At 59.1% G+C, this 135,947-nt stretch overlaps 6 protein-coding genes, 2 long non-coding RNA genes, 1 other non-coding gene and 2 pseudogenes across 27 annotated transcripts; 6 read left to right on the top strand and 5 right to left on the bottom strand.

Annotated features, from left to right (window-relative positions):
* Positions 1–5,004: 5,004 nt before the first annotated feature.
* On the bottom strand, positions 5,005–11,403 carry LOC127032747 (antigen-presenting glycoprotein CD1d-like). Its single transcript, XM_050920275.1, has 7 exons — positions 11,284–11,403; positions 10,776–11,054; positions 9,129–9,410; positions 8,491–8,787; positions 6,552–6,651; positions 6,324–6,472; positions 5,005–5,434 (listed from the first exon to the last, which is right to left on the bottom strand). The coding sequence occupies exons 1-6, from the start codon at positions 11,327–11,329 to the stop codon at positions 6,328–6,330; spliced, it is 1,149 nt and encodes a 382-aa protein (XP_050776232.1). The 5' UTR covers positions 11,330–11,403; the 3' UTR covers positions 5,005–5,434; positions 6,324–6,327.
* Positions 11,404–19,652: 8,249 nt separating this feature from the next.
* On the bottom strand, positions 19,653–21,991 carry LOC127033088 (HLA class II histocompatibility antigen, DQ beta 2 chain-like). The gene is made up of 5 exons (XM_050920891.1): positions 21,979–21,991; positions 20,807–20,998; positions 20,537–20,646; positions 20,301–20,403; positions 19,653–19,795 (listed from the first exon to the last, which is right to left on the bottom strand). The coding sequence occupies exons 1-5, from the start codon at positions 21,989–21,991 to the stop codon at positions 19,653–19,655; spliced, it is 561 nt and encodes a 186-aa protein (XP_050776848.1).
* A 6,822-nt stretch (positions 21,992–28,813) lies between these two features.
* On the top strand, positions 28,814–28,967 carry LOC127033417 (uncharacterized; annotated as a pseudogene).
* A 1,906-nt stretch (positions 28,968–30,873) lies between these two features.
* Positions 30,874–31,037, bottom strand: LOC127033437 (U1 spliceosomal RNA). The gene has a single exon (XR_007769117.1). It is a non-coding gene; the product is annotated as a U1 spliceosomal RNA (small nuclear RNA).
* A 3,777-nt stretch (positions 31,038–34,814) lies between these two features.
* Positions 34,815–48,607, top strand: LOC127033087 (zinc finger protein 665-like). The gene is made up of 5 exons (XM_050920890.1): positions 34,815–35,362; positions 37,338–38,371; positions 44,973–45,251; positions 45,647–46,238; positions 47,490–48,607. Exons 1-5 carry the CDS (start codon positions 35,290–35,292, stop codon positions 48,584–48,586), a joined length of 3,075 nt encoding a protein of 1,024 aa, XP_050776847.1. The 5' UTR covers positions 34,815–35,289; the 3' UTR covers positions 48,587–48,607.
* LOC127032766 (collagen alpha-1(I) chain-like) lies at positions 48,542–50,981 on the bottom strand. 15 transcript variants are annotated; one of them, XM_050920339.1, is made up of 7 exons: positions 50,891–50,981; positions 50,279–50,507; positions 49,982–50,130; positions 49,758–49,832; positions 49,296–49,445; positions 48,989–49,221; positions 48,542–48,611 (listed from the first exon to the last, which is right to left on the bottom strand). In XM_050920339.1, the coding sequence occupies exons 1-6, from the start codon at positions 50,904–50,906 to the stop codon at positions 49,034–49,036; spliced, it is 807 nt and encodes a 268-aa protein (XP_050776296.1). In that variant the 5' UTR covers positions 50,907–50,981; the 3' UTR covers positions 48,542–48,611; positions 48,989–49,033. The 15 variants fall into 15 exon arrangements, 10 of the variants coding, with proteins under 10 accessions (XP_050776296.1, XP_050776299.1, XP_050776295.1 ...); XM_050920342.1 differs by having other exon boundaries at positions 48,555–48,579; positions 48,957–49,059; positions 49,292–49,445; XM_050920338.1 differs by having other exon boundaries at positions 48,611–48,686.
* LOC127032774 (uncharacterized) lies at positions 50,396–51,771 on the top strand. Of its 2 annotated transcripts, none has more exons than XR_007768914.1 (2): positions 50,396–50,481; positions 50,790–51,771. It is a non-coding gene; the product is annotated as an uncharacterized LOC127032774 (long non-coding RNA). The 2 variants fall into 2 exon arrangements; XR_007768915.1 differs by having other exon boundaries at positions 50,407–50,481; positions 50,866–51,771.
* Positions 51,772–60,639: 8,868 nt separating this feature from the next.
* Positions 60,640–69,827, top strand: LOC127032773 (major histocompatibility complex class I-related gene protein-like). The gene is given in 12 exon segments (XM_050920354.1): positions 60,640–60,796; positions 62,486–62,752; positions 63,824–64,108; positions 64,466–64,741; positions 65,876–65,974; positions 66,319–66,351; positions 67,267–67,302; positions 67,638–67,670; positions 68,428–68,487; positions 68,490–68,554; positions 68,556–68,665; positions 69,267–69,827. Coding segments are annotated over 12 exon segments (1,488 nt in total). The 3' UTR covers positions 69,334–69,827.
* Positions 69,828–71,812: 1,985 nt separating this feature from the next.
* On the top strand, positions 71,813–88,630 carry LOC127032752 (major histocompatibility complex class I-related gene protein-like). Of its 4 annotated transcripts, none has more exons than XR_007768898.1 (9): positions 71,813–71,978; positions 72,989–73,249; positions 73,952–74,227; positions 74,971–75,246; positions 80,575–80,679; positions 80,943–80,975; positions 81,518–81,550; positions 81,968–82,584; positions 88,414–88,630. XR_007768898.1 is itself a non-coding variant. In XM_050920287.1 (8 exons), the coding sequence occupies exons 1-8, from the start codon at positions 71,918–71,920 to the stop codon at positions 81,988–81,990; spliced, it is 1,068 nt and encodes a 355-aa protein (XP_050776244.1). In that variant the 5' UTR covers positions 71,813–71,917; the 3' UTR covers positions 81,991–82,914. The 4 variants fall into 4 exon arrangements, 2 of the variants coding, with proteins under 2 accessions (XP_050776244.1, XP_050776246.1); XR_007768899.1 differs by lacking the exon at positions 88,414–88,630 and adding an exon at positions 88,014–88,343; XM_050920287.1 differs by lacking the exon at positions 88,414–88,630 and having other exon boundaries at positions 81,968–82,914.
* Positions 88,631–103,089: 14,459 nt separating this feature from the next.
* Positions 103,090–131,640, top strand: LOC127033086 (class I histocompatibility antigen, F10 alpha chain-like; annotated as a pseudogene).
* Positions 125,995–126,572, bottom strand: LOC127032778 (uncharacterized). The gene is made up of 2 exons (XR_007768921.1): positions 126,136–126,572; positions 125,995–126,099 (listed from the first exon to the last, which is right to left on the bottom strand). It is a non-coding gene; the product is annotated as an uncharacterized LOC127032778 (long non-coding RNA).
* Positions 131,641–135,947: the final 4,307 nt, after the last annotated feature.

The raw sequence follows: 135,947 nt of genomic DNA, 5'->3' as shown, positions 1-135,947 counted from the left end.
TCTGCGCAGACCTGTCCCCGCAGCTGCCAGCCCCGAGCCAATCAGGGCGGGGTGAGTCGGGGAGCAGGGGCAGCGCGGGAGGGGGATCCCGGCAGCAAGGTCAGAACCAGGCCCTGTCCCAGGGTCAGTGTGTGTGAAACGCCCCCCCTCCATCTCCTCCAGCCTGGGGTGCCGCTGCTCCCAGCCCAGCCCCTAGCGCCGCCCTGGGGCAATGGGGAGCCCTGACTGCCCGAGGATGGCGCCCCACACTGCCCCCCCTGCTCCCTGCAGCCCAGCCCCTAGCGCCGCCCTGGGGCAATGGGGAGCCCTGACTGCCCGGGGAGAGCCCCCTGCTGCCCCCCCCTGCAGCCCAGCCCCTAGCGCCGCCCTGGGGCAATGGGGAGCCCTGACTGCCCGGGCAGACCCCCTGCTGCCCCCACCCCCTGCACCCCAGCCCTAGAGCCGCCCTGGGGCAATGGGGAGCCCTGACTGCCTGGGCAGAGCCCCCTGCTGCCCCCACCCCACCCCTGCAGCCCAGCCCCTAGTGCCGCCCTGGGGCAATGGGGAGCCCTGACTGCCCAGGGAGAGCCCCCTGCTGCCCCCCCCCGCAGCCCAGCCCCTAGTGCTGCCCTGGGGCAAAGTCCTGCTCCTCACCCCGCTGAGGGCCCCCCATCATGCAGCAGCAGCAGCCCTAGCCCTTGCACCCCAAACTTGAAGGGGGGGAAGTTTGACGGGGCGAGAGACAGCGCTGGGCTGTAGACAGGCTGGGTTGTTATTCTTGGGTTGCTGGGGAGCGCTGGGGCTGTGGACAGGCTGGGTTGTTATTGTAGGGTTGCTGGGCAGCGCTGGGGCTATAGACAGGCTGGGTTGTTATTGTAGGGTTGCTGGGCAGCGCTGGGGCTATAGACAGGCTGGGTTGTTATTGTAGGGTTGCTGGGGAGTGCTGGGCTGTGGACAGGCTGGGTTGTTGTTGTAAGGTTGCTGGGGAGCACTGAGGCTGTGGACAGGTGGGTTGTTATTGTAGGGTTGCTGGGCAGCGCTGGGGCTGTGGACAGGTGGGTTGTTATTGTAGGGTTGCTGGGGATCGCTGGGTCTGTGGACAGGCTGGGTTGTTATTGTAGGGTTGCTGGGCAGTGCTGGGGCTGTGGACAGGCTGGGTTGTTATTGTAGGGTTGCTGGGGATCGCTGGGTCTGTGGACAGGCTGGGTTGTTATTGTAGGGTTGCTGGGCAGTGCTGGGCTGTGGACAGGCTGGGTTGTTATTGTGGGGTTGCTGGGCAGCGCTGGGGCTATAGACAGGCTGGGTTGTTATTGTAGGGTTGCTGGGCAGCGCTGGGCTATAGACAGGCTGGGTTGTTATTGTAGGGTTGCTGGGCAGCGCTGGGGCTATAGACAGGCTGGGTTGTTATTGTAGGGTTGCTGGGCAGCGCTGGGGCTGTGGACAGGCTGGGTTGTTATTGTAGGGTTCCTGGGGATCGCTGGGTCTGTGGACAGGCTGGGTTGTTATTGTAGGGTTGCTGGGCAGCGCTGGGCTGTCTCACACTGGTCTCAGGATAACAGACATGCAATGACCATGCCCGGTTGGTGATGGGTGCAAATCGCCGCCTGGTGGGAGGGATCCCATATCAGGTGCGTCTGTTCTGGGGCCGGGGGGACCTCACTGTGCAGGGGGAGCCCCCTGCTTGCTTTCCCCCACTTGGCCCTGGAGGAGACGCTGCTTTTCCAGAGAGAATCTCCCCCAAATTCATCCTCGGGTGTTGGGCTCTTCCGTAAACCCTGAGTTCTCCCTAGAGTTAGTGACTTTTCGGTGTCTCTAGCGAGGAATTAAGTGTCCAGGTGAGACGGGACAGAGCTAGCGACTCTCCCTGCCAATTGCAGGGGTCAGAGAGCGGCGTTGCCAGTGTGTCTAGTCTCTAAATCGTTCTCCAGCTGCTCTGTAGCGTTGATGAAAGCCATTCCTCTGTGGCGCTACATCTTCCTCGGGCTTCTTGGGAGGACGGCCGGGGCTGGGTCCGACTCCTGCTCCTGGGAGGGCTCAGCCTCGACTCCCTGGGGTGGAGAGGGAGGTGAAAAGCCAGAGCTAGCGGCAGGAGAGGCTGGAAGAGGGGAGGCCACAACTGCCCTTGGGGGGAAAGTTATGATCTTCTGCTTAGTAAAAACCATCCGTGATCCAGGCAGGCGCCGCGCCCTGGGCGAGGGTGAGGCAGGAAAACCCATAAACCTGCTCCCGGGGGTGGGGTGGGGAGAGCCGGCCTGTCTAGTTGGGTGAGTCCTTGGGTCTCTGCTGGGCCACGCCTGGGACTAGCTTGTGCTCCCCCTGCCGGGCCGAGGACAAAGTAGCCGCCATGCTGGGTGCCCCTTCTCCGGCTGGATAGTCTGGGCAGCTCATTCGTGTCTCTCAGCTGGTAGGGGCTGGGAAAGGGTTTCTGGCTGGCCTGGTTACATGAGGCAGAGCTGGGTCCCCCCACTTAGCCTGGCATTCGCTGCCCCTCCAGCCCTCCCTTCGGGGCTCCGCTCCCTGGCTGCATGGCCCAGATTCCCTTGGCCCCAGCGGGGATGAGCTGCCCCAGGCAGAGTGAACCTGCTTCCCCCAGAGCAGATGTTGCCTTGAGAAAAGCTCTGGTGGAAATCGCCCCGCGCTGCCCAGGAGAGGCCATTTGCTCTCTCCAGCCATAGAAAAGGTTATTCTTTGTGCTGATCAAATCCCCCCAGCGGGTCACCCCTCCCCTAAATCCTGGGCTCAGCTCCCAGCCAGCAACCCCCCAGAGCATGCCTGCGATCGCCAGGGGCTTTGCTGCAAGCGCTGGCTCTGCACTCTGAACTTCCCGTCGATTCTCACCGTCGCCCGTGCGCTGCACGTTTTGTCTGCCTGGGGTTCAGCTATCTGGGGAGGAAGGAGGTTGGGCGGGCGAGAAGGGAGCAGATGGGAGCTGAGCATTTCTAGACAACTCCAGTGACTGCCGGCCTGGTGGCAAACATCCAGAGCAGAGACCTTGGCTTCTGCATGAGATTCACTGCGGGGAAACAGGAGCCCGGGTTGAAACTCTGTGCAGGGCCTGCCCAGCATTGCTGCGGCTTTCGGGCTCAGCAGCAGGGTGCCCTCTGGCCCGGCAGCGACTCTCCGGTAATTCTCAGCTGAACTCTGTGTAGGGCCTGCCCAGCATTGCTGCGGCTTTCGGGCTCAGCAGCGGGGTGCCCTCTGGCCCGGCAGCGACTCTCCGGTAATTCTCAGCTGAACTCTCTGCACATTTTGTTTAGTGACATTTTTATGCCGTTTTGAATGTCTAAATAGCGACATCTAGTGACTTTTCAGGGTGTCTCTGGCGACTTCCTGCCATGTGGAGTTGGCAGCTCCAAGCACCAGCCCCGGGACAACGCCCATCGCTCTGGGGATGGGCACCCCCAGGCCAGGGGCCAGTCAGCGCCGGGGCTGGGCAGCATCACCAGTCGCCAGGCAGAGCCGGCCCCAGCAGGGCTCGGTTCCCTACTTCTCCCTCGCAGGGTCTGAGGTGGGTCTGCAGGACTCACCCGGCGCCTGCTATGGCCCCATTGAGACCCCCAGAGCAGCTGGGATGACGCTGGAGAGCGTGGCCAGCGCAGGGCCAGCTGTCCCATAGCAGGACACAGCAAAGTGCCTGGGCTGCTCCATCTGCTTGGCCTCCTGCCCCCAACCCCTCGCTGCTGGGGGGAGATAGGCCGGGGGGCAGGGGGAGGGGAATCACTCGGCTTTGTCTCTGTAAATTTAGTCCCAGTGAGAGCTTCAGGGCTGGCGTCTCAGGGAAAAGATCTGAGCTCCCCCTGCCCCCAGGCACCCCACCAGAGCGGGGGCTCAGTCTCCATGGGTCAGGCACAGCTCGGCCTCCCAGCTGCTCCCACCACTGATCTCCCTAAGGGGCTTTTCAGGCCCCCCAGTCTCTGAGCCCCTCCCCCTCTCTGCTGCATTCACCCCACACCCCATGGGGCAGGGCCAGGCCAGTGTCCCCATGGCCCAGCTGGAGAGAGAGGCCCAGAGAAGTCAGTGACTGGCCCAGGGTCACACATGGAGTCACTGGCAGGGCCAGGAATTGACCCCTGGGATCTCGGCTCAAACACCAGCCCCTGAGCTCCCAGGTTATCTCCACTCTGGACCCCTCTGTGGCAGCTCCCAGGTGTGATGCCTTGGCCCAGCCTTGCCCCTGGGTCTGGGAGGACCCGTTTGGAGTGTCAGACACCCCCCCCCGGGTCCCCTGGCCTCCTTGGGACAAACCTCGGCCCCGCTAGCACCCCAGCCTGACACTGCGAGTCCTCCTGGGCTGGGCACCCCCAAGAGACGTGTACCCCAAAGGGGGCGATGCCCCCACCGCGTGGGCAGGGACTCGCGCAGCCTGTCAGTGGGCGGGTTTATGGGGTGATTGGCACACGGCCTAGGAAGCCCTCAGGCCAGCACAGAGAAATGGGGTACAGCAGAGTTCCTTTGGGGGTCTCCCAGCCCCAGCCAAGTTGTGTGGACCCCTTAGCTCCCGGTCTGGGCCTCTGTCCCCTGTCTCCCTTTTGTCTCTAGTTCTCGGGTGAGCTCACCCCCACCTGGCCTTTCCTCAGTCCATGATCGTGGCCAGGGGAATGGGGCGCAGCTCCCTGGCTGAGAGGCAGGAAGTCGACATGCTCTGCGTCGTTGGGCCTCTGCAAAGAGTAAACAGCCTTTCCCTCCCACCTAGTCAACAATGCAGTGTACAGGGGAAACTGAGGCACACACAGTATTCATACAAAATATTACAGACAAATCCCACTCCATCCCCCAAACAGCCAATTGGAGCTGGCAGCCCTAGGAGAGTGATGTCCCTGGGAGGGCTACTTCAGGGTGCCAGACTCACTTAGTGACACTTAGTGTATCACTTAGTGTGTCACTCTCTGACTAGGGCAAGTGTCGTGACTTCACCACCTCCTGGAACCGAACCTCGGAGCCATCAGCACCCTGCTTCACGCCAAGGGCTCCCTGCAGCGAGTCCACCTGAGTGGGATGTTTTGCTTATAAGAAGCACACGGGATCTTTTCTGGGGAAAAGGCAACATGCCGCATTTATTGGAAATACAACAATTAGCATATGCATCCAATCACACACGCACTGTCCCGCCAGTCGATGTTACAGTGACCAGTCCAGAGTCCGGATCAATCTAGTGCCCAGCTGGGTTGATTGTGGGTAGGGAGGAGCCGGGTCCTGTCGGTCGAGACACGATGCTCCGGGGAAGTCTTGGCAGGATGAACCCACAGTTTCATGGCAAGGCCTCCTGGTTATACAATGATCTTTCTTCTTTGGGACCAGCGAGTTCTGCACCGTCGTGCTGAATTGTCCTTTGACGAGTGCGTTTTCTTAAATTGTTCTTCTCATCCTCTCTCCACTTATCCTCTAACACATCCATGCCTCATTCATACACAACACAGGATCGCTTTACACAGAGCGTTGGAACAGGAACATCCAACTGCAATGCAGGAGAAAACAATCATCGCATTCATTTACTTATTTCAAAATGCTAAACCTACAACAAAGGGGTGACCCTAAAGGTCTGTCCCTGCCTTGAAATCAGCGTCAGACACAGATTCTGGCTGATGCATCTCTACCAATGGCCCCTTAGCCCATTTCAGAAAGGGTGGCTGGCAGAATGTGGGGAAATCCTACACCAGTCCATGTAATACTTGCTACATTATTATTCTTTATCCTTTATTCTAAATCATACAAAGTACAGCCGTAAAATCCTCCTACTGCAAGGACACAGAGAGACTTGGGCACCCAAAGGGCGCACTGCCCTGCCGACAACATCTGCGAGGGGCAGCAGAAGGGTTTGTTAGCTGGCTGCACCGCGGCATACACAACCCTTGGTTAGCGCACGGAGCAGAGTTTCAGCCTGGGCAGCCCAGAGCCCTCTGACCTCTCCTTTTCCCAGCTCAGGAGAGAGCCCCAGCTTCCAGCCCCCTACACTTCACACGCACCCCCTCCGACCTGCCCCCTCCTCAGCCCTTTGTTCCCCCGCTGGGCACACCCAGCTGGCTTCCTGCTGAGGGGTCAGCCACCCACGGGCGGTAGTTGCTGGGTACCAAAGGTCCTTCTCGGACTCTCCATGGACATGGGGCCCAGGCCCCACAGCTGGCATTTGTCACCTCTGGGTCCCTGCAGATAACCCAACCTTTCCCTGCCAGCTAGTTAACCAGGCAGCACGTTGGGGTAACAGAGGCACACACACTATTCGTTTAAAATAGTTCAGAAAATTCCCGTTCTGTGACAGCTCCCAAATGTCCAGCATGCCCCAAACGTCCCTAGGAAGGAAAATCCCAACCCCCTAGCCCGGGCCCCAATCACTCAGTGCTCCAAACCAGATCAGCCCTCGGGACCCTCAGCTCCGGAGCTGGGCGCAGATCCATTCCCAAGGTCCATGTCCCCAGGAGAGGGGCTGGTCCCCACGCCTGGTCCAGTGCCGCCCCCTGAGGCGCTGGACTCCCCTGGTCTAACGTCCTGGTAGCCCCTGGAAGGAGAGAGCAGAGGGGATGGGTTAGGGGGTGCAACGGCTCCCCCACCCCCGCCCCCGAGAGCGGAGGACTCACCTGCGTCTGCTCCGCCACAGCACCACGGCCACGGCGGCTGCGGCCAGAACCCCCAGGGTGACGCCCACGGCCAGGCCGGGGCCCCAGGGCCTGCTCTGCTCTGTAAAACGGGGGGTGCCGGGCTGGGACCGGGGACAGGGGTGTGGGCCCTGTTCCCTCTGCCTCCCCTGCAGTCTCCCCCATGCCTCCCAGCCCCGACCCACTGCCCTCAGCCCCCCACCCTGTTCCCTCTGCCTCCCCTGCAGTCTCCCCTGTGCCTCCCACCCCCTGGCACTCAGCCCCCCACCCTGTTCCCTCTGCCTCCCCCGCAGTCCCCTCTGTGCCCCTCACCTCCTGGCCCTCAGCCCCCCACCCTGTTCCCTCTGCCTCCCCCGCAGTCCCCTCTGTGCCCCCCACCCCAACCCATGGCCCTCAGCCCCCCATCCTGTTCCCGCAACCTGTCCCACAGTCCCCTCTGTGCCCCCCACCCCAACCCATGGCCCTCAGCCCCCCACCCTGTTCCCTCTGCCTCCCCTGCAGTCCCCCCTGTGCCCCCTACTCCAACCCATGGCCCTCAGCCCCCCACCCTGTTCCCTCAACCTGTCCCACAGTCCCCTCTGTGCCCCCCACCCCAACCCATGGCCCTCAGCCCCCCACCCTGTTCCCGCAACCTGTCCCACAGTCCCCCCTGTGCATCCCAGCCCAACCCATGGCCCTCAGCCCCCCACCCTGTTCCCTCTGCCTCCCCTGCAGTCCCCCCCTGTGCCCCCTACCCCAACCCATGGCCCTCAGCCCCCCACCCTGTTCCCTCTGCCTCCCCTGCAGTCCCCCCCTGTGCCCCCTACCCCAACCCATGGCCCTCAGCCCCCCACCCTGTTCCCTCAACCTGTCCCACAGTCCCCCCTGTGCCCCCCACTCCAACCCATGGCCCTCAGCCCCCCACCCTGTTCCCTCAACCTGTCCCGCAGTCCCCTCTGTGCCCCCCACCCCATCCCATGGCCCTCAGCCCCCCACCCTATTCCCTCAACCTGTCCCACAGTCCCCTCTGTGCCCCCCACCCCAGCCCATGGCCCTCAGCCCCCCACCCTGTTCCCTCTGCCTCCCCTGCAGTCCCCACTGTGCCCCTCACCTCCTGGCCCTCAGCCCCCCACCCTGTTCCCTCTGCCTCCCCCGCAGTCCCCCCTGTACCCCCAACCCCAACCCACTGCCCTCAGCCCCCTGACCCTGACCCTATTTCCTCTGCCTCCCCTGCAGTCCCTCCTCCCCCGATCATCTCACCCACCCACTGCCCTGAGCCCCTCACCCCGACCCTGTTCCCTCAGCCTCCCTTGCAGTCTCCCCTGCTCCCACACTGCAACGCCCTGCCCTCAGCCCCCCACCGCGACCCTGTTCCCTCAGCCCCCCTGAAATCCCCTCAGCTGCCCCAACCCCTGACCCACTGCCCCCCGACCCTGTTCCCTCAGCCTCCCCCGCAGTCCCCTTTGCTGCCCCCACCCCTGACCCACAGGGAGTGGACCCAGGAATGTGGACCCTGTTCCCCCAGCCTCCCCTGCAGTCCCATCTGCTCCCCCCATGGTCCCACCTCCTTAGCCTCCTTCTGCTCCAGTGCTGCTCCCCTCTGTCCGATCCCCCCCAGACCCCTGCGCCTCTCCCCAACCACCCCAAGCCCTCCCCAGCCCTGCCCCTCTTGGCTCCATGCAGCCCACTCCCCACAGATCTCTCCCCCCACCCCATTCATGCTCCCCTCAGCGCCCACCTTCGCCCTCCATCCCAGTCCTGTCGCGTCCCCTGTCAGTTCCTCCATCCTGCTCCCCCTGATCCATCTCCACAGCCCCCACCCACCTCCTCTGCTTCCCTGCGCCCCAGTCCCGCTTCCTGGACCCACCCGCGTCCCACTCAGGACGTTCAGGAAACGCCCCCAGAGACCACGACCACCCCACCCCCGGGGACGTGCACCTACCCCAGGGGATCAGCAGGCTCTGGCCCCCCAGGCTGCTGTGCTGCACCCGGCAGGCGTAGCTGTGCCTGGCGCCCAGCCCCACGGCCAGGGAGCTGTGCAGCTGGTAGGTCAGGTCCGCGTTGGGCAGGATCCCGCTGGAGTTCAACCACCAGCCCGGTGCCACCTCCTCCCCGTCCTGCAGCCAGGCCACGCGGATGGGCCGGGGGTAGAAACCGGTGACCCGGCAAACCAGCAGTACCGGCGCGGGGGTCCCGGCTGGGGGAGGCACTCGGGCAAACACCATGGCGACCGGCTTCTCTGAGACAGGAGGAGACAGACGGGGCGGGGGAGAGGGGACGATTCAGCCTGAGCCTCAGGGACTCACTAGCCAAGCCCAGCTCCGCTCCCCAGGGTCAGGCGTTGGCCCCGTTCTTCTGGCCAGACCCCAATTCTGTCCCCTGCAGTTACCAGTAGTGACAGATCCCCCTTCACTTCCTGTCCTAAACTGCTGTGCAGTGCGGCTATGACATAGCTACTGTGCTCCACTCCAGCTATAGCTACATTTGTACACCAGGCAAGGGGTCCCTGTACAAACAGCCCCCTGCCCCACCCCAGAGGTGGCTGCATCTCAGCGAGCAGGCAGTGGTGACCAGCCTCACCTTGCCTCTCCAGAGACTCTCTCCCGTACTGGGCAAAGGTATCGATCCCATAGACACACGTTGTTCTCTGGAGAAACGAAAACAGGGTGGATATGCTCCTATCCTGGTTGACAAGATCCTGGATGTAGCTCCCCAGCTTCTCCCCGTGCTGAGTGACCCATTTGCCTGTGTCCATGTCGAAGCTGATGAAGTCCTCGCCGTTCACTGCAGCGTCACAGAGTTGCCTCGAGGTGCCGTTGGGGTGGAGCTTGCAGCTGAAGGAGACCTGGGTAACAAAGGGGTCTGGGACAGGAAGGGCAGGGGGATGAGGACGGGCGTCTGGAGGTCACCGTGGGGGGGCAGAAATAGACAGACGGGGGGGCAGGATTACAACATAATGTCAAGTGAGATGAGGACATTTGGCACAAGATGGCGGCGGGATCATGGGGTGGCCCTGGCTGGAGTTCAGGGAACGTTGCAGTTTCTGTTTAAAGCTGATTTTTCAAAGTGCTCTAAGGTCCATGTGGATAGAAAGATTGGCTTGAAAATCGCTGGGAGACATCGAGGCCTGAAGCACCTGGTGAGATACAGACCCTGCCCAAATGACCTGCCTTTGAAATGTTTTATTTGTTCAGATGCTCTAGAGAAAACTCTGGCCCTGAGCCTCAATAAACGCACATCCCTGGGCTCCCCTGAGCTCAGCTCTGCACCGGTAGCAAGGACACGTTTGGCTTCCCAACACAACGTTACACAAGTCCCCGAGCCTTGATTCTGTGTGTGAAGCGGGACGCCAGGCGGTGGCACTTCTGCACACAGACAGCTCACACCTCTGCGAGCCATTGTTTCCTCAGTAGCACCTCAGGGCGTGACACACCGAGTCACACACTCACTCCGCAGCAGGGGCTGCAACCTCTGAGCCCCAGGAGCATCTGTCCAAGCCCTGTCACCGAGGGGTCCCTATGGCTGTGAGCTGCGATCACAAGGCCGGCTGTCACTCTGTCGTGAACACTGTCTTGAAACACACCTGCCCAGGCAGATTGCCCTGAAGCTAGCTCTGCCCCAGCAAGGGGCAGAGGAGACTTTGTGGTGCAAATTTGGAGGCAGGTGGTTAAGAGGTTCCTGAGAGAGTCTCCCCCAAGGACCTTAGTGCTCCAGCACCAGATGCCCAGGCAGACCCTGGGCTGAGCTGCTGAGCAGAGGGGAGCTGGGTCTGTCCCATGCCCTGGGGCAGCGCTGGTTGGGGAGGGGGTGGCACTACCTTAGCTCTGCATTTCCTGCGCTTGTGTGGGGTGTTTCACGGTTTGCAGAGTGTCAGTTTTCAACGTTCGGGAGGACAGGTGGCACCAGGAGCCGCTTACACGCTCCTTTGCTGGGACACGTGGCCAAGGGCCTGGGTGAAGGGCTGGGATGGGGGGCCTTTCCCCTCCAGGGCGCACAGGCTACAATCTGGCCCCAGAGCTGGGGGACTGGCTCAGTGGGGTAGACAATGGGACATGGGGTGTTTCCCCTCTAGGGAATGTTGGCTTCAATCCCGCTAAGGGCCAAGGACTGACTGTTCTGCCCTCCACCCACCCTGCCAGGATACACTCAGTGGCTGTGGTGAGTGTGTCAGTTCTCAGCTCTCTGGCGGGGAGTGGGAGGGACCCCCTCAGACCCCTCCATACTCACAGCCTCCTCCTGTATCCTGAACCACTTTGTTCACCAGATGGATGAAGTCGGCCAGGGAGCGATGGATCACCAGCTCCAGGTCCTGCCACTGCTTCGGGGTCAAGCTCTGCTGGGCCCAGGGCTGCAGGAAGCGGATCTCGCAGGTGCCGCAGGCCAGGGAGTGGGTCTCCAGGTCGCCCAGCAGGGCCATCCCCACCGTGTCTGTGGAGCTGGCGTTGTGGAAGACGGTGGTTTTAAGCACCCGGAGGGTGAGAGATGCTGGGGGGAGATGAGGGGAGGCTGGGGGGAGGCGTCAAGAAACAAGTGGAGAACAAAGCGGGTGGGGAGAGAGATTAATGAGTCTCCCGGGCTCCAGGATCTTCCTGCGGACCCCTAACCCACCTACCCCTCCTCCTTTACCCCCAGCCAGGGTCACTAGCCCAGCATGGTGCTGCCCACCCTGGCTTTAGGATTACACCATCCACATAGGCCCCAGTAGGAAAAAAGGGCAGGGGGGGTCCCCACTTACCGGCCAGGGCCCCCCATGCCCAGGGGAGCAGCAGAGGGAGCAGCATCCTGGCAGGGGAAGGGAGATCCGGGCTGTTGCAGGCATCAGGGCAGCGGGACGAGGGACCCGGGGTCGCCCACATGCTCGTTCCTATCTAGTGCACATGCCTCTCTGCCCACTTCTCTCTTTCGCTGTCTGTGTCTGCGCAGACCTGTCCCCGCAGCTGCCAGCCCCGAGCCAATCAGGGCGGGGTGAGTCGGGGAGCAGGGGCAACGCGGGAGGGGGATCCCGGCAGCAAGGTCAGAAGCAGGCCCTGTCCCAGGGTCAGTGTGTGTGAGACGCCCCCCCGCCATCTCCTCCAGCCTGGGGTGCCGCTGCTCCCAGCCCAGCCCATAGCGCCGCCCTGGGGCAATGGGGAGCCCTGACTGCCCGGACAGAGCCCCCTGCTGCCCCCCCCCCCGCAGCCCAGCCCCTAGCGCTGCCCTGGGGCAATGGGGAGCCCCGACTGCCCGGGGAGAGCCCCTGCTGCCCCCACCCCCTGCAGCCCCTAGCGCTGCCCTGGGGCAATGGGGAGCCCCGACTGCCCGGGGAGAGCCCCTGCTGCCCCCGCCCCCTGCAGCCCCTAGCGCCGCCCTGGGGCAATGGGGAGCCCTGACTGCCCGGACAGAGCCCCCTGCTGCCCCCCCCCCCCGCAGCCCAGCCCCTAGCGCTGCCCTGGGGCAATGGGGAGCCCCAACTGCCCGGGGAGAGCCCCCCGCTACCCCCCCTGCTCCCTGCAGCCCAGCCCCTAGCGCTGCCCTGGGGCAATGGGGAGCCCCGACTGCCCGGGGAGAGCCCCTGCTGCCCCCGCCCCCTGCAGCCCCTAGCGCTGCCCTGGGGCAATGGGGAGCCCTGACTGCCCGGGCAGAGCCCCTGCTGCCCCTGCCCCACCCCCTGCACCCCAGCCCTAGAGCCGCCCTGGGGCAATGGCAGCCCTGCCTGCCCGGGGAGAGCCCCCTGCTGCCCCACCCCCCCGCAGCCCAGCCCCTAGCACCGCCCTGGGGCAATGGGGAGCCCTGCCTGCCAGGGGACAGCGCCCCACTCCCACATAGAGCCAGATTTGTACATAGGCAAATTAGGCAGGTATCCAGGACTCAAATCTGGGGTGGGACCCAAAACTGTAGAGCCAGCGCCTTGGAGGGAAGGAGGCTGGGCAGCCGCAGACAGACCCCACGTGTCCTGCTGGAGGATGCCACGTACCGCCCTGTATCTCCGCCAGGTTCGGCTCCAGGCCCAACACGCCAAGCGCATGCCTGTGGCGGCAAGCCACGGGGGGCGCTGTGCCGGTCGCCGCGAGGGCGGCAGGCAAGTTGCCTTCGGCGACACGCCTGCGGAGGGTCCACTGATCCCGCGGCTTCGCAGACCTCCCGCAGGCGTGCCGCCGAAGGCAGCCTGCCTGCCCTGCTTGGGGCGGCAAAATGCCTAGAGCCGCCCCTGATCTACGCCGTGGAGCAGGCACAGCGGGTCCCCGCATGGCGAGACAGCAGGAGACCCGGGGGAGCAGCCCCCTGAGAGCGCAGCGAGGTGACTGCAATGGGTTTCACAGCGTTTTGCAGGCGGTTGTTGTACCACGTGTGCTCTGCAATGCTGATGCTGGGGCTTGTCTGCTTTTGCAGCAGGGGCTTTGCTATTTTGCCTTGTGTGGTTTAGGGTCGACACTGGAGCTCGGAGGCAGCACACAAATGACCCTCCTGTAACACACCAGGTGTTCGGTCCCTGGCTATTAGTGACAATAAGACGACGCAGGCTGGTTAGTTCTGCAGTATCACTTGTTAGCACCAGGGCCATGCACATTCTGGTTTCTCACCATTTCCTCACGCGGTTTCATGTTTGCGCTGACAGTTAACTGCCAGGCAAGCCAATACCACTAGCCCCTGTTGCAGAGAGAAGGAAATGGGGAGGTGCCGTGACCTGCCCAGGTCATGACACCTGCAGAACCCAGGTGTCCTGCTCCAGTCTGGCGGGGTGGCTGTAAGGCCGTCCCGGCCAGCCCCTGGCCTGGAGGCCCTGCCGGCCTCTCATTGCACGCCCTTGCTCTCCCACGGGAACCCTTCTGCCAGGCGGTCGGCAGCAAGACGACCAGGTTCCACGTCTCGGGGTTCCCCTTAACAATACAGCCCAGAACCGGCTCGAGCCCCCCCCCCCCCCCAGATGGGAAACGTTCTGAGGGAATAGGGGGCTGGGGGTTGGTTTTGGCGGGAAAAACTGGTTCAGTCTGATTTGAGCCAGGGAAATCCAGTGTCTTTAACAGTAAACAAGTCTGCTAACAAAGATGGAGTCCGAGATGATATACTCCATATTGGATTTCATTAAAGCCAGTGACTTACATAACCTTTACCTTGGACACACTATTAAAACAGCTAATTTAACACATGTAAACAGTCCCAACACAGTGTGACGGAGCAGGGAGCAGGGGAGTTACACTGGGGATGGGAAGGAAGCTCCCTGAGCTGTAACCTGAGCCAGGAGCGGGGTGGGAGAAGTGACTCCTGCCCGGAGACTGGACAAAAGGAGGAGGAGCAGAGGGGAGAAAGCGAGGAGAGGATTTTTTTAGTTTCAGTTTGGGCTGGGTGGGGCAGCGCAGGGAACCCCAAGCTGGGGTCTACGCTCCCTGAACCCCCAGAAGGATTTGATTGAGGGGTCCTGGCTGTGCCTCCAAGCTTGGCTGTAGCCTGCGTTCCTCTTGTCCAATAAACTTTCTGTTTTACTGGCTGGCTGAGGGCTTGGCTACACTGGTGATGGGGCTACAGCGCTGCAACTTACTCACTGTCCACACTTGCAGGGCACATACAGTGCTGCATCTCCCTGGCTGCCGCGCTGGCCGTACTCCTGCTCTGCCTGGGGTATAGGGATTGCAGTGCTGGTGATGCAGCGCTGCTCCGCAAGTGTGGCCACCAAAAGTGCTGTGATTGGCCTCCGAGGTATTCGGAGGTATCCCAGAATGCCTGTTCAGCCACTCTGCTGTTTTGTTGTGAACTCCGGGCTCCCTCCCGGCTGCGTATCTAAAAAACAAACACAGCTCCTGTTTGCTGAGCAGAGGCAGGCAGGGGGATTGCTTTGGAATTTCACAGCTGTTTGCTTGAGGAGAGAAGCAACACGGCGGGGGGGGGGGTCCGTTTTGGAGCAGCTGCTTATCTGGTCTGAAGGCTATTTAGGAGTGCATAATTTGCATTTAGTGAATAAGAGAGGGGTGGGGGAAAGGTCAAAATGATTGCAGGTTGGTGCTGTGTATCTTCCAGTCCTTAGAACTTGCAAGGCAGGGAGCTGACACAGTGTCACCTCCAAAAATCCACTCTCTGTCTCCCCCACGCTCCCTGTCACACTCCACCCCACCCCCCTCTTTTGACAAGCATGTTGCAGCCACTTGAAAGCCGGGATAGCTGCCCACAATGCACCACTTCCAACAGTGCTGCAAATGTGGTCACACTGCCACGCTTTCCCTACAGAGCTGTACGAAGACAGCTGTACCTCCCAGCGCTGCAGACCTGCAAGGGTAGCCAAGGCCTGAGAGTCACTGTGAGTCCCAGGAAGAGGGGTGCAGGGCCCTAACTCCCCGAGACTCCGTGACACACAGCAGTGCCTCTGCATCAACACTTAGCTCAGTATAATGACATCTCTCAGGAGCATGGATTAGTCCCAAGTCATTTCTAGTGTAGAATCTCCCCCACTGGATAGAACCTCTGCTCCCACCCTCTTTCCCGTCCCATAGGGATTTGGCACCCCCACCGCCTGCTTAGCGAGTGCAGTGCCAGGTCTGCTAAGCACAGATCTGCTGCCCTTTACTTATGGATAACAACATTGCAGGACCCCTGCATTCAAATGTAATTGTTTTTATTAAACATCTGTCTTTGACAGAGGGAGGCTTAAAATGGTGAGGAGGACCCGTAACACCTGTGCCAGCACTGCTTCTGTCTCCTCCACCTGCGCCTGTAGCCAGACAGAGCACCAAAGCATGGATGCTTTTACCCAGATTCTGGTGTGGGCTTGCAAAGACTGTAATTTGCAATTTCCACTTACTGATATCCAGGCTGGGGGTGGCATCCAATGTGAAAGGTGCCTACTGGTGGAATCTCTCAGGCAGCAGGTGGGAGAGCTACAGGAGGAGGTGGCCTGGCTGAGGAACATCTATGTCCATGAGCAATTCCTGGACAGTATCCATGTGGAGACAGCTGATGGTGCTGTCCCAGTTGACGGGACTACTGACACTGCAGTGGAAGAGGAGATGCCTCAGGGTGTACCTGACACACCAGTGGAGGAGGAGGCTCAGGGTGGACATGGCCAGCTGGTTACTTCTAGCAGCGGGCAGTGCTCCACCGCTGCTGCGAACCCTCCTGTTGTGGTAAAAGATACAGCAGAGAAGAAATCACCCCCAACAGTTAAGGGGGTGAAGTCTCGTACCCCTAAGGCTGGGAGGTCTGCTGCCACCACTGATAAGAAACGTAGGGTAGTGGTGGTTGGAGACTCTCTGCTGAGGGGGACGGAGACACCCATCTGTCGCCCTGACCGTTCATCCCGGGAGGTATGCTGCCTGCCAGGGGCCCGTATCCGAGACGTTACAGAGGCTTTGTCGAGGATTATCCGGCCTTCTGACTACTATCCCATGCTACTCATCCATGTGGGCACAAATGATACTGCGAGGTGTGATGCTGAGCAGATCAAGAGTGACTACAGGGCTCTGGGAGTACGGGTTAAGGAGTTTGGAGCGCAGGTGGTATTCTCTTCGATTCTTCCTGTTGAAGGTAGGGGTCCGGGCAGAGACAGATGCATTGTGGAGGTGAATGCCTGGCTGCGAAGATGGTGTCGCCAGGAGGGCTTTGGCTTCCTCGACCACGGGATGCTACTTGAGGAAGGACTGCTAGGAACAGATGGCGTTCACCTTTCGAAGAGAGGAAAGGCCTTATTCGCGCACAGACTGGCTAACCTGGTAAGGAGGGCTTTAAACTAGGTTCGACGGGGACAGGTGAGCAAAGCCCACAGGAAAGTGGGGAACAAGACCTGGGAGATGGGTTGGAAGCAGGAGGGAGCACGGGCTATAATGGCTGAGAGGAAGGAGGGTCAGGGCAAAGCTGGGAGGCAAAATCAAACAAGTATCTTAGATGCCTTTATACAAATGCAAGAAGTATGGGTAATAAGCAGGAAGAACTGGAAGTGCTAATAAACAAATACAACTATGACATAATTGGCATTACTGAAACTTGGTGGGATAATACACGCGACTGGAATGTTGGTGTGGATGGGTATAGTTTGCTCAGGAAGGATAGACAGGGGAAAAAGGGAGGAGGTGTTGCCTTATATATTAAAAATGTACACACTTGGACTGAGGTGGAGATGGACATAGGAGACGGAAGGGTGGAGAGTCTCTGGGTTAGGCTAAAAGGGGTAAAAAACACAGGTGATGTCGTGCTGGGAGTCTACTACAGGCCACCTAATCAGGCGGAAGAGGTGGATGAGGCTTTTTTCAAACAACTAACAAAATCATCCAAAGCCCAAGATTTGGTGGTGATGGGGGACTTCAACTATCCAGATATATGTTGGGACAATAACACCGCGGGGCACAGACTATCCAATAAGTTCCTGGACTGCATTGCAGACAACTTTTTATTTCAGAAAGTTGAAAAAGCTACTAGGGGGGAAGCTGTTCTAGACTTGATTTTAACAAATAGGGAGGAACTTGTTGAGAATTTGAAAGTAGAAGGAAGCTTGGGTGAAAGTGATCATGAAATCATAGAATTTGCAATTCTAAGGAAGGGTAGAAGGGAGTACAGCAGAATAGAGACAATGGATTTCAGGAAGGCGGATTTTGGTAAGCTCAGAGAGCTGATAGGCAAGGTCCCATGGGAATTAAGACTGAGGGGAAAAACAACTGAGGAAAGTTGGCAGTTTTTCAAAGGGACGCTATTAAGGGCCCAAAAGCAAGTTATTCCAATGGTTAGGAAAGATAGAAAATGTGGCAAAAGACCACCTTGGCTTACCCTTGAGATCTTGCGTGACCTACAAAATAAAAAGGCGTCATATAAAAAATGGAAACTAGGGCAGATCACGAAGGATGAATATAGGCAAATAACACAGGAATGCAGAGGCAAGATTAGAAAAGCAAAAGCACAAAATGAACTCAAACTAGCTATGGGAATAAAGGGAAACAAGAAGACTTTTTATCAATACATTCGAAGCAAGAGGAAGACTAAGGACAGGGTAGGCCCACTGCTCAATGAGGAGGGGGTAACAGTAACGGGAGACTTGGAAATGGCAGAGATGCTTAATGACTTCTTTGTTTCGGTCTTCACTGAGAAGTCTGAAGGAATGTCTAGTATAGTGAATGCTTACGGGAAGAGGGTTGATTTAGAAGAGAAAATAAGCAAAGAGCAAGTAAAAAATCACTTAGAAAAGTTAGATGCCTGCAAGTCACCAGGGCCTGATGAAATGCATCCTAGAATACTGAAGGAGTTAATAGAAGAGGTATCTGAGCCTCTAGCTATTATCTTTGGGAAATCATGGGAGACGGGGGAGATTCCAGAAGACTGGAAGGGGGCAAATATAGTGCCCATCTATAAAAAGGGAAATAAAAACAACCCAGGAAACTACAGACCAGTTAGTTTAACTTCTGTGCCAGGGAAGATAATGGAGCAGGTAATCAAAGAAATCATCTGCAAACACTTGGAAGGTGGTAAGGTGATCGGGAATAGCCAGCATGGATTTGTAAAGAACAAATCATGTCAAACTAATCTGATAACATTCTTTGATAGGATAACGAGCCTTGTGGATAAGGGAGAAGCGGTGGATGTGATATATCTAGACTTCAGTAAGGCATTTGATACAGTCTCGCATGATATTCTTATAGATAAGCTAGGAAAGTACAATTTAGATGGGGCTACTATAAGGTGGGTGCATAACTGGCTGGATAACCGTACTCAGAGAGTAGTTGTTAATGGCTCCCAATCCTGCTGGAAAGGTATAACAAGTGGGGTTCCGCAGGGTTCTGTTTTGGGACCGGTTCTGTTCAATATCTTCATCAACGATTTAGATGTTGGCATAGAAAGTACGCTTATTAAGTTTGCGGACGATACCAAACTGGGAGGGATTGCAACTGCTTTGGAGGACAGGGTCAAAATTCAAAATGATCTGGACAAGTTGGAGAAATGGTCTGAGGTAAACAGGATGAAGTTCAATAAAGATAAATGCAAAGTGCTCCACTTAGGAAGGAACAATCAGTTTCACACATACAGAATGGGAGGAGACTGTCTAGGAAGGAGTATGGCAGAAAGAGATCTAGGGGTCATAGTGGACCACAAGCTTAATATGAGTCAACAGTGTGATACTGTTGCAAAAAAAGCAAACGTGATTCTGGGATGCATTAACAGGTGTGTTGTAAACAAGACACGAGAAGTCATTCTTCCGCTTTACTCTGCGCTGGTTAGGCCCCAACTGGAGTATTGTGTCCAGTTCTGGGCACCGCATTTCAAGAAAGATGTGGAGAAATTGGAGAGGGTCCAGAGAAGAGCAACAAGAATGATTAAAGGTCTTGAGAACATGACCTATGAAGGAAGGCTGAAGGAATTGGGTTTGTTTAGTTTGGAAAAGAGAAGACTGAGAGGGGACATGATAGCAGTTTTCAGGTATCTAAAAGGGTGTCATCAGGAGGAGGGAGAAAACTTGTTCACCTTAGCCTCCAATGATAGAACAAGAAGCAATGGGCTTAAACTGCAGCAAGGGAGATTTAGGTTGGACATTAGGAAAAAGTTCCTAACTGTCAGGGTAGTTAAACACTGGAATAGATTGCCTAGGGAAGTTGTGGAATCTCCATCTCTGGAGATATTTAAGAGTAGGTTAGATAAATGTCTATCAGGGATGGTCTAGACAGTATTTGGTCCTGCCATGAGGGCAGGGGACTGGACTCGATGACCTCTCGAGGTCCCTTCCAGTCCTAGAGTCTATGAGTCTATGAGTCTATAAAGCTAATGCTATAATTATCTCATAGAAAGAGTGTGTATCCATCTGGGTGTGGTGCTTAAATTAATCAAATGTACAAAGTTTGGTTTAAAAGTCATAAAACACAATCTGCAATATCCCAATTAAGGTTCATGCATTTAAACATCAGCACCCAACTCTTTGGGTACATCACTCCTAAGAAGTTATGCTAAGAGTGGCTTGTGGAAAGGAAATGCAGCAGTGCGTGTAGCTTGTCCCTTGGTAATTGAGAATTTAGGGTCAGGTGTCCCCCTGGGCAGGATTTCAGTTACTTTCACCAGCCAGACCTGATCACCTTGGCAAGGCCGCTCTGCCTGCTGGATAACGAGGCAGGTGTGTTAATGCAAACACGGGCTGGTCCTGAAGTCTAGGTGCCAGGGGAGAGCTCATTCAGACCCGTTCACACAACCTGCACAGAAGCAAAATGTGCCCATAGGCAGGACTCTGTCTAGCGTGTTTTCCTCCCCGGACGGGGTATCGGTGAGCGGGTGGCGGATGCTGGCAGTGACCTGTGTGACCAGCCCCTCACCTGTTAGAGAGGGAGCAGGAGAAGCCAATGGTAGTGAGCGAGGAACAAGAGCTCCCTAAAGCTGAGTAAGGAAGTGGCTTCCCCATGTCTGCTCTCCTGTTTTGTCTAAGGAACGTGTGTTGTACCCAGCCCGGAGCACCGCTCCTCTGAACCTGCCGGTAACTAGGGCCTGTTCCGGGGATCCCCATCTGCCAAGGCTGCTGGGCTGCATTTTGACCTGCATGTTATTACATGTTTTTTTTCATGCTTTAGCACAAAGGGCAGCAGCTTGGAGAGTAGCATAAGTAAGTGTCAGAATTCAGGGTCAGGAGTTCATTGATTTCTGCTGCGTTTCTCAAGGGAGTTTGATTTTGAAAAGGGGAAGTGGATTTGTTTCGGAACTAGAGGGGCACTGACTGATTTTCAGGCACTTCACACTGTGTCTGCAACTCCCTGACGGTCCAGGAGTGTGTGGGACTAGCGAGGAGACCTGGAGGGAAGGCAAGAGGGCACATCTGTAGCTCACTCTGAATGGTCTGATTCAGGAACCAGGGGCTGGGATTAGCCCCACACTTCTTGGGCATGGGCTGAGAGAGGGGCAGGAAGTTCCTCGGTCGCTGGAACACTTCCTTTGTGCCAGAAGGGGAAGCTAAAGTCAATTGTGGTGAATCAAAATTCGAGTGAAATCCTCCAGTGTCACTGTGTCATGGCCTCACTGGGGACTCGTTTCCTGGGCCACTGGCCCCATCCCGGAGCCATCACCTTTCTTAGCCTGGGGCAGGTGAGGAGTCCTGCCGCCAGGAAGGTCAGCCCCAGCACGAAGTCCCTGACCCCCGTCAGCATCTTGCTCCTGGCGGAGTCAGACTGCGCCACTGTGAAAACAGGAGCACAGGTGGTTTGGGCTGAGCCCGGCCTCTCTTTGCCTTTGTAATAATGTCCCTGCTCTCTGCCCCCAGGGGCTCTGACCCAGGCCCATCCCCCGAGAGCTGCCCCTGTGGGCTCAGGGGCTGCCCCATACCCAGAGGCTCTTACCCCAGTGCACGGTGAGGGGATCCTGCGGGCTGATGTGCTTCACCTGGCAGGTGTAGACGTCCCCACGCCGGAGGCTCATCTCCAGCATCACCAGGATCTGGAAGGTCCAGTCTTCGTTCTGGAGCAGCTCCGTGGACACCACCCAGGCCGTCTGCTCCTGCCTGTTCTTCAGCCACTTGATCTCGATCCCCACTGTCTCAGTGTGGGGGCCTCTGCTTACCTTTGGGCTCCGTGCAATGAGCCAGGTGGGTTCTCAGCACCCTCAGTGTCACCAGCAGAGCCCCAGCCCCGGGACCCAACCAGCCCCCAGAGCTGCTCCACAGGGAAGGGGCCAGGGAAACCCACCCAGACCAAGAACTTCTCTGCCCAGCTCTGAGCACCAGCCCCCCGGATGCTGCTCATCACCCTGGGGGGCACCCCCAGGCAAGGGGCCAGGCAGCATCGGGCTCAGCTGCCTCCTTCCCCGAGTGTAGTGGGGAGAGGAGGGGACACAGGGTCCCAGTAGCCGCAGCTGGGCCAGGGTCAGGCATGGACAGGGCAGGAGTGAAGGGAAGCAGGGGAGATGCCAGGCAGGTTGGGTTAATTTAACCCTTTTGGTGCTGTCTCTGCCTGATCCACTCTGCCCCTTGCAAGCCACCATGCAGGCGAGGGGCACAGAGCCCTGGGCAGAGGGGGGCCCAGCGGATGGTGCAAGGGCGCTTTCCAGTGGACAGTCCAGGGAATGAAGGTGCTGCCCCTGTCCAGGAAAGGCTGGCTCCTGCCCCAGACGCCCCCTGCCCCAGACGCCCCTTTCGGACTCCTGGATCCCCAGGCTGGAAGGGACCCTTGTGACCTTCTAGTCTGACCCTGTTCAGAACTGGGGTAGGCTCAGCTGGGCTGGGCTGGGGGCTGATGGAGGCTGGAAGCCCGAAGTCTGCCCCTCCGAGCACCAGCGGAGCCCCGAACGCACCCACGGGGGGATTAGCCACTGGGCCAAAAGGGCCTGTGTGCACAATTGAGGGGACCCAAAAAAGGGTGCTTGGGCCCCGACCCTGCTCCCTGCAGGTGGAAGGGGTGGGGAGGAACCTCTAGCAGCACCATGGGCTCGCGGGCTGCTGCTGGGCCCGTTGCACTCAACAGCCTGGCCGGGGGTAAGGGCTGGTGCCGGGCTGGTCACAGCCCCAGGGACTCACTGGGGCCCAGCATGGTGGTCAGTTCCCTGGGGAGTTGTGGGGACCCCCCGGGGCAGAACACGCTCACACACAGACACACACAGAGCATCCTGCAGGCCAAGGGGCCCACAGACCCTGCTGGGGGGGGGGGCGCAATATGTGTCACACCTGGGTGTATGCAAGGGGCTGTACAGGGAATGGGGCATTTCCCACACAGACCCCGCGCTGGGCGCATGGGCCCCACAGACCCTGCCAGGGGGTGATATGTGTCATACCGGGCGTGTGCAGGGGGCTGTACAGGGGACAGGGTCCTTCCCACACAGACCCCGCGCTGGGCGCATGGGCCCCACAGACCCTGCCAGGGGGTGATATGTGTCATACCGGCCGTGTGCAGGGGGCTGTACAGGGGACAGGGCCCTTCCCACACAGACCCTGCGCTGGGCACAGTGACACCACAGACCCTGCCGGGGGGGCGATATGTGTCACTCCCAGGCCCGGGCTGGGGGCTGTACAGGGAGGGGCCCCGCGCTGGGCTCCGAACTCAGCAGCGCTGAACCCCGGGGAAGCCGAAGACGGGCGTGGGGGGGCCTTTAAATTGTGCCCCCCATCAGCAGGCGGCTCTGCAAAGGCTCCCCCGCCCCAGCTGCAGCCCCCGCAGACCGGGGACGCCGGGCTCAGCCCCGACACCTGGCGGGGTCTCGCGTGGCGGAACAGCTGGGGCTGGCCAGGGCAGGGGCGGGCCTACGGTGAGCGCCGGGCGTACGGGCAGGCTCTTGGGCGGAGGAAGCAGCAGGAGGGGGGACTCGGGGGGAGGGCGCTCCAGGGGCGGAGGAAGCAGCAGGAGGGGGGACTCGGGGGTGGGCGCTGCAGGAGCGGAGGAAGCAGCAGGAGGGGGGGACTCGGGGGTGGGCGCTGCAGGGGCGGAGGAAGCAGCAGGAGGGGGGACTCGGGGGTGGGCGCTGCAGGGGCGGAGGAAGCAGCAGGAGGGGGGACTCGGGGGCTGGGCGCTCCAGGGACGGAGGAAGGAGCAGGAGGGGGGGACTCAGAGGCCGGCGCTCCAGGGGCGGAGGAAGCAGCAGGAGGGGGGACTCGGGGGGAGGGCGCTCCAGGGGCGGAGGAAGAAGCAGGAGGGGGGACTCAGGGGGAGGGCGCTCCAGGGGCGGAGGAAGCAGCAGGAGGGGGGACTCGGGGGGAGGGCGCTCCAGGGGCGGAGGAAGCAGCAGGAGGGGGGACTCGGGGGGAGGGCGCTCCAGGGGCGGAGGAAGCAGCAGGAGGGGGGACTCAGGGGGAGGGCGCTCCAGGGGCGGAGGAAGCAGCAGGAGGGGGGACTGGGGGGGAGGGCGCTCCAGGGGCGGAGGAAGCAGCAGGAGGGGGGAAATCGGGGGGAGGGCGCTCCAGGGGCGGAGGAAGCAGCAGGAGGGGGGGACTCGGGGGCGGGCGCTCCAGGGGCGGAGGAAGCAGCAGGAGGGGGGACTTGGGGGTGGGCACTGCAGGGGCGGAGGAAGCAGCAGGAGAAGGGAACTCGGAGGTGGGCGCTCCAGGGGCAGAGGAAGCAGCAGGAGGGGGGACTCGGGGGTGGGCGCTGCAGGGGCGGAGGAAGCAGCAGGAGGGGGGACTCGGGGGCTGGGCGCTCCAGGGGCGGAGGAAGCAGCAGGAGGGGGGGACTGGGGCGTGGGCGCTCCAAGGGCGGAGGAAGCAGCAGGAGGGGGGACTCGGGGGCGGGCGCTCCAGGGGCGGAGGAAGCAGCAGGAGGGGGGGACTCGGGGGCGGGCGCTCCAGGGGCGGAGGAAGCAGCAGGAGGGGGGGACTCGGGGGGGTGGGCGCTCCAGGGGCGGAGGAAGCAGCAGGAGGGGGGGACTCGGGGGGGTGGGCGCTCCAGGGGCGGAGGAAGCAGCAGGAGGGGGGACTCGGGGGAAGGGCGCTCCAGGGGCGGAGGAAGCAGCAGGAGGGGGGGACTCGGGGGGAGGGCGCTCCAGGGGCGGAGGAAGCAGCAGGAGGGGGGGACTCGGGGGGAGGGCGCTCCAGGGGCGGAGGAAGCAGCAGGATGGGGGACTCGGGGGCAGGCGCTCCAGGGGCGGAGGAAGCAGCAGGAGGGGGGACTCGGGGGCGGGCGCTCCAGGGCGGAGGAAGGAGGGGGGGGGGCGGGCGCTCCAAGGCGGAGGAAGCAGCAGGAGGGGGGGACTCGGGGGCGGGCGCTGCAGGGGCGGAGGAAGCAGCAGGAGAGGGGGACTCGGGGGTGGGCGCTGCAGGGGCAGAGGAAGCAGCAGGAGGGGGGGACTCGGGGGGAGGGCGCTGCAGGGGCGGAGGAAGCAGCAGGAGGGGGGACTCGGGGGGAGGGCGCTGCAGGGGCGGAGGAAGCAGCAGGAGGGGGGACTCGGAGGCTGGTGCTCCAGGGGCGGAGGAAGCAGCAGGAGGGGGGACTTGGAGGCCGGCGCTCCAGGGGCGGAGGAAGCAGCAGGACGGGGGACTCGGGGGCGGGCGCTCCAGGGGCGGAGGAAGCAGCAGGAGGGGACTCGGAGGCGGGCGCTCCAGGGGCGGAGGAAGCAGCAGGAGGGGGGACTCGGGGGCTGCCGCTCCAGGGGCGGAGGAAGCAGCAGGAGGGGGGACTCGGGGGCTGGGCGCTCCAGGGACGGAGGAAGGAGCAGGAGGGGGGTATCGGGGGCGGGCGGTCCAAGGGCGGAGGAAGCAGCAGGAGGGGGGGACTCGGGGGGAGGGCGCTCCAGGGGCGGAGGAAGCAGCAGGGGGGGGGACTCGGGGGGAGGGCGCTCCAGGGGCGGAGGAAGCAGCAGGATGGGGGACTCGGGGGCGGGCGCTCCAGGGCGGAGGAAGGAGGGGGGGGCGGGCTCTCCAGGGCGGAGGAAGCAGCAGGAGGGGGGGACTCGGGGGCGGGCGCTGCAGGGGCGGAGGAAGCAGCAGGAGAGGGGGACTCGGGGGTGGGCGCTGCAGGGGCGGAGGAAGCAGCAGGAGGGGGGGACTCGGGGGGTGGGCGCTCCAGCGACGGAGGAAGCAGCAGGAGGGGGCACTCGGGGGGTGCGCGCTCCAGCGACGGAGGAAGCAGCAGGAGGGGGGGACTCGGGGGTGGGCGCTGCAGGGGCGGAGGAAACAGCAGGAGGGGGGACTCGGGGGCGGGCGATCCAGGGGCCGAGGAAGCAGCAGGAGGGGGGGACTCGGGGGGAGGGCGCTCCAGGGGCGGAGGAAGCAGCAGGAGGGGGGACTCGGAGGCCGGCGCTCCAGGGGCGTAGGAAGCAGCAGGAAGGGGGACTCGGAGGCCGGCGCTCCAGGGGCGGAGGAAGCAGCAGGAGCGGGGGACTCGGGGGTTGGGCGCTCCAGGGGCGGAGGAAGCAGCAGGAGGGGGGACTCGGGGGGAGGGCGCTCCAGGGGCGGAGGAAGCAGCAGGAGGGGGGGACTCGGGGTAGGGCGCTCCAGGGGCGGAGGAAGCAGCAGGAGGGGGGGACTCGGGGGCGGGCGCTCCAGGGGCGGAGGAAGCAGCAGGAGGGGGGACTCGGGGGCGGGCGCTCCAGGGGCGGAGGAAGCAGCAGGAGGGGGGACTCGGGAGCGGGCGCTCCAGGGGCGGAGGAAGCAGCAGGAGGGGGGACTCGGGGGTGGGCGCTGCAGGGGCGGAGGAAGCAGCAGGAGGGGGGACTCGGGGGTGGGCGCTCCAGGGGCGGAGGAAGCAGCAGGAGGGGGGGGACTCGGGGGCGGGCGCTCCAGGGGCGGAGGAAGCAGCAGGAGGGGAGGAATCGGGGGCGGGCGCTCCAGGGGCGGAGGAAGCAGCAGGAGGGGGGGACTCGGGGTTGGGCGCTGCAGGGGCGGAGGAAGCAGCAGGAGGGGGGACTCGGGGGGAGGGCGCTGCAGGGGCGGAGGAAGCAGCAGGAGAGGGGGACTCGGGGGTGGGCGCTGCAGGGGCGGAGGAAGCAGCAGGAGGGGGGGACTCGGGGGGTGGGCGCTCCAGCGACGGAGGAAGCAGCAGGAGGGGGCACTCGGGGGGTGCGCGCTCCAGCGACGGAGGAAGCAGCAGGAGGGGGGGACTCGGGGGTGGGCGCTGCAGGGGCGGAGGAAACAGCAGGAGGGGGGACTCGGGGGCGGGCGATCCAGGGGCCGAGGAAGCAGCAGGAGGGGGGGACTCGGGGGGAGGGCGCTCCAGGGGCGGAGGAAGCAGCAGGAGGGGGGACTCGGAGGCCGGCGCTCCAGGGGCGTAGGAAGCAGCAGGAAGGGGGACTCGGAGGCCGGCGCTCCAGGGGCGGAGGAAGCAGCAGGAGCGGGGGACTCGGGGGTTGGGCGCTCCAGGGGCGGAGGAAGCAGCAGGAGGGGGGACTCGGGGGGAGGGCGCTCCAGGGGCGGAGGAAGCAGCAGGAGGGGGGGACTCGGGGTAGGGCGCTCCAGGGGCGGAGGAAGCAGCAGGAGGGGGGGACTCGGGGGCGGGCGCTCCAGGGGCGGAGGAAGCAGCAGGAGGGGGGACTCGGGGGCGGGCGCTCCAGGGGCGGAGGAAGCAGCAGGAGGGGGGACTCGGGAGCGGGCGCTCCAGGGGCGGAGGAAGCAGCAGGAGGGGGGACTCGGGGGTGGGCGCTGCAGGGGCGGAGGAAGCAGCAGGAGGGGGGACTCGGGGGTGGGCGCTCCAGGGGCGGAGGAAGCAGCAGGAGGGGGGGACTCGGGGGCGGGCGCTCCAGGGGCGGAGGAAGCAGCAGGAGGGGGGGAATCGGGGGCGGGCGCTCCAGGGGCGGAGGAAGCAGCAGGAGGGGGGGACTCGGGGTTGGGCGCTGCAGGGGCGGAGGAAGCAGCAGGAGGGGGGACTCGGGGGGAGGGCGCTGCAGGGGCGGAGGAAGCAGCAGGAGGGGGGACTCGGGGGTGGGCGCTCCAGGGGCGGAGGAAGCAGCAGGAGGGGGGACTCGGGGGGAGGGCGCTGCAGGGGCGGAGGAAGCAGCAGGAGGGGGGATTCGGGGGCGGGCGCTCCAGGGGCGGAGGAAGCAGCAGGAGGGGGGACTCGGGGGGTGGGCGCTGCAGGGGCGGAGGAAGCAGCAGGAGGGGGGGACTCGGGGGGTGGGCGCTCCAGGGGCAGAGGAAGCAGCAGGAGGGGGGACTCGGGGGGAGGGCGCTGCAGGGGCGGAGGAAGCAGCAGGAGGGGGGGACTCGGGGGTGGGCGCTGCAGGGGCGGAGGAAGCAGCAGGAGGGGGGACTCGGGGGGAGGGCGCTGCAGGGGCGGAGGAAGCAGCAGGAGGGGGGGACTCGGGGGTGGGCGCTGCAGGGGCGGAGGAAGCAGCAGGAGGGGGGGGACTCGGGGGTGGGCGCTGCAGGGGCGGAGGAAGCAGCAGGAGGGGGGACTCGGGGGGTGGGCGCTCCAGGGGTGGGGGCTCAGGGAACGGTCAGGAATTGGGAGCCAGACACCCTATGGAGGGCAGGTTTCTGGTGGCGGGGGCGGGGGGGCTGGGGTGACAGAAGTTCCCTAAAAGAGGTGGGGCACCAGCGCCGGCCCCCCCCCCGCCGTCCGCTCTCTGGCTCTGCGCCTGTGGCCATGGAACAGCGCCACCTCGTGGCGATTGGGGGCGGGCACTAGGCGGGGAGGAAGCCTGCGCTGCCTGGGGGAGAAGGGAGGCGCTGCGGGAGGGGGGAGGAGCCTGGGAGTGAAGTTGGGGTTGGGGGTGTGGGTGGGGGAAGTACCGAACAGTTTCTTTGGTGGGGGAGGGGAGGGGATTGTTAAGAACTTGAGGGGCCTCCCCTGTCCCCATTGTGATTAATTTAAGCAAGAGGGTTGTCAAGCTTAAGATGAACAACAGTATTGCGGTGTTAGTGTGGTCAAAAGACGCCTCCAACCAGACAACATTTTATGTTGACTCCTGTATGGTACAACACAGTCATTTAGGCATAAGCTTTCATGGGCTAAAACCCACTTCATCCGCTGCATGGAGTGAAAAATATAGTAGGAAGAGACAGACATATAAATACAGAGACCAAGAAAAGATGGGGGTTGCCATACCAACGCTGAACGAGACAAATCAATTCAAGTGGGCTGTTAGCAGCGGGAGGGAAGATCACGTTTGTAGTGGTAACCAGGATGGCCCATTTCAAAAAAATTGGTAAAGCAATCCCCATCTTTTAATTTTCTCTGTATATACATGTATCTTCCTACTGTATCTTCCACTGCATGCGTCTGATGAAGTGGGTTTTAGTCCACAAAAGTTTATGCCAGGGGTCAGCAACCTTTCAGAAGTGCTGTGCCGAGTCTTCGTTTAGTCACTCTAAGTTAAGGTTTCGCGTGCCAGTCATACATTTTCATGTTTTTAGAAGGTCTCTTTCTATGTCTATAATATATAACTAAACTACAGTTGTATGTGAAGTAAATAAGATTTTTAAAATGTTTAAGAAGCTTCATTTAAAATTAAATTAAAATGCAGAGCTCTCTGGCCTGGTGGTCAGGATCTGGGCAGTGTGACTGCCACTGAATATCAGCTTGTGCTGCCTTTGGCACGCGTGTCATAGGTTGCCTACCCCTGGAAACCTTATGCCCAAAGCAATTTGTTAGTCTCTAAGGTGCCACAAGTACTCCTGGTCTTTTTACAGTAAGGAAAGTAACTCAAATACTTCCCTGATAAACTGTATTTTCTACGTGGACACGTGACCCTAATTCTCAGTCATTGAGGGACGCTCTCCACTCATTGACCTATTTTGCTCTCTGTAGAACACTTCCTGAGCGATGTGCTGGAGTATTCACATTCTAAACTGTATTGTTAAATTTATTCACCTAAATCTGGGTTATTGCTGATTATGTTCTGTATGTGTCACATGAGTTTTTAAACCAAACGCTGTATTGTGGATGATCTAATCAGACGCAGAGCTACGCTGTTCTCAGCCTGTGTATTACATAATTTTTTAACATTAGCTTTAATAACATTTTAAAATCTGTCTGATCAGTTTAATATCTGATAGGTTCTCTATCTGAGAGCTTTATATTAAAGGGATTTTTTAAACAGAGACAGAATAGGCGCTTGCGCCATCCACTCCATGCAGCAATCTGGGTTAAAAAGAAGAGAAAAAAGGGTTGTCACTGTCTTGTTTTGAACATGACTCTGTGTTACTCTGCATTGTTCTCCTAATATGTGTTTTTCAGTGTAGGGGGCTGCTTTTCCCTTCTACTTTATGGCTGTTTGCAGGTCACTTCAGTGGCTGGTTATTTTTTCCAGGCAGGTGCCCACACCGCTCTCAGTAGGGTACATCCAGATGCGTGTGGTTTTGGGTCAGTCACTCTCATCAGTGTCCCCCTCAGGAAAAAAAATTTCCACCCCTCCCACCTTGAGAAAATTACCACAGTTTTAGCGTAGGGAGCAGGCCTGTACCTGTTTTCCCCAGAGACTAGGGACCGTTTATAGGATCAGGCAGAAAGTTTGAGTCAGATGCCTAGGCCGAAAGGCTGGTGGGAAGTGGGCCTTTGGGCCACACCGGGACAGGGGAGGACCCCCAACCAGGGCTGCCTGGGGGGGCAAGTGGGGCAATTTGCCCCGGGCCCCACAAGGGCCCCCACGAGAATATAGTATTCTATAGTATTGCAATGTTTTTTTATGGAAGGGGCCCCCAAAATTGCTTCGCCCCAGGCCCCCTGAATCCTCTGGGTGCCCTCCCAGAAAGAAACTGTTGAGTACTTCTCCCACCCACACCCACCAACCCTTCAGGTTCACTCCCAGGCTCCTCCCTCCTCCCGCAGCGCCTCCCTTCTCCCCCAGGCTGGGGCGCCCTGGCAGCGCAGGCTAGTGTCAGCCCTGGGGCTTTCTCCCGGCCTAGTGCCCGCCCCCAAATCGCCACGAGGTGGCGCCGTTCCATGGCCAAAGGCGCAGAGCCCGCGAGCGGACAGGGCTTTTAGGGACTTTCCGTCACCCCAGCCCCCCCTCTGCCACCAGAAACCTGCCCTCCATAGGGTGTCCCTGCAGGGGCCCAGCTCCCAATTACTGAGCTTCCCCATAGCCCCCGTCCCTGGAGCGCCCCCCCCCGAGTCCCCCCCCTCTGCTCCCTCCGCCCCTGGAGCACCCACCGCCCGGAGTCCCCCCTCCTGCTGCTCCCTCCGCCCCTGGAGCACCCACCGCCCAGAGTCCCCCCCCCCGCTCCCTCCACCCCGGGAGCACCCACCGCCCGGAGTCCCCCCCCCTCTGCTCCCTCCGCCCCAGGAGCACCCACCGCCCGGAGTCCCCCCTCCTGCTGCTCCCTCCGCCCCTGGAGCACCCACCGCCCGGAGTCCCCCCCCCCTCTGCTCCCTCCACCCCTGGAGCACCCACTGCCCGGAGTCCCCCCTCCTGCTGCTCCCTCCGCCCCTGGAGCACCCACCGCCCAGAGTCCCCCCTCCTGCTGCTCCCTCCGCCCCTGGAGCACCCACCGCCCAGACTCCCCCCCCCCCCTCTGCTCCCTCCACCCCGGGAGCACCCACCGCCCGGAGTCCCCCCTCCTGCTGCTCCCTCCGCCCCGGGAGCACCCACCGCCCGGAGTCCCCCCTCCTGCTGCTCCCTCCGCCCCGGGAGCACCCACCGCCCGGAGTCCCCCCTCCTGCTGCTTCCCCTGCCCAGAGCCTTCCCATGCACCAAGCCCTGGCCTAGGGCAGACAAATGGGGAAGCCCCCTCGCTATAAAGCTGCCGTTGTGTATGCAGACCCTGCTCCTCCGGGAAGTACCGCGGCAGGGCCCGCACCGGGGCCAAAAGCCAGAGCCGGACATGGGGGGTGGGGACAGCTTGTTCCCGCTAGTGCGGTGGGGAAAGCGGCTCCCCCCTTTTAATAACCCGCCTCCCCTGCCGGGGACCCCCAGCCACAGCACCAAACCCGAAAGGGAAAAACAGAGAAGAGCGCGCGGGGGGGAAGTGCCAGGAATGAGAAGAAACGTGCCGCCCGCCCCGCAACAGCGCGCAGAGAAACCGCTCGTTCTGCCCCCGCACCCGGCGCGCCAGGGGAGAGCGCGAACGCAGCCCCCCCCCACAAATGGTGCAATCCAGTGTCCCGCATTTGGGGAACTCGCAGGGGCCAGCCCCCCCCCCGCAGTGCAATGGATGAGCCTCCCCCCGGGAAAACCACCCTCGTGATCATGGGATCTCCCCGGCCAGGTAAGTATGAGCTGCGCGGCCTCGCTCGCCCCACACTCTCAACACACGGTGGGGCCCGACCCCGACCGACCGCCGGCCCCGCCCACACCGGCCCCGCCCGCCGCCAGCTGCCCCGACGGGCCCCGGGCTCGGACCCTTCTCGCCGCCGAGCCCCGCAAGGTCAACAGGGGCCCTGCTCGGCCGCCTGCTGCCGTTCCCACAATGCTCCGCTCTCAGGGAAATCTGCATACGTGCCTACGCGGCCCCGCCCCTGCCTTGGCCAGCCCCAGCTGTTCTGTGCCGCGAGCCGCCGCCAGGTGTCGGGGCTGAGCCCGGCGTCCCCGGTCTGCGGGCGGCTGCAGCTGGGGGGGCGGGGCGGGAGCCTTTGTAGATCTGCCTGCTGATTGGGGGGGGCACAATTTAAAGGCCCCCCCACGCCCGTCTTCGGCTTCCCCAGGGTCCAGCGCTGCTGAGCTCAGAGCCCAGCATGGGGCCCCTCCCTGTACAGCCCCTTGCACACGCCCGGGTGTGACACATATTGCCCCCCCGGCAGGGTCTGTGGGGCCCCTGTTCCCAGCGCAGGGTCTGTGTGGGAAGGACCCTGGCCCTCTACAGCCACCTGCACACGCCCGGGTGTGACACATATTGCCCCCCCCCCCCGGCAGGGTCTTTGGGGCCCCTTGGCCTGCGGGATGCTGTGTGTGTGTGTGTGTGTGCGTGTGTGTGTGCGTGAGCGTGTTCTGCCCTGGGGGGGTCCCCACAACTCCCCCGGGAACTAACCACCATGCGGGGCCCAGGCGAGTCCCTGGGGCTGTGACCAGCCCGGCACCCGCCCTTGCCCCTGACGCTGCGCTGAGCTCATGGCAAGGTGCTACTCGCAGCCGGGCGTCTCAGCGGCTCTCGCTGCAGCCCAATGCAGCGGGGACAGTTCGCCCTGTGTTCCTCCAAGGCACAGGCCCTGCGGCCGCCCCCAGAGGGAAAGCGCCGGCCAAATGGCACGACAGCGACCCCAGGGCGGCCGAGTCCCTGAATGCAGCGCACGGTGCTCAGAGCAGGCGAGATGTCACCAGGGCTCCCAGCGCCTAGCGTGGTGATTTGTACGTCAGCAGCACCGACGGGCCCTAGGGATGGGCTGATCGTGCTGGGCGCTGCACGGACATGGAGCCAGCAGACGGTCCCTGCCCCAGTCACCTCACAGACTGCGGGCTGTGTATGTCTGTGTGTGTGTGTGTGCTTGTGTCTATGTCCCCATCTCCTGGCACAGAAGGCCCCAGCGACCTCACAGACTGCAGGCTGTGTGTGTGTCTGTGTGTCTGTGGGTGGGTGTGTGTGTGTACCCATAAACATCCCCATCTCCTGGCACAGAAGGTCCCAATGACCTCACAGACTGCGGGCTGTGTGTGTCTGTGTGTGCGTGTGCGTCCCCATCTCCTGGCACAGAAGGCCCCAGCGACCTCACAGACTGCAGGCTCTCTGTGTGTGTGCGGGGGGGGGGTTAGTACACGTAAAGATCCATATCTCCTGGCACAGACGGCTCCAAGAGCATTTGCTGGATGCTGCCTGCCAGAAGCTGGGTCCCTGGATAATCACCCTGTTCTGTTCATTCCCTGCAAGGCGCCTGGCACTGGCCAGTGTCGGCAGACAGGACACGGGGCTAGCGGGACCCTTAGTCTGACCTGGTGTGGCCATTCCTAGGATTGTTGGTATTTTTCTACCCTGGATAGAACTGTTGTGATCCACCCCACACAGCGTGGGGCACTGGCCCCCCCGTGCTGGTTGGTACCGGTACCTGGGCTTGGAACTGACGAGATTTTTTATCGGTAAATGTCAGTAAAGGTTGATTCTGCCCCCCATCCCCGGGATGCTGCAGGGTTTGCTCCTCGGAGCCGGACACAGGCTGGGAGCTGTGAACTGGCTGTGCTGGGGGGAGACAGGAAATAGCTGATGAGCATCGGACGGGTTTGTCCTGTGTGTCAGACACCCCCCAGGAGGGAGAGGGCTGCCCCTGATTGCTGAGGGCCTGAGCTGTGAAGGGAAGTGGTGGGGCAGCCCCCACGCTGGGCCTGGAGCGGGGCCAGGCCCCATGGCTGAGGGCCGAGGGGGAAGAGCAGCCCCCCCACCCCGCAACTCCTGGGTGGGGAGAGCAGCACTGAACCAGACCCCATCCCAGCACCCCCCAGCCCAGCAGGGGCGTCTCCAGGGGCTTCACAGCCTTTCTCTGGAGAAGACGGGTGCAATGGGGCTCCCATGGGGCAGAGGCTCCCTATGGCCTGGGCAGTGACCTAGCTGGGATCCCTGGTGGTTTTCTGCTCCGGGCGCCCCCTTGGCACCATGAGTTCACAGGCCCCGAAGGTGTCGCCCCACGGCTAAGTTACGCCTCCCCCAGGCCTTCCCGGCTCAGCACCCCCCCACTACCACCACGCTGGCTCGGGGGTCTCCTGCTCGGCACACACCCAGGGCTGCCCAGCCGCCCACGGCCCAGCGGGTTCCTGCCCAGACAGCCTCTGTGCCCCCGGCCTCTGCGACCCACCCAGGGACCCCAGCACCCACCCACCAGCTGCTCCAGCACCCACCCAGCCACCCTTGGCACCTCTTCAGCACCCTTCCCAGACCTCCACAGAGCTGGGGGCTCAGGGTGAGTGGGGGCCAGGGGCCAGCGGGGTTCTGGGGGATGGTGGTGATGAGGGAACAGGCAGCCAGGCCCCCTGTCCCCGCTCACGGCTTGGCTGGCCAGTGGGGGACACGGAGACGGTGGCTGGGACGCGTCTATACGCCCCTGGCTGCGCCCTAGTGTAGACTCTGCCTGCGGGGAGGGAAGGGGTGTTTCAGGCAATGGCAGAGCAATGGCTCTCGGGGTGCCCAGGACGGTGGGGTGAGGAATTCGTCCCCCCCCCCCGCAGCCCCAAACACCGGCTCCCCCTCCTGGACCCCCTGCAATGCAGGGCCCACAGCCCCCCATGCCAGCCCTGTCTGTCCCTCCCCTGGGGACAGGAGGCGGGTCGGGGCTGTGGCCAGGCTCTGGGACACCCACTCCTGAGCCAAGGGTGGGGGCGATGGGGAGACCCGGGTGCTGACTCTGCACAAAGGGCCCGTCTCTGCGTGCCCCGCGCCCCCGACCCCAGCCCTGCCCCGAGCGCACTAGCAGGGGCCGCAGCCCCGGGTGTGCGATCCAGGGTAGACGGGTCCTCTCTGTGCCGCTCCCCTCCCGGCAGCGGGGGCGGGTCCATGGGCTGCTCCCCGCCCCCCCGGGGGTTGGGCTTCCTGGGTCAGCGCCGCTGCTGCATCCGTGCTGGTCCCCACCCGTGCTCCCGGCCCGGGCGCGGGGAGCCCGGGGGCCGCGCTGGGCTGGAGCCGCCCCTGGGCCGGGCAGCGCCGAGCTCCGCCTGGGGTGGGAGCTGCTGCGCCGGGGCCGGCTGGTGCGGGAGGGCCGGGCCGAGGGGCGCTGCAGGACCACGGGCGGGGGGAGGTGTGGGAGGGGATGGGGGCTGTACGGGAGGGGCCGGGCTGGGCGCTGCAGGACCACGGGCGGGGGGAGGTGTGGGAGGGGATGGGGGCAGTACGGGAGGGGCCGGGCTGGGCGCTGCAGGACCACGGGCGGGGGGAGGTGTGGGAGGGCAGGAGGGGATGGGGGCAGTACGGGAGGGGCCGGGCTGGGCGCTGCAGGACCGCGGGCGGGGGGAGGTGTGGGAGGGCAGGAGGGGATGGGGGCAGTACGGGAGGGGCCGGGCTGGGCGCTGCAGGACCGCGGGCGGGGGGAGGTGTGGGAGGGCAGGAGGGGATGGGGGCAGTACGGGAGGGGCCGGGCTGGGTGCTGCAGGACCGCGGGCGGAGAGTGGGTCGTGGGGGCTGGAAGAGGCGGGGAGAGGACAGGAGGGGATGGAGGGCCGTGGTGGGGAGAGGGTGCAGACCCCCATCCAGCAATGGGGCAGGAGCAGCAGGCAGGGGAGTGACCTAAGATCTGAACATCCCACAGCCCTCCCAAAGCCCCCCCCACCCCGTCCCCCCACCCCATCCTGGGTGTCTGAAGTGGAGACAGTGAGACCCCAGAGGCTGTGGTATCCCCCTCCCTGCCCCTGGGTCAGCCTCATGGGCCCATCCTGCCCAGTGTCCTGCCCCATCCCCATCCCCATCCCCATGCCCCAGGTCAGGCCATGGAGCTGGGTTCAAATCATAGGCCGTTCCCTGTAGCAGATATTGTCCTGCTGCGTCGCACACCCTGATCTCACCTGTCCCGGCCCCCGAGCAGGATTTCTGATCCCTGGGCCGGACGCGCTGTCCCGGATGGAGCGAGGGGCAGAGCCAGGGGTCCCAGGTCCCCAGGGCGCTCAGGAGACCCCGAGAGACGCCTGCACAGGTGAGGAGTCACTTAAACCAGCTCGGAAATTCCCCCCCTCCCCCGGCTTCCTGGGGCCTTTAAATCCTGGGCAGTAACAGAAGGGGCTTTACGGGCCGGACAGGGGCTGCCCCGGCCCCCTGGCTTTCCCCAATCTCATTTTATGTTTGTAAATATTTTTCGCTGCCCTGCTCCCGTGTGAGAGACCCGCACACCACAACGTGCAGACGATTGTGCAGGGGCTGCGGCGACGCAGACTGGGCAGATGCTGCTGCGGGCGCGAAGAAAACAGGCTGGGGTTAGGATATGTGGTTCCTTCGCTCATCCAACAGTGACTCTCGCCTGGCGGTGCCCTGCAGCCAGAGTGGGCAGGGAGGGGATTTCAGGATGGGGGGAGTAAATGCAGCTGGGGGGTTAATTCTGTATTGAGGGCAAAGCAGCTCATCAGATTAGATTAAACCCCAGTCTGCCGTCCCCCTCCACACGCACGTTTACAGAGGTGTGTTTATGTGCATAGTACAAGGCAGTGGGACACAGACTCACACGCAGTGTCTCAGGTGGTGCGTGTGCGTGCACGAAATCTCACCACAACACCCAATTTCTACCACCTTACGCTCAGTTCTTTGTTGGATCTTATGACCTGAGTTCCCAGCCCCGCCGCCTTCTTTCCCATTTCTGTGCCTCGGTTTCCCTGTTGTTAGGCAGATCATGCACTGCGAACCATCTTTGCACAGTGCTTTGCGACCTCCAGAGGAACAGCTGCTATAGAGGCCCGGAGCAGTAACATCATCACTGCAAAGGCCTCGTGTACACCCCAGGCCTCAGCCCAGGTTTTGACCTCGCTACGTTCCTTGCTTTTTTCGTTTTGTACCTCATGAACAATAACGATTTGTGTGACGTGAGCATCTAGCCCAGCCTGAGCTCAGGAGCCCATTGTGCTCGGAGCTGGACATACACCTAGCGAGAGACAGTCCCGGCCCCAGGGACCCGGCCGCGTGAACGGCCAGCGAGAGGAGGGGTGTGAGGGCAAACAGAAGCCCAGGGAGAGGATGTAGCAGCCAGTGGTGGAGCTGGGAATAGAGCCCGGGAGTCCAAAGGCGGAGGAGTGACTTGATCATGGTGCTTAAGTCCCTGGGAAGGGGAAAGTAGCAGCTACTAAAGGGATCTTTGTCCAGGTCCGTTCTGGCCGTAAGCTCTGTGAATCTGACCCACCAGACCGCGCAGCCCCTCAGCACCCATCACACCGGTGATTCCCCTGGGGTGACGCCTGGGGGTCGCTAGGATGCTGACTAGTCACCCAGCGTCTCAGGCCAGCTGTGCCCAGTACCCGGCAGCGTGGTGGCTTTCATGGATCGCTCCCACGCCCGCCCAGCCGACATCCTGGGACTTGCAGGGGCATTTTCTACGTACATTTTGAAAGTGCTGACATCTGCGTGTGAAGCTGAACCGTGGGGACGCCTCCAGTGCTCCTGTTGGGGTGTGGGGAACCTGGTGGCCAGTCGCTGCAGCAAAGGAGACGGGTTCGGTCCCATCCCTAGACCCTGCACTATCTGTCCATCCGGCCCTGGATCCTAGTGTACCCAGTCGACCCCCCCAACCCTGGGAATAGCCCCAAGTCCTCCCTCCGCTGGTGCTCAGAACCCCTGCAAGCCCTCAGAGTGAAATTGACCTGATTTGTCAGTGTCACAGCAGCCCACAGGAAACTGCCCTGAAAATGGCCAGTGTCTTCTCAATTTCCTGCTACTGGGGATCTCAGCGGCACCAGAGCTGCCTGTCTGCAGACTCAGGAAGGCTGTGCAGCCTCATCTGGCTCCTTACAAAACCAAAAGCCAGAAATGAGAGCTTGAATCCTGCGGGAGTTCCCAGCCTGGGGCCTCTCCTCCCACCAGGGGCAGTCAGAGCAGCCAGGGGGTTTTTTACACCTCGGGTTTGTTCCCTTTACCTGAGGAGTCCAGTGCAGGGAGTGACGGCTGTCTGGATTCTCTCTTTCTTCCAGTGCGTGGGAATGAGGAGGTGACTCAGCCAGGGGTGGCGCATGAGACACTGCCAGGAGGATCCGGAGGGGACATGTCCAGGAGTCTGGAGCCAGGGAAAGCCTCCGAGGGACAGCAGGGGAACCTCACGGAGGAGAGTGGGGGTGAACCCGCTCCCCATGGGGGCGACACAATGGACCTGAGCGAAGCCACGGCCCGGCCAGGGCGACTCTACACCTGCCCGGAGTGCGGGAAAAGCTTCATGCAGAGCTCGCACTTCATCCGGCACCAGACGGTGCACACGGGCGAGCGGCCCTACCAGTGCGCGGACTGCGGGAAGAGCTACCGGCAGAACTCGGACCTGGTGAGCCACCGCCGGCTCCACACGGGCGAAGAGCCCTTCCACTGCGCCGAGTGTGGGAAGCGCTTCCGCCAGAGCTCGGAGCTCATCATCCACCAGCGCAGCCACACGGCCGAGGCCCCCTACCCGTGCCCTGAGTGCGGGAAGCGCTTCCGCCGCAGCTCGCACCGCCTGGCCCACCAGCGCACCCACACCGCCGAGCGCCCCTGCAAGTGCCCCGACTGCGGCAAGGGCTTCCGCACCAACTCGGACGTGGCGCAGCACCGGCGCACCCACACGGGCGAGCGCCCCCACCAGTGCCCGGACTGCGGCGAGCGCTTCAGCGTGCGCTCCACACTGGTCAACCACCGCCGGGTGCACACGGCCGAGCGGCCCTTCGCCTGTGCCGAGTGTGGCAAGCGCTTCACCCAGAGCTCCACCCTCAACCGGCACCGGCGCATCCACGTGGGCGAGCGGCCGTTCCGCTGCCTGGAGTGTGGCAAGAGCTTCAACCGCAGCTCCAACCTGCTGACGCACCGGGTGCTGCACACGGGCGAGCGCCCCTTCCACTGCCCCCACTGCCCCAAGAGCTTCAACCAGCGTGCCAACCTGCTGACCCACCAGCGCACCCACACGGGCGAGCGCCCCCACCAGTGCCCCGGCTGCGGCAAGCGCTTCAGCCAGAGGGCCAACCTGCTGGTGCACCAGCGGCTGCACGCGGGGGACTGACCCCGGCTGGCCTCCCGGGCGCTCTAACCAGCCGCCCGCTCGCTGGCCTCGGGGGTGGCCGATCGGGGACTCCTCCGGCTCGGCAGCCCCCGGCAGTTCCGACCAGCTCTTCCGTCCGCCAGCCCGGCGTAGGGGACGGAGTGAATGGGCCGAAGGCGTTAACATAACCCTGCCACTGTCCACCGTTACACAGTGTTAATCACGGGCCGGGATGGGGGCAGAGACCGCCGCCCGCTCAGCGCCAGGGCACGCACCATCAGCAGCCTGGGAACCGTTTCGTAACGACGCAGCACAGGAGGCCGAGCTGGTAAAGCCTTTGCAGTGTGAAGTACGAAGCCAGCCAGGCTTTCCCTGTCACAGCGTCCGCGGTCCCTGTCCCATCCACCGGAGAGAGGAAAGGCCCTTTGAGCGTCTCCTGGGTGCATCAGAGCTGGCAGTGACGGGACAGGAGAAGGGAGCGGAGACGGGCTGGAGCCAAACATCCGATCCTGTTCAGCCCAGGTGTTGTCTGGGCTTTGGCTGGAGCTGGGGGAGGTGGCCGTGTCCTGTGGGTCCCACTCACTGGCCTGGGCTGGGTGGACATTTCTCAGGGTTGAGATCCCAGGGGATGGTGGTGGCAGCCAGGCTGGGGAAACTCGCTTCAGGAGACCCGTCTGGTTGTGTTGTTTTCCCCCCAAAGTCTCTTTCTTTAAGGCTCCACAAAGGGGAGTAGGGGGGCAGCCTGGCCCAGCCTCTCATCATTATGTTCACCGATTAAATGTATTTCCATATGGACAAACTGCATGTAAGTGACTTCGTTCCCCCGTTTTCTTATTTACTAAATTCAAGCCTTAACACACCCAGTCCCAGGGCCGTAGCAATCAGCCTCTTCGGTTCAATAATTCAGGCTCGGGCTGGGTTTTGTCACCTGTCTGTAACATCCGTGACTCAGGATAACCTGACAGCCTTTTCGTGGTTACTTCTCAGGCAGGCTGAAGTTATAAACCTGATTGTCCCATCAGGTCCCTGGGCTAATGACCTGACCCTCCCTCCAGAAATCCCTCGGCCGGGGGGCTGCAGGGTCTGTGTCGCTCTGTCCCGTACCCCGTCATTCCCAACAATTACAGCGGGATCCCATGTATCCGATTGAACTGGGACCGGGGCCAGATTGGATCATCACAAATCCGGATAATCAGGAGTATGGGCGAAGAGCTTTCTGTCCGTTGTTTGAAGACATGGGGTTGCTTTTAAACTAGCTGGCCCGTCCCGGAAAAGCATTAAATCTTCCCCCTTCTTACCTACGTAAGAGACCATACAAACCCATGGTTCTTGCAAACAGGGTTTTGTTCATTTGTTACCAGGAAAGCCGAGGTGAGTTTTAAACAGTCGTACGGGTATCGATCATTTGTACACTCCTCACCCTGTAACCCTGAATGGCACAGGGACATCTGCAAAGTCTGGTCAGCGTCCCCCAAGGCACCATCGCTGGTTAGCTGGTTTACACAACGTCACAAACAGAACGATTCTCACGAAATGCAAAACTGATCATCATTACCAGGCATTAAAACATGGCCCCTTCCTTAGTTACAGCTCCACGAACTGTCACGTCACACGTCTCCCGTCCCTGCCGTCCACTCAGTTCTTCACGTGCTCCATCCCCGTCCTTGAGACCTGCTTCCCGCTGTCCTAGGCTGTCACTGACCGGGCAGTCCCACTAGAACAGGGGACGCTGGCCAAATCTGGACCGCCAGACACGTTTGCCCAGACCCCGAAATCTATTTACTTATTTCATTGTTGGTATTTTTTGTTACTGTATCTGGAATCTGGCCCTTGATGCTACCTTGACCAAGAAATTTGGCCTGGCCCCCCCGTGTGGCAGGGAGGGGGTGTCACTCCATAGCCTGGCGGGACCCAGAGGCCAGGGCCTGGCCCCCCTGTGCGGCAGGGTGGGGTGTGACCCCAAGGCCTGGCGGGCCCCCAGAGGCCAGGGCCAGCTCCCCACGTGCAGCAGGGTGGGGTGTCACCCCATAGCCCAGCGGGACCCAGAAGCAGGGCCTGGCCCCCCCGTGCGGCAGGGTGGGGTGTCACCCCATCGCCCGGCAGGACCCAGAGGCAGGGACTGGCCCCCCTGTGCAGCAGGATGAGGGTGTCACCCCAAGGCCCGGCAGGACCCAGAGGCAGGGACTGGCCCCCCCCATGCAGCAGGGTGGGGTGTCACCCCAAGGCCCGGCAGGACCCAGAGGCAGGGCCTGGCCCCCTCGTGCGGCAGGGTGGGGTGTCACCCCAAGGCCCGGCAGGACCCAGAGGCAGGGCCTGGCCCCCCCGTGCGGCAGGGTGAGGGTGTCACCCCAAGGCCCGGCAGGACCCAGAGGCAGGGCCTGGCCCCCCCGTGTGGCAGGGTGGGGGTGTCACCCCATGGCCTGGCAGGGCCCAGAGGCAGGAACTGGCCCCCTCGTGCGGCAGGGTGGGGGTGTCACCCCATGGCCCAGCGGGACCCAGAGGCCAGGGCCTGGCCCCCCCGTGCGGCAGGGTGGGGGTGTCACCTCATGGCCCAGCGGGACCCAGAGGCCAGGGCCTGGCCCCCCCGTGCGGCAGGGTGGGGGTGTCACCCCATGGCCCAGCGGGACCCAGAGGCCAGGGCCTGGCCCCCCCGTGCGGCAGGGTGGGGGTGTCACCCCATGGCCCAGCGGGACCCAGAGGCCGGGACTGGCCCCCCCGTGCGGCAGGGTGGGGGTGTCACCCCATGGCCGGGCAGGACCCAGAGGCAGGGCCTGGCCCCCCCCATGCGGCAGGGTGGGGGTGTCACCCCAAGGCCCAGCAGGACCCAGAGGCAGGGACTGGCCCCCCCGTGCGGCAGGGTGGGGGTGTCACCCCAAGGCCCGGTGGGACCCAGTGGCAGGGCCTGGCCCCCCCGTGCGGCAGGGTGGGGGTGTCACCCCAAGGCCCGGGGGGACCCAGAGGCAGGGCCTGGCCCCCCCGTGCGGCAGGGTGGGGGTGTCACCCCAAGGCCCGGCGGGACCCAGAGGCAGGGACTGGCCCCCCCGTGCGGCAGGGTGGGGGTGTCACCCCAAGGCCCGGCGGGACCCAGTGGCAGGGCCTGGCCCCCCCGTGCGGCAGGGTGGGGGTGTCACCCCATGGCCCAGCAGGACCCAGAGGCAGGGACTGGCCCCCCCGTGCGGCAGGGTGGGGGTGTCACCCCATGGCCCAGCAGGACCCAGAGGCAGGGACTGGCCCCCCCGTGCGGCAGGGTGGGGGTGTCACCCCAAGGCCCGGTGGGACCCAGTGGCAGGGCCTGGCCCCCCCCGTGCGGCAGGGTGGGGGTGTCACCCCAAGGCCCGGGGGGACCCAGAGGCAGGGCCTGGCCCCCCCGTGCGGCAGGGTGGGGTGTCACCCCAAGGCCCGGGGGGACCCAGAGGCAGGGACTGGCCCCCCCGTGCGGCAGGGTGGGGGTGTCACCCCATGGCCTGGCAGGACCCAGAGGCACGGACTGGCCCCTCCGTGCGGCAGGGTGGGGGTGTCACCCCAAGGCCCGGCAGGACCCAGAGGCAGGGACTGGCCCCCCTGTGCGGCAGGGTGGGGGCGTCACCCCAAAGCCCGGGGGGACCCAGTGGCAGGGCCTGGCCCCTCCGTGCGGCAGGGTGGGGGTGTCACCCCATGGCCCAGCGGGACCCAGAGGCCAGGGCCTGGCCCCCCCGTGTGGCAGGGTGGGGTGTCACCCCATTGCCCAGCGGGACCCAGAGGCCAGGGCCTGGCCCCCCTGTGCGGCAGGGTGGGGGTGTCACCCCATGGCCCAGCGGGACCTAGAGGCCGGGACTGGCCCCTCCGTGCGGCAGGGTGGGGGTGTCACCCCAAGGCCCAGCAGGACCCAGAGGCCGGGCCTGGCCCCCCCGTGCGGCAGGGTGGGGGTGTCACCCCAAGGCCCGGGGGGACCCAGAGGCAGGGCCTGGCCCCCCCGTGCGGCAGGGTGGGGGTGTCACCCCAAGGCCCGGTGGGACCCAGTGGCAGGGCCTGGCCCCCCCATGCGGCAGGGTGGGGGTGTCACCCCAAGGCCCGGGGGGACCCAGAGGCAGGGCCTGGGCCCCCCCGTGCGGCAGGGTGGGGTGTCACCCCAAGGCCCGGGGGGACCCAGAGGCAGGGACTGGCCCCCCTGTGCGGCAGGGTGGGGGCGTCACCCCAAAGCCCGGGGGGACCCAGTGGCAGGGCCTGGCCCCTCCGTGCGGCAGGGTGGGGGTGTCACCCCATTCCCTGGCGGGACCCAGAGGCAGGGACTGGCCCCCCGTGCGGCAGGGTGGGGGTGTCACCCCAAGGCCCAGGGGGACCCAGAGGCAGGACCTGGCCCCCCCGTGCGGCAGGGTGGGGGTGTCACCCCAAGGCCCGGGGGGACCCAGAGGAAGGGCCTGGCCCCCCCGTGCAGCAGGGTGGGGGTGTCACCCCATGGCCCAGCGGGACCCAGAGGCCAGGGCCTGGCCCCCTCGTGTGGCAGGGTGGGGTGTCACCCCATGGCCCAGCGGGACCCAGAGGCCAGGGCCTGGCCCCCCCGTGCGGCAGGGTGGGGGTGTCACCCCATGGCCCAGCGGGACCCAGAGGCCAGGGCCTGGCCCCCCCGTGCGGCAGGGTGGGGGTGTCACCCCATGGCCCAGCGGGACCCAGAGGCCAGGGCCTGGCCCCTCCGTGCGGCAGGGTGGGGGTGTCACCCCAAGGCCCAGCAGGACCCAGAGGCCGGGACTGGCCCCCCCGTGCGGCAGGGTGGGGGTGTCACCCCAAGGCCCGGGGGGACCCAGAGGCAGGGCCTGGCCCCCCCGTGCGGCAGGGTGGGGGTGTCACCCCAAGGCCCGGTGGGACCCAGTGGCAGGGCCTGGCCCCCCCATGCGGCAGGGTGGGGGTGTCACCCCAAGGCCCGGGGGGACCCAGAGGCAGGGCCTGGCCCCCCCGTGCGGCAGGGTGGGGTGTCACCCCAAGGCCCGGGGGGACCCAGAGGCAGGGACTGGCCCCCCTGTGCGGCACGGTGGGGGTGTCACCCCAAGGCCCAGGGGGACCCAGAGGCAGGACCTGGCCCCCCCGTGCGGCAGGGTGGGGGTGTCACCCCAAGGCCCGGGGGGACCCAGTGGCAGGGCCTGGCCCCCCCGTGCGGCAGGGTGGGGGTGTCTCCCCATGGCCCGGCAGGACCCAGAGGCAGGGCCTGGCCCCCCCGTGCGGCAGGGTGGGGGTGTCACCCCAAGGCCCGGGGGGACCGAGGCAGGGCCTGGCCCCCCCGTGCAGCAGGGTGGGGGTGTCACCCCATGGCCCAGCGGGACCCAGAGGACAGGGCCTGGCCCCCCCGTGCGGCAGGGTGGGGGTGTCACCCCACGGCCTAGCGGGACCCAGAGGCAGGGACTGGCCCCCCCGTGCGGCAGGGTGGGGGTGTCACCCCAAGGCCCGGGGGGACCCAGAGGCAGGGACTGGCCCCCTCGTGCGGCAGGGTGGGGGTGTCACCCCAAGGCCCGGGGGGACCCAGAGGCAGGGACTGGCCCCCTCGTGCGGCAGGGTGGGGGTGTCACCCCAAGGCCCGGGGGGACCCAGAGGCAGGGCCTGGCCCCCCCATGCAGCAGGGTGGGGTGTCACCCCAAGGCCCGGCAGGACCCAGAGGCAGGGACTGGCCCCCCCGTGCAGCAGGGTGGGGGTGTCACCCCAAGGCCCGGGGGGACCCAGAGGCAGGGCCTGGCCCCCCCCCGTGCAGCAGGGTGGGGTGTCACCCCAAGGCCCGGGGGGACCCAGAGGCAGGGACTGCCCCCCCCCGTGCAGCAGGGTGGGGGTGTCACCCCAAGGCCCGGCAGGACCCAGAGGCAGGGCCTGGCCCCCCCGTGCAGCAGGGTGGGGGTGTCACCCCAAGGCCCGGCAGGACCCAGAGGCAGGGCCTGGCCCCCCCGTGCAGCAGGGTGGGGTGTCACCCTATGGCCCAGCAGGACCCAGAGGCAGGGCCTGGCCCCCCCGTGCGGCAGGGTGGGGGTGTCACCGCAAGGCCCGGGGGGACCCAGAGGCAGGGACTGGCCCCCCCGTGCGGCAGGGTGGGGGTGTCACCCCATGGCCCGGCAGGACCCAGAGGCAGGGCCTGGCCCCCCCATGCGGCAGGGCCTGGCCCCCCCATGCAGCAGGGTGGGGTGTCACCCCATGGCCCAGCAGGACCCAGAGGCAGGGCCTGGCCCCCCCGTGCGGCAGGGTGGGGGTGTCACCCCAAGGCCCGGGGGGACCCAGAGGCAGGGACTGCCCCCCCCCGTGCAGCAGGGTGGGGGTGTCACCCCAAGGCCCGGCAGGACCCAGAGGCAGGGCCTGGCCCCCCCGTGCAGCAGGGTGGGGGTGTCACCCCAAGGCCCGGGGGGACCCAGTGGCACGGACTGACCCAAGCTCGCCAGGCCCCCTGGGGCGGGCTGGAATCGCAGGCGGGTCTCCCAGGCGAGCGCCCCGACCCCGGGTACCCGGGTGCCCCGTGCAGCCGCACGTTGCCCCTCAGGCGGGCAGCCCCGGAGCAGGGAGCTGGGGGGGCTGCAGGACTGGGGGCCCCAGCGTGGGGGCGGGGAGCAGCCGGAGCTGGGCGGGCGCCTTGCTTGGCCCTGGTCCTGCTGGTTCCCACCAGACACGGTCTGTGATTCCGGGAGCCTCCCGGCCCCTCCGGGAGGTGGGAACCGGCCGGGAGAGGCGGGTCCGGGGGCGGGTCCATGCCCCCCCCATCCCGGGCCCGGTCTCCCCGCCCCGCCCCCCGGGGGTTGGGCTTCCTGGGTCAGCGCCGCAGCTGCTCCCGGCCCGGGCGGGGGGAGCCCGGGGGTCGCGCTGGGCTGGAGCCGCCCCTGGGCCGGGCAGCGCCGAGCGCCGCCGGGCGCCGCCGGGCGTGGGAGCTGCTGCGCCGGGCCGGCAGGTGCGGGAGGGGCCGGGGCGGGGCGCTGCGGGACCGCGGTGGGGGGGCGAGGTGCGGGAGGGGGAGTAGGGGGCTGGAAGGGAGGAGTGGGGAAGGTGCGGGGAGGGCAGGAGGGACAGTGGGGGGCTGGAAGGGAGGAGTGGGGGGAGGGGATGGGGGGCAGTGCGGGAGGGGCCGGGCCGGGGGCGCTGCAGGACCGCGGCCGGGGGGCTGGAAGGGGGGACAGGAGGGGACGGGGGGAGGGCGCAGACCTCCATCCAGCCATGGGGCAGGAGCAGCAGGCAGGGGGGTGAGTAAGATCCGAACATCCCACAGCCCCCTCTGCCCTCCCAGAGCCCCCCGCACCCCATTCTGCCTGCTGCCCTGGGTGTCTGTAGGGGACAGTGTAACCCCAGGGACTGTGGTATCCCCCTTTCTGCCCCCTGTTCAGACCCCTAGGCCCATCCCTCTCGCTATCCAGCCCCCTTCCTGCCCCCTATGTCTGCCCCCTGGGCCCATCCCTTCCGCTATCCAGCCCCCTTCCTGCCCCCTATGTCTGCCTCCTGGGCCCATCCCTCCCGCTATCCAGCCCCTTTCCTGCCCCCCCGGGTCAATCCCGCCCAGTATCCAGCCCCCTTCCTGTGCCCGCTGATCAGCCCCCTGGGCCCTTCCTGCGCAGTATCCAGCCCCCTTCCTGCCCCCCGGGCCCATCCCTCCCAGTATCCTGCCCTCTCCCCATGCCCTGGGTCAGACTGGTCGAGCTCTGTATCTCCCCACCCCCCTCCCCGCGCCCTGGACCAACCCGAAAAGCGGCTGCGTTAGAATCCTGGACCCTTCCATGTAACAAACATGGGGCTACGTTCCCAGCTCTGATCTCACCTGTTCCTGTCCCCCGAGCAGGATTTCTCATCCCTGGACTGGACGCGCTCTCCTGGATGGAGCGAGGGGCAGAGCTGGGGGTCCCAGGTCCCTGGGGCGCTGAGGAGACCCCGAGAGACGCCCGCACAGGTGAGGAGTTGCTTAAACCGAGTCGGAAACCAGGGGCGATCCCCTCAACGTGCATTGTCATTATTACTATTTGCATTAGCAGAGCTCGTGGGCCTGGACCCCACCGTGCCAGGTGCTGTACGAACCCCAGAGGCTGCCCGCCCTGCAGAGCTCCCAGTCTGACTAGGCCGAACGGACACAGGGCGGGAGGAGAAACGGGCCCACAGAGGGGACGCGGCTTCTGCGGGGTCACCCAGCAGCAGGGCTGGGAACAGCTCAGAGCCTCGAACCAGAGGACGGCTGCTGGCTCAGGCTGCCTGTTCTCAGAGACCCCCCGGCAGTGGCTCAGGTGCCCTGGTGCCTGGGGTTTGTTCGTGTGTCCATCAGGCTAAATAGCCGCTTGGCTGCGCCGACGCAGGGGGCAGAAGGTTTCATTTCTGTACCTCGCCTGGGATGAGATTTTCTCCCACCTCAGCTTCTCGCTTTGTGCCGTTATTAAGTTCACTTCAAAAGCGCCAGGAGGCAGCGTGGCCTAGTGGATACAGCACTGGCCTGCGAGTCAGGAGAGCTGGGTTGGGCACTGGTCTGCTGGGTGACCTCAAGCCGGTTGCTTTCCCTCCCTGTGCCTCAGTTACCCCGTTGTACAGATGGGGATAACGACCATGACTTGCTTTGTAGCCAGGGATCATTTTCTTTCTTAAAATCTGTGACAGTTTAAGCCGGTAGGGGCCGCAGGGAGCTCCTGCCGCCAGATCGCTGCCTGGAAATGTGATGGCCACGTGCTGCAGGAAGGAAGGCATCTCTGGCTAGCCACATCCCTAGCTCCTACCCCGTCCATCCATCATCCCTAGATCCCAGTGTGTTTGTCCGTCTGTCCGTCCCCCCGGTGAATAGCTCCAAGTTCAGAGCCTCCCAGCAGGGACACAGTGAAATTGACCAGATCTGGATCAGTCTCACAGCAGCCCTGAAACTGACCAGATTCTTACCAATTTCCCTTTGCCGCTGCTGCTGGGGAAGCTCTGGGCAGCAGCCCAGGCACGGGTGCTACCTGTCTGCAGACTCAGGAAGGCAGCACAGCAGCTGTGAACCATCTCCCCCACCAGGCGGGCTGGGAACGTCAGTGCATTGATTTTAAATGAGCGCTGAAGCCTGCAGGGGCTCCCGGCTCTGGTCTATCCCTGAGGGGCAGATTCCCAGCCACAGGGGAACGTTCTTTGGTTTCCCACCCCCCTTTCCGAACTGAGACTGACCCGTGTCTGGATTCTCTCCCAGCAGGCCAGGGGCTGGTGAGCGAGACCGAGGAGAATCCCGAACAGGATGGTCCGGAGCCAGCAGAACTGTATGGGATGTTCCCGGGACGTTCCCAGAGTCCTCAGCAGGAAGTGGCCTGCGAGCGCCAGGTTGACAATGCCACGGCGGAGAGACTGGGTGAATCCGCGCCGTACGGGGTGGATTTCACAGGCCCCCACGGGACTGTGGCCCAGCCCAGAGCCTCCCCGGGAGACAGACTCTTCACCTGCCCCGAGTGCGGAAAGGGCTTCGGGCAGAGCGCCCACCTCATCCGGCACCAGACCGTGCACACCGGGGAGCGGCCCTACAAGTGCCCCGAGTGCGGGAAGGGCTTCAGCCAGAGCTCGGACCTGACCACGCACCGGCGCATCCACACGGGCGAGGAGCCCTACGGCTGCGCCGAGTGCGGCAAGCGCTTCGCCCAGAGCTCCAACCTGATCCGGCACCAGCGCACCCACACGGCCGAGACCCCCTACCGCTGCCCCGACTGCGGCAAGCGCTTCCGCCGCACCTCCCACCTGGTCATGCACCAGCGCACCCACACCGGGGAGCGGCCCTACCGCTGCCCCGACTGCGGCAAGCGCTTCAGCCACGGCTCCCACCTGCACCGGCACCAGCGCATCCACACGGGCGAGCGCCCCTTCAAGTGCCCCGACTGCGGCAAGAGCTTCGGCGTCAAGTCCACCCTGGTGACGCACCGGCGGGTGCACACGGCCGAGCGGCCCTACGCCTGCGCCGACTGCGGCCGGGCCTTCGCCCAGAGCTCCACCCTCAACCGGCACCGCCGCACGCACGCGGCCGAGCGCCCCTACCGCTGCCCTGACTGCGGCAAGAGCTTCATCCAGAGCTCCAACCTGGTCACCCACCTGATCCTGCACACGGGCGAGCGTCCCTTCCACTGCCCCCGCTGCCAGAAAACCTTCAGCCAGAGCTCCAACCTCAGCCGCCACCAGAGGACCCACGCGGGGCGCCGAGCCCGCCCGTGCCCCGAGTGCGGGGAGAGCGTCTCGCGCGTCTCCGGCCTGTCCGCCCACCAGAGACGCCATGCGGGGCAGGAGACGCCCTCGCCGCCCTGCTAGGGCTGGCTGGTTCCCCAGTACCCACCTACCAGAGACGCAACACAGGGCAGGAGACGGCCTTGCCGCCCTGCTAGGGCCGGCTGGTCCCCCTGGTATCCACCTACCAGAGACACCACGTGGGGCAGGAGACACCCTCGCTGACCTGCTAGGGCCAGCTGGTCCTCCTGGTATCCAGCTGCCCACCAGAGATGCCACGCGGGGCAGGAGACGCCCTCGCCGCCCTGCTAGGGCCGGCTGGTTCCCCAGTACCCACCTACCAGAGACGCAACACAGGGCAGGAGACGCCCTCGCCGCCCTGCTAGGGCCGGCTGGTCCCCCTGGTATCCACCTACCAGAGACACCACGTGGGGCAGGAGACACCCTCGCCGACCTGCTAGGGCCGGCTGGTTCCCCAGTACCCACCTACCAGAGACACCACGCGGGGCAGGAGACGCCCTCGCCGCCCTGCTAGGGCCGGCTGGTCCCCCTGGTATCTAACTGCCCACCAGAGACGCCACGCGGGGCAGGAGACGCCCTCGCCGCCCTGCTAGGGCTGGCTGGTCCCCCTGGTATCCAGCTGCCCACCAGAGACGCCACACGGGGCAGGAGACGCCCTCGCCGCCCTGCTAGGGCCGGCTGGTTCCCCTGGTACCCACCTACCAGAGATGCCATGCAGGGCAGGAGACACCCTCGCCGCCCTGCTAGGGTCGGCTGGTTCCCCGGTACCCACCTACCAGAAACGCCACGCGGGGCAGGAGACGCCCTCGACACCCTGATAGGGTCGGCTGGTCCCCCTGGTACCCACCTACCAGAGACGCCACGCGGGGCAGGAGACGCCCTCGCCGCCCTGCTAGGGCCGGCTGGTTCCTCTGGTATCCAACTGCCCACCAGAGACGCCACGCGGGGCAGGAGACGCCCTCGCCGCCCTGCTAGGGCCGGCTGGTCCCCCTGATACCCACCTACCAGAGGACCCACGTGGGGCGCCGAGCCCGCCCATGCCCCGACTGCGGGGAGAGCGTCTCGTGCGTCTCCGGCCTGTCTGCCCACCAGAGACGCCACGCGGGCCAGGAGACGCCCTCACCGCCCTGCTAGGGCCGGCTGGTCCTCCTGGTACCCACCTACCAGAGACGCCACGCAGGGCAGGAGACGCCCTCGCTGCCCTGCTAGGGCTGTCTGGTTCCCCGGTACCCACCTACCAGAGACACCACGCGGGGCAGGAGACACCCTCGCCGCCCTGCTAGGGCCGGCTGGTTCCTCTGGTACCCACCTACCAGAAACGCCACGCGGGGCAGGATACGCCCTCGACACCCTGCTAGGGTCGGCTGGTTCCCCGGTACCCAACTACCAGAGACACCACACGGGGCAGGATACGCCCTCGACACCCTGCTAGGTCCGGCTGGTCCCCCTGGTACCCACCTACCAGAGACGCCACGCGGGGCAGGAGACGCCCTCGCCGCCCTGCTAGGGCTGTCTGGTTCCCCGGTACCCACCTACCAGAGACACCACGCGGGGCAGGAGACACCCTCGCCGCCCTGCTAGGGCCGGCTGGTTCCTCTGGTACCCACCTACCAGAAACGCCACGCGGGGCAGGATATGCCCTCGACACCCTGCTAGGGTCGGCTGGTTCCCCGGTACCCACCTACCAGAGACACCACACGGGGCAGGAGACGCCCTCGACACCCTGCTAGGGTCGGCTGGTTCCCCGGTACCCACCTACCAGAAACGCCACGCGGGGCAGGATACGCCCTCGACACCCTGCTAGGTCCGGCTGGTCCCCCTGGTACCCACCTACCAGAGACGCCACGCGGGGCAGGAGACGCCCTCGCCGCCCTGCTAGGGCCGGCTGGTTCCTCTGGTATCCAACTGCCCACCAGAGACGCCACGCGGGGCAGGAGACGCCCTCGCCGCCCTGCTAGGTCCGGCTGGTCCCCCTGATACCCACCTACCAGAGGACCCACGTGGGGCGCCGAGCCCGCCCATGCCCCAACTGCGGGGAGAGCGTCTCGTGCGTCTCCGGCCTGTCTGCCCACCAGAGACGCCATGCGGGCCAGGAGACGCCCTCACCGCCCTGCTAGGGCCGGCTGGTCCTCCTGGTACCCACCTACCAGAGACGCCACGCGGGGCAGGAGACGCCCTCGCCGCCCTGCTAGGGCTGTCTGGTTCCCCGGTACCCACCTACCAGAGACACCACGCGGGGCAGGAGACACCCTCGCCACCCTGCTAGGGCCGGCTGGTTCCTCTGGTACCCACCTACCAGAGACACCACACGGGGCAGGAGACACCCTCGCTGCCCTGCTAAGGTCGGCTGGTTCCCCTGGTACCCACCTACCAGAAACGCCATGCGGGGCAGGAGACGCCCTCGCCGCCCTGCTAGGGTCGGCTGGTTCCCCTGGTACCCACCTACCAGAGACGCCACGCGGGGCAGGAGACGCCCTCGCCACCCTGCTAGGGTCGGCTGCTCCTCCTGGTACCCGCCTACCAGACACCACACCGAGGAGAAGACCCCTCTCGCCGCCCTGCCCAGCCAGAGTGAGGAGTGCGCTTCCCTATTCCCTCATGCCTCTCCAAAGTATCTGGCTGCCCCATCATTGCGAGCGGCTGATCAGACCCCTCCTCTGGCTCTGCCAAGCCCAGGCAGCCCCATCGGCTCCTCCTTGCTGCTGAGTTCCCGACCCACCTAATGTGGCAGGGGGAGAAGGAACCTGCCACCCCCCTCTGCGTCCTGCCCAGCTGGAGCTGTGTCCCGTGGGGCACTGCCCTCTCCCCTCAGTGCTGCCCAGGGAGCTGGGTGCTGGGGTGGCTCGCGAGTGATGGGCTGTGCCGGGGTTTGGCCGGCAGGACAGAGAGCCAGCCCCCCTCGCTCTCATTTCCCTGGGGCTCCCCACGGGGCGTGCGCTGTGCTCCCTGACAGTGGTATCCCGGAGCCCTTGTAGGGAGCTCCCTGCTGCCTGGGGGAGCCGGCCAGCGCCGTCACCCCCTTCCCGGCTGTATTTAACAAGCTGTATTTATGATGAGGCGTTCCATTCTAGCTCGATGGATAAAGGGCCGATGACGTTGTCTTGGGATGGCTGAGGCTGGCCGACCGGGCCAGGAGTCCAGCCAGGTCTCTCCTGCGCATCCCTTCGCCTCATTTCTCCTCTTCCCCCTCCCCGAGAGTCCAGTGCTGGACGGACCCTGCAAGTGATCAATAAACCCTGCAGAAAAGACCAGGAGTCGCTGCATTGGGAAGCTCCGGGGTTTCTGTCGGCTGAGGGTGAGAGTCAAGGATCGGGAGTGAGAGGCTGAGCTGTGTTTGTGTGTGGTGGGGGGGGACTGCGAGTCCCTGATTCCTGCGGTGGGGGCAGGCAGGGAGCATGGCAGGATGGCAGTACAGGGCTGTGGGCAGCGTGGTTTGTTTCTCAGACCCAGATGCCGAGGCTGTGAACACTCTGCACTGGGGAGGGATGGGAGGCAGCTGATGAATTGTGCTGATGGCAGAAGGATGAAACAGGCACCTCCAGGGGTGAGAGGGGGTGTCCCTTGATTGCTGGGACCCTGAGCAGGGCTGAGGTGTGTGTTCCACCCCACACCCACTGGACCTGTAGCCGGGCCAAGCCTGTCACTGATGGGAAGGGAAGAAGGGGGGCCCAGCGCCCCAGCTGGTTCCTCCTGCCCAGGCAGGGATGGCAGAGACAGTCTGTCACCCCCACGAGAGCTGGAGACTCCGGGGGGATCGAAGCCTCTGCCGGGATTGGAAAGGCTAATACCGCCTGTGCTGCTGGTGGGTGAGGGGTTAATGCGGCAGGGCCCAGTGGCTGCAGCGTGTGGGGCTAGCAGTGCTGGGGGGATGGAGCTAGCAGTGCCCGAGGGGGGCTAGCAGTGCTGGGGGGATGGAGCTAGCAGTGCCCGAGGGGGGCTAGCAGTGCTGGGGGGATGGAGCTAGCAGTGCCCGAGGGGGCCTAGCAGTGCTGGGGGGATGGAGCTAGCAGTGCCCGAGGGGGGCTAGCAGTGCTGGGGGGATGGAGCTAGCAGTGCCCGAGGGGGCCTAGCAGTGCTGGGGGGATGGAGCTAGCAGTGCCTGGGGTGGGGCTAGCAGTGCCTGGGGTGGGGCTAGCAGTGCCCGAGGGGGGCTAGCAGTGCTGGGGGGATGGAGCTAGCAGTGCCTGGGGTGGGGCTAGCAGTGCCTGGGGGGGGGCTAGCAGTGCCTGGGGTGGGGCTAACAGTGCTGGGGGGGTGGGGCTAGCAGTGCCCGAGGGGGGCTAGCAGTGCCCGAGGGGGGCTAGCAGTGCTGGGGGGATGGAGCTAGCAGTGCCCGAGGGGGGCTAGCAGTGCCTGGGGTGGGGCTAGCAGTGCCCAAGGGGGGCTAGCAGTGCCTGGGGTGGGGCTAACAGTGCTGGGGGGGGTGGAGCTAGCAGTGCCCGAGGGGGGCTAGCAATGCTGGGGGGGTGGAGCTAGCAGTGCCCAGGAGTTGCTAGCAGTGCTGGGGGGATGGAGCTAGCAGTGTTGGGGGGGTGGAGCTAGCAGTGCTGGGGGGGTGGAGCTAGCAGTGCCCGAGGGGGGCTAGCAGTGCTGGGGGGATGGAGCTAGCAGTGCTGGGGGGATGGAGCTAGCAGTGCCTGGGGTGGGGCTAGCAGTGCCCAAGGGGGCCTAGCAGTGCTGGGGGGATGGAGCTAGCAGTGCCCGAGGGGGGCTAGCAGAGCTGGGGGGATGGAGCTAGCAGTGCTGGGGGGATGGAGCTAGCAGTGCCTGGGGTGGGGCTAGCAGTGCCCAAGGGGGCCTAGCAGAGCTGGGGGGATGGAGCTAGCAGTGCCCGAGGGGGGCTAGCAGTGCTGGGGGGATGGAGCTAGCAGAGCTGGGGGGATGGAGCTAGCAGTGCCCGAGGGGGGCTAGCAGAGCTGGGGGGATGGAGCTAGCAGTGCCCGAGGGGGGCTAGCAGTGCTGGGGGGATGGAGCTAGCAGTGCCCGAGGGGGGCTAGCAGTGCCCGAGGGGGGCTAGCAGTGCTGGGGGGATGGAGCTAGCAGTGCTGGGGGGATGGAGCTAGCAGTGCCCGAGGGGGGCTAGCAGAGCTGGGGGGATGGAGCTAGCAGTGCCCGAGGGGGGCTAGCAGTGCTGGGGGGATGGAGCTAGCAGTGCCCGGGGGGGCTAGCAGTGCCCGGGGGGGGGCTAGCAATGCCGGATTGCAAAGGCCGGGGAGAGGCCCAGGACCGGCAGAGGGGTCGGCTCTGGTTCAGGGGCGTTCTCGGGTGGAAGTTTGGAAATGGCAGACGATAGGAACACAGCTCAGACCAGGTGCGTGGGGCTGCGGCCTGAACCGCCCGGCAAGGCAAGCCGCTGGGGAAGGCGGCATGAGGAGGGAACGCGCGTCTCTCCTCCGGGTCACGGGCATCCGAGCGAGGCCTTTAGCTGCAGAGGGTCTCAGGCAAAGCACACGTACATCGAGCCAAACAGGACCACTGTGATCATCTGTCTGACCCCTGGACAGCACAGGCCAGAGACCTGCCTCACAATCATGAACGGGGCAGATCTTGGGGAAAAGCAGCCAGTCATAAGTTAAACATTGTGGGCCTGGAGGATCACCCCAGCCATTAGCAAATTGTTCCAGTGGTTCGTTACCCTCGCTGGGAACAACGTGCACCTGACTCGCAGTCGGACTTTCTCTAGATATAACGTGTGACATGCAGGAAAAGAAGAAACCGTCTCTCAGTACTTGAAACCACAGGGAAACCAGCACCAAGTTCAGTTAATGCGCTCGGAAACGGGCCTGAGGCGAGTGTGGAGTGTAAGATATTCACACATCCGGTGACTCTGCAGTTCAAACACCCACCACAGTTCAAGTCACCGTATGCCCCACGACTGAGACAGACGTGAGGTTTGGCAGTTAGAGGGGAGCTTTGCGCTCACGTAGTGTCACGTTACCAGGGAGAGATCTGAGCCGGACTCTCTCTGGCAGTTCTCACTCACACGTGCAGAGACCGGATGGCTGCGGCCAGAGCAGAATCAGTGACGTAACGAAGTTGCTGGTTCTCAGTAGCAATTCACGTTAGGAGCTGAGTTTAAATAAGACAACACAGAGCTGAACCACTAAACAAGGAATCGCTACCAAGCTCTCCCAACACGCAGGGCAGTCCCTGATTGTGGAAATACCCAGCAGGACAATTGTGAGTCTACGGTTAGTTCTTTAAGCAACAGCAAAGTAGCTTCAGTAAGTTGGTCTGTTAGATCAGCCTTATCCTACAAAACATGCAAATGTTATTTCTGTGCAATTACAGTGCTTTCTGGGTGAGAGACAACCATGGGGATTTAGGCACCAGCACTTCGTTACAGGGTGTTCCATTTACCCCTGGAACTCCATCCAGATTCCTAGGAGATTTCAAATCTGAGGGGTACTTCAGTGCTCTCCCCGCCCCCCCCCCTTTTTAGTGTGGTGTTTCTCGGCATTTCTTTGGAAGCAGGATGTTTTACAGGTATCTGTGAATGTTGTTAATTTTAAGAATTTCCGTGGAAAGATCCAGAACAATGGTCTGGATTTCTGGGACACGAATCTGAACTACGAGGAAGGTCATGGTTCTCAAAAGAGAAGGTTTGTGCTTTACAGGGATAAATTCTGGCTCCTGCAAAGCACAGAAATGCCCTGTAGAACCGTCGCAGTGAAAAAGGCCTGTGCAATCGTCCCATCCTTTAGTGCTCGGGACGGTTCTCTCACCTGACTTTGGTGTCCGGAGTCTCCGGGCATGATGCTGGGGATGGGGATTGATTATTGTAGTTTTACACAGTTAGGTTTGGCTTGTCAGACAAGCACTTTCTTTCCTTGGGTTCTGTGTATTTGGGACTTCAGACCTGTAAGGTCTCAAAACCCAGGTTCTCGTCCATAAAGGATTTTTAGTTAAAAGAGACGCCCTCTCAGGAGGGCAGAGTTCCTGACCTTTGCTTAGTAGGAGGGCTCTTCCCAAGTCAGGAGTGAGACGCCCGGGCGTGCCAGACCTCAGGGGCTTTAGATGAAGGCTGCTCTCAAGGGAAGAGAGTCTGGTCTCTTAGCAGAGAGATCCAACGAACTGGGATTTTGCAACGTTTTGTATATAGTTATTTTTCTGTTCAGTTGTATGAGTGGCTGGCTCGATTCCAAAACCAGATCAAGTTATTTTGTCAATCATCAGCCCATTGGGGAGGCCTGGATTTGGTGATAGGTGCAGATTCAGTTGCAAATTTGTCCACTTGGCAGGTCAGAGTGTCACGGCATGTTTCTTACTCACCCAGCTTGCGTGCTGGATCCAGAAATATCCACCTTTCTAGGGCGTCCAGCCTCCCCTGGGAATTCCTTAGCAGCTTCTTCAGCATTGTTAATTCAAATATACACCGACCAAGTCGTTTAAAAGTCATTTGGCTTAACTTTCTGTTGTTACATTTCAGCACAGAACGAAAGCTTCTGATGTAACGTGGTAATTATTTCCTGGGAGTTTTGCTTAATTGCAGAGTTTCAAGGTTTGTTCTTTTTTCTGCTTGTTCTTAACTTTAATTTGAGGAGACGTCATTCCATCCTTCTGTTTAGAATTAGAAGTTTTCCCCGATTTGATTCTAACTTTAAACAATTTGTAGGTTTATTATCAAAAAAATCTCCTAATTCCCAGTAACTAAAATAATCTGGCTATCCCAGGCATTATCCTAAATAACTTTAAAACATTAGTAAAATAAACAAAAATTGTATTTCTAACTCATAATGTTTAATATCATATTTATAATTAAAATAACAATTCCTGTATAGATCATTTCTAGATCAGAGAATATAAAGATACATTTCCACATTAACTCTCCTACCAATACCAAACACTATTTCGAAGCTAACAAAAAATAATAATTACAAACACAAATGTAGGTATATGTAGTCAGGCAAATTGTAGGATTTTGTTACAAAAAAAGAATTGAGAGTTGTTACTTTGAGAATTAAATTCTAATTTAAACCTGGGAACCTTGGTGTGAACTTGGACGTTAATTCACTTCTTGGCGTACATCTCAAAGTGTTTACATTACAAGAACAGCACCAGGGTCTGGTTTAGTGTAGACACAAGAGATCTGCCCAGCAGGAAGGGAATCTGGTGTAATATCTGTGACCTCATCCCTCCTGGACTGTGGTGCCTTGTATGGCCGAGTCTTAGCTACTAGGACTGTGTTTAAGGTGACACAAGACTTACACTATGGCCTTTGTTTGTAAACTTCCATGCAACTTTTCCGAGAGCGATGAACATATTTGGTTTAAACAAAAACCTGACTGGAGCCCGTGATCAAATTGCATCTTATGCCCAATTCGGTTGATGTTTTAGTCCAGGATCATGGCTTCCGCGTAGGCGCTGTCCAAGCACAAGGGAGGGATGGGTGAGTAGCTGACTCTCTCGAATATCGGAGCGTGGGGGTGTCCGGTTGCTATCTCGTCTCACTGCTCTGTGCCGTCTTCAGAGAGAAGTGACTCAGTCCCTGGCTCCAGGGTGACTCTGGCTCACGAAGGAGAAGGGGAAAGACAGTTACAGTCTTTACAGTGCAGGTTCAAGGAAAGGTGATTCTGCCTTTTAGCCTGGTCTGGGCCTGGTTTCACGCCAGCTGTTCCATTAGACCGAATATCAACACTGTCTGTTCAGGGGTGAGATTTAACCCTCTAGGCCTGACAAGGAGAAAACCCAGCTGTCAGCTGACTCGGCCGGGCGAGAGGAGCGGTTCTGTGGGGTGGGCCAGGGGTGCCTATAGGAATCCGTGCATGGCCCCACGGAGGAGGGCTGGGGATCCTTACCAGGGGGATGAGCTGTGGGAGCAGGGCAGGAGGTGGCCGGTGGAAAAGCCTCCCCAGAGAGGCCAGGGGCTGCAGGGGCACAGACAGGCTCCCTGGCTCAGAGCTAGGGAGAGTTGGGAACCCCAAGAGGGAAGGGTCTAGGCCGGAAGGGACAACAGAGGCTATTTCATAGACTCAGCACACGGCGCCCCAGGAAGGGGAACGTTACGCTGAGTACTCGGCAGCGAACGCGTTACTGGGGGAACTGGCACGGGACTGAGGGCAAGGTCCCGGCAGGGCTGTGCTGTGCCACAAGGGGCATGGCCCTGCCACGGGCCCATCTACCCCGGTATCCCGTCTCTGTCAGTGGCGAGAGCCAGCTGATCCAGGTGTAGGATGCCCCCTAGTGGAAAATTGTGGAATAACCTGTTTCTAGGGATCAGTTTTTAAAAAACCACTCGGTGTTGGATGCTCTCCTTAGCCACAGGAGCGTCCAGTCCTGCTAAGCTCTTAGTGTCAGCTGCATCTTGTGGCAGTGAGTTCCACAGGCCAATTGTGCACGGCATTGAAACAATAGCCTTTCCCTGGAGTTTTATGGCCGGCTCTCAGTGACTCTTGATAACCTAGTGCGACCTCCCGGTGGTTCTGGGTTTGGGCCACAAATGCCCAGAACCGGACCCCTGACTGAGTTACTCCTTGTAACCCCTTGAGCTTCATCCTTAACGTGCCCTGGAGTTCTCCCGTTTGCCACCTCCCATGACATATCCTTCACCCCGGCGTTAACTCCATGTCTGAATTGCTTCTGCCTGTCACCAGGAGTCAGTGATGAGCCCAGGATGGGTGGAACCCCGGTCCGGGCAAGCCACTGAAATGGCTTCGTAGCTGTGTGTTTCTGGCACAGGAACTTAGCCCAAAGGCAGGTGGGGAATAGGATCCAGTCATAACCTCAGGAGACTCCGGTTCTATTCCCAGCCCTGCCACCTGGTGAACATGGACAAGGCATTTGCCATCTCTGTGCCTCAGTGTCCCCTGCTACAGTTACTGTGCTGTCTGTGTAAATTGCCAGCTCCTTGGGGCAGGGCGTGTCTGTCCAGTGCCTGGCACCAGGGCCCTGGGCTGTGACTGGCTGGCAGGCACTATTGTAATGCACAGGATGGAGGTTTCTGCAAACAGCGACATGATCTCCAGAGCCTGTCTGCTAGTTACAGATGAGATGTTTGTACCCTGGAAATAAAGGCTTGTTTCATCGTCGTGGCTACTTGTTATATAAACGCCTCAAATCTGGGGCCCAGTCCTGCAGCGCCTGGGCAGTTCTCAGCCCCTCCACAGGGCTTGTCACCCACAGATCTCCAAGCTCTTCACAGAGGTGGGTACTGTCATCCTTCTACTACAGAGGGGAAACTGAGGCACGGAGCAGGGACAGGACTAGCCCAGCTCCCTGGTGCAGTGAGTGTCTCTCAGAGCTGTGTAAAGGCTACTTAATTTTAATTCCCTTCCCTAGCTGGATGGCCCAGCCCCCAGCAGCTCTGCCCCCCGAATTTCACTGACTGCCCAGCTGGGCTGCCCTCCACACACGGTGACCGGACTGGGGGTGTCTGTGTCCCTGCTGGAGTGACGTCTCCCCTCAGCCGGTCCCTGCCGGGGAGGGGGAGTTCCCCTGTCATACAGCTTAGTCTGTTCTCCGGTCCCTTTGGGGCTGGGGGAGGAGAGGTTCTAACTCCAGTGAACGCAGAGCTCAGGGAGCGGCTCTTGGGGGTCTGGGGAACTTGGTCCCACGGCACAGACAGTGGATCGGGTGCAGTGGGGCAGGATGGGAGATTGGGGGTGATGAACGGGACCGTCGGGGGAGTCACTTACCCAGAGACACTGGGAGTGAGTCCAGGGCAGCGACCCCAGCACCTCTCCGCTGGGCTGCAGGGTCTGGGACAAGGGGGGATCCCCTCACTGGTGCAGGCTGCCTGAAATGGGGGTGCTGGGTGGCAGGGGACCCTCCTTGTAGGCTAAGGGCCCCCCCGGTATTGCAGGACGCAGGCCTGTGGATTCCTGCTGGGTAATATCGAAGGCTAAGCTAGCTCCATGGGCTCCGACGTGGCAGGATGCTGGGGGGTTAGTGTGAATGGGGTCAGAGCGACCCCTGGAACCAGGCTGGGGTTTGTACCCCGAGCTCAGATCTGGTTCACCCTGAGGCAGGGACGGGAGCCAACCGGGTACGGCTAGGCCCAGACACACCTTTCCCCCAAGGTCTGGGGGCTTGGATGGGGGGGTCGGTGCAGGCTGCTGCCCCCCTGGGTGGGTTCCAGACCCTCTCGCCCTCCAGCACAGGCCTGGCCAGGAGAGCCGGGCGGCCCGCAGCACCGGGGGAGGGTGTCCCACAGCACAGACACTACGGGGAGGCTACAGCCCTGACCCCCCCGCTGCGCTGGGGGTGAGGAGAGCAAACCCCCCCCCCATGCCAGTGGAGCGAGGCTGAGCCTGGAGTGGGTCTGTGAGGGGCTCAGGAAACACCTGGAGGATGGGAGGAGGGGAAGCTGCAGTGGAGAGGTGAGGGGGGGCCAGGAACCCAGGGGACACTCACCCCCCCGCTCTGCCTCCAGACTGCCCTTCCTCCTACCCCTTTGGGGACACCCCTGCCCCTGTGATCCTCTGGGCCCCACACTCTGGGTCTGTGTCGCTGTGTAGGATGAGGCTGGGGGGTGGTTGCTGGCTGGGGTACGAGGGGGCATTTGGGGGGGGTGAGCCCGGCCCATGGGTGACGGGGACTGACCCATAACGGGGATGGGATTCTGGGATCTCCCTCACCCCCCTGTTCCCAGAGCCGGGCGCCCCTCTGGGGCTGGGCACTGGGGTGACTGTCACTGCTGGAGCCGCCAGCTGGAGAAAGACGCTCAGGTAGGGGCCTGGGATGAGGGATTGTGGACAGGCTGGGCCCTGCCACCCAGGGGGGCAGCATCCAGACCCCAGTGCTGTGCGACTGGCTGAGACAGAGCCCCCGCGGGCAGCTGTGGCCAGGCCAGATCCAGATGCTGGGGACCAGAGGCTGTTCCCCTCCCCTCCCCTCCCCTCCCCTCCTGGCTCCCAGCCCCTCCCCGGCTCTAACCCACCAGCCCCCACTCCCCTCCCAGAGCCGGGATAGAACCCAGGAGTCCTGGCTCCCAGCCCCCCTGCTCTAACCCACTAGACCCCACTCCCCTCCTAGATCCAGGGAGAGAACCCAGGAGTCCTGGCTCCTAGCCCCTCCCCAGCTCTAACCATTACACCTCCCTGCCCAGCCAGGTGTTTACCCTATGTTGGGAAGTGCCACCCTCTGTGACACTTTCACTTTCTGTCTCCGGCTGGCAGATGGGCTCTGCTCGGTCCCAGGGGATGGGGCAGCCGCTCCCTTGTGCCTGTGTCCCGGCCGATGTAGGGGGGAGAGTGACTGGGCTCAGCAGGGCTGTACCTGTCCCCCTCCCCCTCCTCCTGCTGGGGGTCTTCGCCATCCCAGGGGGCTGTGCCTGTGAGTATTGGGGTGCTACCCCCAGCTTGGGGGGAGGGGCAGGATCCTGTGCTGGGGGGCATCGAGGGGGATGGGCCAGGGGGCAGGAAATGCTTGTATTGGGGTGAGGGGTTTTGGGGCTCGAATGCAGACCCTGCCCCCCAGGGCCCAGTTCTGCTCTCAGCCGCCTGGCTGTGAATCAGGAGTGAGCTGCTGATACTGGGGGCTGTAAAACTAATGCGAGCCCAGAATCGCACCCTGGCTGGCTAGCTGGACGCTGGCACCCACCCCCCAACCCTCATAGCTGGGTGTCCTGGGGAAAGAGGGGGTGTCCTGGGGAGGGGTATGGCTGCGGAGAGTGGGGATCCCTGCCAGTTGTTATGGGGGGGGGTACAGGGAACAGGGCTCCTGTCCCAGCTGGGCTCAGTCAGTGTTTGTAGGAACCCCCGATTCAGGGTCAGCCCTGCCCCACTTCCTTCCCCACGCCATTAGGCATGTCACAACCTCTGGCTGTGCCTCAGTTTCCTCTCCCATTACCCCCTTTGCCCCTCTTTGTGGGACACTGGATTTTGCGGTGACGGCTGCTCTCCCAACACCCTGCCTAGCCCCCTCCCGTGGTTTCGATCCCCCATCTGGCGAGCGCCCAGCGCGAGGTGGGTGAGGCTGCCAGACACTAATTGCTGCTGTTAATTAATGTTTATGGGGGTCAGAAGTCAGGATGAGGGGCCTGGTCATGTCAGGCGCTGTGCGGACCCTGCTCAATTGAGATTGGGCCCCCCATCACGTTGGACACTGCATGGACCCCTGGCCCAGCAAAGAGTGAGGCCCCATCTACCCCCTTGCAGTGTGGGGTGGGGTCCCGCTCTACTCGGGGGCTGGGCTGGGTGAAAGGGGCTGCTGGCTGTGGGGCTGGACGGGGAAGGGGGCTGCTGGCTGACGGGTGGGTCTCTCCCCACTGCAGTGTGGGATGGTGTCAGGGACTCTAACCCTGACGGCAAAGTTCGTTGTCTGACCGCGAGAGAGACAGGCAACACCAGCAAGGTCCGATCAAAAGCTCTTTATTGACAAGTGCACGCATCAATAGAGAGCAGCTTGTCTCCAGAGAGAACCAGCCTGCTCTTTACATCTTAGTATAAGCCTGTATAGACAGTTCCGTTGCGTCATAAATTATTCACTGGAGCAACCCACCCCCTTCTTCTAACAACTAGAAACTAGACACCTTTAGTATACATGCATGCCTAAAGTTAGAAATGTAGGGGAGTTCAAAACAAACAAAGAACAAAACCAGGGAGTGAAAACAAGGAGGCTGGGAAACTAGGACTCTTATCAGTTCTTCGAAGGAGCTGCCCGAACACAGCACATCTGGTACTATGCCAGGAATGCAGCTTCTCTCTTATCTCACTTTTTCCCAGCGCTTGTGAGACATGCTGCTGCTTCTCAGTGTTTTCCACTCAGGAATTACCCACAAACCTCTGTTAGCCTGACTTTGGTCAGGTTGGCATAGCTGGTTTTGTCTGCTATATCTTTATTCAGGCCTAACAGTGGGGTCCAGGCTCGCCCTGGGGGCTGGACGGGGAAGGGGGCTGCTGGCTGACGGGAGGGTCTCTCCCCACTGCAGTGTGGGGTGGGGTCCAGGCTTGCCCTGGGGGCTGGACAGGGAAGGGGGCTGCTGGCTGACGGGAGGGTCTCTCTCTCTCTCTCTCCCTGCAGACCCAGGCCCGCACTCGCTGCGCTATTTCTACACGGCGGTGTCGGAGCCCGGCCCGGGGCTGCCCCAGTTCACCGTGGTCGGGTACCTGGACGACCAACTCTTCTTCCATTTTGACAGTGAGGGGAAGGTGGCCCAGCCCCGCGCCCCCTGGATCCAGGCCGAGGGGCCCGAGTACTGGGACCGGCAGACCTGGATCGCCAAGGGCTGGCAGGAGCCCTTCAACGGCAACGTCCGTATCGCCATGGAGCACTACAACCAGAGCGGGGGTGAGGGGCCGGGGTGTGGGGCCTGGCGGTGACCCCAGACTCTGGGTCTAGGAGGGACCCCAGAGCCTCGGACCTAGGAGGGACCTCAGAGCCTGGGACCTAGGGGAGACTCTGTTCTGTCTCCATCCTCCATCCCTGGTCCCCGCGGTGACCCCAGGCCCGGTGGTGACCTAGTCCCATATCCCTGGGCCTAAGCAGTGACTCCATCCCCTGTCCCCAGGTCTGTTGGTGACCCCGTCCCTTGTCCCCATCCCCGGCAGTGACCCTGGGCCTAGCACAGACCCTCATCCCTGTGGTGACCCTGTCCCCATCCCCGGCAGTGACCCTGGGCCTAGCCCGGACCCCCATCCCCGTGGTGACCCCGTCACCAGGCCTGGAAGTGCCCCCATCCTTTGTCCCCATCCCCAGCAGGGACCCCGTCCCCGGGCCCAGCAGGGACCGTAGCTCTCGGCTGAGCAGTGACCATAACCCCAGTCCCAGCCCTAGTGCTGGCCGTAAATCTCCCCAGCCCACGCCCTGCGCTGGCCAGTGCCCGTCACCCTGGGCAAAGGAGGAACCAGCCATCACCCCAGCCCTGGCCTCAGGGTAACCCCAGCTCCAGCGCTGAGCGGAGCGGTGATCCGGGCCCGACCCTGGGCTAACAGTGACCCTTGTCTGAGTCCTGGCTGAGCTGTGACCGGCCCCCGGCCCCAGGGCTAATGGTGATCCGACCCCGGGCCAAGCCATAACCCCGATCCTCCCCCTGGCTGAGCCATATGCCCAACCTTAACCCCAGCCCCCAGCCGAGCCGTGTCCCAGACCCTCGCTCGGAACTGAGTTCAGTAGCAGCACAAGCGACTTGCCCTGGGGTTGTCTGCGGTGGCTGGGTCGTGGGGGCAGTGAGGGGCTGTGGGGCCACGAGGGGCTGTGAGGGGCTGAGGGGCAGCGAGGGATTGTGGGAGCAGCGAGGGGCCATGGGGGCAGCAAGGGGCTGAGGGACCGAGGGGCCGTGGCCCCGAGTCAGGTGTAACGAGCCAGGTCAGGCGCCGTGGCCGGATCTGCGGCCTCACCCGGCTCCGTGCGTCCCTCCAGGCCTGCACACCTTCCAGTACATGTACGGCTGCTGGCTGCGGGCGGACGGCAGAGCAGGGGGCTTCCGGCAGTACGGCTACGACGGGCGGGATTTCATCTCCTTCGACACCCGCACCCACATCTGGGTGCCGCCCAGCAAGGAGGCCGAGATCACCAAGGGGAAGATGGAGGCCGACCGGCATCTGAGCCAGCAGCAGCAGGACTATCTGGAGCGGAAATGCGTCAAGTGGCTACAGAAATACCTGGGCTACGGGAAGGAGACGCTGCAGAGGAGAGGGGAGTGGGGCAGGGAGCACACCCGGGTGGGGGGACCCCCCCCCTGCAGAGACTCACCCACTCCCTGGCCTGTCTGAGACACTAATTATATTGACCCAGGGCTGGGTTACAGGGCAAGACCCCCAGAGGTCAGCTGAGTCTTTTAGGGGGTCCCCTTCTGTGCCATGCCGGCAGGGTGCAGAGACCCCTCCCCAGGCAGGTCCCCTCTCCCCTGGGCTCCTGTGCGGGGCAGGTCCCTGTGGGGTGTTTCCCAGGCTCTGACCTCTCCTGCTTTCCAACAACTGGACCATGGGGGTGCTAAGGGACTCCGGTGCTGCCCACTGGCCCTAACCCTGCGGCTCCCCCTTTGCCCCCTCGTCTCCCCAGAGCGCCCGGCCGTGCGGGTCACCAGCAGAGACGCCCCTGGCGGCCCCACCACCCTCTGCTGCCGGGCCCACGGCTTCTACCCCCGAGACATTGCCCTGAGCTGGCGGCGAAAGGGGGAGAGCAGAGAGCAGGAGACGTGGCGAGGGGGGGTCCTGCCCAACGGGGATGGGACCTACCACGCCTGGGCCACGGTGGAGCTCGACCCCCGGGAAAGAGGCCTGTACCGCTGCCATGTGGAGCGTGAGAGCCTGGCCCAGCCGCTCGTCGCCGTGTGGGGTGAGGCCGGGGGGTGTGGACGCTGGATGAAATGGGGGGGTGTCACAGGGCGACTGGCCCTACAGCCCCACCGGTAACACACTTCGCTCACCTCCCCAGGTGGAGAAAATGAGCGAAGCCGCAGGACAGGCAGGGCCTGTGGCTAGTGGGGGAGGAGGCTAAGACAGGAACCAGAGGGAGGGGGCACCCCGGGAAGCCAGAGGGAGCTGATAAATGAAGTGAGGTGTGACTGCGGAGCCAGCCTGGATCCCAGCCCGGGCCGGGGTGCGACCGCGGAGCCAGCCTGGATCCCAGCCCGGGCCGGGGTGGGACCGCGGAGCCAGCCTGGATCTCAGCCTGGGCCGGGGTGTGACCGCGGAGCCAGCCTGGATCTCAGCCTGGCCGGGGTGCGACCGCGGAGCCAGCCTGGATCCCAGCCCGGGCCGGGGTGGGACCGTGAAGCTAGCCTGGATCCCAGCCTGGGCCGGGGTGTGACCGCGGAGCCAGCCTGGATCCCAGCCCGGGGCGGGGTGTGACCGCGGAGCCAGCCTGGATCCCAGCCCGGGCCGGGGTGTGACCGCGGAGCCAGCCTGGATCCCAGCCCGGGCCGGGGTGGGACCGTGAAGCTAGCCTGGATCCCAGCCTGGGCCGGGGTGTGACCGCGGAGCCAGCCTGGATCCCAGCCTGGCCGGGGTGTGACTGTGGAGCCAGCCTGGATCCCAGTCTGGCCGGGGTGTAACCGCGGAGCGAGCCTGGATCCCAGCCTGGCCGGGGTGTGACCATGGAGCCAGCCTGGATCCCAGCCCGGGCCAGGGGTCCCTGGCACTGAAACGTTGGCTGGAGGTGGAACGGGTTTGGGAACACGGCGAGCCTGGTGCCAGGCCCCTATGAGTTAGCGGGATTTTACAGTCCTGTTAACGAAGGATTGAAAAGGGAACGCGAGGCCTGGGCCCGGGGAGAAGAGACGCTCAGGAAGGAGCAGGGAAGGGCACCCGCTTCCCCTGGCCGCTGCGGTTTGAAGAGTAACGGACGTTCCCAGAACAGACTCACTGTGGGGGTACGGAGCACGGTAGAGAGACAGCCACGGGGGGTGCGAATGGGGGACGGGACGTACGTGGTGTTTGGGGGGGTGTCTCACTCCCTGCTCCCTTGCAGAGCCCCCGTCCTGCTCGGCCCTGCTCCCTGCGCTGATTGGGGCCGTCGCTGTCACTGCCCTGCTCGCTGGGTTTGTTCTCTGGAGGAGGCGGTGCTCAGGTAATGGGGGGCTGGTGGTGCCAGGCCTTGGGGAGCCACCTCTCAGTGTGGGGCCTGCGATGGGGCCCCGGGGGTGGGAGCACTCCAGACCCCTGTGTTGAGGCTGTGTGACTGCCCTGCGGGGGGCTGGGCAGAGACCCCGCTGGGGGCTGCTGCTGGGCCAGAGCCAGAGATGGAGCTGATGGCGCTGGGTCTCTCTGTTTCGTTCCTTACGCACGGCTTCCCCTGGGACACTGAGTCGTGCCCTGAGCCCCCGGGGTCTGGGCTGGGCTTGGAACATGGATCGGAGCCGGTTCCTGCCCCGGGAGCGGCCGCACTCACTGCAATCTGCCTTGTCTCTGCAGGGAAAACCGGAGCCGGATACACTCCAGCTCAGGGTGAGCGTGAGCCCGTAGGTGCTGCTGGCAGGTGTGGGGATGGGGCACAGCCCAGCCCAGAACCCTCCCCTGGGACCGGGCTCTCGAGGTCCGGGCACTAACGCCCCATCGCCCCCTGCTCAGCCAGTCACTCGCAATTCCCTGCATCGAGCAACGTGCCCCCGGCTCTGTGGGGTGCAGGCCCCCTGGTCTCCGGGCTGAGCCGTACCAGGCGGGGTGTCTTGGCTGGCTCTGCCCCGGGGCAGCTCTGGGTGATGCTGTTCCCTGTCTGGGGCAGACCAGGGGGAGGTGAGCCCTGGGCGGGGGGGGGGAGGGGGGAGATGAGGGTGGAATCGATTCCTAGGGAGACGTCTGCCTCGCCAGCACCGGTTCAGGAGACACTAACCCCCCTTGTCCCCCCACAGAGGGCAATCAGGACTCCAGCTCCTCTCTGGGTTAATGATGGAGCAGGAGGGGTGACCCATTAACCCTTCAGTTCCTGGTCAGAGGCCCCAGCAGGGAGACCAGGTGGGGGTGGGATCTCGGGGGGGGGCTGTGAATGGGACTTGGCGATTCACCCTGCACTCCCCAGGAGGGTCATCTGTGAGCAGGGCAGGTAACCAGGGGCCCCTCCTTTCCCCTTTCTGGGGCCAGGCTCCCCTCGGCAGAGCTGGGAGGGACGGTCCCTGAGATCCCACCACAGGGGCCCTGCCACATGGGCCCTTCCTCACCCAGGCTTGGGGTCGGGGCCCGGGCCCCGGGCCCCCCAGGCCGAGCCGGCAGTGATGGTCTGGGCTCCCAGGGCAGCTCCTCCGGGGAGGGGTGGGTGTAACGGGATGGGTGTGGCTGTAACCCCTCTGAGGGGGGCCATGACCCCAGGAGCACACTGACCCCCTGGGCTCGGAGACATTGACCCTGTCCCCTTCTCCCCCACAGCCAGTGACAAAGAATCCAGCAAAGGATCCAGCAGTGGTAAGTGTTGGGGGGTCCAGCTCCCCTGGGGATCAGCTGTAGTCACAGAGACCTCTATGGGGAGATGCCTTCCCCAGGCCCTGCCCCAGGGTGGCCTGCAGTCCCCCAGCCGGGGGTGGGTTCCCTCTGCAAGGGGGAGGGGGGTCATTCCAGGCTGTGGGGACTCGGGGACTCGTTCCTTTCTGATCCCTTCCCATGGTCCCTGCCTGGGCTGGGCCACTTCTGGGCCTCGGAGACGTTCTGCTCACCCCAGTCTGATCCCATTGGTGTGGGGTGGGGGGATCAGCCAGGAACCAGCCCTCTGCCCAGCGCTAACCCCCTTCTCCCTCCCACAGGCAGCGACTCTGGGTGTGACACCGGCTCACTAGGTAAGTGGTGACTTCAGCCCAGGGCCTGGCTGCTTTCTGGGTGGGCGACTCCCCCCCGCCATAGGCCCAGAGGCCCCCAGGCCCTGCCCCTCTAGCAGACCAGCCTGGGGGCAGAGTGGGGGAGTCTGAGCACCTGCTCCCCACGGTGGGGAGCAATGAACCAGCCTGGGAACTCCCTCCTCTTCCCCCCACCCTGCCCAGACAGAGCTTGGAGTGACCCTGCTGAGTATGGAGCGTTTCACCCCCATCTGGCCCTGCTGCGGGGGGATCTGGAGAATGGCCTGAGGGTGGGGGGAGCCCCCCAGGCCCTGCTCCTCTAGCAGACCAGCCTGCCCAGACAGAGCTGGGAGTGACCCTGCTGGGTATGGAGCGTCTCACCCCATCTGGCCCTGCTGCGGGGGGATCTGGATAATGGCCTGAGGGTGGGGGGAGCCTCCCAGGCCCTGCTCCTCTAGCAGACCAGCCTGCCCAGACAGAGCTGGGAGTGACCCTGCTGGGTATGGAGCGTCTCACCCCATCTGGCCCTGCTGTGGGGGGATCTGGAGAATGGCCTGAGGGTGGAGGGAGCCCCTGTCCAGCTGCAGCGGGTCCCTCTCTGGTGTCAGCTCTGAACCGTACGAACAGACACGGCTCCTGCAGAGGCACCATAGAAAAAGGGGGTGCACCTGGGGGGACTACCAGAAAAGGGAGAGTATGGAGCCACCAGAAAAGGGGAGGCTCTGGGCTCCCCCTGACTCCCTGTATCTCGTTCTTGCAGGGTCGGAGGCCACAAGTGTGGGAGAGACCAGTCGCCATCCAGAAGCTCAGCAGCTCCTCCCCATGGTGTTCCTGCCCCGCCCGACGACGGGGACCCCCCAGCGGCTGGAGTCATTCCTGGGGTCTCCCCCCCCCCCCCGGCCGCTGACTGTCCGTGTGACCTGGACTGAATCCCTCACTCTTTCCCTCTGCCTCGGTGCCCAGGCCCCAGGTGTGACGCTCGGCTGCCTCGCGGGAGAAAAATATCTTTTCGCTAGGAGTAGAATAAGACCCCCCCTCCCCCCTTTAATCAATTGCCTTGTTGAATGAACAAGGTGTGGATGAGCCAGGTGTGGAAGGCAGCACCTCCAGACAGCTGCACCCCTTGGAGAGGGGCTGGGAGCCAGACCCAAGGACTATAAAACGTGCCAAGTGGGCTCACTAGAGAAGCTCAGACACACTGATGGCCTCGGGGGTTAGAAGCCAGCACCTTCCCTTGGAAACACCCTCTTTGCAGCATTGGGACAACACCCAGAAGGAGGCACCACAGATGACCAATGGACACACCCAGATTTTGAATCTGGTGCAGATTTGCTTGAGAGGGAAGCTGCTATAAATGTGAAGTGTCTTGCAGAGGACCCCGGCTCCACCCCTCCCCCATCTAACTAACCTGGCCAGTGCAGTTAAGGGGAGCAACTAGTTGGTAACAAGAACAAGAACGTGTGTGTGTGTGTGCGTGTGTGCGTGTGCGTGCGTGCGTGCGTGTGTGTGTGAGAGAGAGAGATATCTCATACGCAGATGATGCAGTGCAGATTGATACATGTATTACCAAGAAATGTGGGGCTTTGCCTTATCCCCCTGAAAAGATCCTTTGCAGCACTTTAAGTACAACAGGTTAAGTACCTGGGATCTGTCAGACTTACAGTGAAAGCTGCTGTGTGGGGCAGAGACCCTTCTCAGCCAGGGGACGTGCACCCCTGGGGGGTCACAGAGACCTGCCAGGGGGTCCATCAACTCCGCTGGATATTTCCCTAGTTGTGCAGCAGGCTACACAAAAAACACCAATGAAATTGGTGCAAAGTACAGTTTCATACCGTGACTGTTTCTGTGGCTCTGTGTAATGTACAGGGCCCTGACATGTAAGTGTAATGTTTATGTTCCAATTACTGTCTCTTATAATTATATGGTAAAAATGTACTACTGTATTGTTCACTCCATGCAGCCGATGAAGTGGGCTGTAACGCAGAATCATAGAATATCAAGGTTGGAAGGGACCTCAGGAGCTTCTGCCCACGAAAGCTTCTGTCCAAATAAATGTGTTAGTCTCTAAGGTGCCATAAGGACTCCTGTTCTTTTTGTGGATACAGACTGACACGCCTACCGCTCGGAAATGTTTCAGTAATAGTGTGACTGTGACACGTCCATAGTTTCATGTCTGATTTTTAAGTACTTTTAAGTGAGGAGAAACTTGGGGGACGCAAGACAATCTGCCTTCGGAAAGGGGGACAGTCTGGAAAGCGTGAGACCTGCTGGACTAGCTTGTGTCACTGAACCCCTGGAATAAAGGCCCTGTCTCTGGTGTGCCCCTCACCTGTCTGGGTGTTTGCTGTGTCTGTCTGAGCCCGTCTCCCCTCCCGGCGCCAGGCTCTGCTGCCCCAGCGAGCCGAACCGCCCTGTTGCTGAGAACTGAAAACTCCAGTCAATGCAGGAGGATTCACAGGCCGAGGCCTGGGGTGTCCCCTGTTGGTGCCGTTGCAGCCGGGAGCCGGTAAAGCCCAATGGCCCCATCACATCTGAATGAATCTGGATCCTGTTTGAATCAGAGCTGCTCGCTCCAGAGCCACGTACAGACAGACCCGGCTAACACCGCGCAGACCACGGCACTCTCAGTCCCAGCGGCTCTGGGTCTGTGCAGGGCAGAGACACCCCAGCCCTCCCGCCCCTCCTCAGACAGCCCTCAGAGCCGGACCCAGGGCAGTGTGTTCATTGCCCGTATTGCAGTAGTGTTGGGGGTGCCCAGCCCAGGCAGAGACCCTCCGGCGCCAGGCGCTGCACAGCCAGTCCCTGCCCCAGGTAGCTGACAGCTCTGGGGAGAGACGCTCAGACGGGTTAACGTCGCTGGCATCAGCACGGCGTGGCCCTTGGTGGAGGAGGCTGCACCCAGGGGATCCTGGCCTAGTGATGCGTTAGCAGCATGACGGTACCTGTCTCAGCTCAGCATGGGGCAGGTTGAGGCAAGATCCCCATGGATCCAGCTGGCCTGGGGCAGGATGCAGCTACCGCGGGGATTGGCACCACTGGCAGTTCAGCCCCAGATCCCTGCCGGCTGGATGTGACCCGCGCTGGGCCTGGCGGGCGCCAGAGGCCGGATAGCAGCAGCTCTGCCATTCCCCCACGCTCCGGTCCCCATGTGACTGCCTCGAACTCGGCTGCTGAGGGACTGGCAGGGGAAGAGGAAGCGACACCCTGCGGGCTGCAGCAAGTGCACTGTGACTTCGCCATCCTGTCCCCCCCGGCCCCCGGCACGGGGAACTTGCGGCCCTGCGGCGACCGGGGAGAGTTAAACACAGCCGCTGCGCCAGTCGCCTGGGCTGGGCAGGGAGCCCATCACCACAGCCAGCCGCCCGCAGCGGGCATTGGCCACCGCACACAGTGCTGGCCGCGGGGGGGACAGACACACCCCGACCTCCTGGGGAGCTCACCCTGGTCGCTGGGTTCGATCCAGCTGCCTTCTACTGCCCATGGGGCAGACCGGGGTGGGCATGGGGGTCTGTGGGGAAGGGGGTGGGCACCGGGTCAGGGAGGAAGGGCTCAGGAGATCAGGCAGAGCCGCAGCAGGGCCGGCTGGGGGGTGTAACGAAGCAGAGTCTCCCTGCCATCCACCAGGAGCTTTGTTATTCGCTGTTGAGTTTGTGTGGAAGGTGCCGGGATGCCAGGGTGACGGGCAGCAGGGTAAACCCCCTGAGAGAGGCCAGGAGGCAGGGCCTGGAGTGATGGGGGGGGTCTGTGGGAAGGGAGGACATGGGCAGGGTGAGGATTAAAGGTGTGTGGGAGGAATTAAGCCAGGACTCCTGGGTTCTCTCCTGGACTAAGGCTCCTAAATCACTTTAACTCTTTGGAAAACACCCCCGGGCAGCGCAGGGGGCAGGCTGACGGGCACGTGGGTAATGTGAGCAGATGGGGGCGGCTCACTGGGGGGCGGGGGGGACCCTGGTGTGTCCTGTGACTAAGCACAAAGGGTTCAGATCCCCCCCCCCATGTCTGTGACTCTAACTGAATTGCGGGAGGGGCGGCCCGGGCCCCTGTGTCTGGGTGGGGCTGGGCCGGGGGCCCGGGGCTGCCCCCCCAGCTGTGCCGGAATCTCACTTCCTCTCTGGCCCGGCCCCGTGGGTCTGTCGCAATGGGCAGGACACGCCCGTGGTGCCCAATCCCCGCGGGGGGGCGGCTCCCAGGGCCGGCAGCAGCGCCCCCCACCGCGCCCCACAGCACAGCGGGATCGCTACCCACACGGCATGGGGGGCCCAGGCAGCCTCCTCCTTCTCCCCATCCTCCTGCTGGGGGGCGCTGAGTCACGTGAGTAGGGGCAAACGGGCCTTAACCCCTCCCCCAGGAGCGGGAGGTGGGGGCTGGGAGCCAGGACTCCTGGGTTCTCTCCCGGCTCTGGGAGGGGAGTGGGGGCTGGTGGTTAGAGCAGGGGGGCTGGGGGCTAGGACTCCTGGGTTCTCTCCCCGGCTCTGGGAAGGGGCTGGTGGGTTAGAGCAGAGCAGAGGGGAGGGGCTGGAAGCCAGGACTCCTGGGTTCTCTCCCGGCTCTAGGAGGGGAGTGGGGGCTGGTGGTTAGAGCAGGGAGGGACTGAGGGCCAGGACTCCTGGGTTCTCTTCCTGGCTGTGGGAGACATTTCTCTGTCACAGGCCCCGGGTGGGGTGGGGTGTGTGTGTGTGTGCAGTGGTATATTTCCCGTGGTATCGGGGGAGGGCTGGGAAGTACTGCCCAGGTGGGGGAGAGTCCGGCAGCAGTCTGGGGTGCCAGTGGATAGTGGGTAAGTTGTGGGGTGCCAGGAGCTCACTGGGGAGTTGGGGCCAGACCCACCCCTGAGGGTGATGTCATTGGTCTGGGGCCGGATGTGGCAGCAACCTCCTTCCCCACTGTTTTCACCCCACGTCTGCCCCTGTCCACTCTCCCTGCAGCCCTGTGCCTGGGCTAGGGAATCAGGGTTCATGGGCTGTGTGGTGGCAGGGCTGCGCTGTGGTGCTGGGGAAGGGAACTCCATGTGTGTGTCTGTCCGCTGGCTGTGTGTGTGTGCAGCATCCGTGCACACACACCCTCTGTCCCATTCTCAGCACAATTGTTCACGCTCTACTGTGTGTCAGGTGCCCTGTAGTGCTTCCAGCTGCTGGTGATTCCCCATTTGCTCTGTGCTTGAGGAGATGAGTGAGCTGTCCGTCAATCCCCCTTACAATTATATTGGGGATTTTTTGGGGGGGATTTCTGTGGAGCTGTGGGAGTGGGGGCTGCTTTCCCGGCGTTTGCAGGGGGGGGTGCAGGCAGATCCCACTAACACCACCGCTCCCCCTCCCCCGCAGGGTCGCACTCCCTGCAATACTTCCTGACGGCCGTCTCGGAGTCCGGCCCAGGGGTGCCCGAGTTCACCGTGGCCGGCTACGTGGACGGGCAGCGCTTCGTGGAGTACGACAGCGAGGCCCAGCAGATGCAGGCCCGGGCACCCTGGATGCAGGAGACCGAGCCTGAGGTCTGGGAGCGGGAGAACCGCGTCCACAAGGTGCGTCAGGCCTGCTTCCGGGGCAAGGTGCGGAGCCACATGCACCTCTACAACCAGAGCAGGGGTGAGTCTGCGCCCGCACGCGGCCAGAGGGCTGGGGCAGAGGGGCTGGGGCACTGGGGACATGGGGGTGGGGAGAGAGGGGACCTGGAGCACTGCTCTGGGAACCAGGACTCCTGGGTTCTGTCCCCAGCTCTGGGAGGGGAGTGGGGGCTGATGGGTTAGAGAGGGAGTGGGGGCTGAGGAGTGGGAACCAGGACTCCTGGGTTCTGTCCCCAGCTCTGGGAGGGGAGTGGGGGCTGGTGGGTTAGAGAGGGAGTGGGGGCTGAGGAGTGGGAACCAGAACTCCTGGGTTCTAGCCCTGGCTCTTTTCCCCTGACCTGCTGGGTGACCTTGGCCAAGTCAGTTCACTTCTCTGTGCCTCAGTTTCCCCTCTGGTTTCTTGTCTCTTTGCCCCGTGAGCTGTTTGGGGCAGGGACTGTCTCACTGTGTCTGTGCAGCGCCCCCAGCGGGCCGGGGCTCCCTACCCCTCTCTCTGTTCCCAGGAATGGCCGGATCAGAACCAAGGTCCATGCAGTCCTGCCCAGCCAGGACCCCACGGGGGGCAGATGAGGGCTGGCACTGAGGGGGGCACAGGGCAGGGCCCTGCAGGCTCCCTGCTAAGCAGGGTCTGGGGTGGGGTCCAGGGAGGGGTCACAGACCCAGCAGTGGTCCTGGCTCTGTGGGGTCCCCGTCCCAATGCCACTCCCGGTTCTGCCCCGCGCAGGCTTCCACATCTTCCAGTACGCCTACGGCTGCGAGATCCGGGCGGACGGCAGCACCGGGGGCTTCCGGCGCTTTGGCTACGACGGGGGCGACTTCCTGATCTACGACGCCGCCCGGCACCGCTGGGAGGCTCCCGCCCGGGAGGCCGAGGCCACCCAGCGCCGGTGGAACGGGGACCCGGTCGCCCTGCAGTACTATCGCCACTTCCTGGAGCGGGAGTGTGTCGAGGCCCTGCGCCGCTACCTGCAGCTCGGGCGGGGGGCGCTGGCCAGGCGGGGTGAGGGCAGGGGGTCCTGGGGGGTGAGGTGAGGGTAGGGGGCGCTGGCCAGGCGGGGTGAGGTCAGGGGGTCCTGAGGGGTGAGGTGAGGGTAGGGGGCGCTGGCCAGGCGGGGTGAGGGCAGGGGGCCCTGGGGGGTGAGGTGAGGGTAGGGGGCGCTGGCCAGGCGGGGTGAGGGCAGGGGGCCCTGGGGGGTGAGGTGAGGGTAGGGGGCGCTGGCCAGGCGGGGTGAGGGCAGGGGGCCCTGGGAGCTGAGGTGAGGGTAGGGGTGCTGGCCAGGGCAGGTGAGGACAGGGGGAGCTGGAGGTGGGGTGAGGGCAGGGGGTGCTGGCCAGGCGGGGTGAGGGCAGGGGGTTCTGGGGGGCAGGGTGAGGGCAGGGGGCGCTGGGGGGTGGGAGAAGGGAGGGCAGAGAGCATTAGGGGTGGGATGAGGGCAGGGGGAGCTTGGGGGGAGGGAGGAGGGCAGGGGGTTCTGGTGAGGCAGAGGAAGGGCAGGGGGCGCTGGGGGGGAGGGGGAGGACCTCCCATGGGGCTGGGGGGCAGGGACGTCCCTGATGCTCCCCGACTTCCCATTTGGGGACACCCCTGCCCCATGGATCCCCTGGCCCCTCACTCCAGGTCTGTGTCCTCATCCGGGCCCAGGGAGGGATGTTGGGGCGAGTGCTGGTAGCGGCCGGGGGGACCCGGGTGCTGCTCACTGGCCATGACCCTGCGGCTCCCCCTCTGCCCCCTCGTCTCCCCAGAGCGCCCAGCCATGCGGGTCACCGGCAGAGACGCCCCTGACGGCCCCACCACCCTCTGCTGCCGGGCCCACGGCTTCTACCCCCGGGACATCGCCCTGAGCTGGCGGCGAAAGGGGGAGAGCAGAGAGCAGGAGACGTGGCGAGGGGGGGTCCTGCCCAACGGGGACGGGACCTACCACGCCTGGGCCACGGTGGAGCTCGACCCCCGGGAGAGAGGCCTGTACCGCTGCCATGTGGAGCACGAGAGCCTGGCCCAGCCGCTCGTCGTCGGGTGGGGTGAGGCCGGGGGGAGGGGGATTGTGGGGGGGCTGAGCCCCTGCATAGGCGATGGGGACTGACCCTGTGATGGGGGAGGGGGGCTATGGGGCACTAATGGGGGAGGGGATGACTGACCCCTGTGAGGGGGGAGGAGCTCAGGGGGGCTATGGGGCACTGACAGGGGAGGGGGTGACTGACTCCTGTGATGGGGGAGGATCTCAGGGGGGCTATGGGGCACTGCCGGGGGAGGGGGTGACTGACCCCTGTGATGGGGGAGGATCTCGGGGGGGCTATGGGGCACTGACAGGGGAGGGGGTGACTGACCCCTGTGATGGGGGAGGATCTCGAGGGGGGCTATGGGGCACTAATGGGGGAGGGGATGACTGACCCCTGTGAGGGGGGAGGAGCTCAGGGGGGCTATGGGGCACTGACAGGGGAGGATGTGACTGACTCCTGTGATGGGGGAGGATCTCGGGGGGGCTATGGGGCACTGACAGGGGAGGGGGTGACTGACTCCTGTGATGGGGGAGGAGCTCGGGGGGGCTATGGGGCACTGACGGGGGAGGGGGTGACTGACCCCTGTGACGGGGGAGGATCTCGGGGGGGCTATGGGGCACTGACAGGGGAGGAGGTGACTGACCCCTGTGATGGGGGAGGATCTCGGGGGGGCTATGGGGCACTGACAGGGGAGGGGGTGACTGACCCCTGTGACGGGGGAGGGTCTCGGGGGGTCTATGGGGCACTGACGGGGGAGGGGGTGACTGACTCCTGTAATGGGGGAGGAGCTCGGGGGGGCTATGGGGCACTGACAGGGGAGGGGGTGACTGACCTCTGTGAGGGGGGAGGATCTCAGGGGGGCTATGGGCACTGACGGGGGAGGGGGTGACTGACTCCTGTGATGGGGGAGGATCTCGGGGGGGCTATGGGGCACTGACAGGGGAGGGGGTGACTGACCCCTGTGATGGGGGAGGATCTCAGGGGGGCTATGGGGCACTGACAGGGGAGGGGGTGACTGACCCCTGTGAGGGGGGAGGATCTCAGGGGGGCTATGGGGCACTGACAGGGGAGGGGGTGACTGACCCGTGTGACGGGGGAGGATCTCGGGGGGGCTATGGGGCACTGACAGGGGAGGGGGTGACTGACCCCTGTGAGGGGGGAGGATCTCGGGGGGGCTATGGGGCACTGACAGGGGAGGGGGTGACTGACTCCTGTGATGGGGGAGGATCTCGGGGGGGCTATGGGGCACTGACAGGGGAGGGGGTGACTGACCCCTGTGAGGGGGGAGGATCTCGGGGGGGCTATGGGCACTGACGGGGGAGGGGGTGACTGACTCCTGTGATGGGGGAGGAGCTCGGGGGGGCTATGGGGCACTGACGGGGGAGGGGGTGACTGACCCCTGTGAGGGGGGAGGATCTCGGGGGGGCTATGGGGCACTGACAGGGGAGGGGGTGACTGACTCCTGTGATGGGGGAGGAGCTCGGGGGGGCTATGGGGCACTGACGGGGGAGGGGGTGACTGACCCCTGTGAGGGGGGAGGATCTCGGGGGGGCTATGGGGCACTGACGGGGGAGGGGGTGACTGACCCCTGTGATGGGGGAGGATCTCGGGGGGGCTATGGGGCACTGACGGGGGAGGGGGTGACTGACTCCTGTGACGGGGAGGATCTCAGGGGGGCTATGGGGCACTGACAGGGGAGGGGGTGACTGACTCCTGTGATGGGGGCTGGGGGGGCTATGGGGCACTGACAGGGGAGGGGGTGACTGACTCCTGTGATGGGGGCTGGGGGGGCTATGGGGCACTGACAGGGGAGGATGTGACTGACTCCTGTGACGGGGGAGGAGCTCAGGGGGGCTATGGGGCACTGACAGGGGAGGGGGTGACTGACTCCTGTGATGGGGGAGGATCTCGGGGGGGCTATGGGGCACTGACGGGGGAGGGGGTGACTGACCCCTGTGATGGGGGAGGATCTCGGGGGGGACTATGGGGCACTGACAGGGGAGGGAGTGACTGACTCCTGTGAGGGGGGAGGATCTCGGGGGGGCTATGGGGCACTGACAGGAGAGGGGGTGACTGACGCCCGTGCTGCAGGAGGATCTTGTGCGGGGGGCTATGGGGCACTGACAGGGGAGGGGGTGACTGACTCCTGTGACGGGGGAGGATCTCGGGGGGGCTATGGGGCACTGACGGGGGAGGGGGTGACTGACTCCTGTGATGGGGGAGGATCTCGGGGGGGACTATGGGGCACTGACAGGGGAGGGGGTGACTGACTCCTGTGAGGGGGGAGGATCTCAGGGGGGCTATGGGGCACTGACAGGGGAGGGGGTGACTGACCCCTGTGACGGGGGAGGATCTCGGGGGGGCTATGGGGCACTGACAGGGGAGGGGGTGACTGACTCCTGTGAGGGGGGAGGATCTCAGGGGGGCTATGGGGCACTGACAGGGGAGGGGGTGACTGACTCCTGTGATGGGGGCTGGGGGGGCTATGGGGCACTGACAGGGGAGGGGGTGACTGACCCCTGTGAGGGGGGAGGATCTCGGGGGGTCTATGGGGCACTGACAGGGGAGGGGGTGACTGACTCCTGTGATGGGGGAGGATCTCGGGGGGGCTATGGGGCACTGACAGGGGAGGAGGTGACTGACTCCTGTGATGGGGGAGGATCTCAGGGGGGCTATGGGGCACTGACAGGGGAGGGGGTGACTGACTCCTGTGAGGGGGGAGGATCTCAGGGGGGCTATGGGGCACTGACGGGGGAGGGGGTGACTGACCCCTGTGATGGGGGAGGATCTCGGGGGGGCTATGGGGCACTGACGGGGGAGGGGGTGACTGACCCCTGTGAGGGGGGAGGAGCTCAGGTGGGCTATGGGGCACTGACAGGGGAGGGGGTGACTGACCCCTGTGACGGGGGAGGATCTCGGGGGGGCTATGGGGCACTGACGGGGGAGGGGGTGACTGACCCCTGTGAGGGGGGAGGATCTCGGGGGGGCTATGGGGCACTGACAGGGGAGGGGGTGACTGACTCCTGTGAGGGGGGAGGCGCTCAGGGGGGCTATGGGGCACTGACGGGGGAGGGGATGACTGACCCCTGTGATGGGGGAGGATCTCGGGGGGGACTATGGGGCACTGACAGGGGAGGGGGTGACTGACTCCTGTGATGGAGGAGGAGCTCAGAGGGGTCTATGGGGCACTGACAGGGGAGGGGGTGACTGACTCCTGTGAGGGGGGAGGAGCTCGGGGGGACTATGGGGCACTGACAGGGGAGGGGGTGACTGACTCCTGTGAGGGGGGAGGATCTCGGGGGGGCTATGGGGCACTGACAGGAGAGGGGGTGACTGACGCCCGTGCTGCAGGAGGATCTTGTGCGGGGGGCTATGGGGCACTGACAGGGGAGGGGGTGACTGACTCCTGTGATGGGGGAGGATCTCGGGGGGGCTATGGGGCACTGACGGGGGAGGGGGTGACTGACTCCTGTGATGGGGGAGGATCTCGGGGGGGACTATGGGGCACTGACAGGGGATGGGGTGACTGACTCCTGTGAGGGGGGAGGATCTCAGGGGGGCTATGGGGCACTGACAGGGGAGGGGGTGACTGACCCCTGTGACGGGGGAGGATCTCGGGGGGGCTATGGGGCACTGACGGGGGAGGGGGTGACTGACTCCTGTGATGGGGGAGGATCTCGGGGGGGCTATGGGGCACTGACAGGAGAGGGGGTGACTGACTCCTGTGAGGGGGGAGGATCTCAGGGGGGCTATGGGGCACTGACAGGGGAGGGGGTGACTGACTCCTGTGATGGGGGCTGGGGGGGCTATGGGGCACTGACAGGGGAGGGGGTGACTGACTCCTGTGATGGGGGAGGATCTCAGGGGGGCTATGGGGCACTGACAGGGGAGGGAGTGACTGACTCCTGTGAGGGGGGAGGATCTCAGGGGGGCTATGGGGCACTGACAGGGGAGGGGGTGACTGACCCCTGTGACGGGGGAGGATCTCGGGGGGGCTATGGGGCACTGACGGGGGAGGGGGTGACTGACCCCTGTGAGGGGGGAGGATCTCGGGGGGGCTATGGGGCACTGACAGGGGAGGGGGTGACTGACTCCTGTGAGGGGGGAGGATCTCAGGGGGGCTATGGGGCACTGACGGGGGAGGGGATGACTGACCCCTGTGATGGGGGAGGATCTCGGGGGGGCTATGGGCACTGACAGGGGAGGGGGTGACTGACTCCTGTGACGGGGGAGGATCTCGGGGGGGCTATGGGGCACTGACAGGGGAGGGGGTGACTGACTCCTGTGACGGGGGAGGAGCTCGGGGGGGCTATGGGCACTGACAGGGGAGGGGGTGACTGACTCCTGTGACGGGGGAGGATCTCGGGGGGGGCTATGGGGCACTGACAGGAGAGGGGGTGACTGACCCCTGTGACGGGGGAGGATCTCGGGGGGGCTATGGGGCACTGACAGGGGAGGGGGTGACTGACGCCCATGCTGCAGAAGGATCTTGTGCGGGGGGCTATGGAGCACTGCCGGGGGAGGGGGTGACTGACTCCTGTGATGGGGGAGGATCTCGGGGGGGCTATGGGGCACTGACAGGGGAGGGGGTAACTGACCCCTGTGACGGGGGAGGAGCTCAGGGGGGCTATGGGGCACTGACAGGGGAGGGGGTGACTGACTCCTGTGACGGGGGAGGATCTCGGGAGGGCTATGGGGCACTGACAGGGGAGGGGGTGACTGACTCCTGTGACGGGGGAGGATCTCGGGGGGGCTATGGGGCACTGACGGGGGAGGGGGTGACTGACCCCTGTGAGGGGGGAGGATCTCGGGGGGGCTATGGGGCACTGACAGGGGAGGGGGTGACTGACTCCTGTGACGGGGGAGGATCTCGGGGGGGGCTATGGGGCACTGACAGGGGAGGGGGTGACTGACCCCTGTGACGGGGGAGGATCTCGGGGGGGCTATGGGGCACTGACAGGGGAGGGGGTGACTGACGCCCATGCTGCAGAAGGATCTTGTGCGGGGGGCTATGGAGCACTGCCGGGGGAGGGGGTGACTGACTCCTGTGATGGGGGAGGATCTCGGGGGGGCTATGGGGCACTGACAGGGGAGGGGGTAACTGACCCCTGTGACGGGGGAGGAGCTCAGGGGGGCTATGGGGCACTGACAGGGGAGGGGGTGACTGACTCCTGTGACGGGGGAGGATCTCGGGAGGGCTATGGGGCACTGACAGGGGAGGGGGTGACTGACGCCCGTGCTGCAGGAGGATCTTGTACGGGGGGCTATGGAGCACTGCCGGGGGAGCAGGGCAGTGGCGGGGGGGGTCTCGCCCGGTTCCCTTCAGCCCCTGTCCTGTCCCCGTCTCAGAGCCGCCGTCCGAGTCGCTGCTGGTCCCGGTGGTGGCGGGCGTGATCCTGGCCCTGGGGGCGGTCGCCGTGCTGGTCGGCCTGGCCTGGAGGAGGAGGCAGTCAGGTACGGAGCTGGGGCGGGGGTCCCCGGGCTGCCCCACACCCTGCCCCCCCAGTGCTGGTGCCCTGGGCTCCCCGAGGGGGGCTGGCAGGGACACTGATGGGGACTCAGGGAGGGAGCCGACCGCTCACCCTGGGGTGTCTGGTCCCCTCCCCGCGGGCTGGGTTTATCGGAGACCCTGAGCCCCAGTGTCCATGCTGGGCCGGGCCCCGGAGAGCGACCAGAACCGGCTCCAGCGGTCGCTGAAATCTGCCTTCTTCCCGCAGGGCCCAAGGCGGATCTGTACTCGCCGGCGCCGGGTGAGTGAGACGGCCCCCCACTGGGCCGGGCGCTGTCCGTGTCCCCCCACCGAGACCGGCCTCGCCTTGGCGCTGAGCTGTGCAGTGTGGGGGAGCTGGGGAGCAGGGTCCAGGCACCATGAACACCCCGAGGGCGCTGGGCCTGCCGGGACAGTCGCTGTCCTGTGGGTCTGTCTGAAACCCGAACCCCACGCCCAGTCCCCGGGGCCCCTGGCGGGAGGTTAGCTCCCACGCGCCTTCCCGAAATCAGGCATCAGTGGCTGCCAGGGCGGGGGGGAATTAACCCCTGGAACAGCTGGCCGGGCGATTCTCCATCGCTGGCAGGGCTTAGCTCACAGGGGGTGTTTGCTCCCAGATCTGCTCTGGGGATCCTTGTGGGGCCGGTCACCTTCCCTACCTGGGCTGGGCCGTTCCTTTGCCTCTGTGTCGCAATCTGACCAGCCCCCATTTGTTCCCCGTGGGGCGGGGAGGTGGGGAGCTGAGCCCAGGGGAGTGTATCAAGCCCCACCAGACACTGACCCCCTTCCCTTCTCCCCCCACAGCCAGCGAGCATGGATCGGACAGCTCCATCACCGGTATGTGGGGGGGACTCTGTCCCAAAGGAGACCCCCAGGCCCGGCCCCTCCGACAAGCCAGCCCTGAGCTCCAGGCTGGGGTGCCGAGTGCAGGGCCAGGTCTGCGGCTGGGTCTGTCTCCCCTCTGCAGAGAGGGGTTCCAGGCAGCGGGAGCACTGGGGGGTGTCTCTGGGAGGGGGAGAGCTTGGGGTGGTCTCTCTGGGGAATGGCCCTAGGGGAAACTCAGCCCCCCAGCCCCTCTCTGACCCATACGGACGCGGCTCGGGGCAGACCCTGACTCTCCCGTGTCTTCCTCCTGCAGCTCTAACGTAGCCGGTTGGAGCCGGAGGAGACTCCAGACTGTGAAGACGGACTGACCCAGGGGCTCCAGCCCCCCTGCCCCTCCTCAGTGTTATCTCCCTGTTACTCCTTGCATAGGGCCTCGGAGCTGTGCCTGGTAAACAGCCCCACGTCTCCTGAACCTCCCGCCTCCCTGGGACCCACTGCCGGGGGGTCGCCTGCCCCGTGCTCTGCATGTCGGCCACGGGACGCGAACTGGGGAGCTCGGATGGGCACGGCCGGCCCCATTTGCTGTCTGGTTTATTTAGAGTGTGAGCCCCTCGGGGCAGGGACTGCGGCCTCCTTATCTCTGGGGTGCACGGAGCCCCATCCCAGCACCCACTGGAGAAGGGGGGAAGGGCCGGTCACGTGGAAAACCGTAATTTTTGGCCTAAAACTGAACACTTCTGGCTGAAAACCACCAAATTCCATGTGGCGAAGCTACCGCAGTTGCCCTTGGGAGCTGGAGTTTGGGTGCCCCGTGCTCCCACTTTCTGTAGGCTCCCTCAGAGCATCATGGGAGTCCCTGTTGGTGGGAGCAGTGCAGTCTGGGAGCCAGGACTCCTGGGTCCTATTCCCAGCTCTGCTGCTGGCTCGCTGTGAGGCCCTGAGTGATTCCCCTCCCCGCTCTGTGCCTCAGTTTCCCTCTCTTGAAAACAGGGAGAATACTTCCTGTCCTGCCGGGGGGGGGGGGCTTGTGAGGGTGCCTGTTACAGGTGTGATGCAGTAGGGACTGTCTGTGTGGGGAGTGGGAGAGCAGGGAAGGACTTTAGGGGATGGACGATGCCAGGGCCTGTAACCTGAGCTAGGTAAGGGAGGGGAAAGGTCAACACCTTTGCCCGGGAAGGGGACAAAGGAAGGGAGCGGCAGGAGGGAAGCAGTTGGAGTTGGGGCTTGGGGCTGTGTGGGCGGAATTCAGGGGATCCTAGCTAGGATCCAAGCACCCTGAAAGCCCAGAAGGACTCGGTGGAGGGGTCCTGACTGTGCCTGCAAGCTCTGCTGTAACCTGTGTTCCTGTTGTCCAATAAACCTTCTGTTTTACTGGCTGGCTGAGAGTCACTGTGGGTCCCAGGAAGAGGGGTGCAGGGCCGGACTCCCCACACTCCGTGACAACTGGTGGCAGTGGTGGGATATACTGCACCCCGTGGACGGCGCTTCCTGCAGTAAGTGACTGGGGAGCAGTAAAACGAAGGGGTGGTTAACCCCTAGGAGTGTGTGCCCAGTGAGAAGGACTTTGCAGTAACAGGGTCCCCCGGGGGATTGCAGCGAGCGGTCCCAGTGGCGGAGGAGTCTGCAGCTCGACCCTGGCAGAGAGGTGGTGACCTCAAGAAGGGCTGGTGCACTAGGGGTCCCCCTGGAAACCGTGGGGAGCGGCGAGCACCCTGGCCTGTGAGTGGCCAGCAGGAAGATGTATGCCAAGCGGCGCAAGTGCGACCTGCTGGAGCTGTGCAAGCAGAGGGGATTGCGCCTGGGGAGACGCACCAAGGACCAGCTGATTGCCCAGCTGGAGCAGGGAGACCGCATGAATGAATGGAGCCCTGTCTCTGAGGAAAGCAGCCGAGCAGATGCAGCGCAGGCACCAGTGTCTGTCCCCACTGGGAGTGGTCAGCCGGCAGACGAGGGCTTCCCGAGACCCCCCCTTCCTAGGCCTAGAGGAAGGGCGGGGAGGAGCCCAGTGAATACCGAGGGCACCGTGACCCCCCCGGCCAGCAGGGGATCCTCCCGGCGATGCTCGGCATCTGTGGAGCGGAGGCGGCTGGAATATGAAAGGGAGCTAAAACGGGAAGAGCTCGAGTTAAAGAGGCGAGAGCTGGAGGAGAAGGCGAAACAGCGTGAACATGAGGAGAACCAGCGCCAGCGTGAGTGGGAGGAGAAGGAGAAACAGCGTAAACATGAGCTGGACCTGGCCCGGCTGAGGAGCAGTGAGGCTCCGGCTGCGGTGAGTGAGGGGGGACCCAAGCCTACAAAGAGCTTTGATAAGCACTTGCTGCCCCGGCGTAAGGAGGGGAAGGACATAAATACCTTCCTAACGGCTTTTGAGAATGCCTGCGAGCTGCACAGGGTTGACCCTGCAGACAGGATCGCAGTTCTCACCCCCTTACTGGACTCCACAGCCGTGGAGGTGTACAGCCGACTGAAAGGGGTGGAGGCAGGGGACTACGAACTGTTCAAACAGGCCCTGCTCCGCGAGTTTGGGCTGACTCCTGAGATGTACCGGAAAAAGTTCCGGAGCCAGCGTAAAACCCGTGAGGTCACATACCTACAACTGGTCAACCGGGCGCAGGGGTATGCCCGCAAGTGGACAGCTGGGGCCCAAACTAAAGAGAACCTGCTTGACCTATTCATACTGGAGCACCTGTACGAGCAGTGCCCGTCCGACCTGAGGCTGTGGTTAATGGACCAAAAGCCGGAAAACCCACAGCACGCAGGCCAGCTGGCTGACCAATTTGTGGACAGTCGGGCAGGGGATGGCAGGGAGGAGTCTCAAAGAAGCAGGCCTGCCTCAACGCAGAGAGTCAACATGGAACCTCCCAAAGGGGGCCTATGAAGAACCCCCCCAAAAGGGGAACATCCAGTGGCAGGTCCCTCCGACCCACTCAAGGGGACCCACAAGATATGGGCTGCTATCGCTGTGGCCAACGAGGTCACATACGGGCCCAGTGCCCCAAGCTCAGGAACAGACCAAGCAGACCCAACCCGCAGAGGGTGGACTGGGTAAAAACCCAATCGGAGGAGGGGCTACATTCCCAGGAAAGGGGGGTTGGCAACATACCACCTGTGGATGCTCCAGGCTCCGGGTTTTTGGTTTACCGGGTGGGCGCGGGGCTGCCCCTCCGGAAAGAGTGCATTGTTTCCCTGGAAGTGGATGGAAGGAAGGTCACTGGGTACTGGGACACGGGCGCAGAGGTGACGCTGGCCCGGCCCGAGGTGGTGGCCTCAGATTGGATGGTGCCCAACACCTACCTGACCCTGATGGGCGTGGGCGGGACCCCATTCAAGGTACCCGTGGCAAGGGTACACCTAAAATGGGGGGCCAAGGAGGGCCCCAAGGATGTGGGGGTACACCAATATTTGCCCACTGACGTGTTAATGGGAGGGAACCTTAAAGACTGGCCTAGTAACACCCAGAGTGCCCTGGTCGTGACTCGTAGTCAGAGTCGGCAAATGGCACTGCTCCCCGACAACGGGAAAGGTACTCGACCTAAGGTGCAGGACCCTAACTCAGGGAGCGGGGAACGCCCAGGGGCACGGTGCAGAGAGGCTGCGGCCTCAGACCCAGCCAGCAAGAGGGAGCCGGTCCCCATTCCTGTCCCAGCTGCTGAGTTCCAGGCCGAGTTGCAGAAAAATCCCTCCTTGCGAAAGCACAGGGACCGGGCTGACCTTAGTGCGGTACAAACCATGAGGAGAGGTTGCAAGGAGAGGTTCCTGTGGGAGAAGGGGTTCCTGTACCGAGAATGGGCTCCCCCAGGGGAAGTAAAGTCATGGGGGATCAGGAGGCAGCTGGTGGTTCTCCAGAAGTTCCGTCACAAGCTGTTGTACCTGGCCCATGACATCCCTCTCACAGGGCACCAGGAAATCCGGCGCACCAGGCAGAGGCTGCTACAAAACTTTTACTGGCCTGGGGTCTTTACCCATGTCCGACAGTACTGCCAATCCTGTGACCCCTGCCAGAGGGTGGGGAAGGCCCGGGACAAGGGGAAAGCGGCTTTGAGGCCTTTACCCATCATAAAAAAACCTTTCCAAAAGGTGGCCATGGACATAGTGGGACCCCTCAGCAAAACAACCCGGTCAGGGAAGAAATACATCCTGGTGGTGGTGGATTTTGCCACTCGCTACCCCGAGGCGGTGGTCTTGTCCTCTATCGAAGCAGACACAGTGGCAAATGCGCTGCTAACAATTTTCAGCCGGGTGGGGTTCCCCAAGAAGGTCTTAACGGACCAGGGGTCCAACTTCATGTCGGCCCTGCTCCGGTCCTTATGGCAGAAATGTGGGGTACGGCACAACTGGGCCTCAGCGTATCACCCCCAGTCCAACGGGCTGGTAAAAAGGTTCAACGGAACGCTAAAAATAATGCTAAAAACATTTATAAACCAGCATCCGCAAAATTGGAACAAGTACTTACCTCACCTGCTGTTTGCGTACAGGGAGGTGCCCCAGGAATCTACCGGGTTTTCACCTTTCAAACTGTTGTATGGAAGGCGGGGAAGGGGGCCCCTAGACCTAATAAGGAACAAATGGGAGGGGAAGGCCGCTCCCGAGGGAGAGTCAGTGGTGAAGTATGTCCTGACCTTCCGGAAAAGACTGGCCAAGCTCATGGGCCTGGCCAGGGAAAATCTGGCCCGAGCCCAGAGGAGGCAGAAGGTCTGGTATGACCGCACAGCACGAGCCTGTGCCTTCGCCACCGGGGATCAGGTGATGGTTCTCATCCCCGTAAGAAAAAACAAACTCCAGGCCACCTGGAAAGGGCCCTTCAAGGTTATCAAGCAACTAAATAAGGTAATCTATGTGGTGGAGCTGTCAAACCGGGCACATCACCGTCGGGTGTACCATGTGAACATGATAAAACCATACTATGACAGGGGAAATATGGTGTTGGCCGTGTGTGGACATTGGGAGGGGCAGAAAAATGACCCCTTAGTGGATCTATTCCCTGGGACAAAAGCTGGTTCCCCCCTGGAGGCGATTCCCCTCTCTGAGCAACTGACCCCGGACCAGCACGCTAAGATCAGAGGGGTGCTGCATCTGTACCAACAGCTGTTTTCCAACCAGCCTGGATGCACTAATTTGACTGTCCACCGGGTGGAGACCGGGTCACACCCCCCTATAAGATGCTCCCCTTTTCGGGTCACTGGTAAAACTGCCCAGGATCTTGAAAGAGAGGTCAGGGACATGCTGGCTTTGGGGGTGATCCAGCCGTCTTCCAGCCCTTGGGCCTCGCCAGTAGTGCTGGTTCCCAAAAAGGATGGGTCAATCCGGTTCTGTGTGGACTATCAAAAGCTCAATGCCATCACCGTATCTAATGCCTACCTTATGCCCAGGCCTGACAAGCTCCTAAACAAGCTGGGAGGTGCTCGGTACCTCACCACTATGGATCTTACCAAAGGCTACTGGCAAGTGCCGCTGGACGCAAATGCCAGGCTAAAATCGGCCTTTATCACCCCTCTGGGGCTCTACGAGTTTTTAACCCTGCCCTTTGGCCTCAAGGAAGCGCCGGCCACCTTCCAGCTCCTGGTAAATCAGCTACTAAAAAAAATAAAAAGTTTTGCCGTGGCGTATATTAACAACATCTGCGTCTTCAGCCAAACCTAAAAAAACCACGTGTCCCAGGTTAAACAAGTCCTAAACCAACTCCAAAAGGCTGGGTTAACAGTAAAGGCTAAAAAGTGCAAGGTGGGAATGGCTAAAGTATCTTACCTGGGCCATCGGGTGGGGAGCGGCTGCCTGAAGCCGGAACCAGCCAAGGTGGAGGTGATCAGAGACTGGCCTGCTCCCCAGACCAAAAAGCAGGTCCAGGCCTTTATTGGGATGGCGGGGTACTATCGAAGGTTCGTGCCCCACTTCAGTGCCATAGCTGGCCCCATCACTGAACTGTGCAAAAAGGAAAAGCCAGACAAGGTGATCTGAACTGAGCAGTGCCAGAAGGCTTTCCGGGCGCTGAAGGAGGCTCTGGTTAGCGACCCAGTTCTGGCAAACCCAGATTTTAACAAACCCTTTATGGTGTTCACCAATGCCTCAGACACGGGACTGGGGGCGGTGTTAATGCAGAAGGATAAAAAGGGGGAAAAACACCCCATCGTGTACCTGAGTAAGAAGCTGCTACCCCGGGAACAAAGCTACGCGGCCATCAAAAAGAAATGCCTAGCCATGGTGTGGGCCCTTAAGAAGCTAGAGCCGTATCTCTTTGGGCGACACTTCACCGTGTACACCGACCACTCTCCCCTGACCTGGCTGCACCAGATGAAAGGAGCCAACGCCAAGCTCCTGAGGTGGAGCCTGCTCCTGCAGGACTATGACATGGACGTGGTCCATGTGAAGGGAAGTGCCAACTTAACAGCGAATGCGTTGTCCCGGAGAGGGGACCCTGAACTTCCCCAGGTCTCTGGGCAGAGTGACCCTGCTCAGTTCAGTCTCGAAGGGGGGAGAGATGTGATGCAGTAGGGACTGTCTGTGTGGGGAGGGGGAGAGCAGGGGAGGACTTTAGGGGATGGACGATGCCAGGGCCTGTAACCTGAGCTAGGTAAGGGAGGGGAAAGGTCAACACCTTTGCCCGGGAAGGGGACAAAGGAAGGGAGTGGCAGGAGGGAAGCAGTTTGAGTTTGGGCTTGGGGCTGTGTGGGTGGAATTCAGGGGATCCTAGCTAGGATCCAAGCACCCTGAAAGCCCAGAAGGACTCGGTGGAGGGGTCCTGACTGTGCCTGCAAGCTCTGCTGTAACCTGTGTTCCTGTTGTCCAATAAACCTTCTGTTTTACTGGCTGGCTAAGAGTCACTGTGGGTCCCAGGAAGAGGGGTGCAGGGCCGGACTCCCCACACTCTGTGACAACAGGGCCTTGTCCCAGAGAGGTGTGTGTGTGTCTCTCTCTCTCTGTTTAAAGCACTTTGAAGACAGTTTGTCACAGCACCCAGCAGTGGAGGGAGGAGGGTTCTGGTGCTGGCAGTACTGGGTGGACCCGCAGAACTGGAGTCAGACATTTCCCTGGCTCTGACCTGCTGCCGTCGCTACCCCAGCCCCAGGCACAAACTCCTCGCTGAGCCGTGTGCGTTATCCCGTGTGCGTTATCCCGTGTGCGTTATCCGTGGACCCTGGGCCTGCAGCTGCGGGTCTCCCCCGTGTCTGCGGCTGGGGGTCTGGCAGCTGCTGTGTGTGCTGTCGTCGGCGTGAGATGGACCCGCCAGAGACTGTTACGCTGCTGTTAAAATCACCTTTTCATTCGCTATAAACATCGACACGAAATTAACCAAAGTGGAATCGACCCATCTTTACCTTGTGGAAATGAACCGTTCGGCCGTGTCAGGTAATAACGAGGGACGGTTCATTTTGCCGGTTTCCCACCACACAGTTCACTGAAATCACCCTGTTCCCAAGAGCTTTTTCCTTTTCATTGGTCGCATATCTCAATGCACAGAAGTTTTGTGAGGTGGTTTCTAGCCCTGCTGGCGCCTGGCAACCACAACACCTCTAGGGGCTCGAACCTGGAGGGTGTTTAAACAAAACCGGGAGTTTGAAAATCCTCAAGGGCTTTTTCAAGCTGATCTCAATTTTTCGGGGGCCCAGCTGGTGATTTCTGACCTCTTGGAGTTATGGATATAAGCGTTCCTCCTCAGCGACCCCCTGACTGAGCTTTCAGGGTGGGTTCCTCAGCGGTGGAGATCAGCGTGGCCACGCTGGGGCGATGGAGCTGAGTTACCCCAGCGGGAGCACTGGCTCCTCGGTGCTGGCGATGCTCCGTCTCCCGCTGTGCGGCGTGGGTAGAGCTGTGTGTGCTGAGGGGCGCCATTGCGGGCTGGCTTTGAGGTTGGGTTTTCCTCCCCCAGACCCGCTCATCACTCCCCGTCACCCACCCTGGTACTACCAACGATTGTGAGAGTCAGTCTGTCCTTAAAGCCCCAGCTCCTGGATTGCTGTGACCATGGCTGAGCCCTCACGGTTCCCAAGCACAGTGTGAAACCCACCCTCAGCTCACAGCCTGCGGGTGAACACAAACCACCTTTTGGAACTTTTTACAAACTCACGGTTTTGGGGGCCCTGACCCCTGGGGTTCCAATGCCGGGGGCTGGCAATGCTGCACCCCCAGAAACAGACCCTGCCCTGCCCTATGGGTGGGTTTCCAGTTCTAGCCTGCTTCCCACTCAGCATCCACACATGCCCCATTGGCTATGCTGCTGGGCTCTCAGCTCACAGCTATAGGGGCTGTGTAGGGCCCCCTACAGCAGAGCAGGGAGCTGCCTGGGGATGAGGTGCAAATCCCCTTGTGTCCCCGCAGGGCAGGGATCCTGTACACCTGGATCTGAGCTGCCAATTAACGCACCCCAGTTACTGGAGCCGTCCGGGGGAGGCTCCAGCCCAGCTGAACTGGCTCTGAGCAGGGCCGAGCGGCACAGACCCAGCTACTCCTAATCAGAGGGCACTCTGGGAGTGGCTAATCCGGATCAGCTCAGCGCTGCGTTCACACCTAGGTCACACGGCTCATGTTTGCTGACACGTTGCCCTGGTCCATTGCAGCTCGTGCCACAGCCATAACCCACCTCAGCCCATGGGCCGCTCCTGCCAGTCGGGGGGAGGGGGGGAGATTGGGGTTAAATACCCCCAGGTTCAGCCAGTTTGCTGCTCCACGTGGCATCAGGCCCAGGCTGGCAGCGGGGAGCCCTGGCGAGGAAATGGGGGGGAGGCGATGCCAGCTCTGGGCCCAGCTGCCAGGGGATTTGCTGGCTACAGACCCAGCAAACAACCTGCCCTGATTAGCCACTAGAAGGAGCCCGCAGCTGCTTTATCACCCGCCTGTGAGTCAGGCCCTTTCCGAGAAATCAGCCGGGAGAGGAGAAACCTTCCCTGGCTGGGCTCCGGGGGGTGCTGCTGCCTCGCTGGGCTCTGGGGCGCTGGGACAGAAATCCCCTGGCTGTGTGGCCCAGCCTGGGCCTCCTCCCTGCCCTGCCCTGCTCTGTCCTGCCCTGGGGCGCTCACCCGCGGGCAGCACTGGGATGGGAGACCCAGAACCGGCACTAGCTGGGCCTGGGGCATCTGGGGGCAAAGACACAGGCAGAGCTGGGCGGGAGGGGAGATCGGAGTTAAATACCCCCAGGTTCAGCCGGCCAGGGCCAGTTTGCCGCTCCGCATGGCATTGGGCCCAGGCTGGCAGTGGGGAGCCCTGGCGAGGAAATGGGGGGGAGGCGATGCCAGCCCTGGGCCCAGCTGCTAGGGGATTTGCTGGCTACAGACCCAGCAAACAACCCACCCTGATTAGCCACTAGAAGGAGCCCGCAGCTGCTTTATCACCCGCCTGTGAGTCAGGCCCTTTCCGAGAAATCACCCGGGAGAGGAGAAACCTTCCCTGGCTGGGCTCGGGGCGGGGGGTGCTGCTGCCTCGCTGGGCTCTGGGGCACTGGGACAGAAATCCCCTGCCTGTGTGGCCCAGCCTGGGCCTCCTCCCTGCCCTGCCCTGCTCTGTCCTGCCCTGGGGCGCTCACCCGGGGGCAGCACTGGGATGGGAGACCCGGAACCGGCACTAGCTGGGCCTGGGGCATCTGGGGGCAAAGACACAGGCTGAGCTGGGGAGGTTGGGTCATCCTGGTGCCCAGGGTAAAGTCCCCTATGGCTGCAGCATGACCCCCCCCAGCAAGTGGGGGCTGATGTTCCCCTGGCCCAGAGGCTCACGCTCTCCCCACTGCTGGAAGGGGTCAGGGGGCTCCCAAGTCTGAACAACGCCCCGGGAAAGGCCCAGTGGGGTGAGTGAAAGAGCCCCCAGCAAGGCTGAGGAAGGGTCGGCTCGGCCATGCTGGGGTCAGGCAGCCATGGACAGACGCAGCAGCGAGAGGGGACGGCTCAGGGCTCTGAGCATTGGAGTGAGGCCCTGAAACTTCAGCTTCCTCCTCCCCCACCCCCACCCCCGGCTGGACCACCAGACAGCTCAGTGCATGCGGGTCCCTGGGTGAGACCCGACATCCCCAGCCCCCTGCATGGATATTACAGATCCCACAAGACGCTTCTCATAGGTGCAGGGCTTTGGCCCCGCTGTCCTTGGCCAGTATTTCCACCGGGTGTCTGGCTGATGCGCTCTTCCCCAGAGGTGGCTGCATTTCCATGGGGCTGCATGTGCTTTGTGAGGCCCCGTAGGACGCAAGAAGCATTAGCAATGGCAGGGGGGCTGCGACCCTGAGCTACTTCTGCTGCTCTAAGGGAGTCGGATTTTCCATTGCAGTGACACCGAAAGACCAGAGCCCAGCCCAGGCCCTGTTGTGCCGGACAAACACATCAGACTGACAGCCCCTATCCTGACAAGCTGACCTAACGAGGAGGGGCTGAGGGGCTGCAGCAGTGGGTTGCAGTTTTGCCAGCTCTCACAATTTTGTCATAAGCATTGCGATATTTGAAGGTTTGTCATAAAGTCCCAGCTCCGGGAGTCGGGGAGAAGTTCAGGCTTATTTTAAAAGCAAGTGCCACCCTGGTGATTGCAAAGAAAAGCTTAAAACGGCAAACCGTAAAGACGCAGAAACCAAATTAAAAAAAACTCCATTTTTGGTAAATCTCATGATTTTTTAGCCAATCTCATGATTTTTAGGGGGTGTAATTCATGATGTTTTAACATTTGGGGCTGGTTATAATGCATATGCCTTATGGAAGAAGTGACTTCTGAAGCAGGACCTGACGGAGAAGGCTGGCAGACTTGCTTGGGAAGTGCTGATGAAATGCAATATTTTCCCCCACACTCTGTGTAATTACCTTGCGGAACTCCCTGCCACAGGATGTCACTGAGCTCAAGAACTAAGTAAAACTCACACAGGGACAGGCCATTTCTGTGGCTCACAGACTATCCAGGGCTAGACTGGTTCATGCTGACAATGGGCAGGGATATCACATCTTGCACTGCAGGGCCTGAGCAGATCTCTGATGATCACAGGGCAGATTTTGTCCCACAGCTGTTCCCATGGGCTCTGCTCCTTGTTCTGCCCCAGGTGGCGCCGGTCACTGGTGCGGACGGGAGCCTGGCCCAGAGCCCCCTGGCTCTGCCCCAGCCGGCGCTGGTCACTGGCACGGATGGGAGCCCGGCCTGGAGGCCCCTGGCTCTGACCCGGCTGGCACCGGTCACTAGTGCAGACGGGAGCCCGGCACGGAGGCCCCTGGCTCTGTCCTGGCCGGCGCTGGTCACTAGTGCAGCTGGGAGCCTGACCTGGAGGCCCCTTACTCTGCCCTGGCCGGCGCTGGTCACTGGTGCAGCCGGGAGCCTGGGCTAAATGGACCTGGGGTCTGATCCCATGCAGCATCCCTGTGTTCCTCGATAATAATCCCCTTTGTTACCATCCCCTGCCCCGTGTGTGTCCCTGGGGGGGCTGCCCTGACCCATGTATTTATATAGAGGCAATATGATATTTTCTGTCTTATCTATCCTTTTCTTGATGATTCCCAACATTCGGTTTGCTTTTTTGACTGCTGCTGCACATTGAGGGGATGTTTCCAGAGAACTATCCACAATGACTCCAAGATCTTTCTGGAGTGGTAATTTAGATCCCATCATTTTACAAGTATAGTTGGGATGATGTTTTTCCAACATGCATTACTTTGCATTTATCAACATTGAATTTTATCTGCCAGTTTGTTGCCCAGTTTTGTGAGATCCCTTTGTAACTCTTTGCAGTCTGCTTTGGACTCAGCTATCCTGGGTAATTTTGTATCGTCTACTACACATTGTTTACCCCTTTTCTCAGATCATTTATGAATATGTGGAATAGGACTGGTCCCAGTACAGACCCCTAGGGGACACCACTATTTACCTCTCTCCATTCTGAAAATGGACCAGTTATTTATTCCTACCCTTTGTGTCCTGTCTTTTAACCAGTTACCAGTCCATGAGAGCACCTTCCCCTTATCCCGTGGCAGCTTACTTTGCTTAAGCGTTCTTGGTGCGGGACCTTGTCTAAAGCTTTCTAAAGGCCAAGTACACTATATCCACTGGATCCCCCTTGTCCATGTCTGTTGACACACTCAGAGAATTCTAGTAGATCTGTGAGACATGATTTCCTTTTACAAAAACCATGTTGATTCTTCCCCAACTTATCGTGTTCGTCAATGTGTCTGATAATTCCCGGGGGGGCGGGGGAGGGAGGGCTTGTGAGGATGCCTGTTACAGTTTGGGCAGCAGGTTTGTTAGTTGGCTGCACTGCAGTGTAGATGCTAGATGGTCCTTGGTTAGTGCAGAGAGCAGAAAATTACAGCATGGCCCATCCTGGAATTAATTGATAAACTCAACAATAACAAGTCACCGGGACCAGATGGCATTCACCCAAGAGTTCTGAAAGAACTCAAATGTGAAGTTGCAGAACTATTAACTAAGGTTTGTAACCTGTCCTTTAAATCGGCTTCGGTACCCAATGACTGGAAGTTAGCTAATGTAATGCCAATATATAAAAAGGGCTCTAGAGGTGATCCTGGCAATTACAGACCGGTAAGTCTAACGTCGGTACCGGGCAAATTAGTCGAAACAATAGTTAAAAATAAAATTGTCAGACACATAGAAAAACAAACTGTTGAGCAATAGTCAGCATGGTTTCTGTGACGAACTGGGAAAGTTCTTAATGTTTTCTCTGAATACTGTGTTGGTGCCTCAGTGTCCCCATGGCAGTTCTTAAGTATCTGGCAGAGCAAAGGGCCAGTGCACCTAAATGCCTGGCACTCTGTCTCCTAGCAACTGATGGCCTGGGCCCCTCCTCTGCAAAGGTGCCAGCTGAAGGTGTTGGAGACAAAGGGATCAGGTGACCTCCTGGCCCGGGAAAGGGGCTGAGCAGAGAGGAGGGGCTGGGAGGGGTTGTTAGTCTGGAGCTGGCTGGGGTCAAGGGTGGAGGGCAGACCTGGGGGTCTGGCTCACTGCCCCCCAGAATGGACCCAGCTGAGGGGTCCGGTTCGCTGTATCTACAAGCTCTGTTTTAGACCCTGTTCCTGTCATCGAATAAACCTCTGTTTTACTGGCTGGCTGAGAGTCACGTCTGACTGCAAAGTGGGGGTGCAGGACCCGGTGGCTTCCCCAGGACCCCGCCTGGGCAGACTCGCTGTGGGAAGCGCACGGAGGGGCAGAGGATGCTGAATGCTCCAAGGAGAGACCCAGGAGGTGAAGCTGTGTGAGCTTCTTGCCCTGAACAAGTCTGCTCCTAGGGAGAGGAGGCTCCCCAAAGTCCTGACTGGCTTGGTGGGGAGCAGTTCCAGAGCATCACCCGGTGACTCCGTGACAACTGGTGGCAGCGGTGGGATGTACTGCACCCCGTGAATGGCGCTGCTTGCAGTAAGTGACTGGGGAGCAGTAAAACAAAGGAGGGATAATGAGGACCAGGCATGCTGAAGGCTCAGAGTGGGACGGTTTCAGGGGGCGGTTAACCTCTGGGAGTGTGTGACCAGCGAGAAGGACTGTTGGAGTAACAGGGTCCCCCTGAGGACTGCAGCGAGCAGTCTCAGGGGCGGAGGAGCTTGCCGCTCGACCCTGGGAGAGAGAAGGATTTTTGCAGTAGCAGGGTTCCCCGGGGGATTGCAGGAGCAGTCCCAGGGGCAGAGGAGTCTGCAGCTTGACCCTGGCAAAGAGGTGGTGATCACGAGAAGGGCTGACACACCCGGGGTTCTTCCTGGAAACCATGGGGGAGCCAAGAGCACACAGGCCTGTGAGTCCAGAGCCACTTGGGAACGGTGAAGTGATGGCCTATCACCATCTCCTTGAGAAGGACATTGTGATCCTGTGCACAAAGAGAGGGTCACGCATGGGGAAATTCACCAAGGCACAGTTAATCGTGCAGTTGGACGAGGAGGGCCACCACTCTGAGGAGCAGATTCCTGACCCCGATGGGGCTACAAGAGAATCTGGGAGCAGCTGGAGCAGCAGCCAGGCATTCCCGGGAGTCTGGTCCCCAATCAGATGAGGGTCTTCATGATTGGGTTCCCCATCAGGAGATTGGAGACGGATGGGATGGGAGCAGAGCCCGAGAGAGCGAGAGGACCGTGAGAGAGAGCAAGAGCCCGAGGAAAAGCTGCAGGAGAAGCAGCAGCAGCGTGGACTGGTGATGGTGGAGCAGAGAGACATAGGGGGCTGCCCAGGGGTCAGTGGGGAAACACGCCTGCAGGGGCGAGACCCTGGGACAGAGAGAACTGTGGTGGTGCAGCCCCAGATGCTGAAGGGCTGTGGGACCTGGGTGAAGTTCCCTGGGGTGAAGCCCCTCACCCTGCCTATGCCCCAGATCCCTGTGCAGACCCAGGAGGGGTCGGGCTGGCTGATAGTTGGGGTTCTCCAGGATATCAGCTCGGAGGCCCTGTTGGGGGGTGACTGTCTCCCCATGGGACAGGATCCAGGCCCCACTCCTGTAACGGCCGAGGGTTTGAATTCAAATCCAGGGAACCAATTGGCTAGGATTAAAATGGTCAGTGAAAATGCAAATAACCTGGCTGGCAGGGGGGAGGGGCTGCAGGGCTCAGGATACCTGCCTACCTATAACCAGCCCCCTGGGGCTGAGTGGGAGGGAGAGATGCTCCCCGCCCCCCTGCACACTGGAGAGGGGGCTCACGCTGGCTCTGATGCTGTGACCAGAGCAAAGAGCTCGCTGCCTGCCCCCACTGGGACAGCAAGGGCAGCGCTGAGCACGGGGGGAGCTGAGATCCCATCTGAGTGGGGGGACACCTGGGCAGGGCAGGTCAGCTGCCAAACAGGTTTGCCTGGTCCAGACGTGCTGCTGGGAAGTGATTACACAGCAGGGAGGGAGCTACCAGGGACAGGGCTCAGGGGGGCTGTGACCCCAGGCCCAGCCAGCGAAAGGGAGCAGGTCCCACTCCCTGCCCCAGCTGCTGGATCCCAGACTGAGCTGCAGAAGGATCCCTCCTTGGAGAAGCTGAGAGAACTTGCTGGCCACAGCGCTGCAAACCCCCTTGGGGAAGGCTGCAAGGACAGAGTCCTGCAGGAGAAGGGATTCCTGTACCGGGAATGGGCTCCCCAAGGGGAAGTAGAACTGGGGGGAATCGGGAGACAGCTGGTGGTGCCCCAGGAATCCACAGGGTTCTTCCCTTTCGAGCTGCTGGATGGGAGGAGAGTGAGGGGACCCCTGAACCTGGAGAGAGAGGTCAGGGATATGCTGGCTTTAGATGGGATCCAGCCATTTTACAGCCCATGGGCCTCACCCGTGGGGCTGATCCCCAAGCGAGACAGGATGATCTGGTTTTATGGGGGCTATCAGAAGCTTAAAGCCATCACAGTGTCCAATGCCGACCCCATGCCTAGGCCTGGGGAGATTCTAGACAAGCTGAGAGGGATGGAGAACTTGGCCCTGGCAGACACTGATAACATGTGCATCTTTAGCCAGACCTGGGAGGAACAGGTGTCCCAGGTGAAGAGGGGGCTGGGCTGCCTCAAGGAGGTGGGACTGACGGTAAAAGCTGGAAAGTGTAAGGGGGGACGGCAGAGGTGTTGTGTCTGGGCCACAAAGTGGGAAGCGGCTGCCCAAGCCCAGAGCTGGCCAAGGCCAAGATGGGGGCTCTTAAGTGCTGGGAGAAGACCCCGTCCCAGTTTGAACCCCAGAGGTATTGGGGTAGCAAAAGGGTTCAAGCCGCATAAACTTTCCCACATGCGGCCTGCAAGTGCCATCAAGCACACCCGACCTAAGGGAGGGCGTGAGACTGGACTGTCCTGGTGTAACTCACACCAAGGAATGGGAGAGATGCTGGGGCATCCATGGGAACGTTGGTGGGTTCGAACTTCCCCAGGTCACTGGCTGAAGTGACCTCGCTCAGTTCAGTCTCGAAGGGGGGAGAGATGTGACGAACTGGGAAAGTTCTTAATGTTTTCTCTGAATACTGTGTTGGTGCCTCAGTGTCCCCATGGCAGTTCTTAAGTATCTGGCAGAGCAAAGGGCCAGTGCACCTAAATGCCTGGCACTCTGTCTCCTAGCAACTGATGGCCTGGGCCCCTCCTCTGCAAAGGTGCCAGCTGAAGGTGTTGGAGACAAAGGGATCAGGTGACCTCCTGGCCCGGGAAAGGGGCTGAGCAGAGAGGAGGGGCTGGGAGGGGTTGTTAGTCTGGAGCTGGCTGGGGTCAAGGGTGGAGGGCAGACCTGGGGGTCTGGCTCACTGCCCCCCAGAATGGACCCAGCTGAGGGGTCCGGTTCGCTGTATCTACAAGCTCTGTTTTAGACCCTGTTCCTGTCATCGAATAAACCTCTGTTTTACTGGCTGGCTGAGAGTCACGTCTGACTGCAAAGTGGGGGTGCAGGACCCGGTGGCTTCCCCAGGACCCCGCCTGGGCAGACTCGCTGTGGGAAGCGCACGGAGGGGCAGAGGATGCTGAATGCTCCAAGGAGAGACCCAGGAGGTGAAGCTGTGTGAGCTTCTTGCCCTGAACAAGTCTGCTCCTAGGGAGAGGAGGCTCCCCAAAGTCCTGACTGGCTTGGTGGGGAGCAGTTCCAGAGCATCACCCGGTGACTCCGTGACAGTTTCTGTAAAGGGAAATCGTGTCTTACTAATCTATTAGAGTTCTTTGAAGGGGTCAACAAACAGGTGGACAAGGAGGATCCAGTGGACATAATGTACTTAGATTTCCAGAAAGCCTTTGACAAGGTCCCTCACCAAAGGCTCTTATGTAAATTAAGCTGTCATGGGATAAAAGGGAAGGTCCTTTCATGGACTGAGAACTGGCTAAAAGACAGGGAACAAAGGGTAGGAATTAATGGTAAATTCTCAGAATGGAGAGGGGTAACTAGTGGTGCTCCCCAAGGGGCAGTCCTAGGACCAATCCTATTCAATTTATTCATAAATGATCTGGAGAAAGGGGTAAACAGTGAGGTGGCAAAGTTTGCAAATGATACTAAACTACTCAAGATAGTTAAGATCAAAGCAGACTATGAAGAACTTCAAAAAGATCTCACAAAACTAAGTGATTGGGCAACAAAATGGCAAATAAAATTTAACGTGGATAAATGTAAAGTAATGCACATGGGGAAAAATAACCCCAACTATACATACAATATGATGGGGGCTAATTTAGCTACAACGAGTCAGGAAAAAGATCTTGTCATCATCGTGGGTAGTTCTCTGAAGATGTCCACGCAGTGTGCAGAGGCGGTCAACAAAGCAAACAGGATGTTAGGAATCATTAAAAAGGGGATAGAGAATAAGACTGAGAATATATTATTGCCCTTATATAAATCCAGGGTACACCCACATCTCGAATACTGTGTACGGATGTGGTCTCCTCATCTCAAAAAAGATATTCTAGCATTAGAAAATGTTCATTAAAGGGCAACTAAAATGATTAGGGGTTTGGAGAGGGTCCCGTACGAGGAGAGATTAAAGAGGCTAGGCCTCTTCAGCTTGGAGAAGAGGAGACTAAGAGGGGATATGATAGAGGTCTATAAAATCATGAGTGATGTGGAGAAAGTGAATAAGGAAAAGTTATTTACTTGTTCCCATAATACAAGAACTAGGGGCCACCAAATGAAATTAACAGGCAGCAGGTTTAAAACAAATAAAAGGAAGTTCTTCTTCACATAGCGCACAGTCAACTTGTGGAACTCCTTACCTGAGGAGGTTGTGAAGGCTGGCACTATAACAGCCTTTAAAAGGGAACTGGATAAATTCATGGTGGCTAAGTCCATAAATGGCTATTAGCCAGGATGTGTAAGGAATGGTGTCCCTAGCCTCTGTTCATCAGAGGATGGAGATGGATGGCAGGAGAGAGATCACTTGATCATTGCCTGTTAGCTTCACTCCCTCTGGGGCACCTGGCAGTGGCCATTGTCGGTAGACAGATACTGGGCTAGATGGACCTTTGGTCTGACCGGGTACGGCTGTTCTTATGTTCTTTTACTATAGTTTCAACCAGTTTGTCTGGTACTGAAGTCAGGCTTACTGGCCTGTAATTGCCAGGATCATCTCTGAAGCCTTTTTTAAAAAATTGGTGTCACAGCAGCTATCCTCCAATCACAGTGCAGTTTTGATTTAAGCAATAGGCTACATTCCACAATTAGTAGTTCTGCCATTTCACATTTGAGATCCTTCAGAACTCTTGGGTGAATCCCATCTGGTCCTGGTGACTTGTTACTGATCAGTTTGGTCCAAAACTTCCTCTCCTAAACCTCAGTCTGGGACAGTTCCTCAGATTTGTCACCTAAAATAGGCACTGGGAATGGTTCGATAAGAGGCTGCTGTAATCAGTAGACGTGAGGTAGGACTAAGAGAATTTGCCGTTGTTTGTGCTATGTGTGTTCCATAGATTTGAACTGCAGCATTTATCTGTGTGCACTCCAGCTGCATTCTCTGTGTTAGGTGTCATGATATTGAATGGTGGAGGGGTTTGATTTGGCAGGTTGGCCAAGCTGACACTGTGCTATGAGGTGTGGGTGGGTATGCGCATGCGTGTGTGTACCTTGAGGGATCAAGTCTAGTTCATTTCAATATTGAATTCTGTAGGGCATATCAGTAATGGGGCATGGGGTCTTCTTGCCATGGAATTGCCAGCTGGCTGGTGGCATACGTGGCTGTGGTCTCCGGGATTTAGTGAAGGGTAAGTGAAGGTGTCGTGGATTCACAGGCCCGGTGCTCTGCAATACCTTTGAAACATTCCCTTGGAGGAATCCCCAGGGCGCCAGACCCACTTAGTATGTCACTCTCTGACTAGGGCAAGTGATGTGACTTCACCACCTCTTGGAACCGAACCTCGGAGCCATCAGCACCCTGCTTCATGCCGAGGGCTCCTGAAGTGAGTCCACCTGGGTGGGACCTTGACAGAGACTTGTGCACCCAAAGGGAGCGAGGATCCCATCCATTCAGCATCTGCAGGGACTCACCTAGTGTGGGCAGCAGAAGGGTTTGTTAGCTGGCTGCACCGCAGCGTAGATGGTAGATGGTCCTTGGTTAGTGCAGAGAGCAGAAAATTACAGCATGGCCCATCCTGGGCACCCCAGAGCTGCAGCCAAGCAGTGCCCACCCTTGGCTCCTGCTCTGTCCCTCTGAGTCCCTTTGTCCCACCATGAGCCCTTTGTCTAAGTTCCTGAGTGAGGCACTCCCACCTGGCCCCTCCTCAGGCCTTTGTCCCTCTGCTGGTCTGTGATGTTACTGATATAATCTGGGACCATATAGAACATGGTTGTAACCAAGGCTCTGTAGTGGCACCAAATCTTATGTAAAGGGGGTCATATAAGGTGTCTAAGACCAGGTTCTGGGTTGCTGGTTAGGATTATGCTGTCTGTATGTATGTATCATTTGGTAGTTGAAGTCATGAGTATTGGCTCTATAGTGTCTATAGTGTCTGTATTTCAAAGTTGTGCTGTGTTTCTGGGAGACATCCCAGACAAGTGGGTGTTAGCTCTGCCCAGCCTGCTTGATGGCCCATTAAGGACCATCAGCTACACAATTGACCCACTGAGAGGAGGCTGATATGCCTTGTGACTCAGCAGGGTGTGCAGGGACTTGCCCATGTGACTCCAGACTCCATTTTGCTGTGATTTTCCACAGTAAGAACAAAGGAGTGTTCTTACCCCTGGAAGAGCTTATATAAGGCTGATGCCTCATCTCCATCTTGTCTTCAGTCCTGCTTCTTACTTCTGGAGGGACTTTGCTACAAACTGAAGCTCTGAACAAAGGACTGAATGACCCATCCCAGTTGGGGATGTTCTCCAGAGACTTGATTTGAACCTGCAGTTTACCCCATCCCTGCTACAAGCCTGAACTAAGAACTTTGCCGTTACCGTATGGAATTGATTCCATTTAACCAGTTCTAGCTCTCATCTCTACCTTTTTCTCTTTATGAATAAACCTTTAGATTTTAGATTCTAGAGGATTGGCAACAGCGTGATTTGTAGGTAAGATCTGATGTGTATATTGACCTGGGTCTGGGGCTTGGTCCTTTGGGATCGAGAGAACCTTTTTCTTTTACTGGGGTGTTGGTTTTCATAACCATTCATCCCCAGGACATGTGGCGCTGGTGGTGACACTGGGAGACTGGAGTGTCTAAGGAAATTGCTTGTGTGACTTGTGGTTAGCGAGTGGGGTGAGACCAAAGTCCTGTGTGTCTGGCTGGTTTGGTGCCTTAGAGGTGGAAGAACCCCAGCCTGGGGCTGTAACTGCCCTGTTTAAACGATTTGTCCTGAATTGGCACTCTCAGTGGGGTCCTGCCAGAACCACATCGTCACAGGTCAAACCTGGCTGGTTTCCTGTGGAGGGGTTGGGCCATCTAGGGACCTTAGCTGCTGGGCAGCAAGTGTCCTGGGGGTTGGCTTTGCCATTGTCCTCATGGGCTCTCCAGTGACATGAGCCCGAAGCCCCAGAGAGCTAGGAGCCAGTCACACCTGTGTGGTAGCCTACCTGAGTGTAACAACCCTTTTCCACCCTCAGGTGAGAATGGTGTATATGGGGGAAACTAAGGCAGGCACCATATTTGTACAGAATACGTATAGAAAATTCCCACTCTGCCACAGAAGGCAAAGTCTCTGTGGGGATGAAGGGGGTAGTAACAGAAAGAGGTAGCTTCAACTACGTTTTTGGGCAGTCGATTAATACTTGGATTAGAAATGCTCTCTAACCGGCTATGGGGTCAGCTGAGTGACTAATTCAGGTCACTCTGTAGCAATTAACCACACAGGGTGTGGGGTTGTGGGTCTCGGGGCAGTGTGGTGCAGAGCAGGGCGCAAATACCCACAGATCCAGCCGGGCTGCGGCGGTTTGCAGCTCCCATGGGCGGTGCACGAGCAGGTCTCTGGGCTGCGACATGCTCTGGAGCAGGCTGCCAGAGGATATGCTGGCTACAGCTCTGACTGAGCTCCTGTGGGCAAGCGCGCCGCGCGATGTAACCCGGCACGACCCTGGCTGAGAGCAGACAGCAGCCCTGAGCAGGCAGAGCCGGGCGCCGCTGCTGGGAGCTCCTGGCTGAGAGCAGACACCAGCCCTGAGCAGGCAGAGCCGGGCGCCGCTGCTGGGAGCTCCTGGCTGAGAGCAGACAGCAGCCCCGAGCAGGCAGAGCCGGGCGCCGCTGCTGGGAGCTCCTGGCTGAGAGCAGACAGCAGCCCCGAGCAGGCAGAGCCGGGCGCCGCTGCAAACTGACGCCTGGGAAGCCCCCGTCTCCGGAGCGGCTCTCGCTGCGCAGGGAGCGATGCCGGGCTGAGCAGCGTGGCAGACACACCCCGCGGAAAGCGGCGCCCGGTGCACGGGCAGTCCCGGCGCAGAGACCCGGGGCGGGGGGCGGTTTGCAGCCCAGCTCTCGGGCTAGCGACGAAGGGCCGGGTGGAGGCAGTACAGCCACGGGGCACGGCCTGCGGGGATTCCGCAGCTGCGCCTGCAAAGCAGCTCCCGGTTTGCAGCCCACTCGTCAGCCTGCCCGGACGGCTTCAGCCCGGAGACCGCTGACGCGCCTGGCTCCGTCTGTCGCTATTGGAGGGACCGGCCGCTCTAGCCCAATCCCTGCAGAGGCTGAGCGGCAGGCGCTGCGCTCCGGGGATCAGTGAGCGGCGAGGTGGGGGCGCAGCTGTCGGGGAGGCGAGCAGGTCCCCGCTGAGGATGGGGGTGCGGGAGAGCAGCCTGTGTTTGTTCCTCCTCCTCCTCCCCCTGCGGGCCTTCGCCGGCAAGGGACGGGACTCCGGTGAGTATCTGGGGTTCCCTCCCAGGGGCGCGGTCCTGGGATCTGGGCTGCAGGCTGGGCTGGGACTGGAGGGCTCCGGGACCTGTTCCCCCGGTATCCAGAGTAGTCGCACGTGGCCTTGGCAGATCTATTTTTATTTTTCAGCCTTTGTAACTGTTTGTTGAGTTACATTTTCACAGTTCTCGGAAGGCGGGGGCGGGGGACAGAGAATTACTTTGTGTCCACACACATTAGGACTCAAGGTAAAGACTATAACCCTTACCACACAAACTGGCAACACCAGCTGTCAACGTGTACAGAGGTAATGTCCTGAAATCAAACCCTAATTTTGAAAGTTCTCGAGCAGCATTTTTCTTACCTTTGCCTTTTATCAGTAGAAATATTTTAGCATCGATTTGTGTGTGTACAGTCCTGACCGTAGAGGTACGAGGTGGGGGGAGGGAATATCTTTTATTGGACCAACTTCTGTTGGTGAAAATAGCAAGGTGGCCGTGGCACCTTAGGGACTAACACATTTATTTGGGCAGAAGAGACTTGATTTCAGGCATACGCAGCGCTCTTCCTCAGCTCTACCCAGGGCCGGTGCAAGGAATTTTCATGCCCTAGGCGAAACTTCCACCTTGCACCCTCCCCAGCCCTGCAGGCACTCTCTCCCCTCCCCACCCCGAAGTGTGCCGCCCGCCCCCGTGGCAGCTCCCCACCCCCTGGCCTGAGGAGCCCTGCGGTACCTCCCCACCCCAGCTCACCTCTGCTCCGTGCAGGACCAGCTGCGGAAGTGCAGCCGGGTCTTCAGCGGTAATTCTGTGGCGGAGGGCCCCCGCCGCGGGTCTCCGGAGCACTTCGGCGACTGGTCCCAGAGCAGAAGGGCCCCCCGCCGCCAAATTACTGCCAAAGACCAGGCTGCATGTCAGCAGCGGGTCCCGCTTCAGCGGTAATTCACCGGCGGGGGGTCCTTCTGCCCTGGAGGAGAAGGACCCCCTGCCAGCGAGGACCGGGAGCAGAAGAAGCTCCAGGGGCCCGGGCCCCACTAGTGTTTTCCAGGACTCCCGGAGTGAGTGAAGGACCCCACTCCAGGGGCCTCAAAAAACTCTCGTGGGGGCCCCTGCGGGGCCTGGAGCAAATTGCCCCTCTTGTCCCCCTCTCTGGGTGGCCCTGCTGGTGTGCTGACCCAGAGGAAGCCCTGGGCTGCTGGCTGCCGTGGAGGTGCCCTGACCCGAGGGACACCCTGGGCTGCCGGCTGCCGCAGGCTCAGACTCCCTCTCTGTCCCAGCAGCAGCGGCTGCGCAACCATTTAAAAAAAAATTGGGAGGCGCTTTTTGGCGTCCTCAAATCTCGGCGCCCTAGGCAACCGCCTAGTTCACCTAAATGGTTGCACCGGCCCTGGTTCTACCAACATTTACAGATAAAATGTTAGCCTTCTGAGCCTAGTTGCAGAAAACAGTGGTGCCACTAGGCTATAGCATGAGCAGACTAAGCAATTGTTTCAAGCCCTGGGAAGCTCAGGGGGGCCCTGATTTTGTGCAACCCCCAAAATAGAATTCGTCTTATTTAATGTGGACTTTTTAACAGGAGTATTCAATGTGTTGTGTTGGTATTTTTTGGTTTTTTTGTGTGTGGAAGTAATGCAGTCAGTGTTTTGTTAGGGGGTAGGTGAGGGATAAGGGGGCTCAAAAATATTCCTGCTTAGGGCCCCCAATGATCTAGCACTACCCCAATGCATGTTCCCCAAACACTGGGCAGGTCATTGGAATTTCTATGGAGGGACAGGCCATAGTTGGCTTCTTCCTCTAGTAGCTTCTAAGTGCTGGGCTTTATGGGGGAAGAGGCTTACTCTGTCCTTTGACCAGTTTTTGTTACTTTGTTTTACTTCAATCTAAAATAAAACAAGAAAGCCAAAAAGTAAAATCTCAGCGCACAGAGTATACAGTGTCCTGTATAACAAGCTGCAATTGAACGGAGATCTAGTAAAGAGGGTTCGGGCAGAGCAGCGGGTGTGAGGGTGCTTGGGGGCTCCACACTGGCAGAGAAGTGGGGTGTAATGTGGAGGAGGAGGGGGGTATCCGGAGGGTTGCAGGAGAAGAGGTGCAGGGAAGGGGGAGGTGCGGGAGGACAGGGCTGGGGGAGGGTTCAAGGGGAGAGGTGCAGGTGAAGGGAGAGCACAAAGGGAAGGGGTTCAGTGAAGAAGCGATGGGGGGAGGTACAAGTGAAGAGGCTGCGAGCGGGATGGGGGGTGCAGTGTCTGAGAGGGGCAGGCGCTGACAGCTGCTTCCCCAACCCCGTGCAGGCAGAGCCGAGAGGATAGACACTGACCCACAGGTGCCCGAGCCGTGGGGGTCCCGGGCGGGGCCGTATCCCCCACTGCCCTGCTCAGAGCCGGGCTCTGCCTCTCCCCACCCAGGGCAGGCAGCGCAGGGCTGAGGTGGAGGAGGTGCGCAGCGGGCTGGGTCCGGAGGTGGGAAGGGGCAGCTCCCTGGCAGCTTGGGCTGCCCAGGCACTTGCCCTGTTAGCGCGCGAGCTGGGATCCTGCCCAGCCTGGCAGTGCCCTGCACTGCCCACTCGGGCGGCCACCCTGGGGAGACTCAGAACAGAGCAGCAGCAGCAGCAGCAGGACCCCTGCATCCCGGGCCCCACTTCCCTCCTCCCCCGGCGCCTCAAACTCAGGCCGGACTGCAGCTCAGGATGCCCTGCCGCTGGAGAGCCAGAGCATCATCCCCCGGAGCTGAGCCCCTCTCGCTGCCGCAGCCAGGGCCCCACTTCCCTCCCTCCCTGGCGCCCCACACCCAGGCTGCACTGCCGCTGGAGAGCCCGAGCATCATCCCCTGGAGCTGAGCCCCTCTCGCTGCCGCAGTCTGGGCTCGGGCTCTCCAGCGGCAGGGCAGCCTGAACTGCAGTCCAACCTGTGCAGCTCAGGCTGCCATGACACTATCTAGTTACTGAGGCCAGAACTGCAGTGTGAGTTCCAGCTTGGCCTGAAAGCCTCAGCTGACAGAGAACATCCTGGTTCAGGGCCGGTTCCCAGCTTTTTGCGCCCAAGAAAAAAAAAAAAAAAAAAAAAAAAAAAGGAGTGGGGGGTGGAACACCGCCCCTTGGAAAGTGCTTCCCCAAGCACATGCTTGGAGTGCTGGTGCCTAGAGCCGGCCCTGAGAGAAGGCACAGGAGTGGGTGAGAAGGAAGGGCTTGAGTGGGAGGAGGTCAGAGACATTCCATGCTTCCAATGAACCTTCTCAAGCCCATAGAAAGAACCAACAAATCTTAGGAGCCTCATTTGGTTTCCCACATGGTCTTGTGAGTCTTAGGAGGGAGGCTGACAAACTTTCTGAGTTTTTTGATAGGAAAAACATTTTTTTCCTTTGACAGGTCTCCCTAGTGATCAGATTACAGTTTCAGTTCTGTCTTTGCAAGGAAAAGGACTTGACCAGAGGCTGTCTTGTTTTGTTTAAATGGAAGTTTAGTGTTCCAGCAGAGCCCCTGACATGCTATACTGAGGTTGCCAAAGTTGATTTTTCCATTGTGTAGTTCCTAAGTAAAGTTTAATAACTTTTAGTAGATGAGGTTGCAGTTCAAAATTATGGTCAATTGTTGCAGGGTGGTCCCCTGCTCCTGCCCTACGGGGCTTGAAACAGCCCAGGAGAGGGCTGTGGCTGGGATAGGAAGCCTGGGCTGATTGGGGAAACTAGGCTCAGATGGGGCCATGCCCCAATCAGGCCTAGCTGGCCCCTATAAGCAGCTGTGAGCCAGAAACCCAGAGAGCACTGGTGCTGTGACCACACTCACACTTCAATGCACTGCCACGGGAGTGCTCCCGCAGCAGAGCTGTACAGCTGCAAGTGTAGCCATACCCAAAGGACCTAAGTGGAGCAGGGCTGGGGAAAGGCAGAGGAGCTGGGGAGCTCCAGCCTGGAAAGCCCCAGGCTGTGGCCTAGCAGAAGGCCAAGAGGTACTGGGGGCAGCAGGGGGCAGCCCAGGGGTAGGACAAGGCAGCAGGTCCAAACCCCTGTTGCCAGTGATGAGTGGCTGATACTGCAGTCTGCCCCAGGGTGCAGGGCTAGACAATGACTGGCAGTAGCTGTATACTGAGGTGAGGTGGGGGTAGTGTGTGTGTGGGGTTCCCTGGGGAGGGGAGACCCAGAGACTGAGGGATTACTGCCAGGGGGAAGCACCTCGGGTAAAAGGGCACCGGGTCCAAGCAGGGACACTGGGTCAGAGGACAGGTGGATCACTGGCCTGCAAAGGTCGCTCCAGAGCTGGAACGAGCTAATTCCCAGAAGTGACCAGCAAGAGACTCTGCAGGGGTGGGTCTGCTCCTCTACGTGAAGGCAGTAGATCTCTGCTAGGAGAGTCCATTGAACTTGAATTTAATTCTGTCTTTCAGGATTGTAGCTGCAAAGTGGCAAAAAAAAGCTTTATTAGACATAAGGAACTGTGCTTACCTGGAGTATTCTGGGGTTTTCTGATTTGGGAATCACACATCTGATTCACTAAGTTTTGCAGAAAAATCTTACTTCAGCCTTAGGTAAAACCTACCAGTTTTGAGGCCAATATTACTATTTTTTAAAAAAAAATATTTTAAGCAGGGAAGGTGGCAAAAACTAGTTTTATAGTGGAGACTCAGTCCTTGCAATTTGAGCCACAAGGGGACAAATATCCCCTTAATTAAGAATATAAATTCTTGTGTATTCTGTTATATTTAGTGTTAGGTTACTCTCTAGGATTGCTTCTTTACTTAACAGTGGCTTAACAATGAAATATTCAGTGAGCTTAAACACAAAAAGGAAGCTTACAAGAAGTGGAAATTTGGACATAACTAGGGAGGAGTATGAAAATATTGCTCAAGCATGCCGGGGTGTAATCAGGAAGGCCAAGGCACAGTTGGAGTTGTAGCTATCAAGGGATGTGAAGGTAACAGGAAGGGTTTCTACAGGTACGTTAGCAACAAGAAGGTGGTCACGGAAAGTGTGGGCCCCTTACTGAATGGGGGAGGGAACATAGTGACAGAGGATGTGGGAAAAGCTGAAGTACTCTTTGATATTGCACTTTGTATACAATTTTATGAAAATATACTAATGTGTGAATATAATGTAACTGGAATATGCTTCATGCAAAAGGTCTCTTGTAAGGGATCATTACAAAGCTTATAATCTACTGAGTGTGATCATTCTGTTTGTATGTATGTATCATTCTTGTATTTGAAACTAGAAATACAAAATATAACTCTGAGGGCCTATTCTAATATGCAAAGTGAGGGCCTTTAATGGTGGTTTAAAATCTTGACGCCTCCCATTAACCAGGACAGTTGTCCGCAGATGGGTGTGTTTTACCTGTAAGTCTTCCTGTATGTGTGTGTGTGCTGGCAAGTGGGCAATGAAGTCTTACAGCGACGTGTGATCATGTCACCAGAACTGGAATCCATCTCTAACCTGGTGTCTTTCCATTGAGAAAGAGGGGGTGGGGACCCAGAGGGACAAAGGATTCCTGCCTTATGCAAAAGATATGTAGGTGGGTGTGTCATAAACAGATGGCTAAGGGTTAATGTCTCTTTTACCTGTAAAGGGTTAAGAAGCTCAGTGAACCTGGCTGACACCTGACCACAGGACCAATGGGGGAACAAGATACTTTCAAATCTTGGTGGAGGGAAGTCTTTGTTTGTGTTGTTTGTTTTGTTCTTTGTTCGCTCTTGGGGCTAAGAGGGACCAGACCTGCACCCTAGTTTTCTCCAATCTTTCTGAAACAGTCTCTTATGTTCAAAATAGTAAGTACTAGCTAGAAAAGGCGGATTAGTCTTATGTTTGTTTTCTTAACTTGTGAATGTGTATTTTGCTGGAAGTATTTTTTACCTCTGTTTCTTGTAACTTGAATTCTCAGGCTGGCGGGGGGAAGTCCCTCTAGTCTATATGAGCTGAATACTCTGTAAACATTTTCCATCCTGATTTTACAGAGATAATTTTTACTTTTTTCTTTCTTTAATTAAAAGCTTTCTTTTTGAAGAACCTGATTGATTTTTTTCCCTTGTTTAAGACCCAAGGGGATTGGGTCTGAACTCACCAGGGATTGGTAGGGGGGAAAGGAGGGAGGCAAGGTCAATTCCTCTCTGTTTTAAGGAGTTTGGATTAGTGTAGTCTTTCAGGGTAACCCAGGGAGGGGAAAGTCTGGGAGGGGGAAAGGAGGGGGAATGGTTCATTTCTCCTGGTTTTGAGACTTAAGGGGTTTGGGTCTTGGGTTCCCCAGGGAAGGTTTTCGGGGAACAGAAAGTGTGCCAAACACTGTATTTTGGCTGGTGGCAGTGCTATCATATCTAAGCTAGGAATTAAGCTTAGAAGGGTACATTCAGGTCCCTACTTTTTGGACACTAAAGTTCAAAGTGGGAAAAATACCTTGACAAGCAGGAACAGAACAAATGGTGCTGCAGTCATGAGAAATCTCCTAGCCACCACCTGAGCTGGAACAAGGGTGTACCGGGGAAAGGATTGGGCCCAGACTAGGAAGGTGTCTCCAGTCTGTGAAAGAAACTTATTGAAACATCTCTCAGGGTGAGGTTTTATCTGTATTCAGTTTTATTACTGTAGTAGGCTTAGACTTGCATGTTCTATTTTATGTTGCTTGGTAATTCACTTTGTTCTGTCTGTTACTACTTGGAACCACTTAAATCCTCCTTTCTGTATTTAATAAAATCACTTTTTACTTGTTAATTAACCCAGAGTATGTATTAATACCTGGGGGGGCAAACAGCTGTGCATATCTCTCTATCAGTGATATAGAGGGCGAACAATTTGAGTTTACCCTGCATAAGCTTTATACAGGGTAAAACGGATGTATTTGGGGTTTGGATCCCACTGGGAGCTGGGCATCTGAGTGTTAAAGACAGGAACACTTCTGTAAGTTGCTTTCAGTTAAGTCTGCAGCTTTGGGGCATGTGGTTCAGACCTTGGGTCTGTGTTGGAGCAGACGGGCAGGTCTGGCTCAGCAAGATAGGGTGCTGGAGTCCCAGGCTGGCAGGGAAGGCAGGGGCAGTAGTAGTCTTGGCACATCAGTTGGCAGTTCCCAAGGGGGGGTCCTGTGATCCAACTGGTCACATGCTCAGTGCTTTTTCTGCCTTGATCTTCACAGGCAAGGGCAGCTTCCAGACTGCTGCACTGGGCAGCACAGTATGGGGAGAAGGTGACCAGCCCTCTGTGGAGAAAGAACAGGTTAAGGAGCAATAGTCAACATGGTTTCTGTAAAGGGAAATCGTGTCTTACTAATCTATTAGAGTTCTTTGAAGGGGTCAACAAACATGGACAAGGGGGATCCAGTGGACATAGTGTACTTAGATTTCCAGAAAGCCTTTGACAAGGTCCCTCACCAAAGGCTCTTATGTAAATTAAGCTGTCATGGGATAAAAGGGAAGGTCCTTTCGTGGACTGAGAACTGGTTAAAAGGCAGGGAAAAAAGGGTAGGAATTAATGGTAAATTCTCAGAATGGAGAGGGGTAACTAGTGGTGTTCCCTAAGGGTCAGTCCTAGGACCAATCCTATTCAACTTATTCATAAATGACCTGGAGAAAGGAGTAAACAGTGAGATGGCAAAGTTTGCAGATGATACTAAACTGCTCAAGATAGTTAAGATCAAAGCAGACTGTGAAGAACTTCAAAAAGATCTCACAAAACTAAGTGATTGGGCAACAAAATGGCAAATGAAATTTAATGTGGATAAAGGTACAGTAATGCACATTGGAAAAAATAACCTCAACTATACATACAATATGATGGGGGCTAATTTAGCTACAACGAGTCAGGAAAAAGATCTTGTCGTCATCGTGGATAGTTCTCTGAAGATGTCCACGCAGTGTGCAGAGGCGGTCAACAAAGCAAACAGAATGTTAGGAATCATTAAAAAGGGATAGAGAATAAGACTGAGAATATATTATTGCCCTTATATAAATCCATGGTACGCCCACATCTCGAATACTGGGTACAGATGTGGTCTCCTCATCTCAAAAAAATATACTGGCCCTAGAAAAGGTTCATTAAAGGGCAACTAAAATGATTATGGGTTTGGAGAGGATCCCATATAAGAAGAGATTAAAGAGCCTAGGCCTCTTCAACTTGGAAAGAGGAGACTAAGGGGGGGATATGGTAGAAGTATAGAAAATCATGAGTGATGTGGAGAAAGTGGATATGGAAAAGTTATTTACTTATTCCCATAATACAAGAACTAGGGGTCAACAGATGAAATGAATAGGCAGCAGGTTTAAAACAAATAAAAGGAAGTTTTTCTTCACACAGCGCACAGTCAACTTGTGGAACTCCTTACCTGAGGAGGTTGTGAAGGATAGGACTATAACAGTGTTTAAAAGAGAACTGAATAAATTAATGGAGGTTAAGTCATAAATGGCTATTAGCCAGGATGGGTAAGGAATCGTGTCCCTAGCGTCTTTTTGTCAGAGGATGGAGATGGATGATGTCACGGAGTGTGGGGGAGTCAGGGCCCTGCACCCCCAGCTTCATGCAATTCCCCAGGACTCTCAGCCAGCCAGTAAAGCAGAACGTTTATTTAGACGACAGGAACACAGGTTTTACAGGCATAGATAACAGGATCCTCCCCAATTAAGTCCATCTTGGGGTCCCAGGAGCACCACAGCCCCATTGGGGGGTCAGAGCCCTGTTTGTGCTTCCCTCCATTCCCCAGCTCCTGAAACTCCTCTCACTCTCCAGCCTTTTGTCCAGCTTCCCAGGCAGAGGTGTCACCTGGCCTCTCCCCATTCCTGGGTTCTCGGGTTACATGCTCAGGTATTCTCTCTACAGCCAGTCTCCCATCCCCCAATGCAGATCGTCCTCCCTCAGCATTCACAGACTACAGCAAGAACAATCCCAGTTCATCACAGATGGCAGGAGAGAGATCACTTGATCATCGCCTGTTAGCTTCACTCTCCCTGGGACACCTGGCATTGACCACTGTCAGTAGACAGGATACTGGGCTAGCTGGACCTTTGGTCTGACCCGGTACAGCCATTCTTATGTTCTTATGTTATGTTCTAAGGACTACTTAGAAAAGCTGGACGTTCACAAGTCCATGGAGCCAGATCTAATGATTCCGAGGGTGCTGAGGGACTTGATGGATGTGATTGCAGAGTTATTGGCCATTATCTTTGGAAACTCGGGGCGATTGGGGGAGGTCCAGGACAATTGGAAAAAGGCAAATGTAGTGCCCATCTTTTAAAAAAGGGAAGAAAGAGAACGCGAGGAACTAGAGACCTGTCAGCCTCACCTCAGTCCCCAGCAAAATCATGGAGCAGGTCCTCAAGGAATCAATTCTGAAGCGCTTATAGGAGAGGAAAGTGATCAGGAACAGTCAGCATGGATTCCCCAAGGGCAAGTCATGCCTGACCAACCTGATTGCCTTCTCTGATGAGATAATTGGGTCTGCGGATGAGGGAAAAGCAGTGGATGTGATATTTCTTGATTTTAGCAAAGCTTTTGATACGGTCTCCCGCAGTATTTTTGCCAGCAAGTTAAAGAAGTATGGGCTGGATGAATGGACTATAAGGTGGATAGAAAACTGGCTAGATTGTCGGGCTCAGCGGGTAGTGATCAATGTCTCGATGTCTAGTTGGCAGCTGGTTTCAAGTAGAGTGCCCCAGAGGTCATTCCTGGGGCTGATTTTGTTCAACATCTTTATTAATATTCTGGAGGATGGGATGGATTTGCATCCTCAGCAAGTTCACAGGCGACACTACGCTGGGGGGAGAGGTAGATACGCTGGAAGGTGGGATAGGGTCCAGAGCAAACTAGACAAATTGGAGGGTTGGGCCAGAAGAAACCTGATGAGGTTCAACAAGGACAAGTGCAGAGTCCCACACTTAGGATGGAAGAATCCCATGCACTGCTACAGGCTGGGGACCAAGTGGCCAGGTAGCAGTTCTGCAGAAAAGGACCTAGGGGTTACAGTGGACGAGAAGTTGGATATGAGTCAGCAGTGTGCTCTTGTTGCCAAGAAGGCTAACGGCATATTGGGCTGCATTAGTAGGAGCACTGCCAGCAGATCAAGGGAAGTGATTATTCTTCTCTGTTCGGCACCAGTGAGTACTGCATCCAGTTTTGGGCCCCCTACTATAGAAAGGATGTGGACAAATTGGAGAGAGTCTAGCAGAGGGCAATGAAAATGATTAGGGGGCTGCAGCACATGACTTATGAGGAGAGGCTGATGGAACTGGGATTGTTTAGTCTGCAGAAGAGAAGAATGAGGGGGGATTTGATAGCTGCTTTCAACTACCTGCAGGGGGGTTCCAAAGAGGATGGATTTAGACTGTTCTCAGTGGTGGCAGATGACAGAACAAGGAGCAATGGTCTCAAGTTACAGTGAGGGAGGTTTAGGTTGGATATTAGGAAACACTATTTCGCTAGGAGGGGGGTGAAGCACTGGACTGGGTTCCCTAGGGAGGTGGTGGAATCTCCTTCCTTAGAGGTTTTTAAGGCCCAGCTTGACAAAGCCCTGGCTGGGATGATTTAGTTGGTGTTAGTCCTGAGGTCCCTTCCAACCCAGTGATTCTATTTACAGTTGGTTTTAGGAAAATCCCTGTATTCCCTTTCCTTTGGTTTTGTGAAGATAAGTCAGGGGAAGGGAATAGCTCTTAGTGTTTGGGCAGCTTGGAGAAGGTCAGTAATAGTGATCCCTGTTTGCTGATGTCTTTTTTTCTCTTTCTCTCTCAGTAACTCATTCCCTGCAGTATTTCCGCACTGCAGTCTCTAACCCTGAACCTGGACTCCCAGCATATGCCTCTGTTGGGTATCTCGACGACAACCTCTTTGTTGAGTGTGACAGTGACAGTGGGCTGTACAAACCACGAGCCCAGTGGATAAAAGACAATGTGGGTGCTGATTACTGGGAGAGTGGTACCAGACGTGGAATCGCAAAACAGCAGGTGTTCAAAGACAGCATGAGAATTTTAATGGAGCGCTACAATCAGACTGGGGGTGAGTTTGAGAGAAATAACAAATCCTACAGGCCTAAAGGAGAGGGGAATATTTATAGTGCTTGTGTGTTAGTTACCCTGACTTCACAGCCAGTCATCTCTAGATCACGTCCCTCGTTTCACTTCCATGTATGTTTTATTAGACCTGAGGCACAATGTAGAAAAGTACAAGGAAAGAGCAGAAGGAGAATAGTTCTGCTCAGGATGGTGTTTCCCAGAAAGAAACGCACTGTGCCTGACTCACCTATCCTGCACCTTGTGTCACATTCACACCTCTGGAAAGTGGGTGAATAATAGTACAGTGCCAGAGGTCTCCATTCACAAAGGTGGAAATATTTTACGCTCACTTTGCACTCCCTGGGCTGAATCCCCAAAATCACCAGAGCAGAATTCCTCTGTAAACCACATTTACATCCCCCAGTCCTGGATCTGGTTCACATTCCTCACTCCCAGCCTTAGGACTGCTGAAAAGTATGCCAGTTTGCAGCAGCCCATGAGGGGCTATTACTCCAGATGGGGGTTACACGGTAGCCACAGTCTCTCTGCAACCAGGGCTGGCTCCAGGTATCAGTGGAACAAGCACGTGCCTGGGACGGCACATGCTAAGGGGTGGCATTCCGTCCATTCTTGGGGTGGCACAGTCTGGGTGGCTTTTTGTTTTTGTTCTTTAGCAGTTCGGGCGGCAGCAATCCAAGCGTTTTTTTTCTCTTTTGCTTGGGGAAGCAAAAATAGTAGAGCTGGCCCTGTCTGCAACCCTCTCCCTAAACCAGGACTTGAGCGCTGGTCTACACTACAAAATTACTTCAGTATAACTAGATTGCTCGGCTGTGAATAATCCATACCCCTGAGTAATGTAGTTATACTGACTTACCCACTGGTGTGGGTGGCACTATGGTGGCGTGAGAGTTTCTCCCACTGGCATAGCTATCATCTCTTGCAGAGATGGATACACTAAGCCAACAAGTGAAGCCCTCACCCATCAGTTTTGAGTGTCTTCATTAACACCCTACAACAGTGCAGCTGCACTGATGTAGCGTTTCTAGTGTAGACCTGCGTGAGAAAGTGGGGTGGCCTACAGCCAGCTATTCAGCTCTGTACCCCCCAGGTTTGCCCCCACCTTGAGTAAATTTTCATTTGCCCAATAAGGGCTGCTTTAGAGACACTTTGTCCTACCTAGTGGCACAGAGGAGCCATATGAGAGGTCAGGGTGTGGCCAATATAATTGATTAGAGGGCATTTTAGTTTTCAAAATAGTTAATTTAATTAACTTAAGTTCTACTAACTACGTATAATGGGAATTGCACTTCTAAGTCACATAGGTATTTTTTTTGAAATCCCACTGCACTGCACACCTAGTTGTAAATGACTGCAGGATCAGGCTCTTGTGTGTGTTTCAGGGTTTCACACTCTGCAGCGCAGGAGCGGCTGTGAGATTCGGGAGGATGGCAGCATCGGAGGGTCCCGGCAACTTGCATATGATGGGGACGACTTCCTCAGCTTTGATATGAACACTTACACATGGGTCGCTGCGGCAAGGAAGCTGAGATCACCCAGCGCAGATGGAATGAGGATACAGCCGATCTTCAGTATCGGAAGCAGTACACAGAGAAGGAGAGTATTGAGGGGCTAAGAAAATACCAGCAGTATGGGAACGAGGTTCTTCAAGGGAGAGGTGAGGGGTGAAGTAGTAGAGCAAAGGCATATCCTAGAGCAAGAGTCACCAAACGGTCGATTGTGATCAACTGGTCGACCCTAGAGACTCTCCCTGTGGATTGCGATCTCTGGCAGTGCAGTGGGGCTGCCACTAAGGCAGGTTCCCTGCCTGGAGTGGCCCCACGCCATTCCTGGAAGTGACCAGCATGCCCCTGCAGCCTGTGGGGTAAGGCTGGGCAGGGGTCTCTGTGCGCTGCTCCTGCCTGCAAACACCTCCCTCACAGCTTCCATTGTCCAGGAATGGGAAACTGTGGCCAATGGGACCTGTGGGGCAGTCCCTGCAGAGAGGGGCAGCGTGTGGAGCCACGTACCCCCCCAGGGGCCTCACTGGCATGTTGGTCTCTTCCAGGAATGACGTGGGGCCGGGGCAGGCAGGGAACCTGCCTTAGCCTTGCTGCACTGCTGACCAGGAGCCATCCGAGGTAAGTGCTGCCCGGTGGAAGCCTGTACCCCAGGCCTGAGCCCCCTCTCAGAGCCAGTACCCCGTACCCCGACCTGCACCCAAACTCCCTCCCAGAGCTTGCACCCCTCACCCGCTCCTGCACCCCAACCACCTGCCCCAGCCCAGAGCCCCCTCCCACACTGAACCGCCCCCCCCCAAGCCCCTGCCTCAGCCTGATGAAAGTGATAGAGGGTGGGGGAGAGTGAGCAATGGAGGGGGTGTGTGGATGGAGTGAGTGGGGTGGGGCTTTGGGGACAGGGTGGGGCCTCCCTTCCTCCATGGGGTGGAAGAGAGGAGGGACGCAGTGAACGGTGGGGGTCTCAGGGAAGGTGGAGTGGAGTGACTTGGGGAGGGGGTAAAGAGGGGAGAGACTTGACGGGCAAGAGGGCCAAGTGTGAGTGGGGCCTGGCATAGGCACCAACTCTGTGGGTGCCCTGGGGCTGGAGCACCCACGGGGAAAAATTAGTGGGTGCTCTGCACCCACTGGCAGCCGAAGTCCCTTCCCCCCGGCCCCACCTCCTCCTCCCCTGAGCGCACTGCATCCCTGCTCCTCTGCCTGCCTCCCAGCGTTTCCTGCCCGACTGCCGCCAAACATCTGTTTGACAGCATTAGAATGCTCCAGGAGGGAGCGGGAGGAGTGGAAACGTGGCATGCTCAGGGGAGGAGGAAGCGAGGCAGGGATGGGAGGAAGGGGTTCAATAGAGCAGGGAGGGGCTGGAGTTGTGGTAGGGACTTTGGGGAAGGGGCTGGAATGGGGGTGGGGCAGGGGCAGGGCCTCATGGAAGGGGTGGAGTTGGGGTGGGGCCAAGGGCAGAGTGGGGGTCGAGCACCCGTCAGTGTGAGCAGAAGTCGGTGCCTATGGAGCCGGGGGCGGAGTGGGAGTGGAGTGTGGGCTTGGCCTCAGGAGGCAGCTGCACAGGGGGTGGGGCCAGGGGAGCTTCCAGCACTCGGGCCAGACTCTCTAAATGCTAGAGCCACACACCGTCCATGCTAGAGCAGTGTTTCTCAACGAGCGGTCCATGGACCAGCGCCAGCCCCTGAGGTCTCCCTACACAGTTTCGGAAGACAGTAAACCTGGTCCCTGGTATCAAAAAGGTCTGGAAACACTGCCCAAGACTTGGTAATAGGGTATTTTCCCCTCTCCTGCTTCAGAGAATCTCTGTCCAACCCCGATCTGAATGTCAAAGCGGAGCAGTTTAGCTGATCTATGTCCACCTCCCATCCTGTGTCTGAGGGGTAAAGGAATCGGAGACACCATCAGACAAATGACTAAATCATTGTTGATAAATCTCTTCTCAATGCAGCTTCCATCTCTAAGTCATTATTATTATTTGTTACCTGTTTTGTAGTAGTGCCTAGGAGCACCAGTCATGGCCCTGGACCTCATTGTGCTAGATACTGTACGAACACAGGACAAAGACTGTCCATGCCCCAAGGAGCTTGGGAGGGGAGGAGGGAGGAGAATGCTCCTCACTCAGGGAGTCTCTGGTTCTTCCAGTACATACTGAGACCTTCCTCAAATTAAACGTCCGTGTTCCCAATCTCCTGTTTCAGACCCTGCTGTACAAATTCCCTTATTTAGATGCCCTCGTGGGCCCCATGGCACCCATGGGCACCGTGGTGGGGATCCCTGCTCTAGGGTTTGTGTTTTCAAGCTTTTCTCCTTAACCATAAATCTTAGAGACTTAATTTTTTGTATTATTACTAGTGAAAGCAGAGAGTCTATCCCACAGTCCCATGATTCCAGGAGGTGGGGCTTTAAGAAAAACCAAACATTCCAAAGGGTGGCAACATTGTCTTCATGACCAGGGAACAGAGGCACATCTCCCTTATTGGCTAGGTATCAATACAAATAATAAGGCAATGGAGAATTCTGGCTGCACCCCATGGTGACCTGAGCTGAGACTGAATGGGACCCTTCCCCATGAGTGGTAGAGGGCTGTTCCCTGCCTGTAACTCTGACTCTTCCACTCCCACACTCCACAACTTCTCTCCCGTTCTTGAGCCTCAAAATGTTTAATTCTCCAGGCCATCAGGAGTGGCTGCACAGATGAAGTAGTAAGCGCAGTGGTTCAGGCACCTGGCTAGGGACTCAAGGACATTGAATTGGGCTTCTCTCTCAGCTGCAGACCCTTTCTGGGAGCTCAACACCTCTGCTGTTTTTGCAGGAAGCTGTGGGGTGGAGGAAGGGAGCCTCTCTCAGAACTTTTAGCCCAGTGGTTTGGGCATTACTTGGGCTGTGGGAGACTCCTGATTCCAGGCCCCTCTCTGCCTGCATGGGAGATGGGATTTGTGCAGGGCTCTGACACATCACAGGGGTGCCCTGGCCACCAAGCTCTGGAGAGTTCTGCTTTGGGAGCTGTTCTGCTATGGATAAATGATGAGGGATGGAGCAGAGGCACTGGCCCCAGGGTCGCCCGCCTCCCAGGTGAGGGCTCCAACCACCCAGCTGCAGAGCCATTCTCACACTTGCTCTCTCTTTCTCTGGTTGGATCAGATTCTGCCTGCAAGTTAGATGGAGGAATGTCTATCGTCCCCTCCTTTGTGCATTGCTCTGGGGCTTTGGCATCCGAACAGCTGCTGTGAGGCTGCACTGTACATGCCCAGAGGCAGGAACGCAGGTCCTTACGAAACTTTTACTGCAAAAACCCATAGGTGCTGAGTGAGTTTAGGTGCCTACAGGGTTTGGCAGCAGCTGAGTGGAAGCTTAGTGAATCCCAGGGGGGCCTGATGTTTTAGGTGCCTAAAGAGGCAGTTAAGTGCTTAAGTCCTATTGTGAATCTAGCCCATATATTCTCTGAGCCTTGGTTTCTCATTTGTACAAAGGGGTTAACAGCTCTGCCTCTCTAAGGTGAAAATTGTGTTAGTTCTCACATTAAAGATGGTGAGTTGCTCAGACATAACAGTAGTGAAGGCTAGAGAAGTAAATAGATGTGAGTGCTGCTCTCCAAATGACTTCTAATACCGTTGGCTTTTCAGAACCCGCAGCCATTGAGGTGTCAGACAAGGCAACCACTGACGGGCTCACCAGGCTCTCCTGCAGGGCCTATGGCTTCTACCCCCGGGACATCGCTGTGACCTGGATGAAAAACGGGGAGATGAGAGAGCAAGAGACTCAGCGAGGGGACATCCTACCCAGTGGGGATGGGACCTACCAGATTCGGGCAACCTTGGAGATCAATCCCAAGGAGGGAGGCCGTTACTCATAGACTCATAGACTCATAGGTCAGAAGGGACCAATCTGATCATCTAGTCTGACCTCCTGCACAAGGCAGGCCACAGAACCCCACCCATCCAATTTTATAACAACCCCTATCCCAGGATCGAGTTATTGAAATCCTCAAAAATGGTTTGAAGACCTCAAGCTGCAGAGAAACCACCAGCAAGTGACCCGTGCCCCACGCTGCAGGGGAAGGCGAAAAACCTCCAGGGCACCTGCCAATCCGCCCTGGAGGAAAATTCCTTCCCGACCCCAAATATGGCGATCAGCTAAACCCTGAGCATGTGGGCAAGAGTCACCAGCTAGCACCCAAGAAGGAATTCTCTGCAGCAACTCAGTACCCATCGCATCCAACATCTCCCCGCAGACCATTGAGCAGACCTGTCTGGTGGTAATTCAAGATCAATTGCCCAAATTAACGATCCTATCATAACATCCCCTCCATATACTTATCAAGCTTTGTCTTAAAGCCAGGAAAGTCTTTTGCCCCTACTACTTCCCTCGGAAGGCTATTCCAGAACTTCACTCCCCTAATGGTCAGAAACCTTCGTCTAATTTCAAGTCTAAACTTCCTAATATCCAGTTTATACCCATTCGTCCTCGTGCCTACATTAGTACTAAACCTAAATAATTCCTCTCCGTCCCTAACGTTAACCCCCTTGATATATTTATATAGTGCGAGCATATCCCCCCTCAGCCTTCTTTTGGCCAGGCTAAACAAGCCAAGCTCTTTGAGTCTCCTTTCATAAGGCAGTTTTTCCATTCCTCGGATCATCCTTGTAGCCCGTCTCTGAACCTGTTCCAGTTTGAATTCATCCTTCTTGAACATGGGACACCAGAACTGCACACAGTATTCCAGATGGGGTCTCACCAACGCCTTATATAACGGTACTAACACCTCCTTATCCTTGCAGGAAATACCCCGCCTGATGCATCCCAAAATCGCATTTGCTTTTTTAACAGCCGTATCACATTGGCGACTCATAGTCATCCTGCTATCAACCAGTACCCCAAGGTCCTTCTCCTCCTCCGTCGCTTCCAACCGATGCGCCCCCAACGTATATCCAAAATTCTTATTACTAATTCCTAAATGCATGACCCTGCACTTTTCACTGTTGTACTTCATCCTATTTCTATTACTCCAGTTTACAAGGTGGTTCAGATCTTCCTGAATAGTATCCCTGTCCTTCCCCGTGTTAGCAATACCCCCCAGCTTCGTGTCATCCGCAAACTTTATTAGCACATTCCCGCTCTTTGTGCCAAGGTCAGTAATAAAAAGGTTAAATAAGATCGGTCCCAAAACCGATCCTTGAGGGACTCCACTGGTGACCTCCTTCCAGTCCGACAGTTCACCTTTCAATACAACCCTCTGGAGTCTCCCCTTTAACCAGTTCCTTATCCACCTTACAACTTTCATATTCATCCCCATCTTTTCCAATTTAACTAACAGCTCCCTGTGCGGAACCGTGTCGAACGCCTTACTGAAATCTAGGTAAATTATATCTACCGCATTTCCTTTATCCAAGTAATCCGTCACCTTCTCAAAGAAGGAGATCAGATTGGTTTGGCACGATCTACCTTTAGTAAATCTGTGTTGCAATTCGTCACAATTACCATTGACCTCTATGTCCTTAACTACTTTCTCCCTTAAAATTTTTTCCAAGACCTTACATACTACAGACGTCAAGCTAACAGGCCTATAATTACCCGGATCACTCTTATTCCCTTTCTTAAAAATAGGAACTACATTAGCAATCCTCCAGTCATATGGCACAACCCCCGAGTTTATCGATTGCTTAAAAATTCTCGCTAACGGGCTCGCAATTTCACGCACCAGTTCCTTTAATATCCTCGGATGGAGATTGTCCGGGCCCTCCGACTTCGTCCCATCGAGCTGTTCAAGTACGGCCTCTACCTCAGTTGCGGTAATATCCACTTCCATATCCACATTCCCGTTTATCATCCCTCCATCATCGCAAGGTTCCTCACTAGTCTTATTAAAAACTGAGGCAAAGTACTTGTTTAGATGTTGGGCCATGCCTAGGTTATCCTTAACCTCCATTCCATCCTCAGTGTATAGCGGCCCCACTTCTTCTTTCTTTGTTTTCTTCTTATTTATGTGGCTGTAGAACCTTTTACTATTGGTTTTGATTCCCTTTGCAAGGTCCAGTTCAATGCGGCTTTTAGCCTTCCTCACTTTATCCCTACATGTTCTGACCTCACCAAGGTAGCTTTCCTTACTGATCCTGCCTTCCTTCCACTCCCTGTAAGCTTTCTGCTTTTGTCTAATCCCCTCTCTGAGTTGTTTGCTCATCCAGTTTGGCCTACAACTCCTGCCCATGGTTTTTTTCCCCTTTCTCGGGATGCAGGCTTCCGACAGTCTCCGCAGCTGTGACTTAAAGTAATTCCAGGCCTCCTCCACATTTAAATCCACTAATTCCTCCATCCAATCCACTTCCCTAACTAATTTCCTTAACTCTTTAAAATTAGCCCTCGAGAAGTCAAAAACCCTAATCCCAGATCTACATTTGTTTATCCTTCCATCTAGTTTGAACTGAATCAGCTCATGATCACTCGAACCAAGGTTGTCCCCTACCACCATTTCTTCTACGAGGTCCTCACTGCTCACCAACACCAAATCTAAAATGGCATCCCCTCTTGTAGGTGCTTCAACTACTTGATGAAGAAATCCATCCGCTATCACATCCAGAAAAATCTGACCCCTATTATTCTTGCAAGAACTCGTCCTTCAGTCTATATCTGGGAAGTTGAAGTCCCCCATAATCACACATTTCCCCTTTGTGTTTACTTCATTAAAGACATTAAAGAGGTCTCTATCCATATCCCAATCCGATCCTGGCAGTCTGTAGCACACCCCAAGCGCTATCTCAGGGGAAGCTCTAGTTGCTTTTTTACCCAGTGTGATTTTTGCCCAGACAGACTCTGTCTTATCTATTCCATCGCTTCTTATTTCGCTACATTTAATTTCATCATTGATGTACAAGGCTACTCCACCACCTTTGCCTTTCTTCCTGTCTTTTCTAAACAGCACATAGCCTTCAATACCCGTGCTCCAGTCATGAGTACTATTCCACCAGGTTTCGGTAATCCCTATAATATCCGGCTTCACTTCCTGCACTAGTAACTCCAGTTCCTCCATCTTGTTACCTAGGCTCCTCACATTAGTGTACAGACCTTTTAATTTTTGGCGTTTGGCGTCAGTGACATTCTTTCCCCCGTCGTGCACAAACTTTCTACCACCAGCATCACCCGTTACTCTGGTTTCTACTCCACTATTCCTCCTTGGATCAAATCTTGGGGTCGCAAGGGTATCCCCGCTCACTTTGTTTACTTCCCTCTCCAGGTTATATTCTGGTGTGGAGATCTCCCGAACATCTCCCAACCATCTCCTGCCTTGTGGATCACAGCAGCCTGCCAGAGCCTCTCAATGTCTTCTGGGGTGAGGAGAGGGCAGAGTGCCTGTCTGGGAGAGGTGGAGGAGAATACACCAAAGGGAGGGGAGGGCTAGGGTTGAGACCCCATTGTCCTTATCGAAAGGTAAAACTCCACTGGCTAACTCTGTAAAAATGTCTCCCCTTTTCTGGGCTGGGGCTGGACCTCCTTGGAGTCTTATGTCTTCACTGCTGAAAAAAAGGGTGATGTGTGTTACCACGAGAGAGCCAAAATCCTAGTGGAGACCAGGCACACAGATAGTTTTTACCTCTCAGTCGCTAGGTACATAGAGGTAAAAACAACCCTTGTCTTGTTTCCATTAGGATTTCAGAGCTGTCTGCATGTAAAAAAACCACCTTTTTTGCAGCGAAGACAAGATTTACAGAGTTAACTTGGACTCTTACCTGGTGTTGCCCATAACTTGACTCCTGTCCACACACACAAACTTCTGGCCTGAGTTTAGTTGTATTTTAAACCTGGGCTAGCTGGCTCAGCTGGGGGCATAGGCTAAAGCCTGGATGCCACTTTCACTTGAGCTGGTTACCCCTATCCAGTGTCCTCCAGTGCCTTCCCACAATTTCCCCTAACTTGCTCTGGGTTGCTCCGAAGCTGAACTAAGAACACTTTTGCACAGGGACCCCAGCAGGACAGACAAGTTCTCCCACAATTCAGTAGGAAAGAATCGTAGAGCAGTTCAGTTCACTGCAGTGCAAAGAACCAACGGACGTGTCCCCAGAAGTCCTAACAACACACACAGGAGCGTGGCGCCAGTGTGCACACCATCACTTGAGTGCGAGATTGCAGCATGGCTGCTCTCACCTGGGCTAGGCTAAGCTGGGCACTCAAATCTGGGTGCCAATCACCTGAGTTAACTGCAGTGAAGACCTACCTAAGTCACATTTCAGTCATACCCACTAAGCCATATCCACATCGGAGCTGCACTAACCTGGATTAGGTGCTAGGTAGGACTTCTGGGGGCATATCCCACGATTCTTAGTGCTGCACTAAGCCGTGATGCGCTATGAATCGTTTTGCAGTGAATAGTGAGAGAACGTGTCTGCCTTTCCAGTGCCCCTGTGTGGAATGTTCTTAGCCCACCAAGTCAGTAAACTGAAGCAAGCAGCACACTCAGATGAGGATATTCCTGGCGTCATCTCTGTTTCAGTGCTGTGCCCCACCTCTGTTTGGATTTTTTTGTGTATCATTTTGTTATGTGCGGTTCTGGTGACAGAGTGGTGTCTGAGCTCAAGTCTCCAGCACCCCGCTGCTTAGAATGCAATTGTACGTGTTTATGTTCATTTGTGAGGCCTTGTTTCTAATCCAGTCTGTGATTTATTAGCATCTATCACACTTCTGAGTTTGGGTCTTGTACTCCGTCCATTTCCTCCCCCATCTGCACCTCAGACTCATCAGCCTGGCTCCTGCCTTATGTAGGTCTTCTATCCTGTTCCTACCTTCCCCAGCTACAGAGCTTGCTTTTAAAGGGGGCGCCATCGATACTTCAGTGATTCTTTCTACCCTGGCTCTGGGAGTGGAGTGGGGTTGGGGGGGTGGCTGGGAGCCAGGAATTTCGGTTCTCTCCCCGGCTCTGAGTGGGGATGGGGGGTTAGAGCGGGGGGGCTGGGAGCCAGGACTCCTGGGTTCTCTCCTTGGCTCTGGGAGGGGAGTGGGGGCTGGTGGGTCAGAGCAGGGGGGGGCTGGGAGCCAGGACTCCTGGGTTCTCTCCCCAGCTCTGGGAGGGGAGTGGGGGCTGGTGTTTAGAACAGGGGGGCTGGGAGCAGGACTCCTGAGTTCTTTCCCCAGCTCTGGGAGGGGGTGGTGGCTGATGGGTTAGAACATGGGGGGCAGGAGCCAGGGCTCCTGAGTTCTCTCCCTGGCTCTGGGAGGGGATTGGAGTCCAGTGGGTTAGAGCAGGGGGGCTGGGAGCCAGGACTCCTGAGTTCTCTTTCCACTAGCTCACTTTTGGCCTTGCCAAGAGACAGGAAAGGTCTCATTTCTCAGCTTCCCCCTCTCTGACATGGGGATAATGCTGCTGACCTATGTTCTTGGGGACCGTGAGGGTTCGTTATTGAATTTACACGTTTGGCACTCTGTGTTAGGTATATAGATTCATAGACCCTAGGACTGGAAGGGACCTTGAAAGGTCATCGAGTCCAGTCCCCTGCCGTCATGGCAGGACCAAATACTGTCTAGACCATCCCTGATAGACATTTGTCTAACCTACTCTTAAATATCTCCAGAGATGGAGATTCCACAACCTCCCTAGGCAATTTATTCCAGTGTTTAACTACCCTGACAGTTAGGAACTTTTTCCTAATGTCCATCCTAAATCTCCCTTGCTGCAGTTTAAGCCCATTGCTTCTTGTTCTATCATTGGAGGCTAAGGTGAACAAGTTTTCTCCCTCCTCCTGACGACACCCTTTTAGATACCTGAAAACTGCTATCATGTCCCCTCTCAGTCTTCTCTTTTCCAAACTAAACAAACCCAATTATTTCAGCCTTCCTTCATAGGTCATGTTCTCAAGACCTTTAATCATTCTTGTTGCTCTTCTCTGGACCCTCTCCAATTTCTCCACATCTTTCTTGAAATGCGGTGCCCAGAGCTGGACACAATACTCCAGTTAAGGCCTAATCAGCGCAGAGTAGAGCGAAAGAATGACTTCTCGTGTCTTGTTTACAACACACCTGTTAATGCATCCCAGAATCACATTTGCTTTTTTTGCAACCGTATCACACTGACTCATATTTAGCTTGTGGTCCACTCTGACCCCTAAATCTCTTTCTGCCATACTCCTTCCTAGACAGTCTCTTCCCATTCTGTATGTGTGAAACTGATTGTTCCTTCCTAAGTGGAGCACTTTGCATTTGTCTTTATTGAACTTCATCCGGTTTACCTCAGACCATTTCTCCAATTTGTCCAGATCATTTTGAATTTTGACCCTGTCCTCCAAAGCAGTTGCAATCCCTCCCAGTTTGGTATCATCCGCAAACTTAATAAGCGTACTTTCTATGCCAACATTGTTGTACAGACAAAACTACACAGGATCTTTTCAGGGGGCAAGACAAAGATACCACATTTATTATGATAACAATTTGATTTATGACTAATAACTAATATCTTAATTCTTATACACACACATTATACCTAATACCTATACATACACACACACACATTCTCATACACACACACTCACACACACACACACACACATCCATCAGGTGTTCTGCAGCTGCTGCATAGTTACCAGTCCTGAAGATAGCTTAAGTTCATAGCTTGATTTTTGCAGCTTGGGTTCGTAGCTTGTGGCAGCTAACTGGCCAGGAAAGCCGGGCACAAGGACAAGCTGGATCTCTGTTGGGCCTGCACCGATGTCCTTCCATGTTGGCAGCAGAATGTTACCCAGAGTCTCTCATCTCACCCTTCTTTTTTATAGGCTTTTAGTTTGGATTCAAAGTCTATAGGTCTTGCTGTGTCACACTGCCTCTGGGTTTGGATTGATCACCCATCAATTGCAGGGGTGACTTTCAGCCTTGAACCTGGCTCTGATCTTGCTTCTGTTGTTCTGTTGTCCTTTTCTTTTTAGGGTGGATGCTTCTTACTTTGTTTAGGGCTATTGTCTAGGTCTTCAGCTGTTGGTATTTGAATATCTCATCAGGACAGGCTGGGGCTGGAGGTTGATTCCGTCATCCACACATACCTCATTCACACATCTAAACTAAACTAATAAGATTACAGCAGGGTTTGCAAAAATGAAGGTTGGAGGAAGCTTTTACAAAATGGAGTGAGTGTTTTAAAATGGGGTTTGAATTACAATATGGAACAGAAGTTACAGTGTGGGCAAGTGTAGTGTGGATGGTGAACAGAAGTTACATTAATAAATTAAAAACAATTTCATTTATCAGTTCTACAACATCTAAGTCGTTGATGAAAATATTGAACAGAGCCGGTCCCAAAACAGACCCCTGCGGAACCCCACTTGTTATACCTTTCCAGCAGGATTGGGAGCCATTAATAACTACTCTCTGAGTACGGTTATCCAGCCAGTTATGCACCCACCTTATAGTAGCCCCATCTAAATTGTATTTGCCTAGTTTATCGATAAGGATATCATGCGAGACCGTATCAAATGCCTTACTAAAGTCTAGGTATACCACATCCACCACTTCTCCCTTATCCACAAGGCTCATTGTCCTATCAAAGAAAGTTATCAGATTGGTTTGACACGATTTGTTCTTTGTAAATCCATGCTGGCTATTCCCTATCACTTTACCACCTTCCAAGTGTTTGCAGATAATTTCTTTAATTACATGCTCCATTATCTTCCCTGGCACAGAAGTTAAACTAACTGGTCTGTAGTTTCCTGGGTTGTTTTTATTTCCCTTTTTATAGATGGGCACTATATTTGCCCTTTTCCAGTCTTCTGGAATCTGTCCCGTCTCCCATGACTTTCCAAAGATAATAGCTAGAGGCTCAGATACCTCCTCTATTAACTCCTTGAGTATTCTAGGATGCATTTCATCAGGTCCTGGTGACTTGCAGGCATCTAACTTTTCTAAGTGATTTTTTACTTGCTTTTTTTTAATTTTATCTTCTAAACCTACCCTCTTCCTGTAAGCATTCACTATATTAGACATTCCTTCAGACTTCTCAGTGAAGACCGAAACAAAGAAGTCATGAAGCATCTCTGCCATTTCCAAGTCTCCCGTTACTGTTTCCCCCTCCTCACTGAACAATGGGCCTACCCTGTCCTTGGTCTTCCTCTTGCTTCTAATGTATTGATAAAAAGTCTTCTTGTTTCCCTTTATTCCCATAGCTAGTTTGAGTTCATTTTGTGCCTTTGCCTTTCTAATCTTGCCTCTGCATTCCTGTGTTATTTGCCTATATTCATCCTTTGTAATTTGTCCTAGTTTCCATTTTTTATATGACGCCTTTTTATTTTGTAGGTCACGCAAGATCTCGTGGTTAAGCCAAGGTGGTCTTTTGCCACATTTTCTATCTTTCCTAACCATCGGAATAGCTTGCTTTTGGGCCCTTAATAGCGTCCCTTTGAAAAACTGCCAACTCTCCTCAGTTGTTTTTCCCCTCAGTCTTGATTCCCATGGGACCTTACCTATCAGCTCTCTGAGCTTACCAAAATCCGCCTTCCTGAAATCCATTGTCTCTATTCTGCTGTACTCCCTTCTACCCTTCCTTAGAATTGCAAATTCTATGATTTCATGATCACTTTCACCCAAGCTTCCTTCTACTTTCAAATTCTCAACAAGTTCCTCCCTATTGGTTAAAATCAAGTCTAGAACAGCTTCCCCCCTAGTAGCTTTTTCAACTTTCTGAAATAAAAAGTTGTCTGCAATGCAGTCCAGGAACTTATTGGATAGTCTGTGCCCCGTGGTGTTATTTTCCCAACATATATCTGGATAGTTGAAGTCCCCCATCACCACCAAATCTTGGGCTTTGGATGATTTTGTTAGTTGTTTGAAATAAGCCTCATCCACCTCTTCCACCTGATTAGGTGGCCTGTAGTAGACTCTCAGCACAACATCACCCGTGTTTTTTACCCCTTTTAGCCTAACCCAGAGACTCTCAACACTTCCGTCTCCTATGTCCATCTCCACCTCAGTCCAAGTGTGTACATTTTTAATATATATGGCAACACCTCCTCCCTTTTTCCCCTGTCTATCCTTCCTGAGCAAACTATACCCATCCACACCAACATTCCAGTCGTGTGTATTATCCCACCAAGTTTCAGTGATGCCAACAATGTCATAGTTGTATTTATTTATTAGCACTTCCAGTTCTTCCCGCTTATTACCCATACTTCTTGCATTTGTATATAGGCATCTAAGATACTGGTTTTATCTTGCCTCCCAGTTTTGCCCTGACCCTCCTTTCTCTCTGCCATTATAGCCCGTGCTCCCTCCTGTTTCCGACCCATCTCCCAGGTCTTCATGTTCCCTACTTTCCTGTGGGCTTTGCTCACCTGTCCCCGTTGAACTTATGTTACGTACGGTATAGGAATAATATCCTCTGAGGCTATATTGAAGTTTGCACGCGAGTTGCATAGAGCTGGTGAGAAGGGCAGGGGCAGCTACAACACATTGCCCTAATGTGGGGAGCAGGGTGACTGCCCCCTTTCATAGGGGAGGGGCCTGCCGCACCTGCTTCCAGAGCAGGAAGCAGAGATTCTGATCTCTGTAGTGGGGCAAGAGGATTCTGGGTATTTTTCTGTATTCACTGGCTCCTTTTCCATTTCAGAGCCCCAGTCCAATGTGGTCCCCATTGTGACTGGAGTGATCGGTGCCGTGGTGGCTGTTGTGGTGGCTGCAGTAGTCGGAATCATCATCTGGAGAAAGATTGGCTCAGGTAGAGTCCTGGGGTGGGTGGGTTTTCTGCCTTCTGTGGACTGGCTGGGCCATGCAGCCCTCGGGGCAGCAGCAATACAGAGCCCAGGATCAGTGCTGTGTGACTGTCCCTCTGGGGGCTGCGCCAGAGGCTCTGGCGTGGGAGCTGCTGCTGGGCCACAACCAGACACTACAGAGCAGTGATGGGCAACCTGTGGCCAATGGGCTGCATGCAGGCCGTCAGGATAATTCGTTGATGGACCACAAGACAGTTTGTTTACATTGACCGTCTGCAGGCACAGCCGCCTGCAGCTCCCAGTGGCCATGGTTCGCTGTTCCCCGCCAATGGGAGCTGCAGGAATTGGCACCTGCAGGCAAAGTGGCCGGCACGTCCCTGTGGACCCTGCTTCCCGCAGCTCCCATTGACCAGGAACAGCAAACCGCAGCCACTGGGAGCTGTGGGGGGGCTGTGCCTGTGGATGGTCAACGTCTGCAAAATGTCTCGCAGCCCACAACCAGATCACCCTGACAGGCCGCAGGTTGCCCACCACTGCTGTAGAGTAAGGGAGGAGCACTGCTCACACTGAGATGTCGTCTCCCTGCCCCTTGGACTTGATCTGTTGTGGGCCCCTGAATCTCTGAGCCCCAAATGTCAGTGCTGGCCTAAGGGCCTCATTTCTGGGCTGTGGGGACAGACGGGAGCCATCTCCTGCCTTGGGGACTGCACTCTCTGAAATCTGCCCTTCTCTCTCTGCAGGGAAAAAAGGAGCTGGCTACTCACCTCCAGGTAAGTGAGAGCAGCCCCGTTCCCCTGCCCCACACATACACAGCTCACCCCCTCTGAGCTACTGGCTGTGCAGCTGTTCATATTGACCCTGTGCACTCCATTCTCCCCAGGTTCACACAGGCTGGAGAAAAGTCCCAGAAAGGGACATTAAAATTCCAGTGTGACCTCTTCAGTTCCAGTTACTCTATACTCCATGCTTCTTTCTGTAATGTTTTAGGTTTAGCTGCTGTAGCCCAGAAGTCCCCAGGGCTCAGAGGCAGCTCAGTGTACTTGGGGTTAGTGACGAATTATCATCATCCCAGAAGCTAATACCTGTTAATCTCACACTGCTTCTGACATGGCTGTGAATTGGGTTTCGGTGCCTGTGAAATCCTGTTACATAATCAGTGAAAGATGAAGTGTGAGGAGAAGAGCATCTGGACCACCACTCCCCTCCCCCCCACGTTCAGGGAGATGCTAACCCCCTCTTCTCCTCCGCAGGAAGTTACCAAGGATCCAGCTCCTCTACAGAAAAAAACTTGATCAGTAAAGGAACGTCTGTCCCAGGTGACTTGTTCTCAGAGAGGCCGTTGGGGGAGACACTTAGCCCGAGTCATTTAAACTTGGAGTCATCCAGGCCCTGCCCCTTCGGGATCTTCAGCTAGTGCAGCTCCCAGATAAGCCACATGCACAGAGAGAACCAGAACTTCAGGCTTGAGAGTCCCAAGCCTCTGCCGCTGCTAGAGGGCATCACACACTGGTGCTCATTTAGCCATTGCCAGACATTATGCTAGTTTTCCCATGACAGGGTGAAACAGCCAGGAAAGGGTTAAGAGCTGCCTGCTCTGCAGGGGAAGGAAGGAAGGGGCATGGGAGGGAAGGGGCAGAGAGGGGAAAGGCTTCTGGGGAATTGCTTTGCTGGGTGTTTCTGCATGAGTTCTGGTGTTTCAGTAATAAATCCGACCTCCAAGCAGATGTGGGCATAGTACTGGTTCTTCCTGGACTGGTGAGAGTCACCAGCTTACACCTCCTTAACTGAGTGGTTCTTGGATAGGGTGGAACGTGTTAGGGTTTGCTCTTGTACAGAGCCCCACCCCCTTGGGCCCTTCTGCACAAGTTTACCTGCAAGGCATCCCTCCCTGATCCATACAGACAGCCCGGGGATCAGTCCTGATTCTCCCTCTGTTCTGTTTGTGCAGCGTAATGGAGCTGGTCAGAGTCTGTGCCGCAGGCTGCAGGGATCCCAGAGAGAAGAAACCAGCACAGACTGATCTCTCTGCAACCGCTAATCAGCACCTTCCTGTCTCCTTTTGTTTCCTGCAGTGTCCCATGAAGGTGTTCGGGCTACTCCCTGCCCACTTAGCAACTGCTTGCTTTGTAAACATATTAGAAAAAAATCATGACGTGATTGCAGAATGTATTTTCAACATAAAGAATAACAAGAAGCATATAAATTATGATTCTTCTTAAAGGGTTTTTTCTCTAAACACTGTTGTTTATCACTACTGGTGCCCCTATACAATGCAATAGCTGCTTTTGGGTCTGGTGACTCAGTTTTTTGTTAATGCTTATGATATAGTAAATCAGTGTTCTGGTAGAATCATAGAATATCAGGGTTGGAAGGGACCTCAGGAGCCATCTAGTCCAACCTCCTGCTCAAAGCAGGACCAATTCCCAACTAAATCATCCCAGCCAGGGCTTTGTCAAGCCTGACTTTAAAAACCTCTAAGGAAGGAGATTCCACCCCCTCCCTAGGGAACCCATTCCAGTGCTTCACCACCCTGCTAGTGAAAAAGTTTTTCCTAATATCCAACGTAAACCTCCCCCACGGCCACTTGAGACCATTGCTCCTTGTTCTGCCATCTGCCACCACTGAGAACAGTTTAGATCCATCCTCTTTGGAACCCCCCTGCAGGTAGTTGAAAGCAGCTATCAAATCCCCTCTCATTCTTCTCTTCTGCAGACTAAACAATCCCAGTTCCCTCAGCCTCTCCTCATAAGTCATGTGCTCCAGCCCCCTAATGATTTTTGTTGCCCTCCGCTGGACTCTTTCCAATTTTTCCACATCCTCCTTCTAGTGTGTGGCCCACAACTGGACACAGTACTCCAGATGAGGCCTCATCAATGTCAAATAGAGGGGAATGATCACATCCCTCAATCTGCTGGCAGTGCCCCTACTTATACAGCCCAAAATGCTGTTAGCCTTCTTGGCAACAAGGGCACATTGTTGACTCATATCCAGCTTCTCGTCCACTGTAACCCCTAGGTCCTTTTCTGCAGAACTGCTGCCTAGCCACTCGGTCTGTAGTCTGTAGCAGTGAATGGGATTCTTCTGTCCTAAGTGAAGGACTCTGCACTTGTCCGCGTTGAACCTCATCAGGTTTCTTTTGGCCCAATCCTCTAATTTGTCTAGGTCCCTCTGTATCCTATCCCTGCCCTCCAGCATATCTACCACTCTTCCCAGTGTAGTGTCATCTGCAGACTTGCTGAGGGTGCATGCAGTCCACGCCATCCTCCAGATCATTAATGAAGATATTGAACAAAACTGGCCCCAGGACCGACCCTTGGGGCACTTCACTTGAAACCGGCTGCCAACTAGACATGGAGCCGTTGATCACTACCCGCTGAGCCCGCCGATCTAGCCAGCTTTCTATCCACCTTATAGTCCATTCATCCAGCCCAGACTTCTTTAACTTGCTGGCAAGATACTGTGGTAGCACTGTTCCCATCAGCAGCCTGGGGAAAGCTCCATGGGGCAGGAATAACTTCTGGGTTTGATCTGTGAATCAGTGAGCCCCTCTCCATTTCCCCCGTTTCCCTGTTACTGAGGTCTTCTTCTGTACTGTGCCTGACCAAATGGGAGATGCTCAGGGTCAGCCAGTGTTCATGGGGGAGGCTCCCTAACAATCCTGCCCCTCCCCTCCAAAACCCTGTTCCACATGTCTCCCACCCACCCCCAACAACCCTCCAGGTTCACTCCCCGGCTCCTGCCCAGCAGTTACTTCCCTCTCCCTCAGCTCCTCCGTTACCCTTGACTCCCTTCAGCATTTGCACTGCTTCTGAGGTGGGTGGGAAATCCGGTTCTCTATTGTAGTTTAAATGAATTATTACCCTGAGTCTTTTTTGTTGTCTATGTTGTTACAATATACTTGCAGATAGGTATTTTGAAATACATTTTAAAAAAATTAATTGAAACTGGTGTGATTATATTGTGTTATTTTGTCAAAATATGCAGAATTTTAAAGTATTGTATGCAGAATTTTTTTAATATTTTGGCACAGAATTCCCCCAGCAGTGATTTAATTGCTGTCTCTGTGGTGCCTGGCTGCCATGGAGCTTTGCTGGCTACAGACCCAGCAAACAACCCGCTCTGATTAGCCACTAGAAGGAGCCCGCAGCTGCTTTATCACCCGCCTGTGAGTCAGGCCCTTTCCGAGAAATCACCCAGGAGAGGAGAAACCTCCCCTGGCTGGGCTCCGGGGGGGGGGGGGGGGTGCTGCTGCCTCGCTGTAACCCAGCCTGGGCATCCATCCGGCTGGGCGGGGAGCTGGTGTCTGATGCAGCTGGGACAGAGAAATCCCGTGTGCGCTAAACACTGCCTGTGTGACCCAGCCTGGGCCTCCTCTCCCGCCTGCCCTGGGGCAGCGCTGGGATGGGAGACCCAGAACCGGTCCTAGCTGGGTATGGGGCATCCGGGGGCAAAGACAAAGGCTGGGGGCGCGTGTGTGTGTGTGTCAGGTCATGCTGGTGCCCGGGATAAAGTCCCCTTTGGAGGGGTGGGTCACCCTGCATCCCAGCGAGTGGGCAGGGCTGGTGCAAGGATATTTTGCGCCCTAGGCGAAACTTCCACCTTGCGCCCTCTGCCCCCACCCCTCCCTCCAGAGCATTGCTTATTATAAACTTTCAAAAATAAGTACTGCATAATGTGGCATTGTTCATTAGAATTAATACATATTCGGCTTGAAAATTTATTATTTTCATTATTTAGCCTACATATTTAATGAAAATAATTGAATAACCTGACAGGGTGTGGGGCTGGCTGGCTCTGGGCAGGGCAGGGGATGCTAAGCTGGTTGGAGATGGGGTGTGGGGTTGGCTGGAGACAGGGGGTGCGGGACTTGGCTGCGTGCAGGGCAGGGGGTGTGGGGCTGGCTGCAAGCAGGGCAGGGGCTGCAGCAGGGACTGGATGGAGACAGGTGGTGTGGGGCTGGCTATGGACAGGGCAAGGAGTGCAGCAGGGGCTGGCTGCATGCAGGGCAGGGAGTGAAGGGCTGGCTGTGAGCAGAGCAGGGGGTGTGGGGTGGCTGGAGACAGGAGGTGTGGGGCTGGCTGTGGGCAGGGCAGGAGGTATGGGGCTAGCTGCAGGCAGGGCAGGGGGTGTGGGGCTGGCTGGATACAGGGGTGTGGGGCTGGCTAGAGACAGGGCAGGGGGTGTGAGGCTGGCTGTGGGCAGGGGGTGCAGCAGGGGTGGCTGCGGGTAAGGCAGGGGGTGAGGGGCTGGCTGGAGGCAGGGGAAGGGATGAGGGGCTGGCTGGATACAGGGGTGAGGGGTTGGCTGTGGGCAGGGCAGGGGGTGTGGGGCTGAGTGGAGGCAGGACAGGGGGTGAGGGGCTGGCTGGATACAGGGGTGAGGGGCTGGCTGGAGGCAGGGCAGGGGATGAGGAGTTGGCTGCAGTCAGGACAGGGGGTGTGGGGCTGGTTGTAGGCAGGGGCTGAGGGGCTGGCTGGATACAGGGGTGAGGGGTTGGCTGCAGTCAGGACAGGGGGTTCAGCTGCCATGGCTGGAGCTGGAGCACAGAGAGCAGCTGCAGAAGGAAGAGCTGTTGGACAGAAGCTGCTGAGAGGAACCGGCTCTGTCCCATGGAGAGATCCCACTGCAGGATCTGCATTTTAAATAGCAGTGGGGACGCCCCTGCAGCCCCTTTGCCCTGTCAGCCTGCTGGGCACTGGCTCTCTGCGGCTCACTCCCTAGGGGCTCTGCCCTGCTCCTCTTGCCCCCAGTCCCTCATTAGGCCTGGGGGCACGGAAAGCATGCAGCATATCTTTGTACTGTGTTAATGACTCCTGAACTGGGGGGGGGGGGGGCGCTATGTCTAATTGCTGCCACTGTCTCTTTCTTTGCTGGGCAATTAGATGACAATTAACTTGGAATAGCCCAGAGGGGTCAGAGCAGAGAAGGAGGGAGGAGAGACCTTTAGGTTTCAGTTCTGTGCAAAGCCGGTTAACTTCTCTTTTCAGCTGCCTATAAACAAACCTAGTAGAGAAAAGAGTTTCTTCCCCACATCCCCTCCCCCAAAAAATCGGTTATGATTTTAATGGATCCAGAAGCAAAATAATTCTGTAATCAAAAAGACAAGTTTCCTGCTTTCCCTTCCACAAAGATCTATTTCCAACCCAGGTAACTTATTATTTATTATCTGCAGTAACTATGTTCTCACGTTGGAATGATACACTATAGTGGGGTCGGAGTCCTCTGGAAACCCCTCAGCTCTCTTGCGGCGTTGGGAGTGAATGCTAGACCCTGGGTTCATTACTTTTACCTTCCTTCACGTGCCCATCTTTTGGCCATTCATTTTTGAAGTTAAATTAGATTTTCAAAACCCAGCTTTAAAATGATGCTCATGCCGACAATTGCAATTTAATTGTCCAAACGGGGAAATCGATGCCTTGAAATTATGGGATCTAATTTTAAAATTGTATTAAAAATGTGGCATTATAAAGGGGAAATATTTTAAAAGGTTTTACCAGCATCCCCATTACTGTTACCCAGGATTCTGCTTCAAGCAGTAACACAGGAGGGAGAGGGCAATGGACAGATTAGTGTCCCGTGGTACTTCAAACTAAAAGACATTTACTCTTAAATTATCTCGTGGATGCCTAATTGACGATCTAATA

The sequence above is a fragment of the Gopherus flavomarginatus genome, chromosome 12, assembly GCF_025201925.1.
Source record: "Gopherus flavomarginatus isolate rGopFla2 chromosome 12, rGopFla2.mat.asm, whole genome shotgun sequence".
Lineage (NCBI taxonomy): Eukaryota > Metazoa > Chordata > Testudines > Testudinidae > Gopherus > Gopherus flavomarginatus.
Note: the sequence above shows the minus strand (reverse complement) of the source record. Positions and strands in the feature narration are given on the sequence as shown.

Excerpts from the sequence above, each read along its gene's own strand:
- LOC127033087 (XM_050920890.1), top strand. The coding sequence starts at position 35,290 with ATGGAGCGAGGGGCAGAGCCAGGGGTCCCAGGTCCCCAGGGCGCTCAG. Across the intron at positions 38,372-44,972 it reads TGGTGCACCAGCGGCTGCAC|ACACGGTCTGTGATTCCGGG; the intron begins GCGGGGGACTGA and ends GGTTCCCACCAG. Across the intron at positions 46,239-47,489 it reads CCCGAGAGACGCCCGCACAG|CAGGCCAGGGGCTGGTGAGC; the intron begins GTGAGGAGTTGC and ends ATTCTCTCCCAG.
- LOC127032747 (XM_050920275.1), bottom strand. The coding sequence starts at position 11,329 with ATGCTGCTCCCTCTGCTGCTCCCCTGGGCATGGGGGGCCCTGGCCG. Across the intron at positions 8,788-9,128 it reads AGAGTCTCTGGAGAGGCAAG|AGAAGCCGGTCGCCATGGTG; the intron begins GTGAGGCTGGTC and ends CTCCTGTCTCAG. Across the intron at positions 6,473-6,551 it reads CTGTGGCGGAGCAGACGCAG|GGGCTACCAGGACGTTAGAC; the intron begins GTGAGTCCTCCG and ends CTCTCCTTCCAG.
- LOC127032752 (XM_050920287.1), top strand. The coding sequence starts at position 71,918 with ATGGGGGGCCCAGGCAGCCTCCTCCTTCTCCCCATCCTCCTGCTGGGG. Across the intron at positions 74,228-74,970 it reads GGGGGCGCTGGCCAGGCGGG|AGCGCCCAGCCATGCGGGTC; the intron begins GTGAGGGCAGGG and ends TCGTCTCCCCAG. Across the intron at positions 81,551-81,967 it reads ATCGGACAGCTCCATCACCG|GGCCTCGGAGCTGTGCCTGG; the intron begins GTATGTGGGGGG and ends CTCCTTGCATAG.
- LOC127032766 (XM_050920339.1), bottom strand. Across the intron at positions 50,131-50,278 it reads CCGCGTGGCGTTTCTGGTAG|GTGGGTACCAGAGGAACCAG; the intron begins GTGGGTACCGGG and ends CGTTTCTGGTAG. Across the intron at positions 49,222-49,295 it reads CCGCGTGGCGTTTCTGGTAG|GTGGGTACCAGGGGAACCAG; the intron begins GTGGGTACCGGG and ends CATCTCTGGTAG.
- LOC127033088 (XM_050920891.1), bottom strand. Across the intron at positions 20,404-20,536 it reads CCTGCCCCAGGCTAAGAAAG|GAAGTGTTCCAGCGACCGAG; the intron begins GTGATGGCTCCG and ends TCTGGCACAAAG. Across the intron at positions 19,796-20,300 it reads CCTGAATCAGACCATTCAGA|GTGAGGGGCTGGTCACACAG; the intron begins GTGAGCTACAGA and ends CCTCTCTAACAG.